The 144,179-nt window shown below is 39.2% G+C and overlaps 2 protein-coding genes across 4 annotated transcripts; one reads left to right on the top strand and one right to left on the bottom strand.

Moving 5' to 3' along the window:
• The first annotated feature begins 33,827 nt into the window (after positions 1–33,827).
• TAB2 (TGF-beta activated kinase 1 (MAP3K7) binding protein 2) lies at positions 33,828–94,849 on the top strand. 3 transcript variants are annotated; one of them, XM_070932655.1, is made up of 7 exons: positions 33,828–34,106; positions 75,081–75,271; positions 76,237–77,740; positions 89,496–89,656; positions 90,178–90,271; positions 91,624–91,704; positions 92,752–94,849. In XM_070932655.1, exons 2-7 carry the CDS (start codon positions 75,170–75,172, stop codon positions 92,898–92,900), a joined length of 2,091 nt encoding a protein of 696 aa, XP_070788756.1. In that variant the 5' UTR covers positions 33,828–34,106; positions 75,081–75,169; the 3' UTR covers positions 92,901–94,849. The 3 variants fall into 3 exon arrangements, with proteins under 3 accessions (XP_070788756.1, XP_070788758.1, XP_070788757.1); XM_070932656.1 differs by lacking the exon at positions 33,828–34,106 and adding an exon at positions 35,295–35,461; XM_070932657.1 differs by lacking the exons at positions 89,496–89,656; positions 90,178–90,271; positions 91,624–91,704.
• Positions 94,850–117,037: 22,188 nt separating this feature from the next.
• On the bottom strand, positions 117,038–143,695 carry PPIL4 (peptidylprolyl isomerase like 4). The gene is made up of 13 exons (XM_070951972.1): positions 143,548–143,695; positions 140,841–140,908; positions 140,494–140,558; positions 139,348–139,465; positions 136,412–136,554; positions 135,650–135,746; positions 134,402–134,518; positions 133,853–133,977; positions 125,501–125,567; positions 124,361–124,472; positions 123,608–123,704; positions 122,256–122,388; positions 117,038–118,168 (listed from the first exon to the last, which is right to left on the bottom strand). Exons 1-13 carry the CDS (start codon positions 143,615–143,617, stop codon positions 117,953–117,955), a joined length of 1,428 nt encoding a protein of 475 aa, XP_070808073.1. The 5' UTR covers positions 143,618–143,695; the 3' UTR covers positions 117,038–117,952.
• Between the last annotated feature and the right edge of the window lie 484 nt (positions 143,696–144,179).

The following is a 144,179-nucleotide window of genomic DNA, read 5'->3' as shown; positions in this document are numbered from 1 at the left end:
ACCTGGAAAACTAGCTCTTTGTGAAAGTTGGGTGTGTGAATCATTGCACCTGGAAATTTAGCATTGTAAGTTATGAATATACCCACTGCAGTATTTGATGGAGAATGGCAAATCCATTGAACTCTTTGCATCCTATTGTTTTCTGAACCATTAGCCTTCCAACAGATTCCTCGGAGACTACAGAAATTATGGAAGCTGACTTCTGAACTATTCATCTACAGATTGGTTGTTGTTAGGATTAATAAACCTCTGATTGAAAAGCCATTCCAAGGAAATGAATAGGCTCCTTTGAGCCAGCATAACTAAATGCCCTTTCGGCCAGCTTCTCTCTCTCTCCAGCCATTATCCCCAAAGCAGAAATGCATGGAATGTGCTTAAATGTAAAATGCAACAGAGATTATTCTTATGGTTCCACATCTCTACCCTAGCCTGCTCCCTTCTTCAGAAATGGTTTGAGGTGTTTTTAAATTAATGCCAGGAGAGAGAGAGCAATCGTTTCAGGTTCTTAAGTGAGTAGTTCAGAGATAATTTAAAACATTATCTGTTGCCTTACTTACCCTACTTTGCAACTCAGAAATAAACACAGTATTTGGTGCAATCGGATGACACATTTATCAAAGAGTTGCTCAATTATCTGATTCAGAAATCTGTTTCCGATTTAGTTTGCTTCTTTCAGGTTGAGCATGACTGCTATATTTAATGTCCCTATGGCAATTTAATACACTGCTGTGTGAAACATTGGAAAATGCTAAACTAGAAAAATATGGTCAGGCTTAACCGTATAAAGAAATTAATTCTTAAAGAAACAAAAAAAGAAGGAATGTAGAAGTACAGTTAAATATGAACCTCCTAACATATCATAACATATCATACCAGTCTCAGAAACCTTGATTAAGGTAGATAAAATATAAGAAGCCATAGGAATAGCCTAAAAAAAGAAAACCAATTAGGCTAAAGAACATAGATACAACAGAAGAACAACAAACTGTCTATTAGTTTTAAATTTAAGCTGGTTATCATGGAGAATATAAATAACATGTTTAACCATTAGAAATACAGAAATGTTGGATAGTTTTCTCAAAACACACAATAGGCTTACAATCCTGCGCTGAAGGTAGAGTTTGATAAATACATTTACCAAAGCATCTTTACTTCTTTGATACTTAAAGAAAATCTCTTTCAAGTTGACCTTGATTTTGTTGATACCATGTATATGACCATGTACTTCACTTAGTACCAGTATGGAGGAGGTTTGCCATTATTGCTTTGATGTTTATTCAACGTTTTAGTCTAACTTACCGTATTTTTCGCACTATAAGACGCACCGGAGCATAAGCTTTAGAGGAGGAAAACAAGAAAAAAAACCCTGCCTCTGCCTCCCAGCATCCATCTGGTATTAATCTGGCTAGCATCCTTGCAGCAAATAGCAAACAGCCTATTCAGCTTCAGCACATTATCGCAGCCCCAGCATGTGGCTCATCAGGGGTCCAGTCCATTGTGGCCACCACCAGTCAACTGAGCTGAGCTGCTGCTGCCACCAGGGAATGCTGGAGCCTTCGCTACTGAGCAGCTGATAGGCGGTTGAATCGGCCTCCTGGAATACTACCAATTAGCTGTTCTAGGCAGCAGGGATCACCATTGATCGCCATTGCCACCGTTCACTGCCGTTCACCGGTGTTCACCGCTGCCGATTGCCATTTGGTGGTGGCGATTCCCACTGCCTAGAACAGCTGATCGGCGGTATTATAGGAGGCCGATCCAACCACTGATCAGCTGCTCGGCAGCGAAGGCTCCAGTGATCCCTGGCGGTGGCAAATGGCAGCAGTGACAGGTGGCGGAAACGGTGACAGGCGGCAATGGCAAATACTGCCACTGCACAAACCCCCCTCCCCGCTGTAATATTCGCTCTATAAGATGCACAGACATTTCCACCTACTTTTTTTGGGGGGAAGTGCTTCATATAGTGTGAAAAATATGGTACTTACTACAAGGTAAGTTGTAGACAATTGGGACAGGAAGGGTTCATATTACCAACATCGGAAGAAGACAAAGACTCTTTCTTCTTCTTATGCTGATTGAACATCATATTTGGACGGAGAGATTGTAACATTCATCTCTAGATATGCATAATTAATAAACAATCAATTAAAAATGAGTTAGGATAGCAAGAGTTTTGGCCTTTTAGCAATTTTAGCCATTTTGTTATTAAAAGTAACGAGCAAGTTGAAATAATTTTCTTGCTAAAATACAATAAGCAAACTGGAGGCTATTTAAAGAAATTAATTTTCTTGCTTTTAAATGCAAGGAAGCTTTGATCTCACTCTCTCTTTCTTTAGTGTGTCCATAGATGCTCCTGCAGGGAACAGATAGCGCTAAGCAAAAAGGATATCCCTGCAATTATATTCTCAGCAAAAAGGGAAATTTGAATAAAGTTTTTGTATTGTGATCTCTTCTTTTTGCCTACTGGTAATTTAATCTTGCCTCTTCTGTTTCTGCAGTTTTACTTTTAAAAAGTAACATAAATAGAAGAGGCAGTCCTGTCACAGCCTGGGGTATCTATGATATTTGGGAGAGTGACTCCCAAATTTACCTTTTTTTAGTTTTCAACAGCTCAAGGAATGTTGAACATAGAGCAGAGACTGGAGGTACCTTAAGCAGCAATTTTCATAAGATTAAATTACATTTCAGAGATTTTTTTTCCTCACACTTTGAGGAAAGTCTAAACAGTATAGACCCACATTTATAGACATGGAAGGCAGAGTATGAAAAAATATTTGCCTTCATTTGTGAAAGAATATATATAAAGAGAATATGTGTGTGTGTAAGTATAATGGAATATATGAAATATATACACATACAATACATACATACATACATACATACATACATAATACATACAATATTAACATACATAAAACATATATTATTTCAACATCATAAACTACCTGAGATAGGATATTCAACTGGACAATAGTAATCTGTAGTGGTCTGTGCTGGTGTTAATAAAACAAAGTATCTGACAATATATAATAGACTAGACATACTGTACATTCAGATTAGCTTTAAGGACCATTAAATAAATATACTTTTGGTTGATGGATATAAGTATTAGATATGGAGTGGTTTTTAATGCAACTGCTAACTGAAACATGAGGTAGAAGAATGTGTTTTACTATCCTCTTCAACTTTCCTGTCTAAGCAATAAAAGGTCTAGCAAATAGAGAAAAATAATGATGTAGGCCTCACGCTGAATGAGGCAGAACATAAAACAGAGTGGATATTGCCGCTTTCATTTCACAGCATCCAAATGGCATTTTGCAAGACAGCAGCACTAGGAAAACAGTCCTTCCTTAAACAGCTTGCATATTTGTTTAATTTCCTGTCTGAATCTAGCCTGTCATCTTTGGAAAGAAAATTTATATATTCTGTCTAGTCTGTCTTTGTCTCTAGGGACTCTCAATGTAAATGTCATTAGATTTTTTTAATTTAGCAGAAATGTGGTTACTTAATTCTGGGGGATATCAGCTTATGTCCAACTGCATTTGACTCCCAGCCTGGGATGTGCAGGGTTATATTAAAAATTTTAAAAATATTATTTTGATATTGCCACTAAGATGACATGATACACAGGTGATGCCAATAGCTTTCTTGCTGCTGCTTTTATATGCATTCTGACATTTGTGTATGAATTTCAGGAATTAGCTTTATTTTGCAGCCTGAAGCAAATCCATGTTGCCCTGCTCCAGTTACAAAAGAGAATTGGGCCGGTAGTTAAATATTGTTTTAAGGCTGCTAATAAGAGAATGTCATCCAAAGCATATCAAAGATGATTTTAGGAGCAGAACAGGCCAAATGGCATACAAAATGATGTTTTCCTATAGTGAGAAATGTTGGGAAAGAGCAGGGGTGTCAAACTTGTATTGTCATGTGATGTATCATGACTTTTTCTCCCTTCGCTAAACCAGGCATGGGTATGGCCAGCGCGTGACGCATCCGGCCATATTGACACCCCTGGGAAAGAGGGATAGAATGACTCTCCTCTCATTAAAACAATTACCTTGGACTGCCTAATGGCAACACCCGACCTTATTAGTTTCTATCATCTGCCTACATAGACCAATAGAGCACTTCCATCATCTACTCATTGTTTCGACTGGTTCAGTTGCACCTGGCCAAGCAGCTGCAAAACAGTGACTCTTGTTCAGATATTCATGAAGGTTGCACTGTCCAGCATGCTGGGCAAGTCCTCTGCCTCCATTCCATTTGTGACTGGTAAGGCAGGCAGCACTACCCTTGATGGGAGCTTGATACAACATTGGAGTCTGAGGATTGCAAAAACGTAAACAAAAACATTCTCTTCCATCGGAGACAGTAAGGAAATTGACCCAAGATTCATGGTAGTAGCTCCTGTGAAAATCCATCTGGCAATAAAGCGAAGTGTGCTTTTGTTGCCATCCAGTCCTCCAGCATCTCCACTGTGATAGCAGGGGGTTGTTTCTCAGCCATCTTCCTTAACAAATGTGCGCTCAGGGCTTTCCACAAACACAGATGCTTGGAAACCTTGAAAGAACTTGGAGCTTTTCTTTTAAACATTACCACCTTGAAGTAGGTCATGTTAGGAAATAGGCTTTGCAAGACTATTGGGATTCTACTTTATTGATGCAGGGTATAATAACAGAATCTTGAAAGCCGGAAAATCTGTCTCCCCCACTCCTACACAAGGTAGGACAATCTTGTGTTTCTTTGTCATTCCGTCCTTCCTTCCAGAAGTAAGCAGGTGTTGATCTAAAGGCTGTTTAATTTCTTCTTCAGGACCATCTCCATACTTCTCTACCAGCATTGACCTCAAATCATTTTTTGATGCTGAAGAGCTTCATAATTTTGCAAAAGCTCTCTGCACCTTTATCCAGACCATTTTAATGTTCAGATGACATGTCTCTTTTATTCATACTGCAATTAGTTCAACAGCAACAGGAGAATCACTGGTTGTTTTAACCATTATATCAGTGCCTGTTTATCTGTCATCCATGAGGTAATGGGTATTTATCTTTAAGTCTGCAAACAAAGGAACAGGCTTCAGTCTTTCACCTTGTCCTCTGGTGTACCGGGTTATCACAGAAGCAAAATGGCTGCAATTGCTGTTCTTTCTTCCTCATACAGTGGTACCTTGTTACTTGTCTTTAATCGGTTCCAGGAGGTGCAACAAGTACTAAAAAGGACGAGTACCAAAGAAACCATGTGACTTACCATGTGACTCTTTGTTTTGGTTGGGAAGAACTTCCTACCGGTCCCTTTTCCTATGTCAGCAACTTTCGCAGCTTGGCCGACTTCCTGTCCACCATCTGCAGCTGTCCCCTACTTCCTTTTGCAACACAACGAGTACCAAATAAACAACGAACAACATTTTCGCATCAAAATGTGTCGAGTACCAAATTCAACAACTTTTGAAGCAGTTGAGTACCAAGGTACCACTGTATCTAGATACCACTAAAGGCAGGAAAGAACAGTTGTCAATGAGACAATTGACAGTTGTCAAATGTCTCAGGGGGTTGATGCTGAAGGCAGCAGGGCAGCAGGGACAGACCATCTCCTGGATGTCTTGAGTTTTCCTCTCTGTTGTAGGACAGAGGAGTCTGCTACACAAAGGCTGCTCTCAAAGTATTCTGCTTTTTTAGGTGTTACATTATCCTGTTTGCTTTTGTGATGGAATTGAGGGTTGCTCCCTTGCCCTGTTATCTAGGCCCAGAGCAAAATTCCTTTTTTGGTACGCATTTGGGAAATGGGGGCTTCAGCAGATATCACTGGATTGGTGGCCCTCACAGACCTGGTGCTAGGCTTGCTCCTGTGGGCTGATATTTTGAGCTAAGTACAGTGCATCAGAACTAAGTTCTGGCAGCACTTGTGGCTACATAGTAGCAAATTACCACAAAGTGCTGTCAAAGAACATATTTGGGAAATAGTATGATGGAAAATATCTATCTTCTGCCACAAAAGAAAAAAAGTAGACCAAACTTAGTCCTCTGAAATAGCTCCTTCCTGAATTAAGTCACTATTTTATTAGTAAGCTATATGAAAAAGACCAGCTGGAATGGCTATATAATTCATTTTATTCTCTTCAGCAATTTTTTTTCTACAAGAGTGACACTGAGCTTTACTTCCACTGTTCAGAGAGCTTCAGGAATGGGTGGCAGTAATTAAAATATACTGATAATTTAGGAAAAGACACTTGGACTCAAATGTCTCACACAAAAGTTTTGCCTCCATTGTTTCCACATTCTTTTTTCATTCCACCCTCCCTTTGTGGCATCAGGTTTTTTCTTTGGTTTGTTTGTTTGTTTGTTTGTTGTTGCTTTCTTTTTTTAGATGTTGGGAGGAGATTCAGAAATGATGGTAATTTCCAGATAGTTCTGTCTAGAGGGAAATAGAGACATAACCCAGGATTCTGTCCTGAGGCATTAAAAAAAGAAGTAGAGAGATCTTTCAACACAAAAGGGTTTTTTTTGCCACCCACTCACAGGCTTTTGTGATGGTTAATCTGAGTAATAAAGAATTAGTATTGTATGTGTTTCTTTGGACAAGAGGAACTTGTGGCTCTCCAAATGTTGCTGGACTGTAATGACTATAAAATCCCTGGCCATGGTGACTTATGGGAAGTTTATGGGATCAGATTGGGAATTATGAGAGACATTTGGAGGACATGAGCAAAGGGTTTCCCTATCATGCAATGCTCTCCGTGATGTTCTCCAACTTTCCACAAGTCTGGGATATCCATTGCTCAATTATCCTATTATCAAGTGATGTCATTTGACAAAAATGCACCAATCTGCATGAACAAATTGCTACTGAAAAGGAAGAAAAAAAAGTTTGAACTCATTCAACAGAATATTAAAGTACTGATTCAGACATATTCATGTCCTGAATCTACCGTGAAAGAGAATAAATAACAGGCTAGAACAGGGGTGTCAAACTCAAGGGCCAGGGGCCAGATCCGGCCTGCAGGGTTCTTAGATCTGGCCCATGGGGCCGCCCTGGAAACAGCGAAGGACCAGCCCGCGGTGCTTCTGCCAGTGAAAATGGGCTCCCGAGCTCTGTTTTCAGCTGCCACGGCCTCTGCCAGTGAAAACAGAGCTTGGGAGGGCCGCATGCATGCGCGGGCAGAGCGCTTGGGCCACCACAGACGCCCCCAACACAAGTGATGTCAAGCTGGCCACGCCCACCCTGGTTGCACCCACCCTGGGCTCCTGGAGTCAAACACACAGCCCTCAGTGAAATCCAATTTGACACCCCGGGTTAGAACAACACAGCAGTTTCTGATTAATGCCAAGGTATACAGTTCTTATATGATCACTTCAGATACTATTGCACAGTGATTTGCTTGCTAACATTAGTGAGAGTCATCTGTAAAAACAGTGTTATCTGACCATGGTTTTCTGGAAATCAATGTGGGCTGCTTCACACAAGTAGCTACTGATGAAAAAGTATAATGTAATTTAGCTTTTCAGCCACAACGGCAAGACTGATCTCAGAATATACTTGCCCTAATTTCTCTGTATTTCCAAGCTACTCAACCCTGTTTTCATTAGATTGTTTAGTAGCCACTTTACTACAAAAGATAAATACAGGCAGCACTTGATTTCAGCAGAACACTTTAGATGATGTAAACATATGTTCTCTGCAGTTTTAAATGAGAAATACGCTTTATTCCGAAGAGTAATTGAAGAGACTTAATGGGTTGCTCTATAGGACTGCAGAGAAACATTTTCCTTTTTTCTACAAAAGTATTTAAGTATAACGTGCATGAACACTGGTGTATTAATCCAAAATATACGACTGAAAATAAAGTCATGTGATTACTTGTAGGTGGGCTGAAAGGTGAACTAATGATAAACATATCTAAGAGTGGTGCTTTGGATAAGTTTGCTTTTCTTCTAGGCCCAGCAACATCCAGAAGAAAGGTCAAAATTTTAAGAGAAGCTGGTTTCCCTAGCTTTGCTGGATCATAGGCCTCTGGGGTTTATCAGTGCACACCAGTGGTGGGTTGCCCCCGGTTCGCACCGGTTCTATAGAACCGGTAATAAAACTGTTGGGAGGCTCCGCCCACCGACCCCGACATCATCAGAACGCTTCTGCGCATGCGCAGAAGTTTCTGTGCATGTGCAGAAGAGCACGTGCAAGCAAAGCAAGCGCACACGTGGCCCCGTTGCGAACCAGTAGTAAACTCACCCCTGGTGCACACCATGTGGCATATACACCCATTGCAGGGGTCCTAGCACACACCCAACAACGCTAATTCGGTGCTGCTTAGATCTGAGTTGATTTGTAATTTTAGGGAAGAATTTAGCAGGTATTGCCCCTCAAGAGTCAATCTATGCATTCAATAAAGGCAGGTGCTCAACTTTCTTTTGGATTTTAATCATCAGATTATTTGAACAATAAGTTTGAATATTATTCCAGCACAATACCTTGGTTGTGGTTATCTGCACACAGAAAGGTAGCACTTCAAGGAAAGGTCTCTTCTGAATATTTCTGCACAATGATGTGGTTTAGTATAGAGACTATCTGCAACTGTAGCACTGCAGCAACTTAGGATAGAAGATTATATATATACCAGTGGTGAAATCCAAATTTTTTTACTACCGGTTCTGTGGGCGTGGCTTGGTGGGCATGGCTTCGTGGGCGTGGCAGGGGAAGGATACTGCAAAATCTCTATTCCCACCCCACTCCAGGGGAAGGATACTGCAAAATCCCCATTCCCTCACCACTCCTGGGGGAAGGATATTGCAAAATCTCCATTCCCACCCCACTCTGGGGCCAGCCAGAGGTGGTATTTGCCGGTTCTCTGAACTACTCAAAATTTCCACTACCGGTTCTCCAGAACCTGTTAGAACCTGCTGGATTTCACCCCTGATATATACTATACCTTTATGTATATATAAATTAATGTAATCATTATGACTAACAGACATTGATAGATCTATAATCTTTCTCAATTTATTTGATGCCTTTGACAAATATCAAAGCTCCTGGCCACCAACACATCAACAGTAGAAAAGTTTGAAAAGCACTATGTAAATCAGTGCTTTTTCTATACCAAATCTACTCCAGAACTGGATGATCTGGAAATTTTTTTATTATGAGAGAAAGAAAAAAATCTTTTTCCACTTAGTCGTTTACTTTATAAACACCCCACAAGTTCCTACTCCCCCAGCCCCAAGCAGCTTTCCTTCCAAGCTAAAACAAGATTAATTTGCAATAGTGGCGAATATCTGTAGTTCGGATGTAGGATGAGGGTGAAAGTTCGTTCTCTGAGCTTGTGGGTTGGTTTCTGAATGTTTCATTACCAAGCTAGGTAACATCTTCAGATATCAGATTAGTTCCGATAATGTAGCTAAATAATTTACTTTTTCCCCCAAGGAACAATACATCAACTCCCAGGAACAGATAAAACTGTATATTTGGAATAAAAAGTATGACTACATTGATTTATCATAAGTATAATCATATTATTGACTGTTCTGTTATCATCCTATTCCAGGGGTGAAATCCAATTTTTTTTACTACCAGTTTTGTGGGCGTGGCTTGGTGGGCGTGGCTTGGTGGGTGTGGCAGGGGAAGGATACTGCAAAATCGCCATTCGCACCCCACTCTGGGGCCAGCCAGAGGCGGTATTTGCCAGTTCTCCAAACTACTCAAAATTTCCGCTACCGGTTCTCCAAACTGCTCAAAATTTCCGCTACCGGTTCTCCAGAACCTGTCAGAACCTGCTGGATTTCACCCGTCCTATCCTAATAATCCTTAGTGCAGAATTTTCCTTTTTCACACCTGCAGCACACTGATACTGAGTCAATCAGTGGTGGGTTTCAATTTTTTTTACTACCGGTTATGTGGGCGTGGCTTGGTGGGCGTGGCATGGCATGGCTTGGTGGGCGTGGCTTGGTGGGTGTGCCAAGGGAAGGATACTATAAAATCTCCATTCCCACTCCACTCCAGGGGAAGGTTACTGCAAAATCCCCATTTCCTCCCGATCAGCTGGGACTTGGGAGGCAGAGAATAGGTGGGGGTGGGACCAGTCAGAATTTTTACTACCGGTTCTCTGAACTACTCAAAATTTCCATTACTGGTTCTCCAGAACTGGGCAGAACCTGCTGAAACCCACCTCTGGAGTCAATGTTTTCATTTTGCTAGCAGCTAGCTGCATAATAAGGATCTTTTCTCCAGAAGGCTCACTTCTAGTTGGGCGCCATTTGTAAAGGTTCTAACAATGTAGTAAAGAACAGTGTGAGACAGTAGCTTGGAAGAGACTCCATGATGCTAAAGCCTGATATACATGACCAGTTAGCTCGAGCACCAGGACAGCCACTGGCCATTTCTCAAATGGTTGTCTACATGCTCCCAGCCTATCCGAAAGGAAATCTCTGTCTGCTTTTTTTTTTCTTTTGCTGCAGATCCAAAAACCATGTAGTATTTTGGCTCAAACACTTCTGCCATTTTCCCCTTCTTTAGTGTTTTCTTTTTGTTCTTTCTTCCAACCCACAATTCCATCAGGAGCAAAAAAAGCAAGGTAACCACCAATCAGGGACCCTGGTAAATACAGTCCAGATAGAACTTCTGGCCTTCATTATAGTCAAAATTGAGGAAGAGGTTAAAATCTGGAAAGATATTATTTTTTAAAACCAGCATAATTTTTCAGCCACTTTATGCACAGCAGTCAAGCAGCTTAATACTGTAGTGTATACAATTCTTAACTCTTATTGCTATAGACCAGTGATGGCTAACCTTTTTGCCATCGTATGCCAGGAGGGGGGGGGGGGCAGGGGAGGTTCATGCGCACACATGCCCACACCCATAATTCTATGCGCCCCGCCCTGTGCATGTGCGTGTGACCCCCCTCCTCCCCTGCTCCTGGCATATGATGGCCCGGCAGGCCCGTTTTTCTTTCTCACCTGGCTCCAGATCCTCTCTATGCATCTGGGGAGGGCGAAAACAGCCTTCCCCACCCCCTCAGAGGCCCTCTGGAGGCCCGGAACGACCCATTTCCCAACTTCTGGTTGGACAGGAAGTGATGTTTTTTGCTCCAGAGGCTCTCTAGGAAATTTGCTATGAGAGACATTTGAAGGACATGAGCAAAGGGTTTCTCTATCATGCAATGCTCTCCGTGATATTCTCTTTTTTTTTAATTTTTTTATTGAAAATTATTAAAAATTACAGAAAAAATATAGCAATATGGATAGCATCGCAGAGAGTAATATAATACCTATAGAGTTTTAAAGCATCAATTTTTGCCTAGAGATAGTACAAACCTTCATTAAACCAAATCATCAAAAAAAGAAAAGATTATCCAGAAGAAAGAATTCTCAACTGCCATGCAATGCTCCTATAAATATTTACCCACATTCACACTAAGATTAATATTTTACATTCTTTTTAAGATTTCTTTTTTACTGCGAAGCATACCACCTGTCCCAACTTCTATATAACCCCAATTCTTCTCGCAAAAGTCCGGTAAGCTTGTCTGCTTCTGCACAGTCCATGATCTTTGCGGTTAATGTAGCTTCCGATGGAATATTTTTGGATTTCCATTCTTGCGCAGACGAGATCCTGGCTGCAATGATGATGTGGAGAGCGAGATACCAATTAGATTTGTTTAAGTTCTCTGGTTTCATACCTAGTAAAAACGTTTCCGGGTTCAATTCTATCCTACATCCTATGATTTCTAAAATCCATTTTTGAATTCTAGCCCAATATTCTTTTGCTCGGGGACAGGTCCACCAGCTATGAAAATAAGTTCCCATAGCGGCGTTGCATTTCCAACAAACAGGAGAGGTTCCCGGGAACATCTTCGATAATCTAGCCGGAGGCAGGTGCCATCTCCAGCATTTTGTATATATTTTCCTTATAGGACATTGTTAGTTTTAAGGTTTTCCCCCAAATTTCTTCCCATTTTTCAAGTTCAATCGAATATCCCAAATTTCTCCCCCAGGCAATCATTGAGTCCTTGATAACCTCCTCTCCAATCCAATCCATTAAGAGGAATTGATACAGTTTGGATAATACCTTCTCATCCTTCCCCAACAAGATCTTATCAAGTTCTTGTAGGGAATTATAAATTTCTCCCTTGTTTTTGTCCTGAACTGTCCTGGATTGGATATGACTGTATGTCCACCAATCTAACTCATAGCCTAATTCCACCAGCGTATTTCGAGATTTTACTTTGCCTAAAGGATCCAACAGAACTTGGTAAGTTAATGGTTTATTTCTGTTATAAAGGGTCGGGTGTATCATCGCCTCTAGAGGGGAAAGCCAAATCGGAGTCATCAGGTAATATTTATTTCTTATTCGATCCCAAATAGTCATCAAAACCTTTCAGATAAAGTGGTCCATAAAATATTTATGTTTTTTGGGCCTTTCCTGACTCAGATAATAATGCCACCCCTGTTGCAAATTGTGGCCTTCCAAAATAAGGATTCTCCTCCTCCTCAACGCAATCCAGTCTCTGATCCAATTTAAGACAGTTGCTTGATGGTAAAGCTCCCATTTAGGTAGGCCAAATCCTCCCCTGGAAGGGGATTCTTGAAGCATTTTCAATTTTATCGTTGGTTTTTTATTCTGCCATACAAATCTACATACACATTGATCTAAAGATTGAAAAAAAAATTGTATCTAATAAAACGGGGGCTGTCTGAAAAAGAAAAATCCATTTAGGCAAGATATACGTCTTAACTACTGCAATTCTACCTAATAATGATAACTGTAATCCTTTCCATCCTTCCAGCATTTCTTTAGTTTGACCAAGTAGTTTCCGGTAGTTATCCTCTTTAATGGTCGAGCATTTGGATGAAAGCCAAATGCCTAAATATTTCAGTTTTTTAACTATCTGAATCCCTAGTTCTTCCTCTAACTGCACTTTTTGATTCTTCGTCATATTCTTAATTAGGATCTTGGTTTTGTCTTTATTTAATTTGAATCCCGCTACTTTCCCATAAGCCTCCAACTCCTGGAGTAAGATTGGTCCCGATTCCAAAGGTTCTTCCAAGACAAATATCAAATCGTCCGCAAAGGCTTGGAGCTTAAACTCTTCCTCTCTGATCCTTAGCCCTCTAATTCCTTGGTTCCTTCTGACCTCATTCAATAATGACTCTAGGGTTAAGATAAATAAAAGTGGAGATAATGGACATCCCTGTCTAGTACCTTTACTTATATAAATCTTTTCAGACTCTTCCCCATTAATAAGTATTTTCGCTGTCTGTTTCGCGTATACCATCCGGATCGCCCTGATAAATCTTTCCCCGAATTCCATTTCGTTCAACTGTGCAAAGAGAAAGTTCCAGCTCTCCATGATATTCTCCAACTTTCCACAAGTCTGGGATATCCATTGCTCAATTATCCTATTATCAATGTCATTTGATAATGTCATTTGACAAAAATGCACCTATCTGCATGAACAAATTGCTACTGAAAAGGAAGAAAAAAAAAGTTTAAACTCATTCAACAGAATATTAAAGTACTGATTCAGACATATTCATGTCCTGAATCTACCATGAAAGACTCAAGGAGCCTGAGTGGCGCAGCAGACTAATGCTACTGTTAAAGGTAGTATTTAGCTTCCAGCTGCCTGCAATTACTGCAAGTTCAATTCTCACCATGCTCAAGGTTGATGCAGCCTTCCATCCTTTCTAAGGTAGGTAAAATGAGGACCCGGTTTGTGGGGGCAATAAGATGACTTTGTATAAAAATATACAAAAGTATGAAGGCTATTGCTTAACGCCTTGTAAGCCGCCCTAAGTCTCTGGAGAAGGGCAGCATATATATAAATAAATAAATAAATAAATAAAAAGGCCCAGGAGCCAGATTCGGCCTCTCTAGGAGTCTCTGGAGGCTGGGGAACAGCAAAAAACATCACTTCCTGTCCAACCAGAAGTTGGGAAATGGCCCATTTCGGGCCTCCAGAGGACCTCCGAGGGGGAGGGGAAGGATGTTTTCGCCCTCCCCAAATGCATAGAGAGGATCTGGAGCCAGGTAAGAAAAAAAAGGGGCTTTCCCCTCCCCAGGCCCTCCAGAGGCAGGAAACAGCCTGTTTCCCTACTTCTGGTGGGCCCAGAAGGCCTGAAAATCAGCTGGCCAGTGCGCGCATGCGCGCTGGAGCTTAGCTGACATGCTCACTGATATGGCTATGCGTGCCACCTGTGGCACATATGCCATAGGTTCGGCATCATGGCTATAGACCAGGGGTGAAATCTAATTTTTTTTGCTACCGGTTCTGTGGGTGTGGCTTAATTAGTGGGCGGGGCTTGGTGGTAAGGTGACTGGGTCTGCGTGGCCAAGTCAATGTCACTTCTTTGCCCTTTTTTTAACCTACAAAACACAACACAACACAACTAGCTCACCACAATGTAAAAGCAGCTGTGCTAGACTCAAAATGGCCCCGCAACAAGCAGGAACCTCACACAGCCACAAAAAGCCCCAAAAAACAACTTTCACACTTTACACACACACAACACAACACAACACAACTGGCTCACCTACAATGTAAAAGCAGCTGTGCTAGACCCAAAATGGTCCCTGCAACAAGCAGGAACCTCACACAGCCACAAAAAGTCCAGAAAACCAACTTTCACACTTTACACACACAAAATTCCACATACAGCTTTATGAGATTTTGTGTGTTTGTGTAGTTAGAGTGAAACAGTACAGAAACACACTAAATCTCAGAAAGCTGCACAAATATTATTTTATTTTAATTTATTTTTATTTTTATATAAAAGCAGCTAAATTTAAAATTTCCTAAACTTTAAATGGCTAGGTCTAAAAAAAACCCCAATTAACTATTTTTTTTAAAGCTCCCAAAGGGGAAAAAAACTTACCCAATAGAACAGGGGTCTCCAACCTTGGCAACTTTAAGACTTGTGGACTTCAACTCCCAGAATTCCTCAGCCAGCTTTGCTGGGAGTTGAAGTCCACAAGTCTAGGCAGGAAGGCAGGCAGGCAGAAAGCTGCTCACCGATGAGCTTGATTGCAGGCAGGGAGATTCAGTTGCTTGCTGATGCATGGATTGCGATCGTCATGCGATCAGCAGCTAAGGTAAGCAAGCTGGAGGCTGGGGTGGGGAGAAAAAAATAAACTTTTTTTTTCTTTTACATGGCTCTGGCGATCCAAGCTGAGTTGCCTGATTAGCAGGCAACTCAGCTGGGATGTCAGAGCTTGGCTGGTCAGAGCCATTTAAAAGGAAAAAAAGGCTCTGATGATCGCGGGGCTCAGGTGGGCATGGGGGGCGGGGGCAGGGATTTTTGCTACCGGTTCTCTGAACTGCCCACCACCATCGCTACCTACTCACCCGAGCTGGTCCAAACCGGGAGCATTTCACCCCTGCTATAGACCATTTGGAGGATGTAAGCTCTTTTTTTGTAAACAGCAACATAGATTATAATATAATCTATTTCTTCCTATCTAATTGCAGGATATGCTTTTGTTCATTTATCCTCAGCCTACTTTTCCATCATACTTAGTAACAGCTTTATCATCAGTATTACGGTATAGTGATAAATCACTTCTCCAATTTGCTAGCAATTCTATGATTTACTGAAACTGAATTTTGAGAGTTGATAGTTCACTTCTCTGAAATATGATCACTCTCGTGATTGGGTGAGCGAGTTTATTCAATTACATATTTTGGAGATTTGAAAACATGGATGAAGGCTAGTTGATTGAATTATAGTTTTGTTGTGGATGCTGAAATGGACTCATTAAGCATGTCTTTGCATTAAAACTCTCCATTTTATCTCCATACAGTCTTCTGGAATTAGCCAGATTTTTTTTAAGTTTGCCATCCTATGGCAGATTTATGTTTCATCACCATTCTTGTCTTTCCTGCTTCTGCAGTCTGCTCCCAATGCTTCATGAACTGTGTCTAGCCTTGCTCAATTTATTTGTGGCCTGAGTGTTCTTCTTTGCCACTAGACTTGCACGTGTTAGAAAAGTGTCTTGTTTACTTAGAGTGAATATGGGACAGCTGCATTTTAACCTTTTGCTAGGAGTTTCCTGATCAGTTTTTGCTAGACTCATCACCAACTAGCATCGTTTCCAAATGCGAAACAAAAGTATTTGACTCACATCAGTCAAAACAATTAATTGTGACAAAGTGTAAAAAGGATACTCTTCCTACTTTCTGCACCTCTTTGTAATGTGGACCTTAGCAGCAAGAAAATGGAGCTCTTTAAATATTTGTTTGACAACAGGAAAAAAACACTAGACCAGAAAAAAACATGAATATTTTCAAGAATGTAATTTCATGAGTGCACAGGTAATGTTATTTTTTCTTAATATAGTACTCCCCCTCCTCTTTTTTCCTTTCTTTTAGGTGAAGATACATTTAGCTCTAAAATACAGTCATTCCTCGTCATTGTCCTCTTTTCTTGGATATTTCAATGGCCACTATACTTGAGGATGAAATCTTATAAAGTGCGGAATTGTTAGTTTCCACTGAGTAGCCAAGACTCTTCCAGAGCTTGCTGGGAAAGAAAAAAAAACCCTCAAATAAATAACATTGTATTCCCATTGGAAATATAAAATCCAGCTGTTAAAATATAATCTATTTCTCTCCTTTACAGTAGATCCCTTGGAAAGTATAAAAGTGAAAATAGGTGAACCAGATACTTGTTATAATAACAAAGCTGGAGATAATTTAATCTTTTAGTAGGTAAGGAAAGTCAATCAAAAATTAATTGGTCAATATAATAATGGTGGGAGGAGATGCACCTTCAGGCCAGTTAACGTGATATGTGTGTGTGTACACATATGTCCATTGGCTTTTCCCCACTGGCACAGTGTGCCTTGGCCATGTCTTTTTCTTTCTGTGTACCCTTGATTTTAATCATTTATTTATTCAGTCAGTCAGTGACTCTGGGTGGCTTACAATTCATTTTGCCTGCAATTTCTCCTCAGTCCCTGCCTGAGGCATTGTTAATTGATTTGGCTGTATCAGGCTTATACTGACATTGAGATTGGACAATGTGTTTAAGAGTTTGCCATCCATTATCTCAGAGCAAATTTCAGTGACTTGAAACAAAGGTAATACAAGGGGGCTAGATGTCAGCAATGGTAGCACTGAATTTGATGCTTATGTACCGTAGGTTTCCACCTAATCAAGAAAACTCAAGAAAGGTCTTGAACTATTTGTTGCAATAATCATTGTGTAAACAGGGCTAAAGAGCTAATGTGAGCTGTAACAACTGAAGACAGAGAGATGTACAGTTTCCAGTTAAAAAGGAAGTGGAAAGAAATGATCAGGTTGGATTTGTGTCATTAATATTAATTCAGCTGCATGCTTGGTCACCAGTTCAGCGCAGGGACAACTGTTTTCAGAAGGGAGTGAAAGTGCAAAGCGGGGGAGGGGAGGAGAGGGAAGCACAGTTCAGAACTGGAAACAAGCTCAAAGCCTGTTCCTCAATTTCCTGCAATAGTGATACTGAGAAATATCCGTACCACCCAGGAAACGCAGGCATGGCGAAGGAGTGGGTTTGAGGCTGCTTAGTTTGCAACAAGATTTCCTCTGGGCAGAGCAGGGCTTAGCACATTCTTTAGCTTAGCTCCCTCTTGCCTGTTTTGAATGAAGGCCAGAAATATCTGATCTTATCTACAATTATTGCAGAGACTCTGCAATCTGATTGGCAACCTAAGCAAGCATTTACCATTTGCTTTTTTTTTTTCTGCAGTGAGCAAGGGCTGCTTTCTTTCCCTTGATCTTAGGATACCCAAATAAAGTTCAAATCTCTTTAGAATTCTTTAATACACTAATTCTGTTGTTCTTGGCTGCTTTGGGACTTACTGGTAAACAGTAAATGTGAAAGATCGTAGGGTAACTTTTACCTGAGTTGGTACTGCCAGACGAACTGGGACTGCAAATCTCATAATGCCTAGCTGGAACAACCCATTGCCAACTTGACAGGAATTTGGAGAATTTTAGCCACAGCATCTATGGAGGAGAGCAAATTATGGGAAGGCTGCTTTAGGATTATCAAAAGAATAAGCCTTCTCTGTAGAAAGTCATGATGTGTTTATATGAGTGATTTTTACATAAGCAATTTGGAGATGATTTGGAGGTTGTGGTACTCATTCTGATGTGAACCCTGGATAGCATCTTACAAGAGATGGGATATAAAGGTAAAGACACCTTGAGATTCTTCATCACATGGGCACAACACATTCATTCATTTTCTCCGACAACGTTGCCTTCTTCTAGCGTGTATTTTTTTGTACTCAGGCTACTGTACTGTGTACTAGGGTACTGTGATGTCCCAAAGGTCTCATATCCAAAGACTGATATGATCAGGACTTGTTTAGGTTGCTCAAAGTCAGCTATGGCTGGCTAAGGTTATTAGAATAAGTCTACAACTCCATGTTCAAATTACTAGTTTTCTCTTCTTACACTAACTTGGTTCAAATACATTGCAGGGAAACAAGAAACAAACATGTAGCCTACCATATGTAAGTTCTGTTTTCGGTGTTTTGCTCTGGGATTCCTATCTGCCCAGAGACACAGGTAACTGAAAAACTGAGGACCCAGTCAATAGAAACATTTACAAGCATATGCTAAACATATACAATGGAATAGGAATAGAGCACCTTAACATCAGCATGGATCACACTCTACTTTTCATAATCAACGCAATCAACTATTCTGATAAATGTTTTGCTGATTGCATATGACTCCGGACTCGTGATGGCAGAAGCACTGCTTTCTGCTTTATGTGATTTACTGCATCAGATCTTTCCCATGCCAAAGCATTTCCCCTTTTTCCAAGGGGAAAAAAAAGCTTGAGAGGTGAAGAAGCTTCTTGGATGAGAAGCGAAACATCTTCAAAGAAAAACCAGAAAGTCCAGTTTCCTTTTGAAAAAGCATCTTTGGAACAACCATGACCTGGATGACTGAGAGTCTCCAGAAACCAGGGTGGTAGTGGTGAAACCTTTGGATTTGTCTATGTCCATTTGCATGGAATAGAATGTATAATCAAATATTCAGTTACCAGATGTAGGTTACTTGAGAGCCTACTCCTATTTCCATTAATAGCTGTTCCACCTTACAAGGAGATTCTTAATAAAATGTTTATTCTGCCAACATTCTCTTTTGTCCATTTTTGCAAAAAATCTAATAGGTTAAACTGAAAGAAAGAAAAAAAATACTCCTCTGGCTAATCATGGAGACTATATGGGTTTTCTTTCAGGCAGGTCTAATTGGATTTGCTAATATAACCATCAACCCATAATTCTTTTTTATAATAATTTGGAGGCTAAAACATATGAAGAACGGTTACAGGAACTGGACATGGCTAGTCTAGTGAAGAGAAGGACCAGGGGAGACATGATAGCAGTATTTCAATTCTTGAGGGGCTGTCACAAAGAGGAGGGGGGTCAACCTATTTTCCAAAGCACCTGAAGGCCAGACAAGGAATAATGGATGGAAACAGATCAAGGAGAGATTCAATCTAGAAATAAGGAGAAAATTTCTGACAGTGAGAACAATCAACCAGTGGATCAGCTTTGCCTTCAGAAGTTGTGGGTGATTCATCACTGGAGGCTTTCAAGAAGAGACAACTGCCATTGTCAGAAATGGTGTAGGGTCTCCTGTTTGGGCAGGGAGTTGGACTAGATGATCTACAAGGTCCCTTCCAACTCTGTTAATCTGTTAAATTTCATTATGTAAAATCCTTCTGAAAGAAAAAAAAAGGCAAAGCAAAGAATATTACTTTACTTTACTTTTATTTGATTTGTACACTGCCCTACTCCTGAAGGACTCATGGCGGTGAACAACCAACAATAAAATACATACATACAAAATTTAAAAAGCAAAAATATATTTGAACATTTGCTGTGTTCCTTTTAAGTGACCTTGGTATAGAACTAGACAAAATCCCAAAGCAGAGCTCTTCATGCAGTCCTTGTTCAGATTCATTGCCTCCCTTTCTCTCTTTTCTGATGGGTAAAAAGAAGACGCCAAGTGAAATGCTCATATAAATAAAGGCAAAGATGTGGGAAGCAACAGGAGTTTTAAAGGACTCAGATATAAAAGAACTCTTTGTGGCATCATTTGAACTTGGAGGGAAATTCTACTCACTATGCTGGCTGGGTATTCTGGGAGTTGAAGTTCACATATCTTAAATTTGACAAGTTTCAGAAATCTTATTGATTGGTGAAATAAACATGCTGCAGAATAGGATGTGCAAGGTTTTTCTGATTGGGTAATCTGATTCCAATCAATTTTTGGTTAATTCTCCATGGTTATTTCTGTTCCAGGGGTTTATCTTAATTTTTGCCTAACTCACAGCCAAATGTCTATTTATATTCTTGTGCAAGATTCAGGAGGGAAAATAAACATTGTACAGTAAAGTAAAACAATCTGTTAATCTGCTACAGGAAGTTTGCTTGAAAGCTGTAGCTCCTTTTTCCTCTTAACTGATAAATTAATCAAATAAACTAAAGATAATACGCATACATGTATATCCAAATCTCCATAAAAACCTGTTTCCCATTCTCCTGATCATTTCTGTTGCCTTCTTCAAAATCTATTCCAATATATCTCTTGAAGTTTAATGCAGCATTAAGAAACTAGCCACTACGTTACAGACAATATTGAAACAGTGAAGAATAACATGGAACAATTATGTCTTGTAATTTGGAAATTTTGATTCAACAATACAGTGTAAAACACATTTTCTCACCTCACGATAGTATTGGCAAATCCTTTCTGGGATTGGAAGTTAAGCAAAGATGACCCAGGTTACTACTTGGATGGGAAATTATCAGGGATTTTTAAGGCTGTAGATCTGACTGTAGTTAAACAACCACCCAACCAAGAGCTCAAAAGAGGGCAATGGTAACCTACTTGTACGATGTTGCCAAGGAACTACCTAGGTATTACTGCCTGAAGTCACCATTCTTAAATTATTTATGCAAGGCTGAGTATAATTCCTGTCTTGGGAAAAGAGAGGCAAAATAAAAAACACTCCATTCTTGGTTTGTCACCTGTTAATATTTTATCCTCCTCACTGAACCGCAGGGCTTCTTCATTCAAACATAGCTGAGAGAACCTTTCTTGCCATCTCAAAATCTTCTACAACAAATAGTGACATCTTCCCAAAATGATTCTGAAGATGAGCATGAGGGGCAGAAAGGACGATGGGTTACCTTGAACATAATTTCTTTTGATCTAAAGTGGTAAAACTTAAAATGTAATACAATGAAGATGAAGCAACCAGGTGATGTATTCTTTGCATGTAATTCTACAGGTCATGGTCTCCAACCCTATCTTGCACCCTCTCCATAGCATCTTCTGAGTGCATTGATTATAAAATAGTTATAAAACTGCTGAATTGATGGCATTGTCTTCAAACTTGAAATCTATTTTGAATATTAAATCCTCCCATCCCTGCACAAGCCTCTCCAAAATATTAAAATATTAATATTAATATGAAGGTGTCACCAGATTTCCTATGATCATCATAAAGAAATAGTCCAAAATGTGAACTCTGATTACAAAAAGTTGCTCACTCCTTTTGTAGAACATGACTTGAAAGATTTGCCAAGGAATGTCAATCTTGTCAGTTTTACAGATGACAAAGATAAATTACTGAGGATTCTGAATAGAAAACGGTCCTTTTTTAAGATAAACACTGATAATCACTTGGATTGAATGAGACTGGAGATCGGTTATCAGTATTCAATTAGTTTCAGTCATTTTTGTCTACAGCAGCCCAAAATGGGATAAATAAATCAATTTCTAAAGTGAAAAATGAGGATGCAGTACATAGGCAACCTTTGAAAAATATATTCAGATATACATGTTTCATGTCAATAGCTATAATTATTAACATATTCCAGCAGCAGGCTCAGTGATTTAAGTCCTAAGAGGCACCATTCATACGCAAAGGAAATTTCAGCTTGCTTGGGAGGAACCCAAGCAGTAGAGTTAATAAATTTTCTAGGAAATTTCTTAAAGCAGCAAACACATTGGTCTATCTTGCCTTTTCTGATTCCCACTGCAAATGTTGCTGAAGCTCCATGAAGACATGAGATACAGAAAACAGTTGTCCAAAAAGTGAGCTTTACAAAATGGAGACTATTTGAATATAAAGATAGATAAAGTAATCCAGGATCCCTTCTGAGATCTTGGTTATTTATGTACGTTTGTAGTACTACCATTATTTCTTTTTTATTTCTGATATTTTTAGACAGCCCCTCCTACACAAAAAAGTTCACAAAGAAACAAGGTTTTGAGATAGAGAGCATTATTCATTATTCAGCGATGGCATACAATAAACCTGGCTTACAAATTGTTTGTCTTAATATCCACTCCTAATGCAGTAACATAAAATTCTGTTTATTTTATTTGCTAAGCTCAAATGTCTCTCACATAATGTTTTTTTAAAAACCCTTTATGAACTGCTTATAGCAACATTGGGTTTATTTGGTCAGACGTGGCATGTTTACTTCTAGGTTTATATTGGGAAGAAATAAATCTTGCTGCTGCCACCCAAAATGATAAACTTAAGATTTTTTTAAAAATACTGATGTTATCTTCTCATTTCTTGGATCTTTATGAGCAATGGTGGCACAGTGGTTAAAATGCAGTATTACAGGCTAATTCTGCCCTCCTCCAGGAGTTTGATACTGACTGGCTCAGGGTTGAGTCAGCCTTCTATTATTCTGAGGATAGGAGTTCTCTTACCATTTTCTCACCTATTTTAATTTGTATTCCTAGTCTTTTGCAATTCTGGTTTTGTTAGGTTGGGTTATTTTTTTCCTTCTAGAAGACAGATGCAAAGAATGAACTAAGCAGCTCTGCTTTGTCCCTACTGCCCATCACTTCCTTACCATCTTCTCCCATTAGTGGACCAATTGTTTCCTTGCCTTTTTTATTTTATTTTGTTACAAGAAAAAATTAAAACTGGATTTAATTACAACATTGTGTGAAAAGGTAGTATCGGATATGTTTCTTTTTCAAAAGATATAGCATCAAAACTCCTCAGAAGTGACTGATTACCACCAGGGCTACCAAAATTTCATTTCATTTCATTTTTCTTCTCTCATTTTGCCTTTCCATCTTTTTTGCTCTTGTTCATAGTCAGCTGCCTGGCTGTCTCTATGTCTCTTAGCTTCCCTAATACAAAGTTTCCAGTTAATTTTTGACATGAATTAGTTGAGCCAAGATAACTTATTATTTCGTTCTAAGTTCTGGCCACCAATCTCACTTTTGCTGCAGAAGATTAGACAATTCTGCTTCTGCTACACTTGTTAAAAGAAGAAGGAAACAATTGGGGGGGGGGGGGGAAAGGGGGTATTCATAGTTTTGATTCTGCCAGAGCGGCACAGTGGCCTAGAGGTGAAGATGCTCACCTCCCACTTGGAAGGTTGAGTGTTCAATCCTAGGCAGTGGCAGATGTTTATCAGGGCACAAATAGAAAATATCTACTGTGAACTCGACCTATGTGTCAGGAAGGGCTTTCAGCCAGTAAACTCTCAGTTCCATTCAGTTGTCCCAACTCCATCCCAAATAAAGGGATTAAAGCAGGGGTGAAGTATAAAATTTGTTACTACCGGCTCTGTGGGTGTGGCTTGGTGGCAGGGGGGGGGAATGTGGGTGTGGCCTTTTTTTTTTTAATTTTTAAAACCATTCTTTCTACAACCTCTTCGGCTAAGAGGTTGTAAAAAAAATGCTTTCCAAAGGCTCTGACGATCCAAGCTGAGTCCCCTGATTGGCAGAGGCTTTTTTAGAAAAAAAGAGTTTTTTTCTTTTAAATGCTCTGACGATCTGACAATCCAAGCTGAGTTCCCTGAAAGTCTCTGCCGATCAGCGAACTCAGCTTGGATCATCAGAGCATTTCAAAGAAAAAAATCCTTTTTTTTTTTTAAATGCCTTTGACAAGCCGCACGATCATTAGAGGTTTTTTTTTTTTTTTACTTTTAAAAGCATTTTTTCAGCTGAAGTTGTAGAAAAAATGCTTTTAAAAGTTAAAAAAAAAAGCCTCTGATGATTGTGCGGCTCAACTGGGCATGGGGGGGGGGGGCGGGGATTTTTGCTACCAGTTCTCCGAACCACCCGCCTCCATTGCTACCGGATCGGGTGATCCAGTCCGAACTGGGAGCATTTCACCCCTGGATTAAAGGGTCGTAAAAAGAAAAAAATATAGTTTTGATTTTTTTTATTGAGTATGGGTTCATGGCTTATAGTGTACATAAATGAGCATAGTCTACCTAAATCTGTAGTTGGAACTACCTGAGATATTTGAATAGGTTGAAATAAAACACTTCCAAGCCTTCCATCGGGATCTGGCACCATTTTTAGGAGTGCCATGGAGCATCACTTGCCTTCAGAACCTGGCAAGCTGTTTCATGACACCAATTACCTTCCTGCTCCCTGGTAGGAGTCTGAGAACTGCTTAACTGTGCAGCATCTGCCTTGCAGCTCTTAGGAAGAAATGGAAGGTTTTTTTCAAATCCTTTTGTTCTCTGTGAGTTGATGAATCTAACCATGTGATCCTAAAGGAATGTCCACAGGCTATGTCCAGGCATAGCTTTGATTGCCTTGTCGTGGTCCTCATCTTGAATCTTTTGTGGACACCACTGTGATCTTCAATTGTCTTACTTGGTAAAACAACATATGCACTGTATTTTATATTAATAACTAACTGCAGCGATGTGCAAGTATTCCTCAGGTTGATAACTAACTAGTCATGCCTACAAATGAATTGTTATGCTGGTACAAAACTATGCTACATACTACCGTATATTGCACCTATCATCTGCACCTCTATAACTGTCTGGTTTGGCTCTGCAACCCAACAAGACAGACACAGACTTCAGAGGATAATTAGAACTGCAGAAAAAACAATTGCTACCAACCTGCCTTCCATCGAGGACCTGTATACTGCATGAGTCAAAAAGAGGGCTGTGAAAATATTTATAGACCTCTCAATCCTGGACATAAACTGTTTCAACTCCTACCCTCAAAATGACACTATAGAGCACTGCACATCAGAACAACTAGACACAAGAACAGTTTTTTCCTGAATGCCATCACTCTGCTAAACAAATAATTCCCTCAACACTGTCAAACTATTTACTAAGTCTGCACTACTATTAATCTTCTCTTCATTCCCACCACCCATCTCCTTCCACTTATGACTGTATGACTGTAATTTTGTTGCTTGTATCCTTACAATTTATATTGATATTGTTTGTACCCTATGACTATCATTAAGTGTTGTACCTTATGATTCTTGATGAACGTTTCTTTTCTTTTATGTACACTGAGAGCATATGCACCAAGACAAATGCTTTGTGTGTCCAATCACACTTGGCCCATAAAAAAATTCTATTCTATTCTATTCTATTCTATTCTATTCTATTCTATTCTATTCTATTCTATTCTATTCTATTCTATTCTATTCTATTCTATTCTAAACATAATTGCATGTATGTTTGTACAGATATTCCTCATTTAGTAACTGCCTAATTTAGCCACTCTTGTCATTATAATGGTGACTAAAAAGTAATTTTGCAACTAATCCTTGCATTTATAATCTGCAGGTTTTTAAAGCAAAGGAAAACAAGTAAAATTGTAAGCACAGTTGTGGTTCCACTTAGTAAGTACTTGGTTTAATGATCAAGTTGCTGGTCTCATCATAAACAAGGACTACTTGTATTTATTTCATGATGAATAAAATCATGTCTGCTACATGCGTCATTTATTTGTTAGATATTCTGTCTTTCCTTCAGGAGCTCCAAGTGGTATATACTGTATATAATGCTCCCTCCTCTCTTTTTTCCCAGAGCAACAATCCTGTGTGGAAGTTTGGGGTGAGAGGGTGTGACTGGTTCAAAATAATTGAGTGGGGTTTCATGGATTTGTGCCTGGGACTTGCCAGTGCCAGATCCTCCAATTTTTACAGGATCAACTTTTTCTTTCTTGTATCGGTTGCCTACACTTCAACTTCAAAGGACAATTTATTTAGAATTGGATCTTAAAAAAGAACGGTAAATAGTCACTAGCTGAGTTCTACATACGCTTATGCAAACATGGCAGTGATCGTTCTTACTAGTTCTTGTGGTTTGCAGTTACACATTTAACCAGCCTTGCCTTCCTAGCATTCAAAAATATTTAATTATCTAGTAAATTACAAGCTGTTCATTCCACAAACAGCTCTAGGTGGTTTACAAAATGCTATCAAAAACTGTCATAATTAAAAGGCATAATTAAAATATATGGCAATAAAAAGTGGTACTGTAAATATTAAAATGTTGGAAAAGAAAAAGGTCTGGAAAATGAGCAGGCTTGCTTCAACCTGGTAGCAGTTTGTTCTATAATATGAGTTCTGCCCTGGAGAAAAGTGTCAGCTCTTCAAGACTATATTAACAGAATCTTGAAAGCCTGACTGTGTTTTCTCTTCCGTTCTTCTTTTACCAGTCTGAGTTTTTCCTTAATGTTTACTTTGTTTCCCAGGCGTAAAGCATGTTTTTGTATATGTTTCTTTAACCTTCTCTGCATAGATTCTCCAAGGCCATCTCTGTGGCCCTCTACAAAAGCAGAATTCATCATCACTGTCAAAGGTATTCATAGAAAGACTCATAAAAAGACCTAATTGACGTAATAGTTGTGGAGTAGGTTGTGCCAAAATACTGAAAGTAGCTTATGCCACTAGGTAGGATGGAGTTGGTTTATTAGCCAGTTAAATGGCTGTCCTTCCTGACGTTAGTTGGTTCTCCTTTGTCCAGAAGAATCTGGTCCAGAAGAATCTGATTTTTATGGGAGAATATAATTCCATCCAGAAAAGATATCTGCCCCAAATCAGGAAGACCCATCAATCAGTCTTCCCTTGTTTTCCATGTTGTTTCCATCTATAATGCCTTGACACAAGTCATTGTAACATTGCTTCTCTTCTAATAAGACTCTGAAATCCTTTGCTAAATTCCTTCTTCAGATCTTTGTCTCTCCTGGCTTTGGCTTCTCCCCTCTTTTTGGCAAATACCACCAGTTTGTTTTCTTCTGTTACCTGAACAACGGGAGTTTTTTTCACATTCATCCCTGACAATTCTTTAAGTTCATTCCATGGTCTCTCTATTTCCCCATCAGTAAGATACAGGACTTCAAACTGATTCCTGATGTTGTCCTTGAAAATGGGGTATATATGCTCAAAATCATATTGTGGAAACTGATTGGCTTTGTTCTTTTGCTTCAGCTTGACTTGAAACTTGCACATGAGCAGTTCGTGATCTGTTCCACACTCCTGGCCATGTCTTTGGTCTCATAACTGAGCTCTTCCTATTATTATTACTATATAGTAATAATTTGATTTGATTAATTTGATTTCCGTATAACGTTCATGTGTATAATATCATTTTAGTCATTGGAAAAATGTGTTAGCCATGAAGAAATAAATGGACTGGCAGAAACTAAGAAGCTGTCTGTCCTGTTTCATTTGTGTTTCTAAGGAATGCATAATGCTTTTCTTCTGTGTTAGTGATTGGAGCATAAACTTAGGCAATTATCACATTAAAGCGTTGCCCATATAATTGAATTGATATTAATCAGTCGTTGTCCTTGCAATATCCTTCCTGATAATGAGAGCATTGCCATTCCTTGTTTTTCATGTCCTGAGTCAGTATGATTTTACTGAAAATGACCAATTCCAGTCCATTTCAGTTTGCTGTTGCCTAAGATGTCAATATGTACAATAGTCGATTTATTTCATTTTTTACTGTGTTGTACTTCCCATGTTCATGCTTCATGTGTTCCAGGTTCCCACTGTAATTTTGTCTTTGCAACTTCAATCCTGGAACATTGCATCCATCCATCCTCATGAGGAGGCACAACAAGACTCCAGGGGGCAGAGGGATATTGAGGAGCTATTATATCAAGCTGCCAGGAGATTCTGTTACTCTACCACAGGGGTCCTCAAACTACAGCCCGCGGGACAGATACGGCCCACCAAAACCATTAATCTGTCCCACACAGAGCCACGAGGCTGTCCTGCCCACATCGCCCCACCTACCTGCTGGCCTCCACCTGCCTTCTGGAGGCCGAGGAGGCCAAAAATGGGACACATGGAGACCCTGGGAGGCCAAAACCAGGCTCGTTTTGGCCTCCCCAGCCTCCAGAGAGAGAGGGAGGGAGGGAGGGACACACATACACACTAAACAGAAGTCGCTCACTCCCCCCCCCCCAAGGCAGCTACATCCCTTCACTAACCTGCTTTCCACCCCCAGGAACATAACAAATTGAAATTTAATTTGTGTGTATTCTTTAATAGACTGCTAAATTGGCCATGCCCACCCAGTCACACCCACCCATCACATGACCACCCAGCCACACCTACCCAGCAGGTCCGGCCTCCCAACAGTCTGAGGGACCGTGAACTGGCCCCATTTAAAAAGTTTGAGGAGCCCTGCTCCTCCAAGTCAGTGTAGAAAACTCTTTTGGACCAGTCACTCCATCACCCTAGCCTACAGGATTGTTCAGTGGCAGTAACTTTGGGGGAGAAATAAGATTCAAACGAAGTAATCTTGAATGGATGTCATGACTAGTCTGATCCTCACTGAAATTGACCTTTACTTCCCACAAAATAGGTGGTGGTGGGGATACATTTATTTTTAATTGAATTTAGCCTAAGCAGAAATCTAAGAGTTTCTTGCTCTGGATAGAATGCACTGACAGTCCTGCTCTGTGAGGACAGCAGATTAAAATGTCCTGCTGTTTCTAGTGTTGTTTTGAGCGAGCCACCTGAACAGTAAGATAGGCTACATGTTTATTCTACAATTTCTGAAAACCTGTTAACCATGCTATTTTTATTATTATTGTTGCCCGCTTTCATTTTTCATAAAGAACCTTCATAATCTGTAGTTTTAAAAATCTTAAGGGTTTCCCCTCCCCCCCCATCCCAATTACTCTCATGTCAACTTGACATACAATACTTAGAAACCCTGTTTTTAAATCTCCATCACATTGCTTTGTGGTGGAGTGTCTGAGATTTTGGTCTGAGTGACTGGCTGTATTTTTAGACAATGATGTTGTTTCAGCTGCTTGTGTGAAAATATGAAACTTTCTCTTCATGAATGAACATAATTTACTGGCTTCAAAATGGCAGAATTCCTCCTTCTGTCCCCTCCCCCCCTCCACTAGATCACAAATTTGGTTTCAGCTTCAGTTACTGTATTCCCAACTACTGTGTTAGTTGCCACTAGGAACAATTAGTCCTTTATTTTAGTTTGGGACCTCACTTAAGAGCAGTAGATTGAATACAGATAACTCCATATATTTAAAGCTGGAGCCTCTATGGGGATTGTCATAAATAATTTAGCTTAAGTGAATGCTGAAATTAGTTAAGGCTCCACGTTGCTTGGCTCCAAGTAGTCTATTTGCGGCCAAGTATGTAGAAGGGTCCTTTGGCGGAAGCTCAGTCTTTCCCATCATCTCTCACCCTCCCTCAACACAAAAACTCAAATGGAAAACAATATAATCTTCTTTAAGCCACAAACATCTGTGATCCCTGGGATTTAAGAGTTTAGTTCTTTTAATTGCTGCAAGTGGAACAGATGGAAAGAGCCAAAAGCTCCAAGGCAACCTAATGAATGAGGGTGTTTGTGTACTCCAGGCAAGAATGGTAGATTGTAAGGAGGAAATTAGCAGCGTAACTGTATTATCTTGCAAAACTGTGGGCTCATCATTCAGCAAAGTAAGTGCTTACTATATTTAGAAAAGCTAACATGGTCTGAACCTGTTTCAAGCACCAATTCAGTCATGACAATATACAGATGCTTTTGATTTTGGGAGCAGGATTTGATTTTTCTATTTGCAACTGCTCTTTTAAAGAAAGCAAAGAGAACCCCAACAAAGGTAATGATGATGGCACCACAAAGGCCATCATGATTCCATCTACTCCAACTTGGTACACACTGTGTGTTTGGAAATTAAGATTCTTTATTCTTGGCAACAATTGAGGGAAGGAAGGCAGGAAATAGGTGATTCCTACGCAAGAGGTGGTGATTTTTAATTGGCCTAATGGACAATCACTTAAGTATGAGCCAGCAGTGTGCTGCAGCTGCCAAAAAAGGCCAATACAGTCCTAGGCTGTTATTAACAGAGGGATACTATCAAGATCATGTGAAGTGATAATACTGCTTTATAGTGCAGTGATCAGACCACACTAGGAGTATCTTGTCCAATTTTGGTCACCACAATACAGAAACGATGTTGAAATTCTAGAGTGCAGAGAAGAGCAACAATGATCATTAGGGACTGGAAACTATTTATTTATTTATTGGTTCAATTTATATGCCGCCCTTCTCTGGAGACTCAGGGCGACTTACAATGTGTTAAGCAATAGCTTTCATACTTTTGTATATACCTGCTTAGTAGGGCTTTCACCCCCCCCCAAAGCGGTGTTCTTTTTTATACAAAGTCAGCTTATTGCCCCCACAAACCGGGTCCTCATTTTACCTACCTGGAAAGGATGGAAGGCTGAGTCAACCTTGAGCCTGGTGAGATTTGAACTTGCAGTAATTGCAGGCAGCTGGTGTTATTTAACAGCACTTTAGTCTGCTGCGCCACCAAGGCTCTTAATAAAACTAAACCATATGATGAAAGGTTGTGGGACCTCGGAATGTCTAGTCTAACAAAGAGAAGAACTAGGGATGACATGATAGCAGTCGTCCAATATTTGAAGATCTGACACAGAGAGGAGGGGGACAACCTATTCTCCAAAGCACCTGAGGACAAGACAAGAAGTAACAAATGGAAGCTTAACAAAGAGAGATCCAACCTAGAACTAAGAAGAAATTTTCTGTCTGTAATTAATTAATTAATAAAAAAATAATTCTTGTTTCCAGAAGTTGTGAGTGCTTCATCACTGGACATTTTAAAGAAGGGATTGGGAAGCCCTTTGTCCAGAATGGTATAAGGCCGTGATAGTGAACCGGTGGCATGCGTGCCACAGGTGGCACGTGGAACCATATCTGTGGGCACACGAGCATTTCCCTAGCTCAGCTCCAGCACACATGCACGCACCAGCCAGCTGATTTTCGGGCGTCTTGGGTCCACCAGAAGTCAGGAAATGGGTCATTTCTGGCCTCCAGAGGGCCTCTGGGTGGGGGGAGGCCATTTTTGCCCTCCCCAGGCTCCAAGAAAGCCTCTGGAGCCTGGGGAGGGTGAAAAACGGGCCTACTGGGCCCATCAGTATGCTTTTTGCTGTCCTGTGCCAAAAGCGGGGGGAGCATCGGAGGGTCGCACGAACATGTGTAGGGGGGATGGGGCGTGGGGGGGCATTGAATTATGGGTGTGGGCACGCGCACACACGACCCCCCTGTGCTTCCCCTGCTTTTGGCACGCGACGGCAAAAAGGTTAGCCATCACTGGTATAAGGTCTCCTGCTTGAGCAGGTGGTTGGACTAGAAGATCTCCAAGGTCGCTTCCTACTCTGTTATTCTGTATTCTTTAGTAGTCTGGATAAAATATGGAAAAGGAGGGCTGTTGCAATTTTTTCTAGCTCTACCTTCTTTCCACTACAGATAGACTAATGATCAAGCCAGCCTCATTCTTCTACATCTTTAAACATTTAACCACGTTACCAATTGGATAATTACATTCCATCCTAAGAATTGAAGTTGAATTGTTTTGTGCCATCCTAATGTCTGGCAATGACCTGGCAAACAACTCAACGGCCTCAGGAAGAGTGATCCACGCAGAGTATGAATCAAGTTTAATCTGCATATCAGGGGTTTTTTTTTTTTAAAAAAAATTGCATATGTGTTCATCACAAATTCAGCCTAAATTTAAAGGGTTTTTTTCCTGGCTTGTTTTAAAAGTCGTTTAAACACTTGCAGGTTTATCTGTGCCTTCAGAGTCACCTGTAGTCTGCAGTTTGGAGACTACAGTATGGAGTATGAAATCCGTTCATGCTCCAGGACCATTCAAAGGGTGTTCATCCTAAAGTGCATTGCTAAATGTCTACGGAGATTCTCAGTCATCTAGGTCATGGTTGTCCCAAACCATGACCTAGACGACAACCAGGACCTGGACCACTGAGAATCTCCATAGATGTTTAGCTATGCACTTTGGGATGAACATCCTTCAAATGGTGCTGGAGTATGAACGGATTTCCACAACAGCCTCTCTCCCCCTCCCCCAAACTATAGGATTCTAAACTATAGGAACTGAGGACATAGATAATCCCCAAGTGGCATCAATGACTGTCAGAAAAAGGGCTAATGACCACATGACTGCAAGGAATATAAATCGTTCCATTCTCCACAATTGAGTCAGAACTGAAGAAGCTTCTTGGATGAGAAACGAAACATCTTCAAGCAAAGCAAGAAAGTCCAGCTGCCTTTTGGAAGAAAACACCTTTGGGACAACCATGACCTGGATGACTGAGAATCTCCATTGATGCTTGTTTTAAAAGGATAATGTAGGTTCTCTGCCTCTCAGTCCCAGATCTGCAGATGCAAAACCACTGTTGTTCAAAGCATTTTCCTGGTCATTCAGTAAAATAACGCTTCCATTTCTTGGGAATAATCATAAAAATGTCTTAATCACTCAAAAATGCTCAGAGTCCACTAAATAAATTGTTAGGTTGCATTTATGGGATAACTTTGGGGACCTTTTAAACTGATTTTTAATACGGTAACGCACAGTGCCTAGCAATTCTACTGAAAGAAAGCTTTGAAATAAGTAAGAAATGTATCATGTTAGAGAGAAAAGACCGTAATAATGATAATAATAATAATAACAACCCAAAATAACTGCAAATCTTTGCCTGCGTATCTATTGGGAGAGTTCCTAATATTTCACAAATATTATTGCTCACTCTCCATTGCTATACTCTGCCTATTTCTATTTCTGTTGAAAAGGGCCATTATTTTCTAAGGACCATGGTGTCATTTCTTTTTACTAGTTCCCAAGCGTGAGTAATGACACTGCAAGTACCGGTATATCCTCAGGCTAAGTCTAAATGCCCGTTTTAAATTCTCGAATTACTCAGCAGAATAAAGAACTTGCTGTCCGGTTAAATTGGTTTGCTGGATCATAATTATTAATATCCGATATTATCCAATATTAAGAAAGTGCGTCGAATGGCATTTAAAAATAAAAAATAAAAATCCACAATCAAGTCAAATGTTTTTTCACGGGTTGTGTGGTAGAGAAAACCTGCCCCCCCACCCCGTTCCGTGGCAATTCGGCTAATCTTTCTAAAGGTAGCGCCAGGCTGGGGATTTTCCGTAGCGATCCTCTTCGCGCTGTCCGTGTCGGTTTTACGGTGCCGATGTAAAGTAACGCATGGAAGTGGGTCCCTTATATGGGATAAATTCCAGTTCCGCGGTCTAAGTACCCGCCACATTTTCTTGGTTTTTCAATGACGATCCGCAGAGCGAGGTCCACGGAGGAGGAGCCGATTTTAACTTCAGCGTGGAAGCTTGAGAGATATCTCCCATCTCTTGCCGCTTTTCGGTTGTCAGGCAAGCTGGTTCTCTCCCCTGGGAGAACTTGCGAAGGGCACCGCTCTGCATCCCGAGCGTCTTCAACTCGCTCGCGCCGGGCAAATCGGCGGCAATACCCGTCACCGAGGCAACGCGGGAGCTCCTCCTCCTCCTCCTCCTCCGCTCTCCCGTTAGCCTTCGGGGCCAGTTCTCGCGAGGCTTGCCAACTGGAGGGGCCGCCATATTGTGTGACACTATTTTGATTTGGACTTGGCTGGTTGAGACACGCAGCGAGCGGAGGAGGAGGAGGAGGAGGAGGAGGAGGAGGGACGGGAGCGACTGGGAAGCCGGAGCGGTTCCAGGCGAGGTCGGGAGAGGCGGTGACGGCGGCGGCGGCGCCTGGAAGACCCTCCCCCCCCCGCCAGCCATCCCGCCTTCCCCCGCCGCCCCTTCCGCGCTGCCCGCCACAGCAGCAGCAGCAGCAACCCCGGCACGGACCCCCCCCCCCTTGCTCCCTCCCCCGGTGGCGGCGGGAGGCGGCGACGGCTCCGGAGTGGCTCGGAGGGGTCGCCTGTCCGGCTGGAGGCGGCGGTGGCGGCGGGTGCCGCTGCTGCAGGGGACGGAGGAGGAGCCCGCGCGGAGGAAGGGTGAGCGAAGTCGGCTCTGGCGGCCGCTCCCCCGAAGGGGCTGTCCGCCAGGCGGCCTGGAGGGAGCGCGGGGTCCCTGCTGCCTGTCTGGGCCCGGCTGGCCGCGGTGCCCGGGAGCAGGAGGGGCGGAGTGGGGGGGGGCGTGTGCAGGCAGGGCCGGGCGGCGGTGGCCCCGCTGGGGAGAGGAGGAGCCGGGCTGAGCTTCCGCGGTCTGCCGGGGAGCTGCGCCGTTCGGTCCGAGGGCTGGAAAAAGCTCCTGCTCATCCGCCGACCCGACTCCTCCTCGGAGCCCCTTTGGAGGCGTCCCGGGAGGCGAGGGGCCTTTTTTGGCCGCCTTGAATTGGAAAGATTTTCTTGCGCTGGTTCAGTTTTCTCTAGGGCGTCTCTGTTCTTCTCCTTCTCCCTGAAGAAAAAAAAGAAGAAGAGGGTCCCGCTCTTGACTCCCAATTTGATGGATATGTAGGAAGTGTGAGCTAGTTATTTATTTTTTTAAAAAATCACCTATTGTGCATCTTCTGCGAGAGTTCCTTAAAGAAAGAAATATTAGAATTTGGACAGTACTTGAGAGGCCATATTTTTGTGGCATCCCCAAGCCAGACTTCATGCTCCAATTCAAATTGGATTTTCTAGAGTAGAATCACCTGTTCTAATTGTTATATTTTACTACTGTTATTCAGGAGCTGAATATTCCAAGGGCTGCTCTGCATTCAGTGCAGGGTAATAATCCATCCTGATTGTGACTAACTCATGTGTGACAGTGACCAGATCAGCTTTCTCCAGGAAACTTAAGAGAACAAAACACACACACAAATATTCCAGTCATTGGGGGCTACATCAGAATCCAGGAGCAAGCACTCTCAGACCATAAAACTGATTTTCTAGGGAAATGCAGTGATGTTAAGATTCAACCCATAAAGTGTCATGATCTTTACTACTGTCCAGTAGCCTTTTGTTTTTAACATCAGATCTTTTGCTGCTACCAATCAATTTCTACTGTTTCCTATGTTCAGATTTAAAGAGATAATATAGTGAGATATCATCAGCATATTGGTATAGTAGTTCAGGTTCCTAGATAGTCTTTTCCAAAAATGTCTTGTAGATATGGATAGATATTAATTATTGTAAATAGAAAAATTAAACTACCTATACTAGATGAACTTGAATTTAAATGTTAATACGATGGTAACAAGGAATGCTATGAATTATTGAAATTATATGGAAGTTACTTTTTCGTGTATTAGGTTTAAAGAGATTCTTCCCTTAATGCCATTGCTTGGAATCTATTCTCACACAGCAGTTGAACTACTACAAAAACAATACCATCCCACTCCCAAACTGTTATTTTGAAATGTATGGTAAGTTGTCACAAGAACCAATATGGATGTAGTCACTCTGCACAATATTCCTTTTTTAAAAAAATCAAATTGTCTTTTAAGATGCACACCAATCTTTATTTTAATACCAACATTTTTGTACATGTATACTATATATCAAAAGAAAGCACACTATCTTCTGTAGGTACATGAGAAAACAGGTACAAAACTCTATAAAATACTTAAAAATAATTCTTGGAACAGCACTTTCAACAACTATCCTTTTTATTAAATGTTTAATAATGTTTAATAAAACAAACATTTCTTAGAACGTTCATCGGTATATTTATTATGAAATGCTTCATTGTGTTAGTGCTAATTTTAGTGAAGTTACTTCTGGATATAAATCTATGGTGCATATATATATATTGGGGTCATATATTTTTGGATGACAGTATTTTCTATGTACAGGTTAATTTTAGTTAGCTAAAAGCAGTTTTTACTTATTTGAACAGCTGGTTTGCTTCTTTTATCAAGTGTATTTTTTGGAGGAGTTCTAGAAAGCCCTGTAAGTGAACTGCTCAACAATTCCGATAAGTCAGAATTAAAATGTTAACTTCAGCTTGATACAGGAGGATGGATAAAGCTGAAGGCAATATCATTGACAAAGTATGAATACTGTGGGATTTATAAAATGTTTGCTCACAAGAATAGGATTTCTGATTCAGGTAGAACTTATTGCTTACTCTAGATTTTTATTTGAGTCACTTACAAAAATGCGAACTTTTAAAATTGTGATTGTAAACTAAGGTTAGATTTTACTAGGAAATTATACATTTAAAAGGAATCGGTGAATGTGGTACCTTTTTATATAAAGTTTAAATCTTAAGATTTTAGGAAGCAATATTTAGGTCTTGATTAGACTGCAGATAGTGTTGCTTATGGTATGTGAACACTAGTTACTGTATTTTTTTTGTAAATGTAAGCACCAAAGTGGTTTTTAAAGATACTTTTCCAATAACTATTCTAGGCTGCATAACAAAGTTAACAATTGTATAAGACTACAAATGGTTTCTGCATATTTTCTTAAATAACTTCTTTAATAAAACTCTTTTGAAAATTTGAAAAAATATACTTCCTATAAATTTAATATCCATTAACTTTGGTACATATAAAGAGGCTTTTAAATTGAATGTTTAAATTGGGGACAAGTCATTTCTTTCAACTTAGTTATAGCTTCTGGTTTTGGATATTTTCCACAATGTTGTGGCCAAAATGAATTTTAGATCAAATACATAATTAACATTTCTTAGTAATACATATATCAGGCTTAATATGAACCAGCAATAATTTGCTACATAATAAGCTATAAAGTCTCAGTTTCAATAGTATAAACCTCTATTCAATGAGGAATGTAGTAAAATTCCTACAAAGATATTCCATAAGTCCTAGCCTGAAATTCCATTTCTGGATTAGTTTAACGATATAAAAAAATTCATTGCTCTCTATTTCCAATCACTTGAGGGACAAATTATCTTAAGACGTAAAAATCAAAAGAAAAGCAGTTATCTCGTTGAATAACAGTGACATTCTAAACCGAAGCATTCCACATAGCAATATACAGTAATCTGGTTATTAGAATTATTAAATTATCAAGCATTAATACTACTTTGAACTAGAAAGTTGGTAGTGTACAAATCTATTTTGCCTGAATAATTGCCTGTTGACAATTTTTTGAAACTAGTTTAAATTTTACAAAAACAACATTTTAGTTGTTAAATATGCTGTTAAATTTCAGGAGCTCAAGGTGGTGTGCATCCCTCTTTCCCTGTACCGGTAGTAATAACCTTGCAATATAGGTTGGTTTGAAAGAGTGAGTGATTTACCCAGAGTAATCCAATGAGATTCATTGACTGAGGTGGATTTGAACATGGGTCTTCCTGGTCCTAATCCAACAATGTAACTATTGTATGGTACTGCATGTTCTTTAAAGAATTTATTTCGAAGTATTGCTAGCCATATAAAACAAACTACCTATACTTGTTTTATAAGAAACAGAGCTAAAATAATTCAGTTGATTCAGAATTTACAGTTTACAAATGTAAAAGTAAGCTATGTCTAAGATTTTTATTACTCTTTAGTACAATTTCTTTTTAAACTTCTCTAATATTTATTTCTCCAGTAAATGCACTATAAAGGAAGCTAGCAAAAGAGTTTCAAGATTAGGGTAATCCTTAGTTGGTATTTTTCTGTTGTTGATCCAAATAATATTTTTACCAACTTCTCTGATTAATATCAATTTTAGGTAACAATTTCATTAATGCAAACATAATTGTGACAAAATTTCAAACAATATGAAGAAACCAATAATTGAAACTGTTGTTAAAAATTCCAGATTTCACACTTAGGAAATATCTTTTTGGTCAGAACTAGTGAAAGTAATGAGTTGAATTTATTGTTGATTTTCACTTACTTCTGCCAGAAGGATTTCTTGTGGATTTAGATAGCTCCCTGTCTTTCTGCTACATGTCAGTGATTTAAGATTTGTTCTTTTGGAAGTTTGGAGTAGTTAACCAACAGCATGCACAGAAGTCATTCCTTGTGACAGTAATTTTCACCCATTCCGAACTGTAGTTGGAGGAATTTATTAAAGACCAACGTATCTTCTCCCTTCCTCCATTGTTAACCTGAAGTTTTTTATGGCTATCTCAATTTAACATACATAAACAACACACTTAATTTAAGCACCCACCTTTTTTTTTCCAAAACTGAACAAAGTTTTCACATGTATTTACTTGAAAAGTAATCTTATTTGACAATTGATAATAACTTAATGTGCTAAGATTTATGTATGATTAAACTTCTTTGTGAATGAATGTGCTTTGTATTTGGCTGCATTATTGTGTGTGTGTGTATGTATAATTATGTATGTGATTATTTGGCAGTCTTATGAATGTCTACTGTACTGTGAAGCTAGGTTTAGTAACTACAATGTCAAGGTATATTGGTTGTTCAAATATGTGATTTTTAAAAAAAATACTTTTATGAAGATTGCATATAGAATCCCCCCCTTCAAAAGCCATAATTCAAATTTTACAAGGAAATCACATTGCCTTGAAAATAAAACAGCAATATGAAAAATTGTACTGATTCAAATCTAAGCAAAGATGTTGATAAATGTTTGCTTTTTTTCAATGATAGACAATTTATAAATAATAACAAAGGTATGTATGGAACTAGACGTTTACCTCTGTTTTTATTAGTATTCAATATGAAAAAATACTGCTTTAAATAATTGAAAATTGTAGAAAAGATGAAAGATAATGCTTTATTTCTAATTTTTGCTTTAATTACTAATGTAAACTTAACTTGTGTTAGATAATCAGCATTGCTGTCTAGAAGTTTATTTAAAATATACACCCCACCACCTCATAAATAAAGCTGTTATTTGCCTGTAACCATTCGGAGCCAATAATTAGGGCAGAACCCATAAAATGTATTTATACTGAATGTCTGAGTACAGCTGAGTTATTGTGAAGCTATGTAATCTAAATTTTGTATAATTTGAATAAAAGTTATTATATTTCTAGTTTTTTTCCTTGTTTTTCATCATAAAATAATTTTTCCAAACGGGGATAATATGAATCCTTTTTAGGAAAAATACTTTTTTTCTGTGTGAGAAGCTTTAGTACGTGCATATTTGGAGTTGCTCACTGGTTATGTGTGATAGAAGTGCCCCAATTTCTCTTTCCTTGAGGCCAGAACTAGGCTTTGTGTAGCATATTGAGGCCTAAGTTTAAAAAGTATGCAGGAATAAGTCCCAAATTTGGAATGTATTCAGAATTCCCAAGGGATGAAATAGTGGACTCACTATGACTGATCTATTTTTCAAAAGCATTATAGTCTAAAAAAGGTTGTGCACTTGGTCCAGGACATATATTTAACATCATAGAGAGCTAGTTTGGTGTAGTAGTTAAGGCATAAGGCCAGGAAAAACCAGGAAAACATGAGTTCTACACCTGCCCTTGGGCACAAAGCCAAGGGCAGGAGTAGATCTTAGGCCAGTCCCTTTCTCTCAGCCCTAGGAAGGAGACAATGGTAAACCACTTCTGAAAAATTGTGCCAAGAAAACTGCAGGGACCTGTCCACGTAGTCTCCAAAAACCAGAGAATTATCAAGATGCCATAGTAATGTATGCTTATAAAACTTGTTGGAGTGGTCTGGGCATATATGCTTTGGTACTTTAAAATAAGGTAGTAAAGTTAATAAATGCTTCCATAAATGCTTTATCAAACAAATTTTGCAAATTTGTAAGTTTATCATAAGTGCATGAAAGGCCCAAGAGAAAGAATAAATGTTATTTTTGCATAGAATTTCAGGTGGGAGAGAAAGATTGCAACTGTATGATTGACAACAATAAGACCAATTAAATCTAATTTAACTAAGGGACAAAGGGATCAGGTTCCATACTAGAACTAGATGCTAGAGAAAGTTGCTTGAAGGATACTGTTTTAAGCATATGCTACAATGTCATGTTTGTCTAGACATGTAAATCAACCAATTAGATACTTGAGAATGTTAGTGTAAGCAGCAATATTTGATAAAATGCACTGAGCAATTATTTCAAAATACGCTTTGGGCTGTTTATAATAGAAATACTAAAGCAGCATTTAATTTTTTTGTACCAAATATTGGGTGGGTCTTTATTACATGTCTTCTTAAGAAAAATACATTATTGGGAGGACATTTACAACATGTAGAGTTTTCAGCAAATTTGGATGGGTTTTAGAATTCCATTTGATCATGGCTGTTGATATTGTAGCTTCAGTTGGTTGTAAATGACTCGTCAGTGCATCAATGATTTTTCTTGTCAGAAATAATTGTGACTTACGTCTGAAATAGATATTAATCTAAGTACATAAGAAGAGCCCTTCTAGATCAAAGCTCATCTATTCAAGTATTCTGTGTCATGCCAACTAAGTGCATTCAAAATATTTAGAAACATGCACACAGGGATAAATCTTTTCCATTTTGCCTTAATAGCAGTTGGTATTTAAGGTATGTTTCCTGTTATTCAGAAGGTAGTAAACTGTCACTGAGAGTAGTAACCTTTGGTATTCAATTCTTCCAGTTCCCCCTTTAAAATTATCTGCATTAGTGTCTCCCTTTACATCTGAAAATGGCAAATTCTGGTTAAATTGAATGTAAACAAATACCTATCCTAAATCTTTCTGTATTCCAGAATGCTTCAGATCTACAATATATATATATATACTTTGATGTGGTCAATTGCTTAATATATTTTTAAATTGTTTTTAAATTTTATATTCTATGTTTTTTATCTATGGCTGTTCACTGCCCTGAGTCCTTCGGGAGAAGGGCGGTATATAAATTTAAATATTAAATTTAAATTAAATTAAATTAAAATTATGTATTATATTCCAAATGGGGTTGATTTATTTATGGAATTACTCTGTTGACAATTTTATTTTTGCTTCCCTTCATAATGATTTCAAACTTTAGGTTCCATTACCTTGGAAATTATCATTTTTTAAAAAATGTATGGAATGTTGAAATTTTATTGAGCCATGTGTTCCTTGCTCCATCATCCTTTCCTGATTTATCCATGTGAACTATTAATCTTCCATTGTGCATCAAAATTTGCTATGATTACTGTGAACAATTTTTATATCTATAAATTTTGGTGCTTAGCTTTGCCAGGAACACTTTGCAAGAGAATTTGTTAAAACCTTGTGAAAATTGATGTACTCAATTTCTATTAGTTGCCACTGTCTGCATGCTTGCTAATATCCTAGAGGTTAAGTCAGGCAATGTGTAGCTTTGCAAATGGCAAGTTGGTTTGTTTTTAACAAACTTGGGTTCTTATGATTCAGTTGTTTCGAGTCAAAAGTTACATATTTTAGTTCACTATGAAGATGGTAATCTTTTTAGTGGTAATAGATTGTAGTATAGTAATGGATAGCATCGCTATTGTGGGAAAATGTTTAGTGAATCTAGTGTCTTTTGCATTACTTCCAAATATGGATCAACATGTGTAGGTATAACTGGTAATATTGTTCTCATAGAGAAACTTCTGTTTACAGTTTTTAGTCTGTATAACCCACTCCAGAATGGCATGTACTTGAGACTATGCAGGTGACTATTTGTGTATTGGATTCATACCAGTTCTGGCTGGTGAAAACCAACTGAGATAAATTGAGTTTTAGTACTGACCAGGTTGGTCTATGTAGCTTAAAGAATAGGAGTGCTCAGTAACCTCAAATTAGATAAAAAGTTGATAATAATTGCACAATCTTCTTACAGTTTTGTTTAATGGTTTATGGGGATGTTTGAATATCTTTTATCCATAAATCAAGAGTAATCTGATCTGTACCTTTCATTATGATTTTACTGGTTGATTGTTCTGCAATATTCAGATAAACTATGATAAGATTTAGGAGCAGGAAACTTTAAAGCAATCTGTTCTGAATCACAAGGCCACTTACGGGGGAACTTGGCTATTCAGGGTGATAAAGTCACATAGTCCTCAACTTGTTTGTAAACCACCCGGGGTCACTTCAGTGAGATGGGCGGTGTAGAAATTTGATAAATAAACTCGCAACCACTATTGGGACCCGAATTTCAGTCAAAAAGCAATGTGGTTGTAAAGTAAGGTGTTTAGAACCACAACAACCTAGCAATTGTTGTTGCTATCCTTAAACAAATTTTACTGGTAGTTAGCTGAGCACCCATCCGAACTATTCCAGTATGAAATGTTTAATATGCTATATACTTTTCCTAGGCATTACATATAACACCCAGGCATTCTGCAGAATGACAAGAACTATTTAGGCAAAGTATGAAAAGAGAGTCATGAAAAGGGTTAGAAGTAGGGTTAACCCCTAATCCTTTATTGAAAAGACATATATGAAAACGAAAGAAATGCAAAATAAAGTACAGGATTTCTTACTGGAAAAAAAAAGAGAGAGACAAAGACCAGTATTGACCTACTTCTTGCAACAAGGAAGGCTAGAATGGAATTTTAGCAGGAGTATTTTATACTTTGCCAGTTTGCTTTTTGGCGTTGCATAGAATGCCTAGGAGATGTGTGAAATATTGTGTTTCAGATTTTGATGTCCCATTTTTGGCATTTTATAGATTTTCTAGGCATTCTATAAGATGGCTCCTTTCACACACTGATGGTAATACTGAATATAAATTCCTTCATCACCACAGGGTAAACAAGTTTAGTAACTTACCACCTTCTCTTAAAATACAACAAATGATTTCTTCCCACATCCCATCTCTTACCTATAAACAAATCCTTAAAGCCTTGTCATTTCAGCAGAATGTTGAACTCCATTAAGAGTTACCAGAGATAACATATTTATTTTAATCTTTATCAGATAAACCAACTTTAAACAGATAAACAGATAAAACTATACCAATAAAAGTGAATATTTATTGTTTTCTTGCAGACATTTAATTACCCAAACTAGGTAACATCATCAGAACATGCTCAGAAAAACAGTAATTCTGATTGGATATTTTGTTGACTGTTCAGTTTGAGAGGTGCTTTCAGAATTCTTCCATTCTCCATTGAGAGTGGAGACAGCAGCCAGTGTGGGTAGTGCTAGTCCAATCAGCATGAAGGACTGAGTCTGTCAATCATTATTAGTTGCGCCCTTGTTGCCAGGCAGGCCAGCTTTTGACTCAGTCCTTCAGTGGACAGACATGTGGGTCTTAGTTCCTCCTGATTTCTGGCTATTTTGGCTTTAATCTGACTTTATTCTGGCTTTTTGATCTCAGATTTCCTGACTACGATTACTGGCTTTATTCCCTTATCGGTTGACTGACTCTCAGACTGTTTTTCTCCTGGCCCTTTCATACGTCACTACAAACTGGATCAGTTTGCATCGGCGGAGGCCGCATTTGGATGCCGGGTTCTGCAAAGGGTCGTTGCCGGGGAGGGTGCTGATCCCACCCTAAATCCGGGACAGTGAACTTGGGTATGTCGCACACTGGCTGCTGTCTCCACTCTCAATGGAGAAAGAGCGTTGGTCCTACCTAATACGTTCCTTCTCGTTGAGTGGAGACAGCAGTCAGACCCTCCCTTTCTTGGCTGGACCTTGCGTATTTTCCTGTCTTCTCTGCCTTCTGGTATTTCTCCTTATCCCACACGCCGAGTCTGTCTTCGATTCTTCGCCAAAAGCTGGCCTGCCCGGCAACAAGGGCGGAACTAATAATGATTGACAGACTCAGTCCTTCATGCTGATTGGACTAGCACTACCCACACTGGCTGCTGTCTCCACTCAACGAGAAGGAACGTATCAGGTAGGACCAACGCTCCTTTTAATTATTTCTGTATAACATGGTATTATGGGGAAGGTGATCTTTTCAGTGCTTTTCTTAACAGCAGTTTGCTTACAAATGTAATGTTATATATGTAGTACCCCAGGATTCAGAACAAGATCTATTAAATCTCTCTTTAGGTTGAATTAGTATATAAATCAGAACCCACAAAGTCAGAATTACAAATGGGTTGCCTATTATTAAAAATGGCAGATGGTATTGTCTTTCCTCAAGCCAGTGAATCACTGAAGCTGTGCAATTTTTTTCACTGAAAACAGTCCCTATTTTTGAAAAGTATGGGTTTAGTATGAATTGTCCAATGATCTAGTCTCAACATAGATCTTGGGAGTCCTAATGCCTGTTTTCTTCTTTGGTACAAACTACTCACTTTATTTTCTGGCTTTAGTCAACTGGATGATTCATACACATGATCCTTTTGTCTTATTCCATGTGTAGTTGTGTGAAATCCTATGGTTTTTTTCCCTATGCATAGTCTACATACCGGTAGTCTTAGCTGAAGAAACATAAATCAAACTAAAATAGTGGATGGACTAGTATAAAAGAAAAACTAGGTTGTTTGTTAAGTGGAACTTGTTTAAGACAAGTTGTATAACACAATATAAAATGAAACAGATGTAGTTATTTTTCCTAGTTGAGTATCTGCAGAATACTTTAATTTCAAAAATATGTAGCATCTATGTTTTGCAGCACAGAATGAAAGATTTATTCAGTTTTCTCAGCTTATATTTTAGTTACAAACTATCACATTTATATTAAAAAAATTGCTTAGTGGGAAGTTAAAATATATAAGTACAATAAAAACAATGTACAAAAAAAGTAGTAAAATATTGTTTAATTATGTACCATTAAGTTGGCGTTGACTCTTAGCAATCACATAGATATATTTTTCTCCAGAATGATTTGTCACCAGTACAGTTCTTCAGTCTCCCAATAATGCATCCATTACTACTGTAATCCATTTGCTTTGCTGCTGGTTTTCCTGTCTTCTCTTTTCTTCCAACTTTCCCAGTATTAGACCCTTCTTCAGAGAGGTAGGTCTTCATATTTCTGAAGTAGGATAATTTGAGCCTGGCCATATGCCTCATGTGGCAGTTCTGAGCTGATTTGCTTGGTGATCCATTTGTTTGTTTTGTTGGCTGTCTATGATTTTATCAGGAGTCTTCTCCAGCATCAAAGTTCAAAAGTGTCAATACTCTTCTGCTGCTTCCAACTTTCATTTCCATAGAGCAGTGTTAGCGAACCTTTTTGGCACTGAGTGCCGAAACAGGAGTGCAAGTGTGCATGCATGTGTGCCGGAAACTGGAAGAGCAGGCCCCCGGTGTGCATGTGCATGCTGGGAAGACGATCTTCTGGTTTCCGGTGCATACATTACACCGGCCACCTGGTGTTTTGGTTTCTGGCACACATGCACACGCAAAGACCAGCTGGCTGTTGCGCATGTGTGCGCCGGAAACCGGGAGATCATCTTCCCAGCATGCGCACCAGGCAGCTGCTCCTCTGGTTTCCAGTGCTCCTGTGCACATGAAGACCAGCTGGCTGGTGCGCCGGAACCTGGAACAACAACTGGCGACGGCTCACATGCCCAGAGAGATGGCTCTGCCATAGGTTCGCCATCACGGCCATAGAGTGTCACTGGGAATACTATGGCTTGCATGATTTTGATTTTTATAGCCATAGACACATCACTGCATTTGAATAACTTCCAGTGGCTGCTCTACCAAGTTCTAGTTAGTGGTGTATCTGAATCCTTTATTGTTGAAGGTTGATCATAAAAGGTTGAAGCTATCCATCACTTTGCTATGTTCGTTGTTGATTCTAAACCTGTTTGTTATATTGTCATTAGTTTGACCTTATTTATATTTAATTTTAGAACCTTATTTTCATTTTGTGTCTTGACTTTTAGACTTTTAATATTAGAGCTTGCAGATCCTTTGTTCAATTAACAGGGTCATCAAAATAGTATAAATTATTAATATTTCCTCCTGTTTTAAAACTTTGCTCATCATCTTCCAGTTTAGCTTCCCTTAATATATACAGTATATTCAGCATATATTATAGATTGAATAAATAAGGAGAAAATATTCAGCCTTGTTGCATTCTTTTGCAAAGCTGGACCCAGGCTATTTTACTATGTTCTTTCCACATTGTGGTTTCCTGACCTGTATATAAGTTTCTTATGAGGACATTGAGATATTCTGGGATTCCCATTTTTTAGTACATTCCACAACTTGAAGTGACTAATACAAAGACTTTTCTATAATCAATGAAGAACATAATGACTTCTTTTGGGTATTTTGGGGGACTTTTTCTGCTATCTAGCATCCCTCAGTAATTATATCACACATTCTGTGGTCTTTTCTAAAGCTCACTTGAACATCTAATCTGCATTTGATGATCCTAAGCATTATTTTATTAGCATGTGAAATTAAGGATAGTTTATGATAGTTTGCATACCCCATTGAGTCTCCTTGGAATGTAGATTAGCTTCTTCCAATCCGCTGACCACTGTGTTGTTTTCTAAATTTGCTGGGATAGTTAGATTGAACCTTTACTAATTCATCTTCTGTGCTTGCCATATTTCAGTGGGTATTACTGTAGTCTTGATAATAACTAGACTGCTGATCTAACTTAGTCTTCTAGAATTAAAGTTTGTTGTAAATAAAGAATATTTTCTAGGGTTTGTGGGAAGTTGACATCTCTACTGAATAGTATTTCAGTAAACTTCCTTTTTATGCTTTCATTGTGTAGGAAGTAGATGGATCTTGCATTTCCTGTTACATTTGAGAAATCCTCAATTGGTTTGAAAGATTTTCCTTATCTTGCTTGAACTAAACTTGCTTGAACCAAGTGTAAGAAGATTGATATAATTTAGGTTAGTCATTTTACTCACTTAGTCACCAACATTCTTTTATGATGATGGTTACTACACTTACACCTCATTCTTCCTTTAGATAATTTGATAGTTCGCATATGATTCCTTGCAGTTTCCTAGTATGGCAGTCAGAAGTAGAATTGCATCATATAATGTTAATGTAGTTTCTCTGCTTGCAAATCAATATACGTCTAGATTTTTGTTGAGTCAACCATTCGTTGTGTTTACATTTGTTCTTCCTAACTTGGATCAGGCACTTATAGGTATATTTCTTATCTTTGATGTGGAGGAAACAGAAGCAGTTTGAGTCTACCACCTCAGTAATTTAATGTGACATAAAATAGCCTTCTTGGCCCCAGTTTGTTATCAAGCATGAGAAAATGGACGTTGTTCCTACCTGACACACCCTTTCTCTGACTAGTCCTTGGAGTGGCCAGGAATGGGTTGATTTGTCTGTTTCCTGTTGAGACCGAGCTGTCAATTTCTTTTGGGCCATGCCTCCGTCCTCCTCCTCTGTGCCCCAGTTTCGGCGAGGACGTAGCTGTGAAAACAAGCTCAAATGCAAGCATTCGTTCCTGGAGCACCGATCAAGCGGTTGCTAGGGCGCGGCCTGGCCACTCCTGGGACTACTCAGAGAAAGGGCGTGTCAGGTAGGACCAACGCCCATTCTCCTGAAAGCTCCCAGGAGTGGCCAGGAATGGGACTTACCAAAGCCTCCCCTACTATGGGTGGGAAACCGCTTGGTCAGAACCTTCAATCTCCCTATGAACCTGTTGCAACGCTCTCTGCCCAAAGGACGCCTCTGCAGAAGCGTAAACGTCCACCTTATAATGACATATGAAGGGCGAGGGGGATGCAGATATCCTCAATGGACGCCTGCATCGCCCAGGCCGCGGAGGTGGCAGCACTGCATGTGGAATGGGCTGTCACCCCCCAGGGTCTTGGTAAAGTCTGAACCTGGTAGACTGTCGCTATACATGCACGCAGCCAGAGGCCAATGGTCGCTGGTGTGACCTTGTTGCCTTTAGAGGCGGGATGGAATGACACAAGTAGACCTCTGATCTTCTGCAAGGGGATGTCCTCTTGATGTTAATCCAGAGTGCCCTCCTTACATCCAAAGTATGCCATTTCTTTTCCAGGGCATGGGTAGGCCCTGGACAGAAGTCTGGCAAAATGACCTCCTGTGTTCTGTGGGACCAGGAGTTCACCTTGGGAAGGAAGAAGGGGTCCATCTGGAGGACCACCCTGTTAGTATGGAATATGCATAATTTAGACTGAAAGAGCTGCCAGTTCCAAAATGCGTCTGGCTGAGGTGATAGCCACCAAGAACACAACCTTTGTTGTGACCCAGGCCCAAGTAAGTAGTAGGAAAAACAGTCAGAGAAAAAACAAATAAACTTTATTCAAACAGCTGAGAATTACTTCATTCCCAGCGTTGTTCAACTAAATTAAAACAAATTCCTCCCTACACAAATTCCTCAGTCGTATCTCAAACCTTGGTCCAATTAGGCAAACTGCCAAAGGCCTTTCTTGGCAAATGTTCAGAAGTCATAGATACAAAAATAAATACGAGACGTAGACGAAGAAGACGAAGCTACCAACGTTGTTTTCTGGCAAAGCCCAAATGCTGTTGCTGGTCTGTTTTAGGCCTTATGGGAGGTGCCAATCATCTCTTGGCCCTACTCCTGAGTTGTCCTCTTTGCTTGAGCTGCTCTTGCCTTCTGGCAGCTCTTCTCATGCGTGCATTAGGAACAGGCTCCTCCTGTTCCTCCCTCTCACTCCTATCAGTCTCTGGAGGCTCTAGAGTCTGCATCTCACTCTCCGATGGCCCTGGCTCCATCTCTGCCTCTGACGCAGAGATGTCCTTCCCAAGCCTCCAGGACTGGCTCATGTTCTTCCTCAGCCTCATCGCTGTCCAACTCCGCTGCCAGCTCCGCAGGCTGCTGGCGGACCACAACAACCTTAAAGGTCAGAAACCGTATGCTCACAGTTCATAATGGCTCAAAGGGAGCAGATGTCAAGGCCTGGAGTACTTAGACAAATCCCAGGTAGGGTACCTATGGATCACTTGTGGCCTGAGGTTCATGCCTCCTTTAGAAATCTCCAAAGTACTAGATGATGGGCCAGGGATGTTTTCTTCACACACCTCAGTACTGTGGACAGCGCAGCTACCTGTTGATGTACGGTGTTGTGTGAAAGGCCCCTGTCCAGACTCTCCTGTAAAAAGTCTAGGATCTGGGGCACTGATACTGAGGTGGGTCCAAGATGCCTGACTGTACACCAGTTAGTAAAGGTTGACCATGTTGAATCATAAATGCGATTCATAGATGGCCTATGTGACACCTGAATGGTCTGAATGACCCTGGAGGAGAAGTCCCTCCTCAGGAGCCTCCTCTCAAGTGCCAGACGGTCAAGTGGAGCCAATGTGGCTCTGGATGGGCCAAGACCCCCTGGCTGAGGGAGATCCTCTCCTGAGGGATCCTCCAGGGCCAAGCAATTGAAAGATTTACCAGGTCCGTGAACCACGGACGCCTGGGCCAGTGGGGGCCACGAGAAGGACCTCCGCCTGTTCCCCTAATATCTTCCGGATGACCCTCGGAATGAGAGGAAGCGGTGGAAAGGCAAAAAGCAGTCCCCTGGGCCAAGGGCTATGGAGACCGTTGGTCTCCTCTGCCCCCGGTGATGGAAACTTTACGAAATAATTTGGAAGTTAGGTATTTAGCGGGGAGGCGAACAGGTCTACCACTGGAAGACCAAATCTGACAGTCAGTTCCTGGAAGAGATTGGGATGTAATCTCCATTCCGCATTGTCTGTCGTGGACCTGCTGAGGCTGTCTGCCTGTCAGTTGGCCTTCCCCACTATGTGCTCTGCTCTGAGAGAGAGCAGGTGCTTCTCTGCCCAGCTCCTCAAACGCTCTGCCTCTGACATGAGGCTCCGTGAATGAGTTCCTCCTTGACGGTTTATGTGAGCCTTGGCTGTGATGTTGTCTGTGAGAATAAGGATGTGTTGTCCCTGGATCCTGTCCCTGAATTGTTGAAGGGCCAGTTGTGCTGCCCGAAGCTCCAGCCAATTTATGTTGTGAGTCAGGTCCGCTGGAGTCCAATGGCCCTGAGTCATGTAGGCCTGAAGATGGGCCCCCCAACCAAAGAGGCTGGCATCGGATATAATCATGATGCGGTTGGGCTCCTTGAAGACACAGCCCTTGTCCAAGGCTGGGGACATCCATCAGTGGAGGGACCTTAACACGTCTGGAGGAACTCGTACCTTGGTGCGTGAGTTGCTGCTGCCTGCCCTTTGATATGGGAGCAAGAACCAGTGAAGGGTCCTGGCGTACAGTCTCGCCCAGGGAATGATTGAAATGCAAAAGACAAATGTCCCCAACAGTCAAGCTAACAGGGCAATTTGAACCGTGCGCTCTGACCTTACCAGTCTGATGAGGGAAATCAGGTTGTCCTTGCGGTCTTGGAATAGGAAGACCTGTCCCAGTACGGTGTTGATTTCCATCCCCAGATGTAAGAGCCTTGTGGCTGGAACCAGATGACTCTTCGGGAAATGGACGAAGAATCTGTGCTGTCGTAGAACTGTGATCGTTGTCTGCAGTGCCTCTGTAGCCTTGTCAAAGGAGGATGCTTTCACAAAAATGCGATCTAAGTAGCATTGTAGATGAATTGGAATTGGAATTGACCGGAGATAAACTGCTAGCGCTGCCAGAACCTTGGTAAAGGCTTGGGGCGCTGACACTAGTCCGAAGGGCAATGCCCTGTATTGGTAATGAGTCTGTTTGAAGCAGAAGCGGAGATACTGATGATGTGCCGGAGGATTGGCATATGGAGGTAAGCCTCCGTAAGGTCTATAGATCCAGGAAGTCACCCTCCTGAACTCCCTCTAGGATGGTGGTGAAGGGAGTCCATTTTGAACCTTTGGTAGACCAAGTACAAATTTACTTTCTTTAGATTTAGAATTGCTCTCCACCCCCCCACCCCCCCGAAGACTTTGGAACCACGAAGAGGGTGGAATAAAACCCCCGCCCCCTTTGCTTCTCCAGAACCACCTCGATTGCCTGAATCTCCAGCAAATGCTGGATGGCGGTTCCCATGAGGTCTTCCTTTTCGCTGCTTCTTGGAATAGGGCAGTGAATAAAGTGGTTCGGAGGAGTGGAGAGAAAGTCTAGGCTGAGGCCAAGCCTCACCGTATTGAGGACCCAGAGGTCGCTCATGATCATCTCCCACTGGGGCGCAAAGAATGTCAATCAGCCGCCAGTGGGGGCTTTGTTAAGTAATCATCTTGGTCTACGAAAGGCACGACCTCCTGCCCCTCGAAAGGGCCGTTTGCTCTGGAGGTTTTGCCTGGGCTAGTTGCAAAGCCCTGCCCTATCCAGTTGATGCTCTGCTTGCTGATGGAGAAAGCGTTGCTGGTTTTGAAGAGAAGGACTCAAATCCAGCCTATATGAAGACCTGCGATAGTATGGAGTAGTGCGTTGATTATCCTTCTTAAAGGAGGATGGAAGGACCTTTCACTTGTCCTTATTTTCTACAAGGACCAGTTCCAGAGCCTCCCCAAAGAGGGTGCCCGCTTTATAAGGGGCCAAGTCTAGACACCATTTGGACTTGGCATCCGCTTGCCAATTTCGCAGCCTAAGCATCCTCCTTGATGTTATGGAAGAGGCTAGGGATTTAGAAGCATACTTAGCTGCGGATAAGGTTGCATCCGCGGAAAATTGCGCAGCAGCAATCAATTTATTCAGGTCCTGGTGGAGCCCTCTGCTGCATCTGCTGTAACCACAGCAGTGATGTGCGATTAAAAAATGAGGCTGTGGATGCGGCCTTAATTGCCCATGCTGAAGATTGGTGCGCCTTGCGCAAAGTTAATTCTACTTTCTTATCGTCTGTTCTTAAGCCCTTCCACTATGTTGCCGGAGACTAGTATGGGTGAGACAATTCTGCTTCTCCTTGACTCCCTTCTTGCATCAGTGAATCCTCTCCATCAGAAGATTCATCGTGTGCTTGGGACTCCTGCCAGTAGGACTGGTTTCTTGTCAAGTGCACACCCTGTGGGAGACTGGTAGAAGGCTCCATTGGGGGAGCTACAGGCCTAGGAGCAGTTTACAATCTATCCTCAAGATCCTGAGAGACTGTGCTATCAATAATTTGAGATTAGCAGGTAAATCAGAAATGCAGTCCTCACCTTGCCGCAAACCTGCAGCCATCGGTGTAAACGTTGCAGAAACCTCCTTTCTAGAAGTAGAGGGCTCTGCTGCAGCAGCTGTTGCTGTGGCCATGACATTATCAATATGGGGAGATAAGTTAAAGGAATGTTCACTTGCTCCCTCTGGTGACCAAACCTGGGTAATTACAGGCTGTTGAGTCATCAACAGCTCAGGAGAGAAAGGGCGGGAAGTTTCTCCTGCAGCCCTAGTAAGGGCCTGCTGGGACAGTTCTTTCTCAGCTCTGTTAATTTGTCTCTCCAGAGTTTTATGTCTTCTGCTGGCATCTTTCTCAGAAGCCTTAGAATGCTTCTGTCTCCCCTGGGCCCCAGATTGGGAAGTGGCCTCTTTAAAGGGGGCAGCCTCCTTTTCCAGAGCAGAACTACTGGAGAGCTGTTTCTTGGATCTATGCCCAGCAGCTCTTCCCGCCATTTTGCAGTTTAAAAAATCCAACCGTTACTGTAACTGCTTGCAATCTCCTGCAAGCTCAAAGGCCTCCTGCAATCAGTATTAGCTGCTCCTGCAATAGCTCCTGCAACAGCTGAGACTAGACAGGGACTTAAAGCCTTTCCAGGCTAGCAGGGCAAAGCTGAGTATGCCTAGCCTCAACTAAGCAGGGACTCCAAATAGCCTCTACTGAGGCTGTGGCTCGTGGATATGCTCAGCCACCGCTGGGCAGGAACTCCACGCCTCTCCTGAGGCCTTATGCCACTGAGTATGCCTAGCTGAAACTAGGCAGGGACTCCTTCCCGCTCCTGAGGGGCAAATTAGAGCTGCAAATGACTCACCAGGTTCCGCTGTTCAATCTGAGAAGTTGACTATCCCACTGGCTCCGCTGCAAGCACTTCTTTAAATTCCTGGTACCTGAGGCCTCCCCCAACGAGTATGCCTAGCCAAAACTAGGCAGTTTTGGTCCGTCAGTGGCCTATGCAGCTAGTAGCTGATTCCGACAGTGAGGAGGCTGGTGTGGTGCTGTGCCAGTAGCCTGTGCAGCTGGCACTTGAGTCAGACAATGAGGAGGCTGGAGAAGATGTGATGCCAGAGGTGGGGATTCAGCCAGGGCCTTCAGAACCTCCAGAAGCTCCTATAAGTGAAGAGGAAGAAGGGGAGGAGCCTCTTCTTGATGCATGGGTGTGCAGAGCTGCCAAAAGGCAGGAGTGGCTCCTCAGGAGGAGGTCTCCTCAAGAGTAAGGCTTGGGGCTAATTGGCCACTCCCTTAGCTTATTTAAGGAAGAATGACGACTGAGGCAATTTGCATGGAACAACTTCATTCACTCTCCTTCATGTCTGGATCTTAGTTCTCTTGTCAGTTTCCTGCAAATTGCTTCTGGGCTTTCTGCCAACCATAGTAAGATTACAATTATTTATTCTTTGGATTCTTTGGATTTATTCTTTGGATAAGAAAGTTAATTAACAGCCTTTGTTTGAAAAAGACTGATTTATTTTAGTAAACTAAGGTTTGTACAGACTTTGTGTGTGCTGTGTTCTTTGGGGTCCGTAGCTGGGGCAGAACAACTCCAGTCGCGCTCCGGCTATTGTAATTTGCGCCGCTAATGGCTCGCACGGCCCAGCTGATTAACAAGAGGAGTCGATCCTGCCGGCTCCACAGCCGTCGCTCTCACCGCTGCCTCCAACACAAGCCCAACAATGAAAAGGAGGGAGAAAAACCAACCATCCCGCCGGTTTCTAGGCCTGATGCGATCGGCTGCTGGCAACTGCGAGCCTGCAGTTGCTCAGCTCTTATCTGTACATCCGATTGCCAAACATGCAGTGGTAAAACCACTTCCAAAAAAACAAGCCGCTGCTTTAAATTGCACTTTGACTCATGATCCTGCTGAAATCCTAGGAGTGTCCAGGAATGCTATTGAACGTCTCATTCAGGTTAAGACTGAGCTGAAACGGGGGCACAGAAGAAGAGGACGTGGGCGTGGCCCAAAAGAAATTGACAGCTTGGTCTCAACAGGAAACAGACGAATCAACCCATTCCTGGCCACTCCTGGGAGCTTTCAGGAGAATTTAGGAGCATGTATGTCTCGTATCACACTGACATTTGGGTTAAGCAAAAATAGAGTAAGTCAAGTAATGCTGTTTTTGCTTACATCAAAGTTCAATGCAGCAATAAAGAGAAGATGTTACTGTCCCTCTTCTCAAAAGAGAACCAAGTGGGAGATTTCCTGTTGTGCCAAAATCTGTTGTAGGCAAAAAGAATTGGAATCCTCTCCAAGATTTCTCAAAGAGGGTACATAATCGTACTATCTAGTTCCTTCAGTATTGTGAGATAAAGCTTATTTGATTCTTGAGATCTAAATATTAAAAGTAAGTAGACATATCCTGACCCTCCTGTTTTACTCCTGCCCCTTTATAATGCTGTTTGCAATTTCTAAGTTGAAAATACACTATTTAAGGAAAAAAACTGGATTAAAATAGCAGTTTATCTCTGTATTTTCTTTAAATGTTATTTTATAGTGTTCAGTGAGCAGCTGGTATATTCGTTCCTTTTTTCTTCCTGTTACTTACCCTATTTCTCCTAGAATTAGTACTTTTTAATTGGCTTATAAATGAAGGTATGTATTAATAGCAAAATAGTCAGGTTTGCTGATGAAAACACATTTTTCAATATTCTAGAAAAAACGGAAACAAACCATGAATGGATAGCAAAATATCAATGAGTTCTGTACTGTGTTAAGGAGGTGTAAAGTGCTAGAGGGAAAATCATAACTTCACATATAATTTGTGTTGTCTCAATTCTTAGTGACTAACTAGGAGAGGAATTTGGGGTTTGCAGTGGGTAGTTTAGTGAAAATACCTAATAGTGCTGTTAAAATATTATGATAAAAGCTTGCAGGCGTTCTAAGCATTTCATAAGTGATGTGATGTTTTCAAAAGTTTGGTAAGAGTAACCTAGGTGTGAACTAAGGGGAGAAGAGAGTAGCTTGCCTAAGGAAAACTGAGAATGAATTTCTTCTTGAATTATAGTTCAGTTTGAGGGGTCTTTGGTGCTCTCTGAGCTTGGTTGTTTTCTTGAAGAGAAAACTAGGTAACATCATCAGTGCTAGAAGGGAGTAGGATTGTCAGTGTTGGTGGGAGTGATCTTGGAAGTTCTTTGGTTGGGCTGTTTAGTGCTAGCTTGTTTGGCAGTTCTTTGATTGGGGCATTGTTTACTTCTTGATAGTTGGTCTGATGTTAATTCTTGGAGTTAATCAATGCTCATCTCGGTGTTGATTGCTGGTGGGAAGGTGTTTTGGGTTAGGGTTAGGGTTCTTTTTGTTTCCTTTATGGCTTGTTGGTTGTCTCTTTCGCACAATATATAGATATTGTTTATGTCTGTGTGTCCATTGGTGGATAATTAATTTGTCAGAATGCCAGGCTTCTAGAAATTCTCTTGCATTTTTGGAGTTCGCTTGGTTACAGTTTCTCAGTTGAAACTACTGTAAAGTCTGTGAAATTAAAAATGTTTTTATCATGACTTTTGACTGCTAGTTGGTGTTTGAGGATGTGTTCTGCGAGTCTTCTGCCCACTCCTTACTGTTTTAGCAAGCATACATTTGGAATACTGTGCACAATTCTGGGTATCACATTTTAAGAGAGGAATCGGGATTGCAAGGGTTCTCAAAGTAAGTTCTGAGATAAATCATTTAAAAAGTTACCTATTTTTAGCTTTAAAAGATTACAATGAGCTTAGAGAATCTGAAAGGCTATTATGAAATATTATAAAATGAAGCAAAGTTCTCTGTTTAAAAAACGTAACTGTAACTAATGAATGATATCTAGTTCATTGGCTGTCCCAATTCAGGGTCTTGGTATTGGTTTTCACGATGCTTTTACAGCCCTCTCTAAGCGGTTTACAGAGTCAGCATATTACCCCCAACAATCTGGATCCTCATTTTACCGACCTCAGAAGGATGGAAGGCTGAGTCAACCTTGGGACTTGAACTGCCAAACTGCTGGCAATCAGCTGTCAACAGAAGTAGCCTTCAGTACGGCACTCTAACCACTGCACCACCACGGTTCTTGTTATATATAAAGCTTCTCACAGCTTGAGAAACTTCTGAATCTGAAGGAATCCCTTTTCCTATATGTTTATCCTGAGATCATTTTCAGAAGGCCTGTCTTGGGGTATCCTTCCATGGGGAGGTGTGGTGAGGGGGCTGAGAATCGGCACTTAGAACCTCCAATTCTAAAGTTTCCTCTGTAACAATATACACCTGGTATAATCTTTATTATGTTTTCATACTAGCAAAAGCATTTAATAATAATGCTGCTGTGGTTTTTAATGTTCGGTTTTGCTGCTTTGGTTTTGTCATTCATTATGTTATTAGCTACTATCCTAGTAGCTAATACTATCCTATGACTTTTAAAGGGAAAGACTAAATATTCACTGGTAGCAATGGCTGTATAAGAGATACACTGCCTCTAATCCTGAAGGCATTAGAGGCAGTATATCTCTTAGTAGCACTTCCTATGGGGCAATAAATACAGAGAGCTGTTGCTTCTATTTCCTTGTGAGTTTTCTGGAACCGTCTGGTTGAACTAGGTAGGCCTTTCTTCCAGTTGTGCAAGTCTGCATGTAGAAAATTATAGAAACCCATTTATTTACTCTGAAAGATCTATTTAATTCTATTTTAGCTTATAACTTTTGCCATTAAAAACTTTATTTTAAAGTTATAGTGTTTCGTTTTGCCAGTTTCGGTGGAAAAGTCCAAATGTGTTTTTTTATATGATGCTTATTGAAATCTACAATTTAGTGTGTCATCTCCCCCCCCCCCCGGAAAATTGAAAATTGGAATTGGTAATGTCCAGAATGTTAAATTTTTTCTTTGAGAGAAAACCAGAATTTCCTATACTTATCATTTTAATTTTAAGGACTTATTCCAGTATAATTTTTTTGTTTATTTTTATGTATGTTTGCATTTCTGTCTGGGCAATTACTTCTGCCATTTTCCTAGCTTTTTTTTTCTTTTCTACTGTATTACTTAACTCACCCACTCTTCTTAGAATGTGTTATGGTATGTTTTTAAAAAATGGGAGCTATAGCAAAGAAGGTAGAGTGGAGTGTTTACACAAGAAGCCTTACATAATTTTGATAAAAATGTTGGTTCCTATTGTTTCCTACTTTATTGTTAGGTAACTTTATAAAAAGGAATTAATTGGATGCATTTTGCATTTTCATCTCACCCTTTTTTTAGTTAATGTGTAAATAAATTGCACATAAGTGAATTCATGAGTGACTATTTCAGAAACAAATAAACAAATCTGTGTGTTTATTCATACACTGTATACTCGGGTTGTTTGGATGGTGGAGAAATTCCTTTTTAACAATCTATTTTTGAATATTGCCTGTAACATCTCATAGAAATTAAGTAGGTTTATATGTGTTTATTTCTAGGTAATGGAAATAAATTTAACCTGATTATTACTGCTTTTTAGGGAATATGAAGAAATTTGAAGACTGTTATAATTTAGTGTAAGTGGTAAATGGTAAAGTTTTCTTAACACGATTAAATAAATTCCTATAGGAGTGAAACTTTTGAAGGATCATACTTCTGCTGGTAATTTGGCTACCGTTCCATATGAGAGCAAAGTCTCTGCAATTTTGTGTTTTGAATGTTTCTTTTATCCTGGATATATTTAATTATTTTGCTTATCTGTATTTAATATGTTATATAGTAGCAGAGGGTGCAGAGAGGCTTATATGAGTTCTGACAAATATAATAAAGATTATGTATTCATTTAAAGGTAATATCAATAACATTTGGATGGGAAAGAATGTGAACATTTTTAGGCCATAATATTAATTGTTGGGTGTGTGTGTGATAGTTAGAATTTAAACCGAAAGTAATGTCAAATTGAACAATTATGACTCATTACAACTAACATGGTAGCTTCAGTTCTGTGATGGAACTTAGTGTTTCTGATTGCACTTGTAAATAATTACTGTGTTTAAATCCTGGCACAGAGTGACTAATTCTACTCAAGTTTCTGGAAAGCAGAGTGGATCTCTTGCCAAGAGTGTTGAGGTGGATAGAAGTGGTAAAATATTGTTTCTGGAAAAAAACAGCCATGCTGGTACAGATTCAAATACAAATATTGCTTTTCTGAATCATTGAGAATTTGGGGGAGCTGTGAAATAATTCACATTTGTTTCAATGAAATGTAGAAATGGATAGAATCTCACTATTTCCAATGATTTGCATAATACAGAAATGATGATCTATGCTTTTCTGTGTTTGTCAAACAATTGGGAAAGAATTGGGGCAACCACAAATACTGCCTGGCAACTTTGACCAGCCAGAATTTTGTAACCAGTTATTATTTGATTACATTATGTGTGTGTGTGTGTATCATGTACACATTTGTTAACCCACAGTACTTTTAAAAAAAGCTGAATGTGCTTGCTCCTGTCCCTTGGCTTACATCCTTCAGCTAGTGGAGGATTAAGGTTTTTTCAGGCATTTGAGAAATATACCCAGCTCTTCCTTCCTAATAGTTGTCTTTCTTTCCTGAATGGGGCGTTGGTCCTATCTGAGACACCCATTTTTAGATGGTATGTAGAGACTCCAGGCATGGGTATCACTCTTGTCCTATAGCTCTATAGACTGGGTCTAAACTGAAGACACACCCTCTGCTGACGCTCCCCAGTTTCGATGATGTTACAGCGATGTCTCATTCTTCGCAGAATTCAATGTGGCATTTGTCGTGAATTCCGCTGCAGGTACAACCTTGTTGAAATCCTGGTGAGTCCGCAGATCACTAGGCAGTACTCTTTCCTGCATCTGCTTCAACCAAAGCAATGACGCTCTGGTAAAAAAAAAAGCGCCATGGCAGTCTAAACCGCCCAGGCAGCTGCTTGGTGGGCCTTGCGAAACGTAAGCTCCACCTTCTTCTCATCTGGCTTAAGAACGTCCTCAGCATCATAGAGAGTAGTTGAGGGGGATGCAAATGCCATCACCGGCTCATCTACTTCTGGGATCCATAGAAGCTCGGTGAGATCCAGGGTGAAATTGTAGAATTTTTTGTCAAAGGACGAGGGATTGGGATAAACTCCAGGAGAAACCCACTGCCTTTGAATTACATCCATAAATAATCTTGGTGCTGGAATGGCTCTGTTTCAGTCATGGGCTCCGAAAAAAGGAAATCAATGGGATCCGAAGTCTCCTGCGAAACCTCAGGCTTTGACGAGTCCGTCCCCAGCCAGGTCGAATTCTTCGCCTTAAACAGTTAAATAAATAAGGCCGGAACCTTATTTAAACCTTTGAAGGTAGGTTGTTCCCTCATACCCTCATACCCAGATAACTCCTGATCAATCAGGCCCTCTTCCTCGGATACAGAATCTTCACTTCTCGAGGAAGAGTCCAGAGACAGGAAGCCTGATAACTCGGAAACTCCCTTGGGTGCTGAGGAGATCTTTCCTGCATCTGCATTTCTGGTTCCACCACTGCTACTTGATGAAAATGCTGTCTGCCAGCTTCAAAACCTCTCTTAACTGCCTCAGAAATCCATTGTTGGACTAAAGGATGCATTTCTGTGTCACCCTCCCCCAGCGGGCAGAGCCCCGCCACCATGGGAGTGAAGGTAGCCTCGGGTGGATGCCTCCTCTGACTTGCCACCCCCTGTGGTAAAGGTGAGAGGCCCTGTGGAGGCCAAATGCCACTTGTTGATGGCCCAGGATCTGGTATAGAGACTGAACCCAGCTCTTCCTGTATAATTAAGCCTTCTGCAATGCTGGGAGTATCAGATTCCGATATCTGGCTGAAAGCAGAGTCAGCCATAACATCCTTGTTTACAAGGGGGGTTAGGTGTTTCTTTTTCTCCGTTGTTTTTGCTCCTTTTTCCACCTGCTTCTCCAAAGCCCTCTGAAGCCTTTGTTCCGCCTTCTCCTGGGTCTTAGAAGGCTTCTTGTTGGGAACAGCCTTACTCTTAGATTTAGAGGATCCATATTTGGAGCCACAACTGGTAGCCCTGCTCGCCTGAACTCTTTCAGCCATCTCTCTGTGCGCACATGTAAAAACTGCAGATACTGATGTACTTACCTGGTCTACTAGTCTGGTTTCTTTTCTTTTTTCTTTTTCTTTTTTTCCTAAAGGCTTCCTGCCAGGAAAGGCCCCAAAAGAAAAATGACTCCAATGGCCTCAGTTATCTCACCACTCTGGTCTACCTCCCAACCGAGCAGGCAGCCAAAAAGCCTCAGAAGGTCTGTCTGTATCAGCAATACTGGAGGTCCCAGTCTACCTCCCAATTGGGCAGGCAGCCTGGGAAATCTCCACGTGGTCTGGGGTTGGCAATATCTCTGAGACTGCACTCCTTGCCGGGCAGGCAGCCGAGAGAGAACCCTCTCCTAAGTGTTACCAGCCGGTAACACTCCTAATGGCATTCCTGGATAGCGTGGTCAAAGCTCATGGTCCCCACCCTACTCCACAATTCAAAATGGCGCCTACAAGCCTCTTCAACATTTCGTGCCCAACAGACCAATGCCGCCACAGCCTTCAGATCTCTCAATAGCGGTGGCAGCCATGAGGAGCCACAAAACGCACCAGATCCAACCTTTTCCTCCAGCAACGCCACGATCCTCCCTCGTTGCGGGGTAGCAGGCTCAAGCTAATGGCCCTTCACGCTGTCCCCCGAAAATGGCTGCCATAGTTAGTGAAGCCTTTTCTGGCCTCCACTTTCCTGCAATTTCAACTCCTCAGGGAATAGCAGGCTGGAGCCTAGAGCTCTTCACACTATAAATCTTCTTTCTTCTCTTCCCTGTACTCTATTCCAATCACTGTGCTGAACCAAATACTCTTTTTAGCAGAGCTCACCCTGCCACGTCTATACAGAGCTATAGACTGAGTCGAAACTGGGGAGCGTCAGCAGAGGGCGTGTCTTCAGTTTAGTCTCAGTCTATAGAGTATAGAACAAGAGTGATACCCACTGAAGCACCATGCTGGAAAATCAGCTACAACCATTTGTTTACTGACGAAAGTTCCAACAGCACTGAAAAAAGTGACATGACAGTTTTTCACACTTATTACCATTGCAGTATCTTCATGGTCATGTGATCAAAATTTGGATGCTTGGCAGCTGGCATATATTTATGATGGTTGCAGTGTCCTGGGGTCATGTAATCACCTTTTGTGATCTTCTGACAAGTAAAACAGTGGGGAAGCCAGATTCACTTAACAACCGTGTTACTAACTTAACAACAGCAGTCATTCACTTTACAACTGTGGCAAAAAAGGTCAAAAAATGGCCAAACTCATTTAACTGTCTCACTTAGCAACAGAAATGTTGGGTTCAATTGTGGTCATAACTTGAGGACTACCTGTACACCAAAAGGAAATAGGTAAAACAGGACTCTGTAAAAGATTTATGAAACTATACAAGAAAAATGAAGGAAAAAATCCCCTTCTAAGCATGCAAATAAACATTTAAAGCTAATAGATCTTGCAGGCAGTTAGAAATAAACATTTTTTAAAAATATTAGGGTTGGGGTTAGAATTAATTTATATATAGATGCTCTGGATGTGGGTTATAAATATTGGGAACTGGCCTTTGCTAATATATATGTAGGTCCATAGTTTACGGAAGAAATAAAAAGAACTCTGTTTAGAAATTTTGTCACAGTAGAACATTATTGGAAACATAATGTATGGCATGGTTTCAAATTTTGATTGGCAAGCTAAATTGATTTCAGTATTGTGCATGTTTGAAATGGAGACTTATTTCTGACACCTAGTATTATTTAGGGAAGTAATACCAAACCTGTATCCTTCATAGGAAGTTTTTGTTCCACTTTCCCTGAGACTGAATTCAGAATTAATATGTATTCACAGAAGGTTTACTTTTTTAAAGCTTGGGGTTGGGGTGGGGGATGGAATCTCCCAAACAATTGATTTAATTAATGCTGTCCTATTCTAAAGAAGTTGGGCTTAGTGGACAAATATAGTCCAATATGGAAATATGCATTTTTTTCTTTTTTCTTTTTTATAAATTTTTTTCTTTTCTTTTAATAAAAACTTTCAAACTTGCGTTAAACAGTGTTATCTGAGTATAAAATTCTTTGTCTCTTAACTATTAAACTTACCCCATATTCATTTCTTACATTCATTTTTATATTAATACTAAATAATAATACTGACATTTCTCTTCTTTACTTATCTATTTTTACAATACATTGCTTTCATATTTATTCTGTAACCATTGATAAAATAACTCCCATATATTATAATAATCTGATTCTTCTTTTTCTTGAATTGCAAGTATTAATTTATTCATTTCTGCACATTCTAATATTTTCTTACTCAGTTTTTCATCTATAGGGATCTCTTCGCTTTTCCAATTTTGTGCAAATACAATTCTAGCTGTAGTTATTACATGAATAATCAAATATTCAGTTTCTTTACTATAAATTCCCAGTAAAATCCCCAACAGGAACAATTCTGGTTTTAAATCAATATGTTGTTGTGTCATCATCTCCTGCCACATACAAATTTTTGCCCAGTATCTTTTTGCTTCCCCACATGTCCACCACATATGATACTATGACCCCGATGTCTGTTGGCATTTCCAACATTTAGTTGATTTATCTTGGCCAGTCTTTCTGGTGCTAAGTGCCATCTGTAAAACATCTTACATAGGTTTTCTTTGTATGTAGTTGACAGTGTTAATTTGTAATTCCTATCCCATAGTTGCTGCCATTTATCTAGCTCTATCATGTGACCAAAATTTTTTGCCCATGCTATCATTGTTTCTTTGACTTCTTCTAATTTAACACTCAATTAAGTATACAATTTTTTTTATCATTCTCTCTTCTATTCCTGTCAATATCTTATCCAATTCTGTCAGTTCCATATAAAAACCATAAAGTTTAGCATCCTTTTCATATCTAGATTGTATTTGCAACTGTGTGTACCAATCCATATCAATCCCCTGCTTTTCTAATTCACATTTCATTTTAAGTTCCCCCTTATCTGACAAAATATGTTTGTATCTAACAATATTTCCCAGATTAATAATATTTGGATGTATAAGTGCTTCCATCGTTGAAAGCCAGGCTGGTATCTTCAAGTAGTGTTGCTTTCTAATTTTTTCCATTCTAGTAACAAAGCATTTCTTATATAGTGTCTTTGGAAGTAACATGTATCTTATTTTTTCCATACCATAAAAAAGCATGCCAACCTAATTGCAGGTCATGTCCCTCCAGTGTCAATAATCTTGTATTTCTCAATACAATCCATTCCTTCATCCAAGTTAGCACTGCTGCCTGGTAATATAATTCCCAATTCGGTAGTTCAAACCCTCCCCCAGCTATTACGTCTTGTAACATTTTTAGATTAATTCTCACTTTTTTCCCCTGCCATATATATTTCATTATTATCTCTTCAAAATATTTTTTTTCCAATTTTACCGGGATTGTTTGGAATAAAAACAATACTTTCAGTAATATGTTCATTTTAATTGTAACTATTAAACGATAATTGCAGGTTTTTCCATCTATCCAAATCTACCTCAATTTGCTTTTTTAGCTTGTAATAGTTGTCTTCCTTAATCGTTACACATCTTGCTGTTAATTGTATCCCTGAGTATTTTACTTTCTTTGTAATCTGGATATCTAATCTCTCCGTCAAGTCCCTTTTCTGCTTCTCTGTGTTATTTTTCACTAATATTTTTGTTTTGTCCTTATTGATTTTCAGTCCTGCCACCTCACCATATTCTTCTATTCTTTTTAATAGCTTTGGTCCTGTTTCTTGTGGATCTTCTAAAATAAATACCAAATCATCTGCGATTGCCTGCAATTTATATTCCTCCTTTTTTATTTCCATACTCTTTATCTCCTTAACTTGTCTTATATTTCTGTTTAGTACCTCCAGTGTCAATACAAATAACAATGGGGATAAAGGACATCCCTGTCTAGTACCCTTCATAATGTTAACCTTTTCAGTCATATCTCCATTTACCATCACCCTTGCTGATTGCTTATGGTATATTGTCTTAATCATATTAATAAATTTTTCTTCAAAATCCATAATTTTTAGTTGCATCAACATAAATTGCCAGTTCACGTTGTCAAAGGCCTTCTGAGCATTTAGGAACATCAAGACCATTTGTTTCCATGGATGTGCTTCATAATATTCCAGTGTGTTCAAGATTATTCTCATATTGTCTTTAAAAGAGCCTTGGTGGCGCAGCAGACTAAAGCACTGTTAAGTAACACCAGCTGCCTGCAATTACTGCAAGTTCAAATCTCACCAGGCTCAAGGTTGACTCAGCCTTCCATCCTTTTGAGGTAGGTAAAATGAGGACTCGCTTTGTGAGGGCAATAAGCTGACTTTGTATAAAAAAGAACACCGCTGGGGGGGGGGGCGAAAGCCCTACTAAGCAGGTATATACAAAAGTATGAAGGCTATTAACGCATTGTAAGCCGCCCTGAGTCTCTGGAAAAGGGCGGCATATAAATCAAACCAATAAATAAAATAAATAAATAAATTTGTCTCTTAGGTAAGAATCCATTTTGATCTGTATGTATAAACTCATTTAAGAATCTCTTTAGTTTTTCGTGCCTTCAGAGTCACCTGACTAGTGCAAATGCAAACTTCTTGGAACTGATAAAAGGAACCTTCTTGGAACTGCTGAAAGTTTACAACACAATCTTTTCAGCAGTTCCAAGAAGGTTCCACACTTTTCAAAAGTAATAATTTAAAAAGAAAAAATGAGGAAAAATTCTAGCCATCCTTAAGATTATTTTTTTAATTTGTGAGCAAAGAGGATATGACTTTCTAATTCAAAAATATTAAAAGTCTTGTGGCTTCTTGTACTATATTGAGCCATCTGCATTTCGTATTCACTACTTCTCTGGAAGCCAAATTACAAAGGTGTAATTTGATCTTTCAGCCTTGTTTGGTAAATACTATCAATAATGGGTACAATATGTTCTACTGCTAAAAGAAAAAATATGAGGGTTTTTTTAGTCCACATTTTTTCCTCTTCAGATTGTTAGCCTAAATAAATTTCCATTTAATAGATGTGTTTTAATTGATTGAAACAAATTGATTTAATTAATATGTGAAATTGTTGCTTGAGTATAGAATCTTCTGTAGAATGCTGGTCTTCAGGCGCACAAAATTAAAGCTGGTTGTTTAGTACAGGATATAAATATGATACGAATATCATATGACAAGCATATGATATGAATATGTGATAATTTGTTATAAAAATTAACATTTAATTTAACACATAGATTCTCAGTAAAATTATGTAAGAGTTGTGTGATAAATTACAAAACATTTAATACCATTATCATTCTTTTAAAATTCAAAAGTGTGACTGAAGTTACATCTCTTTATTTGTGATTTTTCTTAAAGGTTAGGGCTATAAGGGACTAATACAGTAAAATGTCTTAAGAATCACATCTGAAAAATGTTGGCAATAAAATTGCAGGGAACAGAGATTAAAAATGACTTGAAGGCATAAATGTTAAGTTTATTTTTTTAGTTTCTATATATTAAGAAATATGTAAATGCTGTAATATATGCTATTACATGCACTTGCAATTTACTCGTGTACTCTTATTATGGTACATAAATATGAATTGAGAAAAGCTTCACAGAATAATTTTTCCATATATGGCATGTCAGAAATTAGCAACAACATTGGCAGAACAGCATTCCTCGCCAACTAGAGATGGTTATACCCTGTTAGTACTGTGTGATTTCCCCTTTCTGGAATTTGAGTTATCTTGGGAGTTGATGGCCACAATGACAACTGTGAACACATTTCAGCTCATCGTAGGCCTGACCCACGTGGCCTATTACACTCTTAGATCTAGCTTTTCCCTCAGAGAAGATGTCTCATGATCTGATCTGTTTCCATTAGTCCACTATCATAGAAAAATAATGATCTTTATGACAGTGGAATTAACTAGACCAGTGGTCACCAACTGGTGGTCCGCAGACAACTGGTGGTCCATGAGAAAATTTTGGTGGTCCACAGAGAAATCTTTGCATTTCTCTCAAGGAGCCCGGCCGAAGTTCCCATGCTGCTTGCGCTTCAGGCAGTTAGCTTGGCCACCTGTTAAGTGGAGAGAAGCGCCCAGGGTCAACCCTAACTTTGCTGTCCATTGCAGCTAGAAATCTAAAATACGGCCGAGAATGAATGTTTCTCTTGTAGCCAGCCTGGGCACTAGATCAGCCCACTGCAAACTCTTGTCTCTCGAGGAGCGCTCGCTGAAGCTGCATGGGAAACTTCGGCCGAGCTTCTCAGCAGGCCAGTGCACCCGGGTGGAGGAGCTGCTCCAGGATGACCAAAGGGCCAGTCCTGTGACTAACTACTACAGCTCTGGAATATGGGACTGACTTTCCCACCAACGTCAGCAAGCCACCGTCAATCTGCCTATCTTCGTTTTCCTTCACTCAGATTGACCAAGCTTCTTCAGAGAAGGAACACAAAAGAGGTTTCCAGGGTGTGTACCTGGACCAGGCACTTTCTCTTGGGCCTCCCACCCAGAGGCCTCTCAGAAGCAGACAGGTAGGCCCAAAAGATGGCTGAGCCTCCCCACCCCCAGTGGTCTGCGGGATTTAAAATTATGAATTTGGTGGTCCCTGAGGTCCAAAAAGTTGGAGATTCCTGAACTAGACTAACCTATCTGCTTAGTGAGGAGGATCCCATCCTACATATTTGGTGAATTCAGCAGGTTTCCTGGTAGCACTTGGGCAGTTTTCCAGTGGTTGGGAGGGCACCTCTCATGAGCATTCTGTTGACTTCTAGAAAATAGAAAAAAATAAAGTGCTTGACAAAATTGCCCTGAGCAACATCTTTCCACTGACCCTGTATAGTCTTGTTGTTTCAAGAGTAATTAGGTAAGAAATTCATAGGTTACATGCGGATTTCTATAAAAGCTAGTATACAGTAGTGCTTGGTGTGCATGTGTGTTTTGCTTGCGGTTTACCTTATTGATAGTGTGTTGCTGGAATATATGGACATCATAATCATTGTTTATAATGGATTTGGCAAAAATGGCAAAACAGACTATTTTAATTAAAGGGAAGGACCTTTCTGGTTTTGTTTCTACTTGGAAGCTGCTTCTGGATTTTTTGCTCAAACCTGAAAAAAATGAAACTTTTGATTCTCCTGTTTGCTGTCACGGCAGTCAGCATTGAGTGATAGACAGGGAGCTGGCCTATAGGACCGAGTCAACTGGAAGTCTAAGCTCCGCCCTTTCCTTCCTGGTTCCAATTTTTCGACTCGGTCTGCCAGGACAGCCGTGTCTGTAGTTTGTTCTTGCTATCTAATAGTTTCTACTTGGTATTTGAAATTTGGAACGGATTGGACTCTTCTACGGCTTTTTCCCCTTAATTGGCTTTATTTCCACTCAATAGCTGCCAAACGGCAGCACTTTCAAGCGCGCGCACGAGTTTGCTCTGCCGCGCTTCCCGGCTTTCCCGCCTTTCATCCGTGGGCGGAGGTACTCTCTCACAGAACCCCAGTACCATCTGAGCAAATTGGGTTCTGATACCGGGCTAACCGCCTCCTGGCATTCAGCGGTCCACACTGCGCCTCAAAGCCCGCAAGCTCAGCAGCGGCCTCATTTTCTCCTCAGCACGAGGCCAAACAGCGCTTTTTTCGTCGCGCTTTAAGCCGACAGGCTAGCGACATCGCTCTGCCCTCCCAGGACGAGGATCTGCATTCCGGAGAACGCAAGTATCTGGGGACCCCGAAAAACTGCCCTGACCACCATTAATTGCCTTCCCGGGGGATTTCAAAATGGCAGACGCAGCGAAATCGCGCTCTTCCCGCCAAGCCCACTCTAAGGGGAAGCGAACCAGGGAGGAGGATCCTGCAGAGGGGACATCTTCTGGCCGGACTTCCAAGTCCAGAGCCATTGGATCCTCAGTGCCTTCGCACTCTTCGGGCTCTAAACCCTCAAGGGAGGAAGAACGGCGCCACAAGGCCATGGAAAAGGCCTTTTCCAGAGCCCAAACTGCTTCGGGCTAGTGCCCTCTGATGGTCGCCCTGAACCTCCTACAGAGACCTCATGTTCATCCAGGGCCTCTCCCACCGCTATACATTCACAAGGGCCTACCCCAGCCTTATCTCCGGACAGATCAGTAGTGGAGGAAAATGTTTTTGATTCTGAGGCAGCTTCGGTTTTCCCTGCTGTTCAAGAGCCTCCACTTGCTCCTGCTCCTGCTCAATCTTCATTGCAGGCCCCTGCGGCCCAACCACCCAACCAGAGTTACCAGGCCTTCCAAGACATTCCTCCAGCCTTAGCATCCCTCATATCTGAGGCTATACGCCAGGGCATTTCCCAGGGCCTACAGCAAAGGCCTCATTCAGAGCCTGCTGTTCATTCCTGCTCTCAGCAACAATACAGGGAGCCATCCTACCAGGATGAAATGGAAGAATCCCGGGAGGTCTGTGAGGCTGCTGATTCTGCTAGTCAGGATTCCCTTTCAGATGGGGAGATTGTTCCAGATCAGGATCTCTCAGATGATGAGGGCTTGGAACCTGATCAACCGGCATTCATTAGCCTTTTTCGTCCCCATATGTTTCGTTCCTTGCTCCATAAGGCTCAACTTGTCACCCACTTGGGTGGCTCTTCCTCTGTGGTTCCAAACTCATCTGCGGCCTCAGATCCTGCCACATCCTTATTTCAGGAACCTGCTGTTCAAAAAGAGGTGGTCCCGGCCCCCAAATTATTTTCGGATGTGGTCCTCCGACAGTGGTCCCTTCCCAGTTCTGGACCTGTGCCTAACAATTTGGACAAGAGATTCTACAATATGGCCCCTGATTTCTCCTCTCTCCTCCAAGTGCCTTCTGTAGACTCACCTGTATTGGCTCTATCCTCTTCTTCTCCACTCACAGGGCCCCCTGAGGAGTGCTTGCGTCCTGAGGAAAAGAAAGCGGAAAGGACCTTGGTGAAGGGCCATCAAGCGTCGGCCTGGTCTGTGCAAGCCTCTTCAGCAGCATCATTTTTCAACAGGGCCACGATCCTTTGGATACGACAACTTCAAGCCCGTTTACCTGCGTCCGATCAGCGCACTCACCAGGACCTGAATAAGATCTTGGCGGCGGTGGAGTTCTCCGCTGACGCTACCCTCAACGCAGCCCGTTTTTCGGCCAAAGCCATAGGAACCTCCATCACCTCACGCAGGCTGCTATGGCTTCGTAATTGGCAAGCCGACATCAGAAACAAGTGGCGTCTGGCCTCCTCCCCTTTTTCCGGGGACAAACTCTTTGGTTCCCAGCTGGATCCTCTCTTAATTGAAACAAAGGATCATCGCAAGATATTGCCACCTCTACATCGTCGCCAGGATACGCGGCCTCAACACTTCTTTCGTCCTTTCTCTTCCTTTCGTGGGTCAGACATGTCCTTCTCCAATCAGCGATCTCCACAACCCTTCTCGCTTAGGTCCTCGACTACCCAGGAATCCCAGGTTAGACAAGGCTCTCGTTTTGGCTTCAAACGGCCCTTTCGAGGGAGCAGGGGCCGACCCTTCCGTTGGTCCCGCTGAGCCCCCTTCCAACCTATCCTTGGGGGGCCGCTTATCCCAGTTTGCTGACGCATGGGATGTTACTGTTTCAGACGCCTGGGTCACAGGTCTACCATTCGTTTTGGCCTTTTTCTAGAGTTTCGTTCCATTCCCCCCAAATTTTTCCTTCGATGCCCTACATCTAGGGACCCCGCCAAAACTGCCAGGTTTAATTCGGCCATACAACATCTCCTCGATATCAACGCTATCCAACCCGTCCTTCTTCCCCAGTGGGGGGAAGGATTTTATTCCCGTCTCTTTCTGGTTCCCAAATCCTCAGGAGGCTGGAGGGTGATCCTTGATCTTAAATCTCTAAACCGGCACATTGTATACCGCCAGTTTAAGATGCAGTCCCTCCAGACCATCCTTCTAGGTATACGACAAGGGGATTTCATGGCTTCAATTGACCTAACAGAGGCCTACCTTCATATTCCAATTCGGCCTAGTCACCGCAAATTTCTGCTTTTTTACCACGAAGGGCGTCATTTTCAGTATACCGCTCTCCCATTTGGCCTTTCATCGGCTCCCAGGGTCTTCACTAAGATAATGGCATCCTTGGTTGCTCACATTAGCTCCATCCCCATCAGGACTATGTTTTACCTGGATGATATCCTCATCCTGCCCCGCTCTCTGACCCAGGCGGATCTGGACCTCAAACGGACCATCCAAATTCTGCAGGCTCACGGTTTTTCCATCAATTGGGCTAAAAGCTGTTTAATCCCTTCTACCCGCATTCAACATTTGGGGGTTGTCATTGACTCTGTCGCAGTTGAGGTATCCTTATCCCAGGAACGCCAACTCAGCCTTTCATCCTTAGCGGGGCGGTCCATTCGTCTCCGAATTGCTTCCCTCTCAGACCTTTCCACCTTGTTGGGGAAAATGGTGTCATCTTACGGGATCGTTCCTTGGTCTCGTCTCCACAGCCGACGTCTTCAATGGCTCCTGCTCCCCTTTCAGCGACGAGCTCTGCAACCTACCTCGGAAACAATCCAGATTCCTCCGGCGGTGATCGACTCCCTCCGCTGGTGGGTGTCGCCGGCTCTGTCCAAAGGCTGCAAATTTTTGGATCCCCAGCGACTGGTAATCACTACCGATGCGAGTCTCCTCGGCTGGGGAGCTCACCTCGGCCCTCAGACTGCACAGGGTATTTGGTCTCCTCAGGAAACAAAGCTCAGCATCAATGTCCTCGAACTGCGAGCTGTTTATCTGGCCCTGCGGGAATTCGAACCTCACATCCGAGATCGAGATGTGCTAGTCCTAACGGACAATGTATCGGCAAAGGCCCATATCAACAGACTGGGGGGGACTCGCTCACGGGCTCTCTTGCAGGAGTCCATTCGTCTGGGTCTCTGGGCCGAGACTCATTTGATCTCCCTTCGGGCGGATTACATAGCAGGAAAGGACAACACCCAAGCCGATTTTCTGAGTCGCTCTCAAATCGATCACACGGAATGGAGCATCCCACGCCGCCTCTTCAATCAACTGAAGATGCGGTTCGGTCCTCCGCAGGTGGACCTTTTTGCCTCCCACAAGAACCATCTCTTACCACGGTTTTTCTCCCGCTTCCCGACACCCGGGGCGGAGGCGGTGGACGCCCTCCGCAGTCCTTGGCCTCAAGGCCTGCTTCTTTACGCGTTCCCGCCGCTTCCCTTGATTGCCAAAGTGATCCGCAAGCTATTGCAGGAGAAGGCGGAACTCATTCTACTCGCCCCTTATTGGCCCTGTCGACTGGTTCGCGGACCTCATATCCCTCTCAGTGGCTCCTCCGTGGCGGATTCCCGACGATCAGGTCGAGCTGCGCCAGGGCAACCTAGTCAACCCCGATCCGCAGGCTTACCATCTGACTGCCTGGAGGTTGAGGGCTCCATTTGATCTCTTCCAACGTGTCTCCAGCCGCTATCCCCATCATGTTAGCGGCTCGCCGGCCTTCGACCGTCTGCATTTACGACTCTACCTGGAAATCGTTCCTTCGTTGGTGCTCCAGACGTTCCTTGGACTCCTCCTCTGTGTCTGTCATTCAACTTCTGGACTTCCTGCAGGAGGGGTTCGCCTCCGGCCTTTCACCTAACACACTATGCCGTCAGGTGGCTGCTCTGTCCTCTGTTTGGAACTCGGGCCCAGGTACGCCTCTCTCCAAGGATCCTCTCATTCGGACCTTCCTACGAGGAGCCACCAATCTGAGACCACCTACCGTTCACAGATTTCCCACCTGGGATCTCAATAAGGTACTTACAGCCCTCACCAAATCCCCCTTCGAACCCCTTAGGGAGGTCAATCTAAAATTCCTGACCTTTAAAGTATCCTTCTTGGTGGCAATCACCTCCGCCCGACGCATTTCGGAGCTCGCTTCACTTTCCACTCGTTCCGATCTCTGTGTCTTTCACAAGGACAGAGTAGTTCTTCGCTTAGACCTGGCGTTTATCCCAAAGATTAACTCCACCTTTCACAGAGCTCAGGAGCTCATACTTCTGGATTTTTGTCCTTCACCAAAGCATCACCTCGAAAAAGTCTGGCACACTCTGGACGTCTGCAGAGCCTTAAAGGTATACATTTCACGTACTTCTTCCTTCCGGAGGTCCGAGGCCCTTTTCCTTTCCTTTCAACCTGCGTCAATGGGGGCGCGTGCCCCATCTACTACGATTGGCCGTTGGCTGAGAGCGACCATCTCCTTGGCCTACGAGGTACAATCCTTACCTGTGCCCCGCCGCATCACGGCACATTCTACCAGAAGCGCTGCAACATCAGCTGCATGGGCTACCCAGGCTTCACTGGAAGAGGTCTGTCGGGCGGCAACTTGGACTTCCGTGACTCCCTTCATCCGCCACTACCGGCTGGATACTTACGCTTCTGCTGATGCCGCCTTCGGCCGGAGAGTGCTTCAGAGAGTCCGACCGGATCCCTCCCTATAGGACATGGCTTTGGTATGTCCCAATGCTGACTGCTGTGACAGCAAACAGGAGAATGGGCGTTGGACTTACCTGATACGCCCCTTCTCTGTTCATCTGTCACGGCAGTCAGACCCACCCTGGTCGGTACTGGAGGGCATGACTCCCACGGGGGGGGTGTTCCTTTTCACGTTTACCATTTTATCTCTACAGACACGCCAGTCTACTGGAACCTTCGCCTCAAAACTGGAACTAAGCAGGAAAGGGCGGAGCTTAGATTTCCAGTTGACTCGGTCCTATAGGCCAGCTCCCTGTCTATCACCCAATGCCCATTCTAAGTTTTGATGACTAGAGTGAGTTAATGTTGTTATAGAAATGGCTTAAAATATTTAGAAATGTAAAGTAAAATATCGAGGTTGTAAATTGTTTTTGGTATTCTACCGCACTGATAAAAGTCACCACTACTTTCTTTATTTTTCTTTACACCTTTCTTCTTCTTTAACTCTGTTATTTCTTTTTGTATTTTTATCTTATAATAAATTTTAATAAAATATTAAAAATCACTGTTTTACAAACTGTATGTATGTATCTAAATTCAGCTGTACTTTTGACAGTATTTGCAGATTAGGTATTGTAATTATAAGCATTTTAATAGCTGCAATGAAATATTTATTCAGCATATTAGTTCTTGTTATATTGTTGATTTTTGAAAGTTTATCTTATATAAAAAACATTTTTATTAATTTTCAAAAAATGGCTTAACTGAAAACCGGTTTGTTTGTTTGTTTATTTATTTATTTATTGAATTTATATTGCCGCCTATTCGCCCATGGCAACTCAAGGCAGCTTGCATAGTTTATACTATTATTTTATTGGTATGTTGGAATTCTTAATTTTGGTGACTTTAGCAGTTATCATTAGAACAAGGTTTCTCAAACATGGTATTTATTATGTATGGTCAGTGGAAAAATTGTCTTTTGAAATTGCAGAAGATTATACGTTTTAAAGATTGCTGATTTATTTGAACAGAAGTTTGTCATAATAACTGATATCTACTTGTCTACACTAATTTTTATAAAGACTAGTACAAAGATATATGTAAGTTTGGAAGGAAAACTACATTTTTAAAAAATAATTTTTCCCTGATTACTTTTTTTTTCAAATATTGAAAATAAGACTGGTTGGTTGATTGATTAAATGTATGAAACACTTCCAAATATTTTCTTTTTAAATTACATGTAATATTATTACAGTTTTCTTATATTGCTACCCAGCATATACTGGGTAGAAAAAGCTTCTTCATTTGTTACTATGTCTCTGGTAAAGGTTAGCACTCCAACAAAAGAACAGTGTAATAGTGTAGAATAATTTTATTATACTAAAATATTTTATGACTATAATATCAGCTTCAATAGGATCTTCATAGTAATGTTTAGTGAATATTATCAAAGCATAAGGAACATTAAAACAAAGTTTCACGATACTACCACAACATTGCTATTTTTTGATAAAATTTGTATGATGACACAATCACAAGCTTCTTGCTAATAAATTATAAAAATGTGATAAATACAAAAAGAGAGGCAAATAAAATCCAAATAAAATATGTAGTTTCAGACCCTCAAAGCCTTCCAGAAAAGCTCCAGCTTCCGCCCCGCTTAACCTCCTGAAAATGGCTGGGGGAGATGGACAATTGTCTGCTATTCAACTGCACTAGTTGTCTGGTTGGGCTGACACTAGAAAGGAAGCACAATTTCTTACTTTTCTGCCATAGAAGGCTTGTTAATCACAGACATAATAAAATTTGTTAATAAAAGTAGTCTTTGACTTACAACCACAATTGAGTCCAGAATTATGTCTATTAAGTCATGGTAATCGTTAAGTAAGGGATTAAGAGATTAATGATTAAGTAATCATTAAGAAGGGACGTGGTGGCTCAGTGGCTAAGACGCTGAGCTTGTCAATCGAAAGATCGGCAGTTCAGCGGTTTGAATCCCTAGTGCCGCGTAATAGAAATAGAAATATTTTATAGAGAAAAGTAACAAATAGGCCATATATGGTGTTTTCTATTCCATTTGTTTTCTATTGTGGGGCATTTTTCCGCCTCATAGGGTGGAGAGATTGCTTAAGCTTTCTACTGTATATCTTCCTAAACCACTTCTCTAAAAAGTGCATAACCCTAAATTAACAAGATCAGTTCTATGCCTGAATTCTGATTAAAACCCTTCTGTCAGCTGCAGTCTGAAACTGACCGGACCTTAATAAGTTCAAACTGAAGGTTTTTGTTGTTCTATATGGAGGCATTGGTAGCAAAGTTACTTTTTCATCACTTTGTAATTGAGAACAATCTCTATCTAAATCAGTCGCTAAATGAGATTGTGACTAAGCAACTTGCTTTGTTCTTTATAGATTATAAAGCTTGCAATGTAATAGAATAAAATAACAGAGTTGGAAGGGACCTTGGAGGTCTTCTAGTCCAACCCCCTGCTTAGGCAGGAAACCCTACACCACTTCAGACAAATAGTTATCCAACATCTTAAGAGAATGAGAATGTTGTAATCAAATGGCTCTTAATTGGGATTTTAAATTTTATGGACTTGGGGGTTTTAAATTGGGAAGCCAATGATTTAATTCTTTTTAATTATCTTAAAGTTTGTATTTGTATGTTTTTTAATTTTGGCTGTTCACTGCCCTGAATCCCTTCTGGGAGAAGGGTGGTATACTGAATGAATGAATGAATGAATGAATGAATGAATGAATGAATGAATGAATAAATGCATATGATGATTTACTTAAGTTTTTTTGTTTTGCTTACAGAAAATGCTAGGACAAAAGAGATGATTTTAATTTCACACTAAGGCCTGGAACTGCACATTGAACAAACATCCTGATCAGGCAACATACGAATGGCCCAAGGAAGCCAGCAAATTGATTTTCAGGTTTTAAATGACCTGCGCCAAAAATTTCCTGAGGTACCTGAAGTTGTTGTGTCCAGATGCATGTTACAGGTCAGTGCTATGTTGTTACTAGACATTTTAATATTGTAATATTAAAAATTAAAGGTTTTTTTTGGCTTATTAAATGTATATTTTCTTTGGTATACATTTTCCTATCCTAGTTCGAATATTATCATTTGTTTTATTTTTGTATGCTTTTAATAGTTTTAGTTCTACTTTTCTTTTCTTTGCATTTTATTTAATTTATTCTGCTTTGTTTTGTATTTCATTTTAAATTGCTGGATATCAAATCTAAAAATATATACTTAATATGTTTCATAAAGATCTCTTAAAAAGATCTCTTATAGCATTTATTTTTCTCACTTGGTTAAATTATATTTGTATAATTTACAAATATAAATTATTGCAGGGGTCCCCAACCCCCAGTCCGGCCTAGTACTAGTGCATGCGAAACTCCATTTGTGCAAGTAGTGGATGAGCGCAAAACCATTCTTTCTTGCCCCCACCCACCCGCCACAGCCGCCACTGCCAGTCTGCAATGACGGAAAGATTGGGGACCACTGCCTTTTAGTACAGGATCCAGTATGCTGATAGGTATTCCACAATAAGTATTCAGTTTAAGACTGTAAAACAATATTTTGTATACTGTTTGAAACAATTAACCCCTTTTCCCAGTCTCAAATAATGTGATTACCCATACAAAAATAAAACAGAACAAAAATCCAGTATTGTTTTATACAGTATTGTTTTAAGCTAATTAGAAAAGGCTAATTGAGTTCAATACTATTAACTCCCAGATAGTACAATATTTTAAGCCATAGTATTTCAGTTGGTCTTTCTTTAGCTGTAACTTAGGTAGATAATTATTTTAATGTTTCTTTTCTGAGCTTTCTTATCCCTCTTGCCTGTTTTCAAATAGATTTACATGTCAGAAAGCTTGTATTTTGTTAAGTTCTTAAATAACTGTGACAAAACTATAGGAATTCTACTGATGCCTGTTTTTAAATTTGTTACAGAATAATAATAACTTGGATGCCTGTTGTGCAGTTCTCTCTAAAGAGAGCACAAAATATCTCTACGGTGAAGGAGACATTGGTTTTTCAGATGATTCTGGCATTTCCAGTCTGCGAAATCACATGACATCCCTTAATTTGGATTTGCAATCACAGAATGTGAATCTCCATGGAAGAGAAGGAAGTAGAATGAATGGAAGTAGGACTTTAACTCATAGTATTAGTGATGGACACCTTCAGACCAGCTTGTCCAACAGCGAATTGTGTCATCCAGAACCACAGACTGCTCCAGTCCAAGTTCCACAGGGATTCTTTGGCATATCTAATACTCCTAGTACTTCCAATTCAGGACAACATTTTGGATTTCACTTGGGCAGTAAAGGATCTTCTGGTTTGGCTCAGCAAATACCTAGATTTAACCCCATTATGGTAACTTTAGCCCCAAATATTCAGCCTGGTCGGAACACTCCAACATCTTTGCACATACATGGCGTACCTCCAATAAACAGTCCACAAGGCAATTCTATCTACATTAGACCTTACATCACAAATCCAAGTGGTACAACTCGGCAGAATCAGCAAAATCCAGCCTGGATGTCTCAGTTCAGTGCTATGCATTCTCAACAAAACTACCAGCCTTCACATTCAAACCCCTGGTCAACTATGCCCACAACCAGTTCCTTGACACATACCTCATCACAACAGTCAACTCAGTCAAACCAGCAAGGCCATCAGACCTCTCATGTGTATATGCCTATAAGTTCTCCTACAACTCCTCAAGCACCCACAGTTCATTCATCTGGTGGCTCACAGTCTTCTTCAACCCAGAGCCAATATAATATCCAAAATATATCAACAGGACCTCGTAAAAACCAAATTGAAATAAAACTTGAACCACCACAAAGAAACAATTCATCAAAACTTCGTCCTACAGGTCCCCGCTCATCCACAAATTCCTCTTCCAGCAACAGCCAGACTTTAAGTAGAAGTCAACCCACTGTTTACATAGCTGCCAGTCCACCAAATACTGATGAAATCATTACACGAAGTCAGCCAAAGGTGTACATTTCCGCCAATGCTTCTTCAGGTGATGAACAACTTGTACGGAATCAGCCCACACTCTTCATATCAACAAATCCAGGAGTGACGGCCACATCTAGGAATATGTCTGGTCAAGTTAGCATGGGACCTGCCTTTATTCACCACCACCCTCCCAAAAGCAGAACAATTGGAAACAATGCTTCTGCCACTTCTCCTCGAGTAGTGGTTACTCAGCCTAATACAAAGTACACTTTTAAAATTACTGTTTCTCCAAATAAACCCCCTGCAGTTTCACCAGGTGTGGTGTCCCCAACTTTTGAACCTACAAACCTTCTAAACCTTCCTGAACACTTTGCAGAAACAGAAAATATTCAACACCTTAATGACCCTGTTTTAGCACATGTCGATAGGATTAGTGAAGCACGAAAACTGAGCATGGGGTCTGACGACGCAGCCTATACCCAAGGTAATGCTTTTGTGTGAATTATTGCAATCTCTCTCTTGCTGCTTTAGTCCATTATGTCCAACTTACTTATTCGTTTAAGTCTTTATAACAAAGAGATTTAGAAAAAAACCCTAGTATGTTGACACAGATGTACAGTGTCAGTACAAGTATAGGATGAAAGAATCAAGAAATATAGAAATTATAACTTTAATACTCTAGAACTAGAAATGGTTTTGTTAATATCCTCGGAGAAAAACCTATAAATACCGAAATTCAGAGGTTGGTGGGTAGAAGAGATAACAGAGGAAATACAGTTGGAGAGCCTGTTCATGATTTCTGGAAGAGATAAATTGCATTTTTCATTATTTCTATTCCTATTCTATGTCTAGAATGTATATTTCCAATTAAATCCAATCAGACAGGATTAAGTTTATGAAATTGATTTATCCACCATACTATGAAGATTTTGATTTACAATATTGACTATCACCCGCCACACACAGAGAGACTTAGACAGAACTACCGTATTTTTCGGAGTATAAGACACACCTACCTTTTTTGATTTTTTTAAAAAAAAAATTTAAAATTTTTTTTTAGACAAACACACATACAAACATAACAATGTATTTTCTTTGAACAGAGTATTTGGCTGGTTCACAAATTTAAACAGTGTTTAGTCATTTCAATTAAATTTACAATTTCTATATTAGCCTTTTGCTATATTTATTCCTCATCTATTTTTTTAAAAAAACCAATATTACCCTTCATCGTCATCTCTAATCTTAGTCAAATTCAATTTTTCCCTTCTATTCTATATTATACCCCTTTCCATTGTCATCTATTTTTATATCCATCCTCACATTGATTAATTATGTAATATTACAATTGTTTAATACAAATTCAATATTTTAATATAAATCAATTAGTTATATAACTATCTTTTTGTATATTAATATGAACATGAATATTCCAATCATTTCCATGCAATCCAATTTCTTACAAATCAATTATATTTACCAACAATAATAAACCAAATAATTTTCCTCTCTTATGTTACTCATTTTCACATCTTAATCTCTCCCAATAACCCACATAGTTTTGCCCATATAATCCTCCAAATCACAACTTAATCATTTCTACTTTCATCACAATATATAATTAAAAATATTTCAATCATTACAATTTCCCTAATTAAATTTAAAAATTTTCTAGCTGTTATCCAAGCTATAATTTAATCCTTTTTACTTTCACCACCATATACCATTAAAGGTATTTCAATTGTTACAGTTTATACTTATTCATATTTCTAAAAAAAATTAAAAAATAAAAACTTATCATTGTCTAGATTTCAAAAATACAAAGACAGATATTCCAATTATTATTCATTTCATTTTTACAATCATGATTTCTCATTTATTTCTTACTACCATTCATATTTCAATTGTAAATATGTATAACATTTTTCTCTTTCATTTCTTTTTCTCCCTTCCCATTTTTATTTTTGCCTTTTTCTTTCTCCTTTTTTTCTTTTGTGTTTAAAATCTTGAACTCTCCTCTTTTGCCCTAAATTACCTTTTTTGGTGAGGAAAAAGAAGAAAAAGAAATCTCCCTCTGCCTAATTTTGCCTCGTTGCAGCAAACAGCCTGCTTTACTTTCAGTTTTGTTTTCAGCATAGCTTGATTAGCACAAGGAAAAAAAAACCTGCTCCAGCAATTTACCTCTTTGCAGCAAGCAGCAGAGCTCTGCACAAAACAGCTGAGAGCAAATCAGCTGAGAGTCAGGAGGCCGATCTAATCAACTTGTGCTAATTAGTCTATGCTGAAGCTGAAAGGAACTGTTTTTTCTTGCTGTTTGCTTGCAAGGAGGTAACTGCTGCGAGGCACAGGCCAAAGGGTGGGGGCCAGTGGGTGGGCAGGGCTACATTCGGTGTATAAGACGCACCTCAATTTTCACCCCCTTTTAGGGGGGAAAAAGGTGAGTCTTATACTCCGAAAAATACGGTATATCCTAATAAATTTTATATTTACTTGTTTATTTAATCTAAATTTGCCAGTTATGGCTCTGTTTTATGAATAAAACTTAATGAAAAAATAACCTACATATTATTTTCAATTTAAGCATCAATTTGACTTTATTTACAAGTATCACTGGGTAGAGGTTTATGTCATTGATTCCTTGCCATATTTTTATTTAAGCTTTTAAAAACATCATAGGCCCCACAGATTTCATACATTGTGCCTGTTGTACCTGATGGATAATACAAGACGACTGAGATTGTGATGGCCAGGATAGATGCATCACCTCTGTCTGTCTTCTGCCACAGATTATCAATAAGTGCAGTCAATGCTACCTTAGTACTATATCCCAGTCAGGTTTATTTTCATTAGACTGATACTATACAAGTTTGTTTGGAGACTCTTACTTAACATCTTTTTAAGTTCCTGTGCTTGAATTCATTTGCAGCATTTCCATTTGATGCTCCCTCTCCATTTTCTTTTTCCTTGCTTTATTTTTGTGTATTTTTCATCTTTTTTCATATTGAATGCCAGACATAATCATCAATGTGTGAAGCAACTCTGCAGATCTCTGCATGTAAATGTTGTACAGGTGATCCTCATTCAATAAACACTTGTTCAGTGACCCTTTGATGGCGCTAAATGAGTGGTACTTACAACTACTCAAAGTTCTGGCTGACACAGCAGCCGTGCAGTCACGTGATAGCGATTCAGATGCTTGGCAACCAACTCTCAATGACAGTGTCACAGCATCATGTCATCACCACTTCTGACCTTCACTGTTAGCTTCTGACAAAGTCAGTGAGGAAGCTACAAAGAGGTCAAAATGGTGATCACATGATACTATGCTTAATGATGTTGCAGGACTGCCATCACTATAGTGTGATGGCATGCTTTACTACCACATTACTTAGGGATGGAAATTCTGGTCCGAATTACCATTTTTAACTGAGGACTACCTGTATTATACTTTGGTTGGGACCATTCTAAGGCAAATGCCTGTAGCCATTGGTCAGTTTTTAGAAAGCTCCCTCCTTCAAAGTTAGCATGCCGAAATTTTTAACCAAAAGTTTAAAAATCTGAAATGGCCAGGAAATTTCAGTTATATCAGTTAATTTACAGAGAAATAATTTATTGCATTAAGTCTAGTATGGTTTATTGGTTTTGAGGGTAGCAAGCTGTGATAACTTCTGAAGAGTAATTTGCAGGATAATGGTTCAAGATAATTACCTTCAAAACAGTTTTTGACAATATCAAATAAAGGAAAGAAGAGGTGAAAAATTAGTATAGATTATAATCAGAATCATATCCCCTTTTACCTCAGCTTTTCTGTTCTTGAGATCCTAATTCATACATCAACAGGATAGAAAAGCTCATCAGTTTAACTGAGAATCAATATGATGTAGTGATCAATTGTTAGACCCAGATTCAAAGCCACCATAAATCATGGAAATTCATTGGATGACTTTGGGCTAGTCACTCTTACTCTAACAAGGTTTTGGTTGCCAGAAAAACTGAAGGAGGTAGTGTTATATAAGCCAGTTTGTTTCTGAAAGAAGACTGGGATATAATAAATTAATAATCTTTTTCAGGATTGCCTTCATTCACACAATAATCTTTTTTTTACATGTATTGCTCCTGGCCTGAAAATAAACAGGCATCTAGATTAAGATGAACATGCCAGGCAGCCTGGAGGTCATTGTAGTTCCTTTCTCTCTTGCAAAGTTCCTTGGTATATTTAATTAAGGATAAGAGGCTAGTCTTTATGTAGCCATTTCACTTCATCTACTCAGTAAGATTGTAACTGGCTTTGTTTATTTATTCTTTTGGTAAATTGCCTTCAGGGATCAAATCCAGCAAATGCAAATTGCTGCTTTTTGCTGATGTTTTTGCTTGCATGTAAAGGTAGTTGCTGATTATGAAAAGTAGAGGAAAGAAAGATTTGTTGGAGTTTCTTGACTGCATGAATAACAATACTGTTGCAGTAAGTGACAAGAACATGCACAGAGTACGGTCATCCACACACACATATAGTCCAATATTTTACCCTCAGAAGTTTAACTTTAATGTTACAAATGACAACTATGGAGACAGTATAGATGCATGCCAATCAACATTAGAGCTCTGGTGGCTCAGCAGACTAATTAACATCCACTTATATCTGCTGCCTGCAATTACTGCAAGTTCAAATCTCACCAGGCTCAAGGTTGACTCAGCCTTCCATCCTTTCTAAGGTAGGTAAAATGAGGATCCAGATTATGGTGGCAATAAACTGATTTTGTATAAATATATAAAAGTATGAAGGCTATTGCTTAACGCATTGTAAGCCGCCCTGAGTCTCCGGAGAAGGGCGGCATATAAATCAAATAAAAAAAAAAAACATTTTACTGGTTGAGACCAGAGGTTTTCTCTTCTGAGCTTTTGGACTCATGCTGGAACCCATCTTCAGGGAACTTCTCTCTGCTAGACCGACCCAGATTGGATCCTATACCAATCTTTTATCTGGTCCTGTGCTTAACTGTTAGCTGCTTTCCTAGGAATACTCTGATTCCATGTTATCATATCCAGCCTAAATGTGCTGCTGATCACAAACCGTAAAACAACAGCCCAATCAAAGTGTTTGGAATACTGAGAATACTTCCTGACGTGCATTTGTTCTGCTTTGAGCCTTTAATAGGTTTTCAAGATGTAAACTTACTGAGGTCAAAGGATTTTGCACATTTTGTGTTGGAAAGTTTTGATTCTGGAATACTGCTAGGATCATCATAATTACTGTATGCCTAGGGTTTTCACCGTAGTAATGGTATGTGACAGCTTTTTTCGCTGTCTAGAATTTGTGGAATGTGAGGATATTTCTGCATAAATTGTATTTTCCTTTGAGGATCAAGATGTTACAATATTTTTATTGTTCTTTACTGTACAAAGATTATAATAGCAGATATAATTGTAGAGAGTTGATCACAGGAGTTATTCTTTAAACTTAAGCAAATGTTGCATTAATTTATTATTTTTCACTGCAGCAGGAATATATTAAATAACCAAATTGTAGGAATTCAAAATAATGTATTAATCAATAGTACAGAGTAGTGAATGGGTAGGTATTACAACAAGCAAATATCTAAGCATTCTTCCATGCTTAGAATACAGCTTAAAATAGACTCAGTTTCACATTGTTAATAAGAAACGGATGCTCGGAGTTGAACATTGGATGTCCATTTGTTATCCAAACTGCAGTTTATGTGAATTCGAGTGCTTTTTCTACATTTTTTGAGATTTTTTTGCAAGCTAGTTTTTTTTAGTATATTATTTAATTAAGTAATTAATTAATTAATTAATTAATTAATTAATTAATTAATATGCCGCCCTTCTCCTGAAGGACTCAGGGAGGAGGGGGGTAAAAAAAGGGGGAAAAATTTGTAATTGAAAACTTTTTCATTAAAAAAAAAGAAAAAGAAAACATTCAACAAATTCAAAAATTACATAAAAATTAAAATCCAATTAAAAAATAATTAAAATTATTTTCAATGTAAAAATCCCCCAACGGATCAGCCTATTTGATGAAAGAGCCACGTCTTCAGTTTGCGGTGAAAGGAGAGGAGGTCAGGGGCTGTCCTAAGCCCGGTGGGCAACCCGTTCCAGAGGGTCAGCGCTCCCACAGATATTATGGGCCATGGGATATTAAATTTTATTCTACCCTATGTCTAGTCATAAAAAACCTTTTATGGATGTTCATATTCTACATCATAGTTATAGATAGTCCTCGACTTACGACCACAATTGAGCCCAAAATTTCCATTGCTAAGCAAGACAATTAAATAAATTTGCTCCATTTTACGACCTTTGTTGCCATAGTTGTTATGTGAATCATTGCAGTTGTTAAGTGAATCTGGCTTCCTTATTGACTTTGCTTGTCAGAAGGTCACAGAAGATGATCACATGCCCCTGACACACTGCAACTATTATAAATACAGGCCAGTTGCCAAGCATCTAAATTTTGATCACATGAACATGGGGATGCTACAGTGGTCGTAAGTGTGAAAAATGTTTGTAAATCCCTTTTTCAGTGCTGTTGTAACAAAATGAACAGTTGTAAGTTGAGGATTACCTGTATAAACTATTTGAAATATTTCTGAACAATGGCTTTCAACAGCTTCCATATCAACTTTGATTACCAGGGTGTTATAGAGTGGAAAAGATACTGAGGCATGTATAGTGCAATTTCTCTTAAGAGAGGTTTATATGCTTGCCAGTACTAATGCTTTTATTCTATTGTTAACCAATTCTTACCAAGTTTGCAACATACCTCAGAATTTCATGTAATATAATTACAAATATTAGACAGCATGATACATTTATTGAATATTTCTGCCCTTATCAATGAATGACAAAAATTAAAAGTTTTTCTGGAATGAAATGAAACTACACGTACATATCAAATATACAGGCTCAAGTGGTTGGGGAAGCCATGAATATCATTTATCAAAAATTACTGTGTTTTAATATAAGTTTAAAATGCCATTTATTTTCTAATTAGATATACTTTACTAACCAGTTGATTGACCATACCAAAGCATGACCATCAGCCACAGTAAGATACAATAAAATAAGGTAAAGTGAGATTCACTGAAATGAAGAAAAATGGATTAAAGTGAGATAAAAGAAAGTAAAGTAAATTTAAAAGAATAAGATAAAATAGAATGCAGAGATGCATAATAAAATGAATATTAAAGTTCAAAAACAGTGTGTCTTTAGGTGAATTCATTATCTTTGCATGCAACTCCAGTGTGTTTTATAAAATGTGTTCTCTGTTGGACAGCACTGACTATAAACATAATAGTTTTAATGAAAATCTCTCTTTGTTACAATCCCAATGTCTGAAGTATATAAATGACAATTGACTAGGACATTGGAATGTATTCTATTTCTGATGGTCCTCAAACACATGTTCTCTCAAAATATGTCACTTGGTGGAATCATCCATATTTGGCCATAGAATCTAGCTACTCAAATCTTGCTCTGGTAAGGGCTATCTTATGATACGGAATGAAATCCGTTGTCACATATTTTTCTATTTGGAACGCCTTTTTATTTTTTCGCCAACCATTGCAACAACCTGATGTTTGCAAGTGACTCAAAATCAGGGCCTTAATATCCAAAACTCTGTCTGAATATTTTCTTGACCTTATCTGACTGAGGATAGATAGTGTGTTGAAAAACCGTAATACGAAATGATTTGGAGAAATTGATTGATCCATATGGTATGTTGTAATAAGCCCATCTGTTCTGGCATATTTTTGATAGTTGTCGGGCTCCATTGAAAGAATTGTTGGCTAATTAAAGGCTTTAATTGCTGTTAGACTACAAATTAACTGGGTATCTGTTTCAGCTCTTACTGCTAAAGCAGGTGTATTCCTGTTGGTCCCTACAACCATACTTAAAAAGTGTGCTCGATTTTGCTCAAGTATAGAGGCACTTGATAGGCCCATAGATTTGTACCAATACCTGTTAGTATTGGTACAAGTTTTGTCTTAAAATGAGGAGCAGAGAGCTCTGACGGTTGTAACCAAGTAATTTAGTAGTTTTGAGATTGTTGCTGCTTTTATAAAAAATTGTTTGAAGTGGTTGGCCCAAGACCCTGTATTTATAAAAACTACCCTTAAGTGTGAGAAGGGATCTATTTGTTTTATAGATTCTTCTTCTAAATGCTAATTGTGTTTGGGCCATCTTTTTCCAAAACCGTTACTTTGGATTTATTAATATTAAAAAAAAATTAGAAGTGCACTAGGTACCAAATTTCCCTATCAATCTCCTCAGGCCTGCTTGGAAGTATGCCATCAGAACCATGTCATCTGCATACAAAAGGATATTGATGTGTCTTTTAAGGTTCTTTGGCATGTGAACATTTGTAGAATGGAGAAATTCTGGGATGTTGTTAATGTAAAGTTTAATCAACTTTATGTAGTTTAACTTGGGACCAAAGTAGATTCTTGTCTAATACTTTTATAAGTGGATACTCTGGGTGAAACAGCCATTTATTCCTGGACTTTCAGGTATGTATTTGTGTAGAGGGCCTTTATCAGGTATAGAAATCTTAGGATCCATATGTAGCTTGGCAGCCTTCTTCCATAAGATGTCTCTATTTATGGAATCTAATGCAGCACTGAGATGTATGAAAGATGTAAACATATTTGCCATCTGTTGTGCATTTGGTAATAATATGGTGTAGAACAAGGGTGTCAAACTCACTGCATTATGTTGCCGTCACATGACATTTAGTGACGTTTTCCTCATTTGCGGAGCTGGGGTGACGTGGCCTGCGCATGACACATTTTGCCCATGGGCCACCAGTTTGACACCCCTGGTATAGAATAAATCAGTGATCTATTCTCAAGTCCCAAGTCTGAACGTAGCCTATTCTTCTGCTAATATATTCTTCTCAATTGCCAATCCTTTGCTTTCTTCAAGAGATGTTTTACATCTTTGTTGTTATATCAATAAGGCATTTGAGTCTGTAATGGGGGGGCGGGGTCTTCCTTATTTTCTTTTTTGTGTATGGGAACGATAATGAAAAGTTGTTTGCTAGCCTAACTCTCCCTTGGCAAGTAAACATAATCTCTTTGGGACTCGCTTCTAAATTTGCATGCTGTTGTATGCCATGATTTGAAGCCTGGTAAGTGAATATCTTCATTAAAGGTAAAGTAAAGGTATCCTCTGTCCAGTCAACTCCGACTCTAGGGAGCAGTGCTCATCTCCAGTTCTTAGCCAAAGGAGCCAGCATTGTCCGAAGACTCTTCTACGATCATGTGGCCAGCATGACTAGATGCTGAGATGCATAAAATGCTGTTACCTTCCCATTGAACTGGTACCTATTTATCTACTTGCATTTGCATGCTTTTGAACTGCTAAGTGGGCAGGAGCTCTGGGGCAAGTAACATGAGCTCACCCGCCTGCATGGCACTCACGTCTCAAACTTGGGCTGTCAGCTTTTCAGCTGAGAAGCTCAGCATCTTTAACCACTGAGCCAATTGCACCCCCCTTGAATATCTTCATTACCGGTGGTTAACCATGTCTCTTGGAATGCTATGATGTTGAACTTGGAAAGGAATTCCAACAAATCTCCATTTGACATTTTATTGCATCCGGATATATTCCCTGTCAGTAGCTCAATAAAACTTGTTTATTGTCAGAAGGGGTAGTTGGTGATGTAATTGAAGTCTGCGGTTGAATAGCAGACTTTATACAGTCACTCTACAGGTGAGATGAGATCCAAAATTTCTCCAGTATCTAGGAAGGCACATTGGTTGTAATTTGGCTCACCTCTGCCACTCTTTTGCTGCTGTATAGGATCAGGTAGGTTTTGTAATGTTTGCACACAGAATAATGAACATTAGAAAGTTGTCTTTTCATGTCTATATCATTGGCCAGAGAAGTTGGCTCAGCCCTGGGTGATTATTCTTCCTGCCTCAGGGGCTACCTTTGTCATGATTTCCTGTGGTTCATGGAGTAAGAGGTTTGCTTGGAAAGCTGGGGAGTATGCCAGTTTGTGTTAGACTGCAGATATCCATCTCATGTTCCTGGTGAAGCCTGCTGCCCAGGATTTTAGGCCATTAAGATCTTCCTATTGTCTGTCAACAGCATCCAATTTTTTATTATTTGAAATTTGTTGTTTGCATCCATTTTGAGGGTCTCTTCTGTTAATGATCAGTTTATCTAGATTCCCCTAAGAGGAAAGGGTATCTAATTACCATATTTTTCGGTCTATAAGATGCATTTTCCCCCATCAAAGTGGGTGGAAATGTCTGTATGTCTTATAGAGCGAATGTTGCTGAAGCCCTGCCCATCCGCCGGCCCCCACCCTTCAACTGTTTTCAGCCTCTGCATGCCCCGTTTTTGGCCTCCAGCAGTGATAGGTGGTGCCAGCGATAGGTGGCGCTAGCGATCCCCGCCACCTGGAACGGGCTGGGGGAAAATGGGGCACTTGGAGGCCAAAAACCTCTGTGATGCGTAGAGGCAGCAATCCCTACAGTCTGGAACAGCTGATCAGTATTCCGGGAGGCTGATCCAACTGCCAATCAGCTGCTCGTGCTAAATCAGGCTGCAATAACGTGCTGAAGCTGACCAGGCTGTTTGCTGTTTGCTGCAAGGACACTAGTTGGATGAATACCAATGGATGCTGGGAGGCAGAGGCAGATTTTTTTTCTTGTTTTCCTCCCCAAAAGCTGGGTGTGTCTTATGGTCCGGAGCATCATAGTGCAAAAAAAAAAAAAAAAAAGGTAGTTAATAATCCATTGGATTATTTAAAATTCATTTCATTCAATTGCATTTACATGCATGAATCAGTGCTGCTTCAGCATTTATGCTAATCCAGTTTTCAGTCAATTTTCAAGAGACCTCATAGTGCTTTTAATTAAGATGTGGTTCCCAAAGCTTTACATTCTTTATTAAAATGTTGAGCTTCAAACTACAAGCAGATTACATTGAAGTAATTATTTGAAAATAATTAAACATAGATTTAATAAATTTCTTTGTTTTCTGTTATTTTATCTTATTGTTATCTTGATAGCAATACTGATAATATTATCTTTATGTTGTTTTATTTTATAAAGAGGGCTATAAAATTTCATTAAAAATTCACAAAAGAAAGGTGTTTTTTATGTAATGAGGTAAAACAACCTCTGAGAGATTCACCAGCATTATTCCATTTGTGGCCCTGACCAACTTTCTTACTACTACCATAGTATGAAAGAGTTTGAGATACAGAGTTAGGGTTTTGTTTCTGTTTCATTTTGTTTCCATGATAAGGTCATAATCTACTTTGAGAAAGTTTAGGACAAATTGATCACAAATGTTTGGAACTAGGATAAGGTTCTAGTAGTTGGTCCCTGCTGGCAGAGAAACTGATTGGGAAGATTAATCAGTTAGGATTTGTAATGGGCATTGGAGAGTGAAAACTGAAATAATGGGTAGAAGATGGTGGACCGTTTAGAAGAGACAAGAGATGAAGAACCTTCATAGCATAGCATGTGGTTATCACCAAAATCACCTTCTCACGACTGTTTTCGTCCACAATAAGAAAAGCAGAAGGGGCTCCCTTCAAGCCATTTCTTTTAAGGAATTTCATCATCAATATCCCTTCAGGTCTTCTCGATCATCTGAGATCCCACTGAGATCTTGTATTACTCCAACTCTGCTGGGTTATAGAAAGTTTTAGGAACTATTTTTTTTCCAGCAAGCTTTAAGGGCAGATGTGCTATTCCTTTTGTAGTGTGATATTTATTTTCAACAGAATTTTTATTTTAGAATTATGATTCAGATTGCTGGTTTATCATTATTTATGTATAATTCTTAATTGGGAAAATAGAAGATGTAAACCATTTGTAGTTGATAATAATTGAAATGGCATGTAAATAAGTAAATAAAGAAAATAGGAAAAGGAGTGGGCTATAATTTGGTGACTAGGGCTATATGGAAGTTTGTTCTTTGTAGATTAGAAAGTTAACTAAGGAAGCCAAAGCCAGGAAAATTTAAATTTCATATATTGATTCATTTAATAATGCACTTTGAAATTATCATAGTGATTAGATTGTTATAAACTTGGTTTTTATGGTTTTTATAAGTCATTATTTATGTGTCCCTATGTTTCATATTGGACAAACTGGGAAATTCTCATATAATTGTTTGTCCTAGGACTGCACTGGGTTAAAACAAATGCTGTGAAGAGAACATTAAATTGGTTAAGATGGTATCTTAATGTTCTTCAGCTTTACTAGTACATCAGAAGGCTAGGATGGAACGGCTTCAACGAGAACTTGAGATTCAAAAGAAAAAGCTGGATAAACTAAAGTCAGAAGTCAATGAAATGGAGAATAATCTAACACGAAGGCGGCTGAAAAGATCAAATTCTGCTTCCCAAATTCCTTCAGTAAGTCATCATTTCTGGAGATACAGAATAATCCAGTATTACCATAAAATTAATATAAATCAAATCAAAAGAGCAGTTATTTATACAATCTGCAGGATATGTGGTGAGCAAGAACAAATTGAAAAGTATGGTAATATTCAGAAAATATATTCAGGAAAATTAAGAAATAATATTGAGCACTTTTTCAGTCATTTGTGCTTAAACTGTCATATCTCTCTTATTATCAAGCCTGTTCTTGATATAATTATTCCTAGGTAATATGTCTTTTATCTAGCTTTATATTTTTCTGGAGCTTTCATTTATTAAAAGCTAAAATTTATTTCAGTATCTAAGGTTATGATTATATGATCTAAGTAGTCATTAATTTGATTTCGAAATATTTCATTGGTCTTTAGCATACCCAAGAGGTTACCTGAACTGCTTAAAAATATTAAAATGTTTATATAATTCTAACGATACCATCATCAACCAATAACCATGTCTTGTTATAGCCATGAAACTAATAATTCTGTGTTTTTCAGCTTGAAGAAATGCAACAGTTAAGAAGTTGTAACAGACAGCTTCAAATAGACATAGATTGCCTAACCAAAGAAATCGATCTTTTTCAAGCAAGAGGTATTGTATTAGAAATATGAACAATATTTTTACCATTTAGTATGCAGGGTTCAAGGACAGCTGAATAGGGCTGTGCACACTTTGAAAATTATTATACTGTTAGCTTCAAGAGAGCAAAGCTTTATCCTATCAAAGTAACCAATTTTCTTCAGACTTCTACTGAAGAAAAAGCTGCTGCTTCTGCTTTAAGAGTTGCATTAACTTAGGCTTCCTTAGAGCAATACTATAGTATACTTCTGTATTGGAAGCATTAAAGCGCTTCCATGGTGAAAGGATTCCATTTGATGTAATTAACAGTGCTTTATAATAAAATGAAAATCCTTAGCTGTGTAAATTACAAGTTCCTCTGTTTTGGGTTTTTTTGGGGGGGGGTGTGTGTAAAAATTTAAAATCACATTTATTTGAGGAGGGAGGAAAAACAAACAACTTAGCAAAACATAACAAAAAGTAGTTACTAATATGTGGCCATATTCTATTGTGTGCAGAGATCTAATTCAGTACCTGCGCTTAGATGCAGTGCTGGGACTTAGCATAGTCTTCATTTTGAAATACCTTCAGAATTTGGGATGGAGAAGAAAGAGGATATATGTTCTAAAAAAAATTCCTACTAAAAATTAGACGAAAATTCAGAATTGTGTCAGAATCAAAATTAAATTGGTCTTTTTACTATTTCAAAGTAATGTATAGGGTACGAGTTGGATACATTTTGTAACTTCTTTGCTTCATAATCGGATATATTCCTGGAAAAAAAATGTAATTAAAAGTGCATAAAGTAAATTGAAATTAATATGTTTTACCAATTGGAATGCAGCTAAGCAAAACTTAGCATTACTGTATTTTAATTTTTTCATGCTTACTTAGAATACCAAATATTAATATTCAAAATGATTAAATTCAAATGAGATAATATACTGGCTAGGTACTCAGGATGGGGTTACCCACTGTTGTGTTTATATTCTTAATTCTCAGTTTTAAATTTGCTGTTTTTATTAGAAATTCTACCACACTACAGAAAAATCCCAGAGGAAAAATTTTTTAGGGTTAGGTTAAGAATGTAGGCCATTTTATCTATGAACATTTTTTTACACTTTTTAGTTAAAACTGTTAGTCTCTTGATTATTTTTCTCTTTGAGGTAAATATTTTTCTCCCCATCCCCTTTGTATTATAATGTGGATGGTAGGTATGGGCTCATATATGAGTATACAAAGCTGGTGGATCTTATTAAATGGCCTCAGTAGTTTCTTTTAAAACAAAGGAAAGCTATGCAATGTTACCAGTAATACCCCACTGCTTCAGTTTTAATTGCTTTTTTTGTCCTAGCTCTGTATGATGTATGCTTCTTTTTTTTCAGGACCACATTTTAATCCCAGTGCCATCCATAATTTTTATGACAATATTGGATTTCTAGGTCCTGTGGCACCAAAACCCAAAGGTAGTGCTAGTAAAAAAAAAATATTTTCAAATCGTCTCTGGAATCAAATGTATCGTTTAACTTATTTTAGTAATATTTGTAATCTATTGTTGGTAAAAACTGTTGGAGGTCTGTAACATACAAATAATAACCCATCATATTCCTTTACTGTAATTATTCTTGTTTGTTTGTCCTTTCTTGCATCATCCCATTTTTTTAAAGACAGGAGCTATGCGTTCACACATACTGGGACATTTTATTTCTCTTCAATTTTAAACATAAGAACTGAGAAATTATCTTGGGATGTGCACACATACTCTTTTCCCCCACGAAGACTGTATTTCTTTAGTATTGATGGTGCTGTGTTCTCTTGCTGATCTATCTCTGTCTTTTTTGGTAGACTGAAAATAAGGGACAGGTAGATCTTAACAGAAGACTCAACCCTCTTGAAAAATCATTGCCCTCCCCCAATTTCTCCAAACCAATGGTACACTGGCATTTCTTTTGCACCTCTCCCCAGGGGAAGTGGGGACCTTTTGTTTCATATTTTTTCAGTGGTTGGGGTGTAAAATCTTAAAGTGTTTGTTTTAGCACTTTTAAAACAACCCATCAAAAACAAATCCATTAGCATGCTGCACAGTTTCATATGACTTTGAAGCTACTGGGAGGCAAGTACCCAAAACCAAGAAAAGAAAGAGGGAAATATGTCAAGTGCTAGCAATTTGTTTTACTACAAGAAGGTCCAGTACATTTCAAACAAGATCCTTTGTCAAGGGCCCTAAGTGCTCTTTTTTTTCCATGGCTCTTGAACTTGCATATTTCTCACCTTGCATATGTAGCAATTTATTTACTCTTGAATTAATGAGTTAGACTTTAAAATCACAGTAGTGGAAATAATATTTGAAAGTTTTAACATGTAATCACTGTTGCTTACATAGAGTCTGCTTGGGTCAGATGGACGGCTACATAAATTTGTTTATTAAATAAATAATAATTGGAAAAGGGGACACATTTATTTACTTCAACTATTCATATTTGACCATTGTTTTTTTTTCTCCCCCACCTCAGCTGATCAAAAATCCGTGGTCAAAACACCAAAGACTGTTCCAGATACTGAAGAAGATGAGGGAGCTCAGTGGAATTGTACAGCTTGTACTTTTTTAAATCACCCAGCCTTAAATCGTTGTGAACAATGTGAGATGCCCAGGCATTTCTGAGCCAGGGAGGCTCACTTATCTTCTGTAAATCCAACTTCTGACTATTGTGTCATTTCCTTGGGATAAATAATCATTTATGCATAGGATTTTGTAAAATTGAACATGTGACAAGATTTATTAGTAATGTTAAATGTCATGACACAGACATAATACCTCAGTCTTGTGCTGCAGGCAGCTGGAAATTCACCGGCTGGAAGGTGATCTCCTGAAAGAAATTGGTTGCCAGCTGCCTGACATGTACAGTATTACCAGATGCCCATAAGAATAACTCCCACCAGGTTCAGTGCTTTGGTGTTCCCAACAGCCTTTCTCCACAGATGTCACTACTGAATTTTGACAGGGGAAAGAATTAGACTGATAGCTTTTTTTGTTTTTGTAAAGCTTTCAGTAAAACACTACATTCACAGAGGAAATGAAAAAGGAACAAACTGAAACTCAATTTGCTGCCACAGAGGGCCCAGGAATTATAGAAGAACTTCAGAAATGTAGAGGTACTCTTCATCTTGTCTTCCGGAAAGCAGTTCCACATTGTGAAGACAAAAATCAGTACAATCATCTGAAGATGAAAAAAGAAAACTGCATGCTTTGTCTGTACCATAGTCACCGTGAAATACCCCCAAGGCTTTTCCTACTGTACATAGTTCTAGAATCTTCTTTAAATGACTTTTCTTCACCTTTTATTATTTCTTGTATTTCTTAATGTATAGTGTAATAGTCTTTGTTAACTTTCTTTCCCCCTTTAAGTGATTATGCACGATTGTGATCCCTTTGTGTTAAAAAAAAGTTTTTGATCTGAGAGAAGCCGTGCCTTAAAACAGCGTTCGTGACAATGCACAAACTAGCTCTTGTCTGCCTCTTCTGTATGTTGCTCTTGTAAATGCTGGTAATCTGTGAAGACCTGCAGATGCAGCATGGTAAAAATGCAGGAAACGTTTGTGCTTCTAGTTCACTCAGGACACTGATTTTTACGGTGGGTGACACCTGGGTAGTATTCTGCCTGGCAAACAAAAGCACAAGAGAAATTGAGTCCCACCCCCATCATATCTGCCTCTGATAGGCTTGCTTCATTTGCTGGGCATCTTTAAAACTCTCCACGAATAAAAAAGACTGTGGGGGGGAGAGGAATATATTTGAGTACACAGAAATAGCAGAAAATATTAATATGCTCATTGTTGGCAGCCAGTTCTTAAACCTGATTTGGTGGAGAATAGCAATAATTAGAATCATTTGAAAGAGAGCCTGGAAAAGAGAAAACAAGGAGACTTGAAGCCATGCCAAGCATCTCTTTTTTTATGTCCTTGTTCCTGAGGAAATCTATTGAGGTGGTTAGAAAAACTTTTAATTGAAACCAAGATCATGGTGTTTTTTGGGTTTTTTGGTTTTTTTGCTCTCCTGCATACTACTACATAAATGATATGTCATCTCTCGGGATGAGGTGAGAAGAAGCAATGAATAGCAAAACTGTATTATGTATCTGCTCAGAATTAAGTGCCATTAAGTTCAGTGAGACTTACTCCAAGGTAAGTGGATCTACTATTGCAGCCTAAATGTAGCGAGAGACAAAGTAGACTGTCACCCACTGTAAATATTTGCCAGTGGACATCTTTAACAGCAATTTTACAAGTGGTCTATGAAAATATACAGATGCCTTTGTTTTAAAGGCTTTGCATTTTTTTAAAACATGGGAATTAAATTAGTATCCCAAGTAATCAGTCAGTAAATCCAAAGTCCTTGAATTGAATGCATTATGTTATTAAAAAATAGAAGAAGCTTTCTTTTTCAGCTTCATCTGCAGTTCTATGTGAAGATTGATAAATGAATTTTTACCTGTTTTATTAATAAAACATAATTTGGATATCTTGAGTTGATGGTTTTGTGATTTAGGTGGGTTAACTGTCTTTGTAACAGATAAGTTATTTATAAAAATTAAAAAAATATATTGTAACATCTGTTTTGTGTCTTTTTAACTAGAAGTAATATGTTTGGTGTAGATATTCCTTAAATAATTCGTCAGTGCTAGGATACATGATTCTGATTTCAAATTCAGACCCTGAAGGCTCTTTTTTTAGGTCTAACATCAATAGCATAATTGCAAAACTAACCCTTGTTCAAATGTTACCACAAGTACTTTTTAAGAAAATAATCTGCTTGGTATCTGATATTTGCATTCTGGCACAATCCTTAATGCTTATTTTTATCTGTTATATATTAATATAGGTAGTTCTCAACTTACAATCATTCATTTAATAATGATTCAAAGTTGTTGAATCGTCGGAAAAAGCTGTTTACAACCTGTCCTCGCACTTATGATCATCATACCACGTCTGTGGTCACATGATTCAACCTCTTGGCAACCGGCTGACTTGCAACTAGTTGCAGTATCTTGCAGTTACATAATCATAATTTGTTACCTTCTCGACCAGTTTCTGACGAGCAAAGTCAATTGGGGAAACTAGATTTTCTTAAAAGACTGCATGGTTTGCTTGTCAACCATGTGATTCGCTTAACAACTGCAATTAAAAAATGGTCATCAACCCACTTTACAACTGCACCAATTTATAATGGAAATTCTGGTTCCAGTTTTGGTAAGCCAAGGATTACTTGTATGGAAGTTATAAATGAATCACTTCCTTTGGTTAGTAAATCCTTATAAGAATCAGCACTAAGAATTAAGGACAAATGTAAAGAATTACAGAATGAAATTTCAAAACGAGCACTTTTGTCACAGGGAATATAAGAACACATGGACTTAGCCAATAATACTTTGCATGTTTCTATTTATGGAGTAGGTGTCACTTTCCAATTGTAAGTAAGTTTCTATTAATCATAATAGCAGTCAGGCTCCATTAAGTCATAAGCTGAGAACTACCTGTAAAATACGGGATCTAGAACTTGGGTGTATGCTACTACACCTTTTTCTAATGGCAGGGGAAGAAATATGGCATGAAAAGAAAGGATCTACCGTAGTATTTTCCTCTTAGATGTACCTTTCCCCTTGAGTAGCAATCTGTAAACCCCCTCACCACCACCAATACATTAGCATTCCCTTATATTCCCTTGGTTTATTTGACAAAAGAGATACACTAGATGTAACTGGGTTGTTTATTTTTATTTAAAAGAGCTGTCTCTCACTTTTCTACAAATAGATCCTCATAGCTTCCATATTTATTTTGAATTCAAAAACAATACATCAATATAATTTGTTCGTGCAATTGTCTCACAAGCAGACAGTAAGTAAATTAGGAAGCAGTTGCAAAATAAGCCATTAACACACATTATATTCAATCCATATTAAGGAATATAAAGAAAAATTAATTGGAGCTTTCAAAAACAAAAATTTATCAAGTAAAATACGTTTTGTGGAACAATATAGTATCACCCTTGTTCCTGACTTTTTATATTCACATCAGCACTGTGGACTAATCTTAAAAACAACATAGAAACCTGTGAAAGTTTTTTTAAAGCATTACTGAAATACATCAAAATGGAGGTTTTTGGATAGCAATCCAGGTTATCTCCCTGTACTGGATCAGTTGCAGTTTCTGAAAATAACATATTCAAGGATGGCCCAGTAAATAATAAACTAAATCTGAGGGAAGGAGTATTTGTTCAGGAGGTGTTACAATTAATGCACCAACCAAGGAGGCGAACGCAGAGACTTGAACATATAAATGCCACCTGAAGGCTTATTTTTCTCTGTTGGTGCTATTAAGGAAAAAAGGTATAAATCAGTGGTGAAATGTAAAATTTGTTATTACCGGTTCTGTGGGCGTGGCTTGGTGGGGGGGGTAATGTGATGGGCATGGCCAACTTTTTTTTTTTTTTTTACTTTTAAAAGCATTTTTTCTACAACCTTAAGAGGTTGCAGCAAAAAATGCTTTTAGAAGCCTCTGATGATCAGGCAACTCAGCTGGGATTGCCAGAGGCTTTTAAAGGCATTTTTTTTTTCTACAACCTCTTTGGCCAAAGAGGTTGCAGAAAAAAAAAATGCTTTTAAAAGCCTCTGACGAGCTGAGCCGCACGATCATCAGAGGCTTTTTTTTTAACTTTAACTCGACCGAAGAGGTTGTAGAAAAAATGCTTTTAAAAGTTAAAAAAAAAAAAGCCTCTGATGATAGCGCAGCTCAGCTTGGCAGGGATTTTTGCTGCCAGTTCTCCGAACCACCCGCCGCCATCGCTACCGGATCAAGCGATCCGGTCCGAACCAGGAGCATTTCACCCCTGGTATAAATGTATGCAGTCATAAGCCCAATACTGTACTTGGAGTCCAATTAGTCAGAATGACTGAAAATATATTCCTTGATGATTGAGAAAACACTGTTGTCATTTCTGCCTTTGCCTTTCTACTGCAAGACTAGCATGTCAGAGCAGCTGGAGGTCCTTTACTGAACTTGGCTGTTCTCTTAAAGACTCAGCAGTGACAGCCCTGGATGGGAGACCACCAGGGAATCTCAGATCTGTTAGAAAAACATCCTAGAAAAAGGCAATTGCAAATAACTCATATTTTTGTTGTATTGTTGCCAAGAAAACTACAAATAGGATAGTCCAGTAAATAACAAACTAAACTTAATGTACATGGTCATATTTATGTAGTCACCAAGAGTTTACTCTGACTTGAGCCTAGAATACTTTTGTTAAACATAAACCTTACCAAACAGATTGAAAAAAGCCCTTGCTCATGGTTTGATAAAAGAATAAGAAATTGTTGGGGAATAGAATAGAAACATATATGAATCTGAAGCCATCTAAGAGGATGTTTGTGGGAAGTGCATGTAGGAAGGATCCAAATAAGAATATAAATTGGCTTAACAGATTGAAAATTAGGCTGTTTCTCAGGATGGTAACACAGGACATAAATGTTTGAAACCAGAAAAACAAATTTTGTGTGCACTTGTGTATATATCTATATATCTGTTTCTGTTCTTACCAGTTGATTTGCTGAAGTTGAATGTACCTTGTGTAAAGAAGACATGAGAAAACCTTCACCATGGTTTCCTATTAGGGAACCTACTATGCAGATTCCCCTGCTTCCTAGCTAATGGTATAAAATTTCTCACTATGTCTGTGTTGGAGGAAATTAAGGCTTGGTTTTCCTGAAAATATGGGAACATAAGCCTTAGGGGTTGCTGGCCATTTGCTTGCTCTTGAGAAAATGGAGTTTGAGCCACATTCTGCTGAGACTCCACACCAGAAGGACAATTGTGTCTTCTGAGTGAGTTGGAATTTAACAAAAATAATTGGTCATAAGGTCTGGTTTGCAAATGTCCAATGTGACCCATCTCCCCATACTTGCTATATGGAAATACCTCAGCAGAAGAATCTATAGAATCTTCATTGGACTGGGCCTTTGAAATCTGCCTTGCTAAAAAGGAAGGTGTTTGTAAGTTCTGTATTGCTGATGCCTGTTTCCTACAACACCCCTGAAAGTTACACATTTCTAAACATGGACAGTCCAAGCACCGGTTGTGATGAGACAAAAGTGGACCCTGGCTGTACCTGAGATAATGGTCACCTACTAGAGGTTCATAATTTACAGATCCTCCAAGTGTATTTCCAGAATAAGTCCTGGTAGTTAGAGAAGATGCAGTGAATTGTTCGGATACAGCTGCTGCATATCCAGTTTGACCATGTTGTAATAAAGTTAATGGAACCTGGTGGTTGTCTTGATACATGTTTGTCCAGTTGTTAGCTGAATCCATCTGGTACTCTCCTATCTGTTGTGGGACACTAGCGTGAACTACTTCTGAGCTGAGTGCTGTGCTGCTTCTGTTAATAGCACTTCTGGGACTATATAGAGATGATGGTTGTCCACTCTTATTCTTTGTGGGGTTTGTTCCCTTCTTCTCTTCTTCAGTCTTTTGACTGGATGTGTAGGTTTTAGCTTTGACCCGGAGTTCATCAGCTACAGAGAGATGGTCCCAGTTCAGTCTTTCTGGGTGGTAAAATTTGCACTTGATGCCATATGTACACTTTTTGCCTGTGGAAAATAAAATGACTAGATAATTGGCTGGTATCTGTGGGCATGGAAGCAAATTGGAGCATCTTGTATTTTTTAATTTTGTAAAAATAATATTTCCGCATACAGGTACTCTGTTTCCCCCAAAATAAGACATCCCCTGATAATAAGCCCAATCGGGCTTTTGAGCGCATGGCAATAAGGCCAAGCGCTTATTTCAGGGTTCAAAAAAATTATAAGGCAGGGTCTTATTTTCGGGGAAACATGGTAGTCCTCGACTTACAATCATTTGTTTAATGATCATTTTCATTTACAGCAGCACTGGAAAAAACTGACCCTCTCACAACCATCATAGCATTTCTGTAGTCACATGATAAAAATTCAGGTGCTTGACAACTGGCTTGTAGTTACAACAGTGGCAGAATCCTGGGATCACCTGATCACCATCTGCGACCTTTCCAGCCATCGTCCAGTAAGCAAAATCAATGGGGGAAGATGGAATTATGTAAAAATTCAGTGATTTGCTTAACAACTGTGGCCCAAAGGCCATAAAATTGGGTGCAACTCACTTAACAACTGCCTTGTTTAACAATGGAAATTCTGGCCCCAATTGTGGTCATATGTCAAGGATTACTTGTACTTTGAATTTATACAAATACAGAATTATGTTGAGAAAAAGTTCATATTTTCTTCCCCAAACTGTACAGAGTTTTCATACAGTTTTTGAATTTCTGGAGAATATAATTTTGCCACTGAAGAAGCAAAACACGCCGGCTATTATTGTTAATGTAGTAATAGCAAGCTTCTCTTATATAAGATTGTAATTGATGATAGATGAAAGAATGTGGCATACAGAGTGGGGCAGGGATATATATATATATATATATATATAACTATTAATTCTCATTCTGCAAAAGGGAGTGCAATGCACTGAAGTCTGAAATTCTACTACCATAATATTCCTTTATATCCTTGCACTTGCAAGAACCATATAAAAATGGTTTGCCTAATAATTTGTATAACCAAATTCCTACCTCCGTATGGTGAAGTTTACTACATAGAAGAAAAAAAATGAAACCAGGGATAATTTAAGATTTTTCTTGAGAGGTTCACTTTGAGACTTCATGGGCATTTCTAGAGGGGCACATAAAGTGAAAAATACGTTTTGTTTCATGCAGAAAACATATTGCTTAGCAAACCATTCTGGGAGGGTTATGGTTTGGTCTGGCCAAACTGAAACCTGAAACTGGTTCGGGTTTTTCTGTGTCAATAATGTCAGATAAGCTGGGTGCTTGCTCTTTTGAAAGATGTAAATATCTGAAAATGCAAATAATGTGCAAATTATCATGAACTATCGTGGAGGAAAGCCAATGTTTTAGTCTTGTTCTTTTTGTAACCGGTTTAATTGTAAATCTTGCAAACTAACGGATTGAGCATTGAACAAAATTTACCATAAGGACAGAGCTGCCATTTTGATTCAGAGAAAAGAGGTTTCTTGCTAAGAAAATTGTCCAGAGAAGGTCCATGTCGGCCCAAAGGATCATCAGGTGGCATGAATCTAAAGATAAATAATAACAGAAATTACTGAATCAACATTGTCATGATTTTCTTAGATGTGCTGCAGTTCACAACATACTTTAAATATTCAAACCAATGTACTCATAGAAAAAATACCTGCAAATATACATGTGAACTCTCAAACAAGTTTTGGATATTTAAAAGCCATCATAAATTAGAATATTGCAAATAGCAAATCTGCAGGGGGCAAATCCTTTGAAGCTATGGATATAGATTGTATATTAAACCTAGTTAGTGACCACTCCATAAGAATAAATGTCAGCTAATATCTGCCTAGTTTGCTGGTTGCCCATTTTTTGCATTTCTATCTCAGCAGGCAAGTTAAAAAGGTTTAAGATAACACCTCTGAAAACCAGTACAGTACTGATAACATATTATAATACACTGATTAAAGTATTTTTTAGCATTGGGGAAACTCAGTTCAAACTTCTATTCAATCTTTGAGCTCCCGGCGTGATTTTAGGTGAGAAGGTCACTTTTCTTAGCCTAATTCACTCTATAAGGCTGCTATGTGGGTAAAAATGAGGACAACACATGTACAGCAGAAAAAAATAGGTCCCAGCTGTGTGGAAAAGGGAACAAAATTTTAGTAAATGTTTATTATAACCACAGTCGCTATCAATTTTGCAAATTATATCTATATTGATTCAGGGTAGCAAATAAAAGTCCAAAACGTTCTTGTTTCCTCTTATTCATGCCCTGAGTTGGAGCCAGCAAAAACTTCAACAGCCAGAAAAGTGTCTTCTATTTGCAGAATGTTTTTGACTCAGTGGGGCCTTTTGTTTGGCTCAATAGAATTAGCAACCTTCATCAACCTTCACCACCAGCCCCTTGTTGTCCCTAGGGCCATGGAAAACCAGATGAGGACAGCAAAGGTTAGACAGGACATTGGCAAAAACAATTCCTTCCGTCAGGAGGATCAATTTGGGCGGAATTCTGTCATACTCCTGGTCTGCTATCATTTGATGGTTTATGAACATGCACGAGCTCAGGCATGTCCAACCTGCAGCCTGCAGCTACCTGCAGCCTTGGACAGCTAGTAATGTATCCCCATAAGATTGCAATTAAAAATATTTAAAATATATATTTTGTTATTTATATACATTGACTATATTATATATTTTATACACAGCCCAAGACAATTCCTCTGCTCAACGTAGCCTGGTCAAGCCAAAAGGTTGGTCATGTCTGTGCTAGCTGATCTCAAACAGTAGGCCATTGATTTAGAGTTGCAAGCAGACTTTCCAGTTCTATCCAGAAATACCCTTCTTGAGCCAATCTTTACATCTTCTGCAATCAGCTAGATATCTTAGCTACATAATAATCACAAAATTCAGAAGAGGTTTAACAATTTAGTTAAATTCAATGCCCTCCCAAAATCCATTATTTAAGGAAGATCTGAAGGATACCCCTTTAAACAGAAACTGTCCATGGAGTAGAAGAATAATTGAAATGATGGAACACAATATTATGTATTGCCCTCTCTATGTAAGTGCTTGAAAGGAATTATTTCCATAACTAAATATCCAAGTTGTTCTGATTTGTTTTATCTTGTTATTTTTAAATCAATCTGATTTTATTTCCTTGACCATATCCACGTACTGTTTTACAGTTTGTACAGCACGCCATAATATTTACTCTTAATACTTTTTAGATATTTTACAGCAATTATATTTTTTCTTTTTTGTTCTAATTAATCATGATTTTGTTCTTCATCTGCTGGTCTTTGACCGAAAAAAGATGGGTTGATTGATCGATCGATTGTCATGCTCCTGCTTGTGAATTTTAAACTTTAGATCTCGCTCCTTGAAATCTGCACTTTTTAACATTAGAATTCAGCTAGATCTTGATGAAATCTTGTTTGCACATATTACCAGACTCTTACTTGTCATTGACGAAAGAATACATGAGCAGTCGCTGCTCAATGAACCATTTCCACTCAGGGTTTTCATTCTGCAGATCTCGAAAGTTGTCGTTGGAAACAATGACCCCGTCTTGCTCATAGGCCAATTTAACAATGTAGCGATCATCATAGCACATCATTCTTTTGCCCTTTATTTTGCGGGATGGTGTGTAGATGAGAATTGCTTGCTTGGCCAAGCTTTCAAGGATATGCGGATCTAAAAGTAAAAATGGGGCAGGAAAATGAACAAATACTACCACACACACACATACAGAGAAGAGTTGCATGCAGACGTGGAAGATGGGTTTCAAAATATCAGCATTGCACAAGGAAACAAAAACAGCTTGTAATGTTTTCATTCAGAATACAGAATAATAGAGTTGGGAGGGGACCTTGTAGGTCTTCTTGTCCAACCACCTGCTGATTGGTCAAGTTCATGTATTTATAAAACACCATGTCGGTGCCCATTTAATTTGGAATAAAACCAAATGCTTCCCATTTAATTAGAATATGAAGTGAAATGTAAATTGTCTGGTACATAGTGGTCTCCCAAATGTTCCTGAATATAAATTCTAGCTAACCTGGCCAATGTTGAGAGATGCTAGAAGTTCAGCAACACTTGATGGGTCACACATTCTTGTTTAAACATTGCTTGTTTATTATGTTTATTTTATAAACTGACTCAATAAGCTACAGTATCTGTTAAGCACTCAAAGTTGGCTTGGAATCTAGGATAACTCAACAACTGATTCTCACATCTGGGAGCTGAGCAGCCTAGAAATTTTACAAATTAAGTTGTCATTGAGTACGGAAGTGCAGATACAGCTGAAGGTCATGAATATGGATATTAAAAGGTAACTTGTCCACCAACAAGCACTTTAGTGAGGTAATAAGTGAAATACTGCCCAACAGAACAATCTCTTGAGAAAATAATGTAAAGTTCTACTATAAACAGACAAATACTAGTAGAGTTTACAATGAGAAACATTGTACTACACGTCCTCTGCAATGTAATATTTATAGAATATTCTAGATACATTGCCTGATACAGGTAGTCCTCGACTTACAACCACAATTGTGTCCAAAATTTCTATTGCTAAGCAAGATAATTGTTAAATGAACTGTGCCCCATTTTACGACCTTTTCTGCCACAATTGTTAGATGAATCCCTGCAGTTGTTAAGTTAGTCACATGGTTGTTAAGTGAATCTGGCTTCCTCACTGACTTTGCTTGTCAGAAGGTTGTAAAATGTGATCACATGACCCGGGACACTGCAACCTTCATAAATATGAGTCAGTTGCCAAGTAACTGAATTTTGATCATGTGACCATAGGGAAGCTGCAACGGTCATAAGTTTGAAAAATGGTCACAAGTCATTTTTTTCAGTGCTGTTGTAACTTTGATCATTAAATGAACTGTTGTAGGTCAAGAACTACCTGTACTTTGAAGTCCACTATTATGTTACGCTTCAAAATAAAATGTATCTGATAAGTAAGAGTTGTTAAATCTGTTTCTAACTTATGAGCGTAAGTTGTGAGCTAATCGATTGACGTCAGAGTCTCTGAGAGTCTGAATTCTAGATATTACTGCTATTGGTGCAAAGGAAAAAGCATACTCTTGCTAGTTTTTTCAAGTTACGATTATTTGTAAAAAATAAATAAATAACCAAGCTAGCTGTTTCTTGGACAAAAATAATAAGAATTTAAAGGTTGTTTAAATATTTGAAAACCAGTAGCTATAGCAAAGCTGATTAGGAGTGGTTCTAATAGTTTTTTCTGCCTTATGCTCTTGTACTTCCATAGAAGCAGTGTTCTGATAAATATTTAATCTCATTGATTGCAGTATGAATCATTTAATGTTTAACTGGGAACTAATGCTTCCTATTGAAAATCTGTTGGATCTGTTCATACCTGTGACAGGGGTATCAAATCGAGACTGTTCCTTTCTCCAAGATGGAACAAAAACTTTGATGTACTGGTGACCTCTTTGCTTGAACCAATCTACCACCAGCTGAATTCCTAAGCATGAAAACACTTCTTTGTTTCCATGACTGGAAAAAAATGAAAAGCGATTATTTTTGAATGTTAGCAAGTTACAGTACTTTATAATGGCTTCTGCCGTATATCATATGCTGGATTTAATGAGTTCTTGTGCCTGGCAGCTAAAATTTCTAGCAACTGGGAATGGCTTTTTTCTGTTAAAAAATGGATTTATAGAATTTCATTCGATACTGAAAACCATTTCCTAGCTCAAAATGTATCTAAAAGTATTTCTTTTTCTCACTGTTGTGTAATGTCAATATTGATTTGATGGAGGGACCATCAGTTCCCGAAAAGGCAAAATATATCTGATATACACTGCTCAAAAAAATAAAGGGAACACAAGCAGAAGACATCCGAGATCTGAAAGAATGAAATAGCCTTATTAAATACTTTGTTCGTTACATACAGTAGTTTTGTGTTCCCTTTAGTTGTTTGAGCAGTGTATAAACTACTGTATGTAAAGAAGAAAGTATCTAATAAGGCTATTTCATTCATTCAGATCTCGGATGTCTTCTGCTTGTGTTCCCTTTATTTTTTTGAGCAGTATATTATATATCAGATATAATACATCTATATAATATAATATATCTGATTGCTCTAACACCAATTACATTTTATAGATCTATCTTTTAAAAACAAAGTAAAGAGAGAAGGCTGTTATCTTTGTCTATCTCCCACATCTTTTTGTTATGAAGCTTTTGGGAAGAAAGATCCAAAGTTAGCTATTATTTCACATTCTACTGACCTAGAAATCTATCTGGATGCAGGGCCAGTAGAAAGATAGAAAATATATTGATCTAGCAATGGAATGATAGATGTCTAATAAGATGTCTAATATTCAGGATTGGATCTGATTTGAATAATCTCAAAAAAGTTCTTAGATGCCTGGCACCCAACTCTACAAAAAGAGTTGGGTGTTTTAACCACCTTATTAAAAAGGTGATACATCTGAGTGGTTTGACTTTTGCCTGAAATCAAACTGTTGGCAGTAACATTTCTTTCAACCTGAAGATGTTTACTTGAAATGTAACAGGGAATAGAACAAAACCGAATAACAGAGTTGGAAGGGATCTTGAAGGTCTTCTAGTCCAACCCCCTGACCAAGCAGGAACCCCACTATATCATTTCAGACAAATGGTTGTCCAATCTCTTCTTAAAAACTTACAGTGTTGGAGCAAGTTGTTCCCTGATTAATTGTTCTAACTGTCAGGAAAATTTCTCCTTAGTTCTAGGTTGCTTCTCTGTTCTCTCCTTGAATACATAAGGTACTTGTGTATTCTGCATGAAGTAGAGTTTCTACCCAGTTTTTAATTATCTAGACTCGATCAGATACATGACTATTTAAAAATGCTGGATTTTGAATGCTATGCCATGGCAACACTTAGAATCCTATAAGAGCAGAATCTTATGTAATTGACTTAAATTATACTTAAATTAGTTGCATATAATTAATGGGACTTCTCCCATATTCATTGATTCCTTTCTTTTTAAAATAAAACATGATACAATGGGAATTTGCATGTTGGGCACAGTAGCGGGAACCAGAAAGAAATAGAGTACAATATAGACATAAAATAAATAACACAAATAAATAAATGGGGAGGAACACGTCAATATTAATTAATAATAATAATAATAATAATAATAATAATAATAATAATAATAATAATAATTTTATTTCTATACCGCCCTTCTCCCGAAGGACTCAGGGCGGTGTACAGCCTGTTTAAAAACACAAACAAAACAACAATATAAAATTTAAAATAATTAAATAAAGTGGCTCAGATTTAAAACCCCAATAAATTTAAATATCCCAATTTAAAAGCTATTGTGTTGTTAGTCCGGCCTGGCGGAATAATAGGGTCTTCAGTGAGCAGCGAAACGCCCGGAGGTCGGAGATCTTACGAATTTCCGGGGGCAGTTCGTTCCACAGGGATGGGGCTCCCACAGAGAAGGCCCTCCCCCTGGGCGCCGCCAGTCGACATAACTTGGTTGACGGCACCCTGAGGAGACCCTCCCTGTGGGAACGGACTGGTCGGTGGGAGGCTATTGGTGGCAGGAGACGGTCTCGGAGGTACCCGGGTCCTATGCCATGGAGTGCTTTAAAGGTGGTAACTAACACCTTGAATCGCACCCGGAAGACCACTGGGAGCCAGTGCAGCTCGCGCAGAAGGGGTGTCACATGGGCACAACGAGTTGTGCCCATAACCACCCGCGCGGCAGCATTCTGGACCAGTTGGAGCCTCCGAGTGCTCTTCAAGGGGAGCCCCATGTAGAGAGCATTACAATAGTCCAACCGGGAAGTAACAAGGGCATGAGTGACCGTGCGTAGGGCATCCCGATCCAGAAAGGATCAAAAATAATAACACAAAATGGAACAAAATACCCTAAAAATGGACAAAATGAAGGTTGTTTTTGAACAGTGGATCCAGAAGTTAATTTTAGAAATGACTGCCATTATAGATTTAAAATTACACTTAAATTAATTGCCTATGATTAATAGGATCTCTTCTTGTGTATTTATTTATTCCATTCTTTTTTAGAATTCTCAGTTTGGGAACAGCTTTTTCACTGAAGCAATTTGTATGCCATCTACTCCCTGGACTCCAGGTGGCTTCATACAAAATAAACAAAAATTTTGAGTGAAACACAGAACATGTAACAAAAAGGAAGAAGCAGGGTTTTTTTTTCTTGTAGTTTTTCTTGTCTTCATGGAATCTAACCAAGTAGGCAATAATTTTAGCAGTATCCCACAATTACATAGTAAATCTACTTAATTTCTTCTATGTTGTAAAAGTATCTATTCAAAAATCCTAGAGTAAGCTAATGATTACTCTACGTTGAATATTCTGAATATTAGTTACTGCTTCTATTATATCTTATAGAGTAAAATTCACTTCAAGTCAAGTTGTATTACTGATAGTTTCAAGGACATTTTAGTGTAGTTTTCTTGGCAAAAATACGAAAGTCATTTGCCACTGGCTTCTGAGGTGTTTTTAGGGCTAGAGCTTCCAAACAGAAACTAAATTGAACCCTGTTTAGGTGCTGCCACCTAGCTGAGCATCATGTTATACATATTTTTTCCCCAATTGTGCAGCAATTTCCTGTGGTTTACCTATTTGCATGTACATCTTTCTAATCTAGAAAAAAGTTCTTTTCTGCAGCCTAGCTGGCACTCCAGTTCCTATGGCATAGACCAAGGGGAGATCCACATAGACTTGTGATGGATGAAATCCATTGTCAGGTTATCAGAAGCTGTTGGTACCCTATTTGGATTTAATTGTACTGAGACTTTATGGTGATTTTGGTATGCAAAGTAACTAGAAGTCTGCTATTTGCTTAGGAAGACGAGCTCCCTAGGACAATTTGCCAATATAGAGCAGTACAGTCATTATTTGAGTAGTAAGATAACCATAACTGGCTAGAGAAGGCTGGTATCGAACAAAGTGGTTTTTCATTTCCTTTAGTTTTACCAACGGGGTTTTTGCACATTCACTAAGCAAATTCACAGAGCTTTTTGATTCCTAAACATAAGAGCTTATTTACATTAGCATTGTTGTAATTGCCCTGTTAGATACATTCTGTTTGATATTGGAGTCCCTCATATCCCCTCCGGGGGTTGCTTGTTCTGGGTTATGTTTGTTCAGACAAATTGTAAAATCCTTGTTGACACAGATCTCACACACAGGTTACTGCATTTTCCTGAGAAACTGTGGACTCCACTCTGAAGGGAGAGCAACTTATTTGTATGGTCACTTATGCTGGTTAAAGAGGTGAGTCAGGCGTCATTTACTCCAACTTTTAGCAATGTCTTGATTAGGTGAACAGCATTACTTATTCTGAGGCCATTAGATGTGTTGGACTATCACTCACATCATTCTCAGCAGATGGGATCTTGCTGGTGGGAGATTATGAGACTCATAGTCCAGCGTGGGTGGTTATGGGAGCAACATGGCGCTCCCATGTGACACCTCTCCTGCGCGAGCTGCACTGGCTCCCGGTGGTCTTCCGGGTGTGCTTCAAGGTTTTGGTCACCACTTTTAGAGTGCTCCATGGCTTAGGACCTGGTTATTTACGGGACCGCCTACTACCACAAGCAGCCTCCCACCGGCCGGTACGCTCTCATAGAGAGGGGCTCTTCCGGGTGCCGTCAGCTAAACAATGTCGACTGGCGGCCCCCAGGGGGAGGGCTTCTCTGTGGGGGCACCCACTATCTGGAACAAGCTTCCCCCAGAGATATGGAGGATCCCGGATCTGCGCACTTTCCACCGTGCTCTTAAAACTCTCCTATTCCAGCAAGCCAGCCTGGCCTAATTTTCTCCCCTGTTTTAAAATTCTTTTAAATCGAAATTTTAATCTGTTTTAAATTATTGGGATTTTTAATTGTTTCGGGCTAAATTATTTAATCTGGTTTTAATTATGTTTTTTAACTTTTGTATCTATGTATTTTATTTTGTGCCTGTTCACCGCCCTGAGTCCTTTGGGAGTAGGATGGTATATAAATCTAATAAAACAAACAAACAAACAGCAGGTGCCAGTTTGTTATTACTATGAGTATTTCCATTTGTAAAAGCTGCGTAATTGCAAAACAACTCAAGGCAATGTACAAAAATTTAAAAAACACATCATAAAAGCAAACAGATAAATTAAAGGCCAATAATGTTATAAACCAAAAAGTTAATCCAACAATATTGTTAATTTTACGTTGTGTGGGTTTCAACTCCAGCATAGCTGGCTGGGAAATTCAGGGAGTTGGAGAGGCACGGATCTTAAAGTCGCCAAGTTTGCTCAAAGGTATATCAAAGGCACACAAAACTGTCATGCAAATCTGAGAAAGGAGCCGGGCATACTGCCTACACAATCCAGGAACTAATATATAAGATAGATTGTAGTTTCACCTTAGAAGAGTCCAGCCTTGTGAAACTCTTCCTTCAATGTACCATGGTAAGAAAATTTAACAAAAATTGATAGTGTCAGAGCTTGCAGTTCAGTAAAGCTGGAGGGCACCTGATTCTGAAATCAGTGGAGTGATGTGTACATGCATGAATCTATTATTTTTTGTTCTTTCTCCACCCCCACCCTCAATTATATTTAAATGTAAGGTCACAGACTCTGCAGTCTCTTTCCTGTGCCACTCACCACACTCTGGTTTTTTGTCATCAGGAAATCTACAAAAGCAACAGTGAAAGCTGTTGTCATAAAAGGAGTTTTATCTTCTCTTGGATTTTGAAATAAAACAGGCAGCAGCACTTTAATTGGCCTTAGGCGCAGATCTCCCTGAGATAGGATGCCTGTCAGTTTAGGAAATGTGCATAAGTGGATTTTGAGAAGAGAGGTTGTTTACACGCGTGGTTATTTAATCTCCTCAGCTACAATTTAGATAAGATCAGTTCACACCACACATGAAATGTCCTTCCTGGGTTCCCTATTTGAATGTAGCACATCTTCATGCAGTCATAGCTCAAATACGTTAGAGAAGAACTTCATGTCATAAAAGTTCAAATGTAACACAATCATAACATTAATACTATGACTTCCTGAAAAGAGGAGTGGTCACCCCAAGAACCCTCAGTTGCATTCAGCATATTTTAAATCTTGACCTATAATATTCTAGGACCGCAGAGCAAATAGAGCCCTTGAGACAACAAAATGGAAAGATGCTTGCCTCATTGCAACGTTGCTCCCATCGATTACAATAGGCCTCAAATGATCAGATGCCGCACTTGGTTCCTCAGTAGAGCCCTGGGGAAATGGGAGGGGCCCCGGTACTCCACAAGCAGCAAGATTGGGCTGAAAACATTGTGTTCCACTCTCACTCTTCCGAGGTCTCTTTCCCATGAGAATCAATTCTTGCAGCAAATCATTCTCCGAAGCCTCTTGACCTAATTTCTCCAGCACTTTGCACACCTCCTTCTTGCTATAGCCCAGCTTATGGAAGAATTCAAGCTTGTTCTGTTGGGCTTCCATGTTTGTGCAAAGATAGGAAATCCTGCAGGATTAGTACTTTCGAAATTGGAGAATCAGATGATGTAGCTGGGAGCAGGGAATATTTGTGCCGCTTTTAGTCAGTAATGATCATCCACGGTAGCAAACTGAGAATATGTCCTTTAGAGAGAGAGAGAGAAAAAAACCACAAAAATAACTATTTGGTGACAATGATAAATCAAAGAAGTGCCAATTAGATGATAAACAACTTCAGGATTAAGCAGTTTTTACAATATAAAATGATTAGTTGTTACAGAATCTATATTTTAAGAAAATTATAAAATCGAAGTATTGTTTACAAAATAATCAATACGTCTCTATTATTTATTTATATCCCACCCTTATTATTTCTTTTATAAATAACTCAAGGTGGCAAACATATCCAACACAACTTCCTCCTCCTATTTTTCTTACAACAACCCTGTGAGATGGGTTGGGTTGAGAGAGAATGACTGACCCAAAATCACCCAGTTGGCTATTATAGTCCAAAGAAAATAACTACATAATTTTAATAAACATAATAGAATTTTTTTCTAGCCTAGAAGTGCATTGTTAGGCAACCCCCAACACTTTCCAATATCTAGGATTTGTACATATAACATTGACAGATGCTCTGAGACAAAAAGCTCTTGGAAGATACCTATTCATATGAATCTCCCTTTTTCAAACTGATGCTCACTGTCAGAATTTGTAACTCACCTGATGAACCTGCAAAAAATAATCCTAAATCATTTGGAAACCCATAAATTGTGAAAGGCTAATGCAGAGTTTTTGCTGTTTAGGATTCTCACATCAATATAATGCTTTGTAAATATTGGATAAAACAAAACAACATTTCTATTTAGATTTCTCTTGAGTTTAAAAAAAAAAGCTAATGAGGATAAAATAGAGTATTTACTTTACCTATCTCAGATAGTGTTAGCCTCTTGACTTACCAGATGTGTGCTGCCTGTCTTGAGATGTTCTGAGCATCAGTCATTCTCTCTTATTAAATATAACCTCTGGGTAACCAAAATCCATCAGAACATCAGGTAATGTGCCTAAGATAGGTGTGCAAGAGTGACGTAGGCCAAATCCTGTGCATGTACATACGCACGCAGATGCTTGACTTCAGCCTTATCTCTGATTAAAACAATGAAAAACAACTTCACCAAGGAGTTGCACTGTGGTTAACAGAGGACAGATACCATCTCTTTTGCTGGTGAAGTAAATAACAAATGGTTAGCAATAAACAAACACTGTCCAGCGTTACTGAAAAAGAAAAGTGTCATTGATAACTTGAGACCCTATTATGAGGTATGTGGGTGACGTTGCTTTGATGGCAAGTTTAAGAACTATTATGTAAAGAGAACCCACAATCCTCTAAAAATTTTGAGCTTCAGCTCATAGAGAGTCCTCGTGAGTAGTCGTTCTCCACATCCTCTTTTTCAAGGCAGAACTGCACTGCACTTCTAAATTTAACTCATTATCATGTCACATACCCTTTGAATTCGGCTAAATCCCTGACACATTTAACAAACATCCCCCCACTCCATATTTTTTTATTCATTTGTGTTACTTTTCTCTTTGTAAAGGGAAAAAAGGCATTCCCCCCCCTCCCAATTTTCAGGCACAGATGCAGGCCTCACACTCATTAAACAAATTATAAGCAAACTAAAATTATAACTCCCCCCAGAGTTACGTACAATAACAGACCTCCGGATTTTTCGTCGGGCCCTGAAAACCTATTTATTTCAACTAGCTGGGCTGGCTTGAGTTAAATTTTAAATTGATTTTAAATTGGTTGTTTTAATTTACGGCCAAAATATTTAATTATTTTAATACTGTTTTTTAAATTTTGTATGCTCTGTTTTTTACTTTGGCTGTTCACCGCCCTGAGTCCTATTTGGAGAAGGGTGGTATAGAAATGGAAACAAATAAATAAATAAATAAATAATGTTTTCAAATAGTTACTTCAACTAACATACATTTTTTAACAAATTCATAGCACTTATGGCTGCAACAATTTTTGTGGAGCCCTTTGAGCTCTGGAGCTTGATTGTATGCTTGGAGATGTTTTGTTACCAGACTAGGTAAACTCTTCAGGGCAGGGGTGAAATGCTCCTGGTTCGGACTGGATCACCCGATCCAGTAGCGATGGCGGCGGGTGGTTCGGAGAACCGGTAGCAAAAATCCCTACACCGCCCCCCCCCCCCATGCTCAGCTGAGTCACACGATCATCAGAGGCTTTTTTTTTTTTACTTTTAAAAGCATTTTTTCTACAACTTCTTCCGACGAAAAAATGCTTTTAAAAGTAAAAAAAAAAGCGGCTCAGCTGGGATCCTCAGAGGTTTTTCAAAGCATTTTTAAAAAAGCCTCTCTGACGATCGCAGCTGAGTTGCCTGATCGCCAGAGGCTTTTCAAAGCATTAGAAAAAATGCTTTGAAAAGTTAAAAAAAAAAAGTTGGCCATGCCCACCCAGTCACATTACACCCCCCCACCAAGCCACGCCCACAGAACCGGTAGTAACACATTTTACATTTCACCCCTGCTTCAGGACTAGAAGTAAGTGGGGTTTACTCTCTGTTTGTCCTGTCAGTGTTGATGGGGGTATTATTTTCTCCCTGGTAGTTCCTTGATTAGGGTATCAATTACTGTTTGTTTGCTTGATGTGCAACTGTAGTATTACAGTATAAATATATGTAAATAGGTTATGGCACTCAGGTATAATTTGCTGTCACTAGTATCGAAATATACCAAAAAGTCTCCAGAGAGGGGCGGCATATAAATTTAATAAATAAATAAATTTAATAAATAAATAAATAAATAAAAAATTGACTTAGGATTTACTTTAATACATTGTGTCCTGGAGGATTACAATATAGGGCGAAATTTGGAGTGGGCAATGTTCATTTTCAAAAATTGAAGAAAAAAACCCAATGAATGAGACTGATCTATGTATAACTAGGTCCAGATATACTGTCATAAGGACATCTTATTCTGTGAGCTTTAAAAATTCCATGTAACTCTATGGGCTGCTAACTAGACATCTCGCTTGCAATTTTGGAGGGATCAACCCTTGCCTCTAATTTGCCAAGGAATGAATTTATACTTGATAATTTTATTTCTGAATGTATGATCTACCAAATATTGCAGCACATTTGAAAAAGTGGTCAACTAATACCTTTGAGTTAGTTTTGACTCCTGGCAGCTGCCTGGACTAGTTCCTGCAGTTTTATTGGCAAAGAAATTCAGAAGCGATTTGTTTTTACCTCCTTTCTAGAGCTGTGACTGGCCCAAGGTCAGCCAGGTGGCTTTGTGCCTAAGTGGAACTCTAGAACTCTCAGTCTCACATTTTCTAGCCTGGTGCCTTCACCACTATTCCAAATTGGCTCTGGGGTCAATACATGTGTCTAAACAGAACTTAACTGCAAGTGAGTGATATGATATAGAGGCCAACCCATCACAAACCCTTGCTAAGTGTTTATTTAGTCAAAATAAACTATCTGCCTGCTTCCTTGTTTGAGAAGCATTTTATAAAAATTTGCAACCCTCACCGCAGCCCACTCCATCTCCACCTCCTATTAATTTTCTGCTTTAATTCTCTCTTCTCCTACAATGAACATCTTCCAATCATCACTTCTCCATAGTTGGTCAGATTGAGCAGCTGTTTCTCAACCTGCAGCTCTGGCACACAGGAAAGGGGAGGTATGGTTGTTTTCCTTCGGTCTCGGCTGCTTAATGTTATTCCCCTGGAGTCTGTCAACATTTGGTGCCATTGTAGTCACGCTCTGAAAGCAGGGAGGGAGGGATTTCCTATGCTTACATTTTTTATTCTTAAAATACTTTGCCTGCAAACTTAATGTTTCCCAGGTCTACTGACCTCCCTCTTGGATTGATTCTAAAGATATATTAAACAATCTGGGCACCAAAAGCTAGCTCTGGATACTCCTTGTTCATACTGAAATATGTGTTTCTGATGTTTTGGTCCAATATGAACCCCCCCCAAATGATTGTTTTAGGCAGAAGTGATTCAGAGAAGGGAAAAAGGGAGACATTAATAGTGACAGTAACAGGAAGAGAAGGAAGGACAAGTATTGGGAATATCACAGATCGTCTGGTCGGTAGGATATGCCATGTTAGGAGCCTATTCCTGTTGAGACCTTTTAGGCTAGTACAGGGGTGTCAAACTCGATTTCATTGAGGGCCGCATCAGGGTTGTGTTTGACCTTGGGGGTGGGTGGGCATGGCCAGGGGGCGTGGCCAGCTCGTCATCACTGTCAGGGGCGCTTGTGGCAGCCAAACGCTCTGCCAGCAAAAACAAGCTCCCAAGCTCCATTTTTGGCTGCTACAGCCTCTTGCAACCCTCTGTCAGTGAAAATGGAGTTCTGTTTTCACTGGCAGAGGGTTGCAGAAGGCCGTGGCAGCTGAAAACGGAGCTCAAGAATCCATTTTCTTTGTCAGAAGCACCATGAGCATGTCCTTCGCTGGTTCCAGGGCAGCCCGACCCTGTGGACCAGATCTAAGTACCCTGAAGGCCGGATCTGCCCCCTGGGCCTTGAGTTTGACATCCCTGGGCTAGTACATCAGTGGTGGATGATGGGAGAGAGGGGAAGGGCTAGGAAGATTGGGAGAGGGTGGGGTGGTGAGATAGGTTTTACAGGGAGCCATGGAGGGAAGAGAAAGGGCAATGAGCCCTAATCTTGACTTCTAAAATTACTCTAATTTTTTTCCCAGATTCTGTTTCTCACTAAAGTTTTGGGTTATTTTTGCTCAGCCATAAGCTAAAATGGTTGAGAAGTTGGGAACACAGAGGTTTTTATCAGAATCAAGGAAAAAAAATATTTTTTTCCATTGTGTATCCACATATTTAATTTCCTTCAAGGCTGCAGAGATAACTCTTCCCTGGGAGACAGCTCTTCACTTACTCTCCAAGTAGATGGAATCTATGCCAGTTCCTTGCTTGTACTTGGAGTCCTTTGCAGAGCAGGATACAAGCATACGAGACTACACATTAAGCAAATACTTAAAGATGCTGCTTGGCTCAAATTCGGTCCTGCTTTCTCTCCCCCACCAAGTTCTTTGGCACAACTAAGTTAAAAGAAAATGGTCCGTACTCACAGAAAGCGTAGTGCCTTTGCTTAAGAGACCAGAATGGCTAGGCTGGCTGTGCCTTCACCCCAAGGAGATGCAGAAGGTTGCACTGCGTTTGCAATTCTCAAGGAAGTTCAGATATTTTTTTAAGGCATACTGTTAATTGATTTTGACAAAGTGCAATGTGCAGATTGTAACTCATTTCATGGAAACATTTCTACTTCCTTAATGGGCAACTCCTCATTTACTTACTACAATACACATACTTCATCTTAGCAAAACAGGGAGGGATAGCAGGATTACAACACAAAGGTCGTTGCCCATGTGAGAAATAGAAATCATAAACAGCAGGGTTTTTAGCTTCATTAGAATATTTGCTAGCACTGACATCTTAATCTTATGGACAAATGTGTTTTGTTCTCTCTCTTGCTTTTTGCTGCATTGTGATGCAGAGATTTATTCAACTCCTTTGTTTCCCCTCTCAACATACAAGCCTTGGTGGAATTGCCGTGAGAAACACATAAGGAAATAGGTTGGGTGCTTTTTCCTGCTCGTATTTTACCACAGGGCTCTTAAACCATTTAGCAAAGGTAGAAGATAAAAGCTTTCAGTTGCTGAAGTGATCTGATAGATCAGGCCCGACATGAAGGGTTCCAGCACTGGTTTAAAATGTATATTACTCTAAGAAAACCTGCAAATTTATGATGGTTATTTTGTGTCTTTTAGTATCTCAAAGAAAATTTTCTACCCTGCAAACATGATTAACATGAGAGATCTTAAAGCAATCCAGTTTCAGTCAGATCATGGATAACTAGGGGAGGATTTTGGTGGGATTTAAAATAGAGGTATAAGCCTCCTTCAGCCAAGGGTTGTTCTTGAACAGGGTAGGGCAGCAATTAGTAGGTCAAAATATATTAGCTTTATAACTTAATGAAATTAATGATGCCTCACTGTACAAAGTCTGCTTTTCCTTTTCTTTCACCCTAACAAAATTACAATTTGCTAGGATCTAGGGGCTATGTGTACCTCTGATTTGCCCACTCTTATTTAGAATCATTGTGATGTTAACACAATTGAATTCTTTCACTGCACTGTTTAATGAACAAATACTCCATAGAAAGTGACATGCATTTGTGATGAATGTTTTAAGGGAGACAATCTAAGACTCATTTACAAATCACTTGCTTTTTTAAAAAAAACATAGTTGCTGATGAGAGGGTCTAGTTAAAAAAACTTAAAGACAGAAAAATTTCTCTGTTACAGATTATAGTTTAACTAGTGTGTTCGTTGATACTGTTTACTTATACCAACAAGAAATTATATCTTCCAGAACAAATCATCTATTTCTTTCTCATTGGCATTTAGGGCTTGCCAAATTTTTCAACTTTTAATTTCCAAACATTAGGGGTGCTCAAAAGTTGTGACATGCCTTGGGGACTGTAAAGATATTTTGGTTACTTTAATATAATTTAGATGTGCTTGGTAAGTAACTACATACATATCATAACTTTTTAACATTTTGTTTCATTTGAATATTATCATTTGCTTTCATAAAATGAATCCAGTTAGAAGGGAAAAAACAAAACCCACCACATACGTATATGGGGACTGATAGCTTTTTATTAAGAATGTACAATTTTACATTACCAAACAAAGCTACATTTTAAAAAACTGAATCTGAATACAAAACCCACAGGATTTGCTACAGCTTCCTAACTGACATAGACTTACTGATATATTTGCTGAAACAGATTAACGTTGCTATATTAGATGGAAGTGAAACTAAAGATTTGCATGGAGATATATTGCAGTTGGTACAAAATGTGGATAGTCGCTCTTTTGTGGCAATTTAGATGTATCAATATTGTACAATGCTACAGTGCAAAGTGAGGCTTCTCATTTTTTCTCTGAAACAGGGATTTGGAGCTACTTCAATGCGATGAATTCTTAGAAGTACCAACTGTATGGGCTAGTACCAATGGTGAACTGTGTATCATACTAGTATATAGTTCCATATTTTTATATAGAAAACTTCAATACTATCTATTTGTATAAATACAACAGGGAAGCCTCAACTGGCAATAAAAATAGATCTCCCTCATTCATGTAACTGTACAAGCTTCACTCATTAACAAGTTCCTATGAGAAAAAGGGAAGTAAATTCATTCAGTCTTGAATAAAGTCCTCCATGTTCCATTTAGAGTTAAAAGTGATATTCCTTTTCTGGCAGTAACAGCAGCAGATTGCTGTTAGTAATAATGTGAATGCTGCAGGTTCCTTGTTACTGTACTCTAGCATGAATTTCTCTGATCTCTGCAATCTGCAGTTTTCAAAGACAACAAAAACAACAGAAGAAGAATCCATCCGATGAAGATATCCTCCCACAGAACTCTTATGAGGCAAAATCAGAGGGAGCTTGAAGACCTTCGGGAAGGGAAGGGAAGACATTGGCAGTTTCTAAGGCAGATAAATGCTAAGAAACAGTTGCTTTACAATTTACATCAATTGGCCCTTATTAATATTTGGACTTTTCCTTATCTTTGGACTTTTTGGGATTCCTGCCTGACTTTTTCTCTTCATAATGGTCTCTTTCCCAGGATTCCTCGGAATGCTTGTCTTTAGACTTTTTGTGATGGCTTTCTCTCTCCCGAGAATGGCTCCGGCATCTCTCTCGCTTGTCACTTTTTTTTTTCTCCCTATCGAAGTCTTCTTTGTGCCTTCGGCTAGGCTCCTGAGAGAAGGAGGAGGGAAACGCAGTTATTACATTGACAAAAGAGAAGAGTGGAGAAGAGGAGCAGGTAGAGCACTAAGGTAACAGTTTTCAAAGTCTGCCTTGCTGATTTTCATGCTAGTCCTACAAAACAAATAGCAACGTACCAATTAATTGTAAGTAAATGATGCCTAGCTAGATCTTTAAAGGAAACCTCTGGGAAGAACAAAATAATCTATCCTACATAGATACAAAAATAAATATTTTTTAAAAAATTGTGATTTGAAGCTCATAAAACAATTTTTTTCCAAAATATTAAAATAACGTTTTAAGCTCCTTTATTTTCTATTACAATTCAGTTTACATAATTTGGGATAATTTCAATTTGTTAAAAAGATAGGAAATATAAATAAAAAATGAGAAATTTCTGTGCTTCATGATTTAAAATACAGCATTAGTCAATATACCTAACTTATGATTGCTGACTTAAAACATAACAATCTGTCTCTATGTTATCAAATTAAGGCAGTGATTGTCAATTCTGGAGCCCATTCCAGATCTCTTTGAGTCCCTCCAGAGAAAATTAACTATGAGGGGCCTTCTGGGTATAGCAGGAGGTGAAGGTGAAAGGCCACTGCATTTATTATGGACTGGAACACTAGAACATCTATAATTCCTGACCGCTCGCCATGCTGACAGGGGTGGCAAAAACTGTAATCCATGATATCTGGAAAGAAAGTTGCTTTCCCCTGCAGATACTATTGAGATCAGTAAATCTGTAATTACTTAAAAATAATAATTAGATTTGAACCTTGACATGTCATAAAACAATGTTATATGAGCCTCAGTGGTGGAGTGGTTAGAGTGCCGTACTGAAGATTACTTCTGCTGCCTGCCAGCTGCCTGCAATTTGGCAGTTCAAATCCCACCAGGCTCAAGGTTGACTCAGCCTTCCATCCTTCTGAGGTTGGTAAAATGAGGACCCAGATTGTTGGAGGCAATATACTGACTCTGTAAACCACTTAGAGGGGGCTGTAAAGCCCTATATAAGTCTAAGTGCTGTTGCTATATACTCTGGAAACAAACATAATAGCTGTGTGGGGGTTCCTTTTTTCTTGATGCTATTGTATGTTCCCTCCCACCCTATTGTCCTGGAGAAGATGAAGGCACAGAGAAGAAAGAAAGAAGGAAGAAAAGGAACAGAATATCTTCCTGTATGAATGGGATTTATCTATGAAACTTAGAAGGAACCAACTAAGGTAATTTAAGCTGTTATAGAGTGTTATTACACCTTATTTTTCTTGCCCAATATCAGATATTTCATTTTTGTTTACAAACTAGATTCTGTTAGGATAAAAAGAACATGAAGACAAAGATGTGTCTTTGTGTGTATATTTTTATGTTTCCATATTTCACAAGTGATTGAAACTAATAACCATAAAGTAGGAAACATGTCAGAGTTTGTTGCAGCACACACAAGCAGACTATTAAGCAGGATTCAAATGTCTTTATGTACATAATAACACATAAGGCATACAATACCCTTGTAGGTTTTTCCACGTTGTAGAGAAGAGAAATAGCAAGTACAAACACAGCACAAAATGGAAGCACAAAATGGAGAAGGCAAAATGGAGGAGGCAAAATGGAGGAGGGAGGAGCTAGTGCCCTCAAGCAGAACAGTTAAGCCATGACCAGGCTCCTTGCTGTCTGAATCAGCAAACAGGCCCCATTGGTTGACCTTGTTGCTATGTCCTATTTCAGTTCATGAATATACTTTGACAAAACATCCTACACAAAATTGTTAAAACAAGACATAACACATTTGAAAATAAATCCCCCTAAACCTACAAACGTACATAAAGTAAAACAAAAAGTTGCAAAGGCTGTTTATAAAGCAGTTTAACGAATGCTCTGTTTGTGAATCACAAGGTTTAACGACCTGCGTTACAACACTACTTGGGAATGGTATCTAATCTGATTTTCAGCTAAGCTTTTCTCTTGCTGATTTAACTTTACAGTTCCTCGTGCAGCAGATGACCTGCAAGAATAGGGTTTCTTTTTTTTTTTGCTGTGTATTTCTCAAATGTTTTTCCCAATCTGTTATCATTAGCAAAATGTTTCTTTATTTTCCAGTGTTGAATCAGATTTGTTATCATGGCCAACAGCGCACATCTTAATAAATTGTAATTTTTTAAAAAATATGTTCTGGGATAATTCTTAGCAAAACCAACCCAACCCCTGAGGTTTCAATTCAAACTTTGTTTTTGAGATTATTTCTTTCTTTCTAGTACTTCAGGGTTTTTTCATAACAATCACATTTGATAAAATATTCCAGCCCTTTTTTGTTGTATGATTTACCTATTTTTGTGATTATTAATAGCTATTTATTTCTTTTTATGATCCTGTAATCCCTTTTGTCGGGGTGGAATTGGGGCAACTGAATGGAGCTGAGCATTTACTGGCTGAATGGCCATTCTGATGCCTATATGGAGTTCACAGCAAGTATTTACTCTTTGCACCTTGACAGAGAAACATCTGTCGCTGCCTAGGATTGAACTCTCAACCTCCGGAGTGTGAGGTAAATGTCTTCACCTCTAGGCCACCGCACTGTTCCTCATTAAGAGAGTTTTATATACCATCTGTAAAATATTTATGCCAACTTTCTCTTAAATTATAGCTACTCAAAAGGTTGGAACCCATCATTTCAGTCTACTAAAGGCGACTCATTTACTCATGCCTATTTACTAGAAGATATTTATAAAAATAGCCTTTTCTTTCACTATGAAAAGTATTCCAGTTTATTGATGTTTTTAGGCAGCACTTTAGAACAATATTAAGTCAAGAGGTTCTGGTTTCAAGGAGTCTGCATTTTACAATTTATCAGGAAAAGACTATATGCTATCTGAAGGAAAATCAAATTTCAGGTAAAAAAAAAGACATCCAAGCAGAAATGCACAACTAAACAACTAGAAACACTGGACTGAACGAAAAGGGCACACTCAAGGGTAAAGAGAGAGTAGATCATAAACAGAAAAAACAGTTCTGAAAAGCCTGAAATTCGATGAATTATTTAGAATGCCCAGGGAATATTTCATAGCCAAAAACAGATATCTAATGAAACTATGTTGGAGATAGTCTAAGGTTTCTTCTTATTTGCAAATGAATAAATAAGAAGATAGCAAGATAACTAATTTAAGCCAGTTTCAGGAACAGCGCATGAAATGGCAGGACAGAGAAAGAAATTGGGCATATTAAGGGAATAGGTCATGCAAGGCGTATTACAACAGGCAAATAACTTTAAGATTTAGCAGGGAATCTGGTGAGGTCAATGCAGAAATCTCCCCGAGAGAGAAGACAGCAATGCAAAAAGTGAGGCTACAGTAGTTAAGTGGCTTGTTCTAAGAATATGGAAAATAAAGGACGTGGGAGATGGCTCTTCCCTTTATTCTACTTTCATTCATATAAATAAGTTAATTAGCTCAGTAAAAGTTTCTTTTACATTGCAATCTTCATTTAACAGCTGTGCCATTACTGCATTGCAAACTTTTGCCCTGAATTTGTGTTTGCAACACTACAAAGCAACTAAGCAACAATAAGAATCTCTAATCGTTTCCTAGCTGTCACAAGATTGGGGGGGGAGAAGGGGATGAGATTAATTTTTGATAGTAACTAAGAACATTTTCCTGCATCATAAAAAACCACACACAGAAGCTAACAGATCACAACTACTTTTTCAAAAGGTCACTTGTGTCAGATTCTTAACTAAAGAGCAGTCCCCCCCCGCCTATTGGCAAAGTTGTATTTCTTGTCTTTTGGTGAGGTCATATTTAATTTAGTTTTTCTAAAATGTTCTGCAGAGCTAAGGGGATTTCCAGGAGATTGCAGAAGTCAAAAGAAGTGGTTAACAACGAGGAAGCTCTGTATTTGAAAATGGGAAAGTAGGGGGTAAGCTCTTCATCAAAGTTAAGGCACCAAATAGGACAGTACTGAAGTAGAATATAAAGGAATGAACAACCTTAAAGGCAGGGAAAACACTAGGCCTGCTTTCTTTTCACAGAAACGAACCACTCAAAAATATCATTCCAATAAAAGGACAAACATTTAATACCTTGGATTTTTTGCTCCTCTTCTCATCCTCATCAGTGTCGTCTGAATGGTAATGTTTTCTCTTTTTATCAGAGTGCCTGTGGCTGGTTTTGGCTTCCTCCTCTTCATTGTCCAGCACAAGATCGTATTTGGAGCTAGGGATGTCAGTTAAGGAAAGCGTGACCAATAGTGTTGCCAGAGGGAGCTAAGAGGGAGAGAAAATCCATAAATGTAGACACTGTATTTGAGCTGGTTGATCAGTGAAGTGCAAGGAAATAATTTGGCAGCACCCCTCAGACATAAACGAATCAACTAGCAAACCATCCCTTTCAGTATGTTTTTGCAATAATTTTGCCAGGCTTTGAAACACACATAATTTTGAATGGAATTTTTTAAAAATCAGCCAGTTCTTATGTACGGCCATCAGAATTAACCTCAGATTTTCTGTTTTGTAACTGTTCTGAGACACAACTTGGTAGCTGCTGAGAGATGTCTGTGTGGTAAAATGATGGCAGCCCTCCACTTCACAGCTTTAACAATCCATTTTCCTGTAGGTTCCAGCCAGAATGCAAAGCAAAACTGTAACTCCATATAAGCAACATTAGGTCTTTGAAAGATGGGACTGAGAGTGACACTTAAATACTCCCAAATTCACGAGAAAGTCAAATTTAACTAGGAGAATCTATAGTAAACCATATGGAAACATTTTTAACAACTGTTAAACACTTTGATTCTGGTCACAATTAGCCACTGCTTATTTCCTACATAACAAAATTATCATGAAGCCAAAACAGGCATTTAATTGAGGTTTTTCAGAGACACTTAAAGGAAGAAGTACTTGCCAGTGAATACTTGATTTCCTAAATCCAACTTGGCTCTTCATTAAATATTACATGTATGAAAGTTATATAAGAGAGTTTACATAATAGCCCTAAGAAAATAAGGTTTGAAATTCGGTATGTGAATGCAAACCTATCCATTAATATAATATTCAACATATTAGATCTAGAGATATTTAGCAATCTCTATAAATACTTTAATATTGGTGCATAAAGAAAAAGCATATTCCATCAGATCTGAATAGTTTCATATTCATATTAAATGTTATATATGTTAATGTTCTACTTATTTTTCTACTTAGTTGAATACCAGAGTGGTATAGTGGTTAAGGTGCTGGACTAGAAGCAGGGAGGAGACTTGAGTTCTAGTCCTTCCTTTGGCATGGAAGCTAGTTGGGTAATTTTGGACCAGCCACACCCTTTCAGCCCTGGACTGGAAAGTCAATAAATTATTCTATCAACCCACAATTTATCAGTATGACACTGCTTTTAACAACTATGATATTTCATGCAATAATATAATTGTTCAGGATACTCTTGCTTGGGTTTTGCTTTCTCTTTCAGGCTTAATTTAGAAGTTTTGCTGTGATCTTTTTCATATTCTTTGAAATCATCCTTGGTATATTTCCCACCTGTTTATAAAAAGAGAGATAAACTGACATTAATTTTGAATACAGGGCTGTATGGAAATAGCTGTTAACTATTGCTGTGCCAAATAAACTGATTTAGGGAGATCCTAATGAAATGGGCTCCAAACAGAAATGTTTCAGAAATAGTTAAGGCCTCTGGGAAGTGCCTGTCACAAGATCCCCTGCAGAAATCTAAACCAATACTTTGTGCTCCTTTGTGCTAACCTTTCTTATAATCAGATTAGAAATAGTCTGGATCACAAAGGAAAGCTTTCTCAAAACAGTGCTCTTCAGCAAAAAAAATGATGCCAATTCTAATGGGCACATACACATTTTGATCAAATTCAAATAGTTTGAGCTACTCCCTTTGTCTACCAGCTACAGCATTAATCCTCTTAATACTGATAAAGTCAGTCAAACCTCACCGTTCCCTCATGCATTTATTAAGCAAACTTAGCATTTTCCATCTGTATAATTACAAAATTGAAAAACAGAATATGCACCTTTATAAATGCCTAATTGATGATCAACAAATCTATATCTGACAAATAGGTTCACTGAAAACAAATTTCTGTGTCCCTCCCAAAACAGATTTGATAATATCTATAAGGAATTTACAATGGGGAAAATTAATAGAAATAATTTATACATTTTGTTACCTTTTCCTTTCCATTTAATCTTTGCAACAGATTGGCTAAAATCAACATGTATTCGCCTGTCATCTATTAAGACATTGTCCATCTTAAAGTAAGCTTTCTCGCAATCTTCTTCCTGGTATATGTTTCAAGAAAAAGTATAATTAAATTTAGAAAATGTATAACCACTCTTTGATGCCATCATAGAAGTGGAAAAAGTAATTATTACTATGAAAAATTCTGACAGAATTAATGCTGCCTACCTTGCAGTGTCAGTTTAGAATGCACAAGACCAATGCCTTATCGTTAAGTAGAATCTGACTAATATAGAAGGCACTAGAAGTTTCAGTATTTTACAAGTTCTTACGAAAATGGAATCACAATTGCTTCTTCAGGGTACCAGTCTGTGGCTGTGTTCATATGATAGACTGAGCCGCAAACTAGTCTACATTTTAAATTAGCATGTTATGTGAACTTGGTCTATGGGATTAATTAATTGTTAATGATGCCCTTTGGAACATTCTGCCACAGAGGCGAGGTGGGGTCCCAGTCTCCTGGCTTTCTAAAAATGTCTATCTCGCTTGGGATTCAAAGAGGAGCACCAAGTTGTGGGGCTGGTTAGTGCTCTGAAGCCCTTCCCCGTCTTTTAATATGCTTGGAACTGAGATGTTCTGAATAAGTGTTTTTTATCAGGACAATCTGATCTACCCAAATACAGGACGGAGCATATAACATTCTGAATGTTAAGAGCCTCGGTGGTGCAGCGGACTAAAGTGCTGTTAAGTGCTAGCATTTAGCTGCCAGCTGCCTGCAATTAGTGCAAGTTCGAATCTCACCAGGCTCAAGATTGACTCAGCCTTCCATCCTTTCGAGGTAGGTAAATTGAGGACCCGGACTGTGGGGGCAGTAAGCCAACTTTGTATAGAACACCGCTGCTTGGGGGGGGGGCAAAAGCCCTAATAAGCAGGTATATACAAAAAAGTATGCAGGCTATTGCTATAATGCATTGTAAGCCGCCCTGAGTCTACGGAGAAGGGCGGCATATAAATTGGACTAATACATTTTTTTTTTAAATAAAGTTGTATATAAAGCACTCTGTTTGATAACAATACTGTTTATATGTTATACTGCACAGCTAAACACCATATACATATGGCCACATACCTTCTCAAACTCAATGAAGGCATAGCAGAGGGATTCACCAGTTTTCCAATCTCGAATCACTTCACAACTGAAAAACCAACACATTTTGTTCAGGAAACCATACAGATATGGTTAACATATGACGAAGCAATGATAGTATTTTTTTTAATAAGCCACGGAACTCATCCCACAGCTTTCACAGCAGTCATTTTTGGAGGTCCTCGTAAGCCACTATGGTATCAGAAGTTGCAGTATGGATAACAAGATATAAATATGTGAGTTTAATAGAACTAGAGGCAGAAGTCTCGCTTTTCACTTTCTATCCTATATGTCACGAGTGTTTCCAGGATTGCTGTGGCTATCTGCCTACTCACAAACAGTATGGTTTTAATCAAGCCATCTGCTGTTGGCAATTACCTGCAAGCCTTCCCCGCCCTAGTTAATTGCAGGTTAACTCCCTATATAAGCAAGGACCTTTTGCTTGCTACTTGGGCCTAGTCTTCTAGGCCTAAAAGCACAGCTCCTGCAGGAAGCTTGGTGCCATGCCGCAGATGGGAGAAGAATGCAGATAAGGACTCCAGATGTTACAGAGAGACTCCCACGGATGCTTGCCTTTTGCTGTTTTATAGCACGCAAGCTATCATCGGGACTGCTGTTGCTGGATCTTCTTCCTCCCACAAGCTTCAAGCGATGTTTGCTGTTTGAACTGATTTTATTTCAGGTGACTTTCAGCTGTGAAGCTCGTGCTGCTCCCACCATGATGGCCTTGATGATGTATCGACGCCGAAGCTGCTTACCTTCATGCTAGCTTTATTCTTTTGTGAACTGTTTCGGTATTGTGGAGAGGGATCTAGGGAGATAGCCTTGCTTCACATACCCAGATAAGACTTTGTTTTTAATGTGTTTTCTTAAAGACATAGTGCTTTTTAAATGTTTTAAAGTAAATTATATTTTTACACAAGACGCCTCTGTCAGAATCATTTCAGTCTCAGTGTGTTTACTCATGAGCTGGTTCACGGTCCGGGGTACCCCTCAACCCCATTTCGTCACAGTTGGTAGCAGAGGATGGTTTAACGAACCTTACGCTCATGTGGTAACACGCTAGCCTGGAATGTCTGCAGTTGAATAGATGTTGACTAGGGCAGCAGCAGCAGCAAAAAGTATGAAGTCACAAACTGGACTGTCTGGGGCTCAGGCCAAAAACGTTTTGGCTGAAAAACCCCAAACTCTAATTGATTTAGAGAATAGTGGAGCTGTAAGTTTTGGAGCAGAGGCCTCAACTTCTGAAGGGCCTAAAATAGTGAGTAAACCATCATCACCTATAGAAGTAGAGACTGGAAGAACGCCACTTCAGGTCTTGAAAACAAATACAGAGGTGGATGATGAGTTTAGGAAGGCAATCCTTCAGTTTTTAGGTTTGCCCACAGTAAGTCAGAACCCGACTGCTGATTCTAGTGAATTATTAAAGAATTCAGCCGTGAAAGAAAAGAAGATCGAAGTCCTAGAAAACACCAGATCGGTAAGAGACTTTCAATCTTTTCCTAAAACCCCCACCTCAGACCATAAGTGGAGAATGGGGGATAACAGACTGCCTGATTCGAATGTTCCTGCTTCTTTGTTAAACCAGCATGGCCAAGTTGACATTGCGCCACCTGCTGTTGAAGCCATCATAGATCAGGCTATAAAGACTTTAGCTCCCTTGATGACATCAGTGACTTCTGCTAAAAATTTAAGAGACTCTCATGTTGAGCGTAAGGTTGCAAGTGTGATAGAGACTTTGGCAACCATTTTAGGCGATGGTTTGCAGGCACCATCGGCTCAACAAATAGGAGCTGCGCATCCCAAAGCCCCCCTGATGTCTGCGACTAATTCAGCGCACGCCACGAGTGGGATATATCCATCCGTGACGACATCGACATCCAGGACGGTTCCGGAGGCTACCTCAACTGAAGATAGGAATTTGGGAGCACGTCCAAAAATTCCTACAGATGTGCACCAGAGAGGACCCTCGAGTTTTTGTGATCAAGCCAGGATGAGTTTTGCATCCGCACAACCTGAAGTTTTAATCCCTCCCATTGGGGAGGAACGATCGTCAGAATGCCTGATGGAAGACACTGTGCTGTGTGCTTCCATTCCAATGCCTTATTGCCCATTCCAGGACGGACCACATTTTGAACATCAATTAATGTCTATTTCCATGTTTAATAATGTACAGGTCCTTCCTCCTAATTTTAAAAGTTTAAGTGTGGGTGGAGGAAATTTTAAGGAATGGGTTAAAAGTATTCAAGTAATTTTAATGAAAGAAAATGTTTTATCGTTGCTGTTAAAACCCCTGCCTAGACCATGGTCCTTAGAAGTTGATATTTTACACCATAAGGCCTTTTGTATTTTATTGATGTCCATTAACCCTGCACTATATCCCAGTATACCTAGTAACCTGACCGTAACAGAAGTTTGGGTGAAACTACATAAGCTATTTTGTTCAAAAAGCTCCCATGTTACAAACAGAGTTTATAGGGAGTTCTATTCCGCAAGGTTGAAGGCGGGAGTAGATATTAATGAACACTTATGTGAGTTGAACAGGTTAAGGCAGGAATTGATGTTGAGGGGGGAAACAGTGTCTGAACAAACCCTCATTACTGTTATACTCAATTCCCTTGATCCCAGCTGGGATAATTTTATATCGCAATTGGATAATGTTAGTTGTAATAACTTATCTTTAGAAGTGTTATCTGGCAGACTGATTGCTGAAGATAACTTGCGAAAATGCAGGGCGGCTTTTCACAAAAAGGAAAAACCTTTAAGAAGGCCCGATAGTTCAGATAGAGCATATACTATCGGAGAATGCTTCAATTGTGGTTCAAGAGAACATTATAGAAGGGATTGCCCACAAAATGTGAATGCTAGGGCATGTTCAAAGGCACCTTCTGATAATAAATGTAAAAGGGGGCCATTACCTCCTGGTAGAAAGCCAAGTATAGATGTTCCTAACCACAGAAGGGGTAAAAAGCCAAACAGAGGCAACAAAGGGAACAATCCCAGGTTTAATGATAGCTCTGTAGGTATAGTGGAAACTACTGAGTCAGAGCTTACAAGGGAACAGCGAGAGCAACTATGGTTAATGGACAGTGGAGCCAGTAACCATGTTGTCAGTGACCGAAGGTTGTTTGCTAATATGAGAAGGCATCAATCCATGGTCAAAGTTGCAAACGGTAAAAAGGTGAATGTTGTTGGCATTGGAGATGTTTATATCCCTGGGATAGGGGAGATTCACGGAGCATTGTATGTACCAGAGATAGATCATAATCTGCTAAGCCTGATGAGGATATGTGAGAACCCTAGAATGGAGATTCTGTTCTCAGCAGGAACAGCTGTGATCAAAAACAACAAATGTGTGATTGGGGAGGTTTTGAAGATAGGTGGCTTGCCTTATTATTCCCCCAATACGAATGCTGAGTCCTGCAGTGATAGCAATTATGCTATCTCATTTGGTAGTAACAATGAATCACAGTTAGAACTAGGTGATGAGGATCAAGACTTTCACCAGAGGAAGCCTTGTAAAGACAAATGTAAAGTTAATAAAAAGTTTTTAAATTTTAACTTAGAGTCAGATAGTAGGAAACCTGAAAATGCTAATGCAATTGCTACAGGTGAGCCGCTGCATAATGAATGTGCTCACTTGATGCATCGTAGATTAGGTCACGTGAGTTTTCCTATAGTGAAGAAGGTAACCGAACACTCAAGGGGAACCAAGATCAATGACTGTAACACATTCCTAGACTGTTCAATTTGTAGGAGTGCAAAGTTGAAGGCGAAATCTGCGCCCGAGAAGTCTCAGAGGTACTCTGAACACCCGTTTCAGCTCGTCCACATGGATTTGGTGGGTCCATTCGCACCTTCCGTGGGTAAGAGACGGTACTTTCTTACCATAGTAGACGACCATAGCAGATTTGGATTCGTTTTTCCCCTAATGTCCAAGAGTGAAATGTTGACTAAGTTTAAGGAATTTTGTAACTTAGTCCAGAACCAGCACCAGGTCAGAGTTAAGAAGATCTTAACTGACAGGGGGACTGAATTTAATTCCAGGCAGTTCTCCAGCTGGTCCAGGAGTAAGGGCATAGTCCACTTACGCACCGCACCTTACTCTAAGTTTCAAAATCGCGTTGCAGAACAGCGCAGCGACGTATTACAAACTATGATGCGGTGCGCCCTAGAGGATTCCGGATTAAACTTCGCGTATTGGGTAGAAGCAGTTAGATACGCGAATTACACCCTGAACCGTGTGTGGTCTAGTGTGGTGCAGAAGACTCCATACGAGGTGCTATACGGCCATAAGCCTAGCTTGGCACACCTCCATGTTTTCGGAGCAATGGCCGATGTTCATGTCCCGAAGGAACTCAGGAGAAAGGGAGACCCAATCTCTGTTAAACTGAGATTTGTTGGTTATGAGCAGAGCTCCAAGGCATTTAGGTTTGCCTACCCTAACGGGAAATTAATGATATCAAGGTCTGCCACTTTTCACGAAGGGGCCAACTGGAGTAAGATCCATGCCAATGAGATTCTTACTCGGAACCCTTCCCGTAGTCGTTATAGGCAATCGGAGGATGTATCGGAAAACCTATCTGAGGATAGGGATACATCTGGTTCTGGGAAGCGTGCATCCCAGGCACCCTTGAAAGGGGTATTGAAGCGTAAGATGGGGGTAGCCAGGAAGGATAGGCACCCAGCTTCTGAGACGCATAGTGATAGTCACGAGGTAGATGACTCATCGGATGACTCTGATGTGAGTGACTCTCCTAAAGGCAGACCAGTTAGGGTTACCAGGGGCAATAAGCCTAAGAGGTACGACGACTTTGTTACCTCAGTCGACCAGGTTTTGGCCACCCCTCAGAGATATGAGGATGTGTTGGCCTTACCTGACCATGAACGACAAAAGTGGCTGGCCGCCATGGATACAGAATTAGACAGCCTGAGAAGGCTCGATGTATTCATGCCAACAAGATTGCCCAAGGACAAGAGGGTGATCGGCACCAGGTGGCTTTTCAAGCAAAAGCCCATTGAAGGTGGGGACTTTATCTATAAGGCGAGACTAGTGGCGCAGGGATTTTCGCAGAGATTCCCTGACGATTATGAGGACACCTTCTCGCCCACGGTGTGCCCTGAGAGCGTGAGAACAGCTCTCACCATCGCTACCATGCGAGGCGAACATGTATATCAGTTCGATATTCAGACCGCGTACCTGCACGCCCAGTTAGACAAAGAGCTGTATGTGAGGATTCCTCAGGGAGTAAGCCATCGGGAAGATGATGTGTGGTTGTTGAACAAGAGCCTATATGGCTTAAAACAATCTGGTAAGCGATGGTACGAGTGTCTCACAAAGAGCCTGAGAGAGATGGGCTTTTTACCATCGTCGGCTGACGAATGTGTTTTTGTCAAGGAAGATCAGGGCATTAGGGAAACAGTACTGTTGTACGTCGATGACATACTATATATTTGCAGATCAGAGAACATGCATAAGAAGTTCTCTGAGGACCTAAGTAAGAGTTTCGCCTTAAAACCATTAGGTCACATTAGCAAATTTTTAGGGGTGCAATTCGTAAAAACTGAGAAGGGGTTTCGGCTCTCTCAGGAAGATAAGATTCAGGAATTGCTTAAAAAGTGTAGCATGGTAGAGGCGAAGCCATGCGATACCCCTATGGCAACAGACTTCCTTAAGAATATGTACACTGAGAGCACGGAGTTCGAAGATAAGACCCTTTACAAGTCCGTGATTGGGTCGTTGTTGTACATTGCAAATTGGACTAGACCGGACATCAGTCTAAGTGTAAATGTGTTATCTAGACATTCTGAACATCCCACACAGTACCATTGGAGCGGAATCAAACGACTCCTGAGATATTTGAAAGGTACTGTGAACTATTCATTGTTATTGGAACCAGAAGCAACTAGAGAATTAAGATTGAGTTGTTTTTCGGATGCCGATTGGGCAGGGGATGTTAGATCTAGAAAAAGTACCTCGGGGTACATTGTATACCTAAATAGTAGCCCCGTGTATTGGTACTCTGGGAAGCAGAAGTTAATTGCAACTTCCACAGCGGAAGCTGAGTATGTGAGTTTGTCCAAAGCTTCCAATAACCTAGTTTGGTTTGACGATCTTCTGGTAAGCTTATGGAGGCAGCCCATGCAACCTATAAAAGTCTATGAGGATAACATGGCTGCCATTAACATATCGGAAGCCGATGCTGTAGGCCAGAGATCGCGCCATATTGATATTAAAAACAAACATGTGAGGCAATTGGTGAAAACAGGTTTCATTAAGACTGTGTATTGTGAAACCAAGGAACAGGTAGCGGACGTGCTTACCAAACCGCTGCCCCGTGACCAACACCTCTATCTTCTGGGAAAAATGTCGATGGCTATGTGAATGTACTTACCATTGATGTATATATGTACCCAATGTAGAATGTATGTTTGTTAACCAGTCAAATAGCCGCAGAGAAGGGGATTGTCACGAGTGTTTCCAGGATTGCTGTGGCTATCTGCCTACTCACAAACAGTATGGTTTTAATCAAGCCATCTGCTGTTGGCAATTACCTGCAAGCCTTCCCCGCCCTAGTTAATTGCAGGTTAACTCCCTATATAAGCAAGGACCTTTTGCTTGCTACTTGGGCCTAGTCTTCTAGGCCTAAAAGCACAGCTCCTGCAGGAAGCTTGGTGCCATGCCGCAGATGGGAGAAGAATGCAGATAAGGACTCCAGATGTTACAGAGAGACTCCCACGGATGCTTGCCTTTTGCTGTTTTATAGCACGCAAGCTATCATCGGGACTGCTGTTGCTGGATCTTCTTCCTCCCACAAGCTTCAAGCGATGTTTGCTGTTTGAACTGATTTTATTTCAGGTGACTTTCAGCTGTGAAGCTCGTGCTGCTCCCACCATGATGGCCTTGATGATGTATCGACGCCGAAGCTGCTTACCTTCATGCTAGCTTTATTCTTTTGTGAACTGTTTCGGTATTGTGGAGAGGGATCTAGGGAGATAGCCTTGCTTCACATACCCAGATAAGACTTTGTTTTTAATGTGTTTTCTTAAAGACATAGTGCTTTTTAAATGTTTTAAAGTAAATTATATTTTTACACAAGACGCCTCTGTCAGAATCATTTCAGTCTCAGTGTGTTTACTCATGAGCTGGTTCACGGTCCGGGGTACCCCTCAACCCCATTTCGTCACACTATACGACTACTTTTAGACGATGGATGAATTTCAGGGTTGGGCCAAGTTATAATGTAGTTAATGGGGTCAGTCAGGATCACTATGTTCAGCTTCAACATATTAAACACTACAATAAGCTTTAAAAGTATATTCAGATTAGCCCTCACATTGAATTAGAGAATTGCACTTTCTAACATAACATTGATTTAAGATACAGAAAAGCCATGTAAAAAAACTAAAGAGAACAGACATACATATATTACAATACAGAAGGAAAAAGTGCTGGAACACTCTGTAGTAATTGTTTTTTGAAAACTTAATAAATGGTATTGTAAGTTCTCAGACTAAAGATTCAAGCAACCATATTTGATAATTCACAGCTTTTCCTTTAGCAAAGACCTGTCTCCTTCCAGATGCTTAATACAAGTAGTCCTCAACTTTGTTTAGTGACAGTTCAAAGTTACAACGGCACTGAAAAGAGCGACTTATGACCATTTTTTACATTTATGACAGTTGCAGCATTCCCTGTGATCATGTGATCAAAATTCAGATCCTTGACAACTGACTCACATTTACGACAGTTGTAGAGTCCTGGGGTCATGTGACCTCCTTTTGTAACCTTCTGACAAGCAAAATCAACGAGGAAGTCAGATTCACCATATTACTAACTTAACAAGTGCAGTGATTCGCTTAACAAATGTGGCAAGAAAAGTCGTAAAACGGGCCAAAACTCACTTAACAAATTTCTCACTTGACAACACAAATTTTGGGCTCAATTATGGTTGTAAGTTGAGGACTACTTGTATTATGAGTCAAAGACACAAAATCCTTTCCCTAAGACAAACATTATTATTTTTATTGATTTTAAATCAAAAACAGTTCCCCTGTTGAACTTCCTCTATTGTTTTCATCTTTTTAAAGTCTGCTGAAGAGAACTTTGTGAGATTCCCACTTAGGAAAAACCACTTTCAGTTTAGGCAGTCACCAAAGATCTGAAAAGTATTTCTGTCAATAAAATGCACTAATTAATATCTATATAAAGTCTCTTGCTAGGCCACTGTGACTAAAAAAATGCTCCTTGTGCATTTTTCATAAGCAAGAATTACATTTTGCACTTTTTATAACGGTCTGCTAATGTAGTCTTTGCAAATGTTCAACACTTACCTTTTTATCAGACCAAATCGGGAAAATATGATTTCAAGGTCTTCATCGGTTGTCACAGGATTAAGTTTGCAGACAAAAAGAACATTTTCAGGTGGCTTGATATTTGCATCAGGTAAGTCTCCAACCTGAGGAACAAAGCAAGACAGATTACGTTATTCCAACACTCCTACAATTTATACTTATAGATACATATATCGAAACAACTGCATTTTAGGATGGTGAGAGTGTGTGCAATGTGAATACGCTACTCAAGTTTATTCTGAGCCTTAAGAATGGAAAAGGCAGACCTTTCCGTTCAATGTTCTCTCTCTGATGAGATGCTAAAAAAAATGATAGTTTTCTTACAAACAATACGCTTCTGAGCTATACAGTAACTGAAATAACTTGTGAAGAAGGCAGAATTCATTCATCTCTTTTTTTGCCAAAGAACACAGAGCATACCAGATTTAGTGTGGCAATCATTTGGTATGTGGTATCATTTCTATTTATATAAAACTAAGCATCTGCATATCTACAGCTTAACAATCAGATCAGGTACACTGTTTTTACCATTTCCAAGAGAATAGCCTGTGTTTTTGCTTCTTTCTCTGCCAGAATTTCTTCCACTTCATCGGTAGACCTTCCTTTGAAGTCATCAATTTCTTCATCAGCACCTATTCTCCCACTCTGTCTTATATAAAAACAGAGACAGATATTTAATACGATTAAGAATGAATACTTCATCTTTTTTATAACACCCTGCAGCACCTACCTGAAACCGCACCATGCTTATCCTGGCTTTCCCACACCTTGCAGCCGTCACTTACCTGTCCACCGGCGTCCTTGTGAGCCACCTGGGATTTGCAAGTTTCTGCCAGCTTCTCCACTAACTTTGCTTGTGGAAGCAGGCAGGAAATTGCAATGAGGTCCTTGCCTAACAACTCATGATTACTTAATGACAGCAATGGGAAGTGCTGGGATTGCTGTCAGTAAATGATGTAGTCATGTGACATCATATGTTACAATTGAGTCAATTAGCAATGGAAATTCCAGATCCAATAACATTTTTAACCAAGGAATATCTGTATTGAGGTTACACTTCTACAGAATGCAGTTACATAATTTCATTCATTCTTATCGCCCTTTCTTATCACCTGATAAGGTGATAGTTTTGTTCACTGCCCAGAATGAACAAGTGAGTTGGTGAGATGGGCAACTACACAAATTAAATAAATTAAAAAATAAATTAATGTGCACCCCTGTATAATTGTCATAAAAAATTTTGGAAGCATAACTGTGCACTTCACTGATAATGATACTTCGATAATGGTTAGCACACGTTCTGGTTTTCCACAGAAGACACAATAGCGAGAGATCAGCCGTCAGTAAAGACAAAGATGTGCCTTCTCGGCAGGCATGTGCATGAATTATACTTCTAATGTTATTTGTTATTTTTTGGAGGCATAATGGTGTGCAATCAAATATTCCCCAAAAAAACAGTATATACTTAGACAAGAATACTTGCAACTGTTGCCATTGATCTTTTTCCTATCTTGAAGCTGAAACTAAAATGCTATTGAAACTGAAGAACTTGTATTATTGCCAGTGAAAAGGATACAGGTTCAAAACACAGTTCCTTTTATTGAACAGCATGTTTCCGAACTAAAGTTTTTTTTTCCCCCAAGTCAAACTTGACTCTGAGCCTCTGTGAGAACATAACCACAAAGTTCTATACATCTGCAAAATCAACAGGTACATTAGGAGAATGTAAACCTATTTCTCGATCTACTCCACACTCAAGTTAAAAGCAATACTCACATCCAACTGTTCTTTTGTAGGTTCTGGCGAACGATCTGGTATTGCCAAACCGGAAGGATCATCAAATGGATCATCTAAGATCACTGTATGGTTTATCCTAAATAACAAGCATATTCAGTTAAAGAGTAAGTTCAAGATTCTGTTTCACAATAATTTTGAATATTAACTCACTGCTGCATCAAAAAACACCTACACAACAAAACTCATTTATCTGAAAACAAAATCTGTAAGTTAAACTTTCTTTCAAGCCTTACACTGACAGAGGATACATGTGTTATTATAAAACTCAGAACTATTACACACTTAACTGAAAGCCTTCATCTGGTTTATGCTGAAAGGAGATTCAACAATTGCCCTCCAATACCAACAACTGCCTCCCAATTATATAAAATTTAGTTCATATAATTGTTCTCATTTACTATCAAATATAGTTAAGAACTAATATTATACATGAAAAGTATGACAGCAAAAGTTTTAAGGGAGACTAAAGAAACTCTTTTACTTCGTGGCACATAATTCATTTAAGTAATTCACTTCCACAGCAAATGGTGACAACACTTGCTTAAAGAGTTTTGAAGTCATAGCCAATAGATCTACCAGAACTTTAGTGGTGATAGTACAACAATATGGAAAAACTACAGCTACTTTTGATTTGGGTTTCAAAAGTCTCTGATAGACCCAACTTGCTGTTTTTTGTTTAATCCAGCAGAATTTTGCTTACACCCTGCACTTTTATCAAGGGTAGAAGTAAAATAGTGAAACCTGATGTCTTGATATGGAACAAAATCCTTGTCGACAAAGGACTCATTAATTTTCATCAATACATCCATGCCTTCTGTTACTTCACCAAACACTGTATGCACACCATTCAGATAATCTAAGTTTTCTCCTGTAGTAATAAGAAACTAAAAAAAAAAATAAATCAAGAAAAATAATGAATTGGAGTTGACAAATTAATGAAAATTTTCCTCTATCCATTTCAGTCTATTGATATATTAGTTGATTTTGGTCTCATTCAACAGAAAACCTTCTGATATAACAAACTTTCTGTGATTTTAGGCACTGAAGAAGGTTTCATATTATGATGATTTCAGTCTTTCCTGGAGATTATTTCTTTTTTTATTTTTTGCAAAAAGTTTTTTTATTTTTATTTTTCTCAACACACAAATTACATCTTTTTGGAACAGAGCCCTGATCCGGTCATCAAGTTATACAATTTTTTATCATCTTTAACAAGATTTTATATATTCTATTTTGCCATAATACTTATTTCTTAATCTTAAATCACCTATCTAAACTAATACCATCTTAAAAAGATTTACTCAAATTTACTTAATCAAAACAATTACCCTTCTATTAACCCCCCTTAAATCTTAATTCAATTAATACCTCATAGTACATTTCACAATTCTTACCCTAAATCCTCACTATTAACAATACAGGTCACACATGTTTATATTTCAAAATCTTATTTCCCTTTCTAAAACTTCCCTATATTTATTATTACTTCATATAATGCTCATTAAATCTTTATTTCCTTATTACTTCACCAAATTTAGATCCTATCTCTAATCCCAAAAATATAGCAATTTAACATTGAAACATAGTTCTTAATTAAAAAAAAACTACAATACAATTTCAATCATTTCCCACAATTCTATCTCTTTAACCATATCATTTATATAAAAAGTTTAAGTAATTCTTATTTGTAATTCATAGTCCTATATTATTTCAATCTTTTCTTTTTTACTTAGATATATATTATCAAAAACATTGAAAATATTAAAATATTAAAGTTATTGAAAATATTCAAATTATTGCAATTGTTATAGGTATTTAAACAATATCCCAGTCTTTATAGTCATCAATTATTTTCAAATAATACCATGTATCATCTTAATAAAGATTGATTCATTAAGTCCATTGATATATTTTCTTTTAACGTAGTCTATTTCTCATATATTATAGCTTCCATCCATATTTCAATTTTAAGTATCTGTACTATATTCTTCTCATATTTCTATTAACCATTATTAATCTTAATATAGTTATTTTGTAAATCAAAGTCCTGGACTTTTATTCTTTTTAAATTGATGTTATCCCAATTATAAGAGTTCCATTGTGGTTCCCCTTTTCTTCCCCTCCCCAAGTCAAGCCGCCTGCAGACAAAGAAATCATCCTCCACAAATTCTCACCGTTGTTATCTGTAAAGTTCATGATTTTCCAAAACAAAAAACCTAGTTGCAATGTCTTTTTTACACCAGGAGGTGTCTCTCTGCAATCCACAATTTCCAATTGTTTAACAAGTATCCATTTTGTTTGTTACATAACAGTCTTACTTGGCTTCTCTTTTTCTTTTTGGTTTTAAAAGTATCAAATCTTTTTTTAAAGTCCAGTCCAAATTTAAACTCTTTACAATCCTTTGACCATGTCTCAATGTTTAACGTTTCCAATTAGTTTTATTCAAAAGTCAATTTTCTATCGGGTCTTTGTCTCTTTAAAGTTACATTTCAAAATCTTCTTTGCCCCCATGCTCCTTAGCCGCTATTTTATTGCTAGGGGACTTGTACTTAAAAGATGTTTCCCTTGATGTTATTACAAGCCTGGGTTGGCTGTCACTCACCCGGCTTCGAAAAACTCCGTTCTGTTTCACTTTCCTCCTGCTCATTACTTGATCTGGTTGTCCCAGCTTCGTGGCAGCTGCCATGGCTGCTGCCCCCTGCCGCCGAGTCACAGAGAGTTCCCTCCGACCTTCGAGGAACTTGCTTGTTCCTCTTGGTTGTCCGAGGTGCCCCCCTTTCTTCCCCGTCCCTGCAGGACAGTTCTGGTCTGAAGACCCATCAGCGGCGGTTCGTCAGCCGGGGTTTTCGCAGGGCTTATCAGAGCCTGCTAATTCCCCGACTGTCTCATCACAAAGCCAAACCGGAAGTCCCCCTGGAGATTATTTCTGAGGGTACAGCAGATGATTAATTGTTCTCTACAGGAGTGTTATTAGAGCTCCTCCAGATTAAGTGCTAAACCTAGGTTATTTAACTTGTCATAGCCAACCATGTTGAGATCTCGTTCCACTAAAGTTTTCAGCAAACCCAGAAAACAGTGTCATTTTATGACAAATCTACCATCAACATAATTGAAATGGTTGAATAAACTGAAGTGCACTTTGGATGATATCAAAAGACTTCATCCAATAGTGGCATTCACCCAATAGTGGAATAGCGGAGGAATGGTCCATCTGCCAGAAGAACAAATTTTTTCTCTCAGTTCTCCTTCTATAATGTTTAAATTTGTTTCAGCAAGTGGGAGATTTTTCCTGAGCAAATCAAGCAGAAGAAGAGAAGAATGGAAATAAAGTTATGAAAAATCTACGTGAATGGAATTCTACCTGAATCACATTAGGTCTGGTTCAAAGCTGATGACCAAATTTCTTGCTTTAAGTGAGATCAATTATGCCTCCTCTATCAGTCAGAATTGTTTTTACACCTAATTCCATGTTTATGAACAATCTTGTTTAGTAACTGGCCACTTAAAATATGAAAGCATCTGGTATGCTAGTACTGCAGAAGAAACACAGATTTTTTCTAATGTAAGCTTTTCTCCCATTTTCAGATTTTTAAATGTCACATCTGTGCTCTGTAGTACTTTTCAATTTCCATATGTCCTAATATGTTGACATGACTTTTCCAGATCTGTGGACATACCTGAGATCCATGCTGATCACTCCCATTGTTTACCATTGACACAGTTCCTTTTTTCTTGTGTTTAATTCTTGGCACTTTCTCTGCTTCAAAAAATCTAGCTTGATCACCATACAATTTGCTGAAACATGTAGAAACAAATTATCAATTGGAATAAATTGCATAATTTTTAAAAACTATCCACGTGAAAGAGAAAAAAACACCTGCAGCACACTGCATGGAGGAGTACAAGTTCACAGTTCTATTCATGATTAACTTAATTTCAGAATCAGTTATATAATTGAGACTACATATTTGTTTCTTTATTTTTCATATCACCCCAATCATAAGACTCTTAATAGCACACAAAAAACTTTAAAAATCTTCATGGTAATATACTGCATTAATCTAAAACCAGAGTAATATGCCATACACATACAATTGCATTATGTTAGTTTGTCTTCACACACACACAAACCCATCTTAAGTTGCTTCTGAAATGTCAACTGTGTTGGAGCAAATATAATTTCCAGAGAAAGATTCTTCCATAACACTGACTACTGTATAACTGAGGCAATTCCTTATCCCTGAGACTTAGCAATAGCAATAGCAGTAGCATTTAGACTTATAAACCACTTCACAATGCTTTTCAGTCCTCTCTAAGCGGTTTATAGAGTCAGCATATTGCCCCCAACAATCTGGGTCCTCATTTTACTGACCTCAGAAGGATGGAAGATTGAGTCAACCTTCAGCCGGTCAGGACTGAACTGCTGGCAGTGAGCGATGAGTTATCCTGCAACACTGCATTCTAACCAATGCGCCACCACAGCTCTTCAAGGAAATGAAGAACCATTAAATTATTTTCCCTCAGATGTTCATATTAGATGCTCATATCAAGCCATTCTAAGTACAAGCTGTCCTTGGTACCAAGCCTTTTAAGGCTTTTTAGGTTAAAACTAGCACTTTAAATTTTTCCTGCATCATATATTGACCAAAGTGATTGATCAACTGCATGAAGACTTTCACTATCAAAGTTTATGATTTATTCTTGATCCAACTATAATTATACAATAGGTAATCTAAATGAATGCCTATGCAAGTAATAATAAAATTGCTGCATCCAAAAAGTTTTATGGACAACTATGTAAATCAAAACTAAACAATGTTTACCAAAATATGGATTCACCTCCACGACCAGTCCCCAGGGGATCTCCAGTTTGTATGATAAAATCTCTCTGAAACAATGTGGAACACATATAACTTATTATTTATCATCATTTAAAATATCCTGTTATTAAGAATATTCTGTGTGCCAATAATTATACGACAGTCTATGCTGTTATTTCTATTTTACAACTGAAGAAAGGAATTTAAACATACACATGCATGCATGATTAGGAAGAGGACATTTAGCATATGTATCTCTTAGATTTAAATTCTATATCCACTAAGACTCACAATTAAATTATTGTCTAATATATGAGGGAAAAGCAATGGAAAAAATCAGATATGCTTACCTGTACATTATGTATAAGGCAGTAATTGTAGTATTTGGTCTTACAAAGCTTCAGGAAATTTAGACAAGCTAGAAGGAATAAAGATAAGACAATTGAAACAGGCTACAGCCTTTGCCTAATAAAACAAACAAGCTATTCTTTCATGCAAATTCAATAAATAATGCCCAGCAACAATCCCCAGCAAGTTGCATGAAACAAATGGCATGTCATGAATAAATGCTCAGATTAAAATGACAGAGAAATATTATCTATTGTTTTTATCAAATCTTATTTAAAAAAAAAGAATATTGAAAAATGCAGGACTTGTTTTCAAGTTAGCAGTCCATTTTTTTTCTAAATGTGGACCATAGACCAGCAATGCAGGTCATAATCTTTGAAGTACATCTATGTTAACGTGCAGAGTCCCTTCTGTTCATTGCATGTTCTAATACATGTGTGTCTAATCTTTTAGTTTGCCTGGATTGCAATGAGTGAAGAGGAATCGTCTGGCAATATAAAATATATAATTAATGTATATAAATCACACAATAACACAATAATGTTAAAAATGTATGACCTTGGGGGGCACATTACTAGCTGTCTCGGGCCACATGCTGGACACTCCTGTTCTAATATAACCTGAATTATAGTGTCATCAATGCATACTGTGCTTTACAAAGTGAGAAAAAGCAGGCTCTTGTCCTAATTAATTCCCAATCAAAGTTCAATACGGTAAAAGGTACAAAGGAAGGTTAAAAAAATGGCAATGCAGTGACAAACAGCATAAAATTAATAGTAATTGAGTTAGACAAGGATAGGATGTGCAAGAGTGGACTATCCATTGATGCAACATTTGGAGACACAAAAGCTTGTTAGAAAGCATGGAGGCAACGAGTTCTTGTCCATTTTATACAAGTTTTGTTTCTATGCTTTAATAACATCCTGATGCATAAGAGTTTAAATCTGAAGCTTTTCCTGCTATTTATGGGGTAAGGAAGGGTCCTTTGGTGTAATTTATGGGAATCAAGCTGCTATAACAGTCAAATAGGAGTTTCAGTGGAAATTGGGCAGAAAAAGTTCTGCTTTGCATCTCAGAAAAGAAACTGAGAACCCCATTAGTCAAGTTTATAAAGCCATGCTGGAAAGCGAGAATTAGCTGTGTTTTACTGATAAACCACAGTTAAAGCAAAACAGAGGAAGAATCCCATGTACTCAATGTATGTAGTTGTCCCCCCACCCGAAACCAATGCTTTTTATTAAATTTCAGATAAAATACAAGTCCAGAGTACTGTTAAACTGTCAAAACTGAAGATTTACAATCTTCAAAGTAAATATTGTATAAAGTTCTTAAAGAAATGGAGCCATGGCAAGATTAAAAAAAAATCTAAAAAAGCTTTAGGTTCAGGTTCTCCCTGGAAAAAAACAATACAAGACTGAGATCTTTGGATCCGCATGTGAAAAAACTAGTATTAATTTCAAACTACCTCTCATCGAGGTAGGAGGGGCTAGATGAATCAAAAGATTGCCGGGAGAAATATCAACAACCTCAGACATGCAAATGATACCACCTTAATGGCAGAAAGTGAAGAGAAACTAAAGAGCCTCTTGATGCGGGTGAAGAAGGAGAGTGCAAAAGTTGGCGTGAAACTCAACATTAAGAAACCTGATTATGGCATCCGGCCCTCTCAATTCCTGGCAAATAGATGGGGAAGAAATGAAGGTAGTGACAGGTTTTATTTTCCTGGGCTCCAAGATCACCGCAAATGGGGACTGCAGCCAAGAAATTAAAAGACACTTGCTCATGGGGAGGAAAGCTATGGCAAATCTAGACAGCATTATAAAAAGCAGAGACATCACCCTGCCAACAAAAGTGCATATAGTCAAGGCTATGGTTTTCCCAGTTGCAATGTATGGCTGTGAAAGTTGGACCATAAGAAAGGCTGAGCACCAAAGAATTGAGGCCTTTGAACTATGGTGCTGGAGAAGACTCCTGCGAGTCCCTTGGACTGCAAGGCGATCAAACCGGTCAGTCCTAAAGGAGATCAACCCTGACTGCTCTTAAGAAGGCCAGATCCTGAAAATGAAACTCAAAATACTTTGTTCACCTAATGAGAAGGAAGGACTCACTGGAGAAGAGCCTAATGCTGGGAAAGATTGAGGACAAAAGAAGAAGGAGACGACAGAGAACGAGGTGGCTGGATGGAGCCAATGAAGCAGTCGGCGTGAGCTTAAATGGACTCCAGAGGATGGTAGAGGGCAGGAAAGGCCTGGTGGAACGTTGTCCATGGGGTTGTGATGGGTCAGACACGACTTTGCAACTAACAACACCACCACCTCCATCATCTAGTCCAGTGTTTTTCAACCTTGGTAGCTTGAAGATGGGTGGACTTCAACTCCCAGAATCCCCCAGCCAGCAACGCTGGCTGGGGGATTCTGGGAGTTGAAGTCCACCCACCTTCAAGCTTCCAAGGTTGAGAAACAGCACGACTCTCTCTGGGGCCTTCCCAATCTGCATTTTGGGCTGCTGCAGATTCCGAGGCATCTCCAAAAACTATCCCCCCCCCTTTTTTTTTTTGCACAATGCGCAAATGTTGTGCTAGCTTATCCAAGCGCGGCTTAGATAAACCCCTGCTGGAGAAGAATCGCTAAAACCGGAATTTTTCTGCAATTGCCCAGAGGTTTCTGGACCGTCATTTGTCCCACGCGGTACCCGCTGCAATGCCACTACCTCTCGGTCTCTCCTCCGTGTATAAATCAATCACTAGGTCTCCCAGCGTGGTCTCCAGGAGAACAGCCATGGCGCCTCCTCCAGCCGCCTTTCTGATCTTTCCGCCACTGTTTCTTGCTCCTCCGCGATCCCGGCATGCCTTGCGCTCCTCCACTTCCTCCCTTGGGTTTGACAGCTGTAAGGCAAAGCGGCGCCCTTTGCCAAGGCTCGGTGACCGTAGACTTACGAGAGTGTAGAGTCGCCCTTCAAAGAAAGTGAGTTTGGACACCACTGGCGGAATCCCGAAGGCCGGAAGTGAGCGTGATTCGGAGAAGACGGGGAAAGATTTTTTTTTTTAGCGATGAGCTTTGGCAGCGACAGCGCTGTTCAGGTCCGGCTGTGCGAAGGCAGCCGGCCTCGAACCAGCTGGTTTCCAGACGACTCCACTTTCTAATTTGCTTGCCTAGGTACTGTAATTGCTATAGGTACAGGAGGCCCACATTTTAAAAGTTTTTTTTTTTTAATTTTAAAGGTTTTTTAAAATTTTGGCTAAAATTTACTATAGTTATTACTTTAAAAGTAATAACTTTTATAAATAATTCAAGGTGGCAAATATACCTAAATACACCTTCCTCCTCCTATTTTCGCCACAA

Source organism: Pituophis catenifer, unplaced genomic scaffold (assembly GCF_029215685.1).
Source record: "Pituophis catenifer annectens isolate HBS135680 unplaced genomic scaffold, rPitCat1.0.hap2 SCAF_1, whole genome shotgun sequence".
Lineage (NCBI taxonomy): Eukaryota > Metazoa > Chordata > Lepidosauria > Squamata > Colubridae > Pituophis > Pituophis catenifer.
The sequence above is the reverse complement of the archived record's forward strand: the minus strand, read 5'-3'. Positions and strand labels throughout refer to the sequence as shown.

What these genes read in the sequence shown, in the direction of transcription:
- TAB2 (XM_070932655.1), top strand. Translation starts at nt 75,170, where the DNA reads ATGGCCCAAGGAAGCCAGCAAATTGATTTTCAGGTTTTAAATGACCTG. An exon ending in CGACGCAGCCTATACCCAAG is followed by an intron (nt 77,741 to 89,495) that starts GTAATGCTTTTG and finishes AATGTTCTTCAG; the next exon opens with CTTTACTAGTACATCAGAAG. An exon ending in TGTGGCACCAAAACCCAAAG is followed by an intron (nt 91,705 to 92,751) that starts GTAGTGCTAGTA and finishes CCCCCACCTCAG; the next exon opens with CTGATCAAAAATCCGTGGTC.
- PPIL4 (XM_070951972.1), bottom strand. Translation starts at nt 143,617, where the DNA reads ATGGCTGTTCTCCTGGAGACCACGCTGGGAGACCTAGTGATTGATTTA. An exon ending in GGAGGTGAATCCATATTTTG is followed by an intron (nt 139,466 to 140,493) that starts GTAAACATTGTT and finishes TACATGTTTCAG; the next exon opens with CAAATTGTATGGTGATCAAG. An exon ending in CGATTTGGTCTGATAAAAAG is followed by an intron (nt 125,568 to 133,852) that starts GTAAGTGTTGAA and finishes TTGGTTTTTCAG; the next exon opens with TTGTGAAGTGATTCGAGATT.